Source organism: Panthera tigris, chromosome C2, assembly GCF_018350195.1.
Source record: "Panthera tigris isolate Pti1 chromosome C2, P.tigris_Pti1_mat1.1, whole genome shotgun sequence".
Taxonomy (NCBI): domain Eukaryota; kingdom Metazoa; phylum Chordata; class Mammalia; order Carnivora; family Felidae; genus Panthera; species Panthera tigris.
Genome location: NC_056668.1, coordinates 28,116,431 through 28,260,609, shown reverse-complemented (window position 1 = coordinate 28,260,609; position 144,179 = coordinate 28,116,431). Strand labels below are relative to the sequence as shown.

General features: G+C 37.1%; 1 protein-coding gene and 1 non-coding gene across 4 annotated transcripts; both read right to left on the bottom strand.

The window, feature by feature from the left end:
• Positions 1 to 33,848: 33,848 nt before the first annotated feature.
• On the bottom strand, positions 33,849 to 131,312 carry NRIP1 (nuclear receptor interacting protein 1). 3 transcript variants are annotated; one of them, XM_042998909.1, is made up of 5 exons: positions 131,153 to 131,312; positions 112,403 to 112,483; positions 95,902 to 96,060; positions 82,000 to 82,124; positions 33,849 to 40,364 (listed from the first exon to the last, which is right to left on the bottom strand). In XM_042998909.1, the coding sequence occupies exon 5, from the start codon at positions 40,015 to 40,017 to the stop codon at positions 36,550 to 36,552; it is 3,468 nt and encodes a 1,155-aa protein (XP_042854843.1). In that variant the 5' UTR covers positions 40,018 to 40,364; positions 82,000 to 82,124; positions 95,902 to 96,060; positions 112,403 to 112,483; positions 131,153 to 131,312; the 3' UTR covers positions 33,849 to 36,549. The 3 variants fall into 3 exon arrangements, with proteins under 3 accessions (XP_042854843.1, XP_042854845.1, XP_042854844.1); XM_042998911.1 differs by lacking the exon at positions 95,902 to 96,060; XM_042998910.1 differs by lacking the exon at positions 131,153 to 131,312 and having other exon boundaries at positions 112,403 to 112,629.
• Positions 107,880 to 108,029, bottom strand: LOC122230858. The gene has a single exon (XR_006207929.1). It is a non-coding gene; the product is annotated as a small nucleolar RNA SNORA62/SNORA6 family (small nucleolar RNA).
• Positions 131,313 to 144,179: the final 12,867 nt, after the last annotated feature.

Genomic DNA, 144,179 nt, shown 5'->3' with positions numbered 1-144,179 from the left:
CGCGTGTGAATTCAAGCTATGTGACACACGTGTTGCTCTTACCCTCCAGCTGCCTCCAAAGCTGGCTGGGAGACGCAGGTCACACAATGAGCTGGAAAGCACTGGAAAACCTGAGCTGTTTGGATCACCACATCCTTACAGTGTCTGCTCTGTTCCGCCTGAATCACCGGCACATCTTATTCGAGACGGAGGCCTGGAAATCGTTCTCAAGTGGCCTAACGCTTCTTCTCCAAATAATATTTATTTTCATGTGGCATTACTCTTTTTCACGAATTATTTTTGGGCACGGCATACTGTAACCATTTGATCCAAAGCCAAACATTACAAATCGTTATAATCACACACATCAAAAGGTTGGAAGAATGAGCTGAAAAACATACAGGAGTTAGAGAGAGAGAGGAAGAGAGAGAGAGAGAGAGAGAGAAGAAATCAGGTAAAACCATAAAATAATGAGGAAAGGGAGTAATTTCTGTGTATCAGATGGGAGAGAAAAGCTACTTCCTAAGGCTCTGGGGGCGGGGGAGGGGGAGTTCCCACACTAAAGAGAAACCTGTACAGATCGTCCTCACTCCTTAACAGAGCTTCTGAAAGTATGGGCATTAAATGTAGCGTTAAAACTACATACAGGTTTTTTTCCTTAGAAGTAAATTACATTGTTTTATTACTACAATATGTGGCTCTAGAGGCAAGTAATTATTTTTAGTGGCTGGGAAGAAATTAGCTCCACAAATGAGGAGCAGTTTGAAAAAATAAGAATCATAATACAGACAACGGGATTATGTTTCTCGGGGCTCCCACATAGAATTAAATTCTAAAACTTGCCTAAGCCCGCAGAACCAGTCTGCAAGTTTTGCACTCCTTCTGTCCATTCTTACTAAAATCACCCTTCACACACAACTTTTTCCCTCTCCTCCTCCGGGCCCTTCAAATATCTCCAGGATAAAAAACTGTAAACAGATGCCTGTCTGTGGCCAAAAGCACAAAGTTTTCCACGTAAATTTTTCTGCACTCACACAAATGCAACCAAAGGGAGGCAGGAATGTACACTTTATATTTAACAGCTACAGTCTTTGAAGTCTCAGATTATACATAAATTATTTTGTGATCAAATCCTAATCTGGTCGTTTAAAAAGCCAGAGACCCAGCTCAATACGCCATCACATTCTCCCTTAAAAATGTAATATCTCTGCCTGAAGGTCTTCAAGTATTGATTTGTTTCTTTTTCTGAAAATTCTGCCTCATGTTGCTATTCCTCTGACATCTACTGTATTATAGTTAGAATTCCTATCGTGGGTAAATGTTATCTTTAAATTTTGTTTTTTTAACGTTTATTTATTATTGAGAGACAGGGAGACACAGAGCATGAGCAGGGGAGGGGCCGAGAGATGGAGAGACACAGAATCTGAAGCAAGCTCCAGGCTCTGAGCTGTCAGCCCAGAGCCCGACGTGGGGCTCGAACCCACGAACCGTGAGATCATGACCTGAGCCGAAGTCGGACGATCAACCGACTGAGCCACCCAGGCGCCCCAGGTACCTTTAAGTAATATGTGCAGGATTTCTTAATAAGTTTTCACAACTATTTGTACGGATATTCATTTTAAGACACAGTTTGAAAGTTGGGGTGATAATTTGATGGCTAACAGCTATTGGATAACTGAGGAGAATAAACACATGTAAGTCTTCCCTTTGTGTTTGATTAAAAAATATTGGGGCGCCTGGGTGGCGCAGTCGGTTAAGCGTCCGACTTCAGCCAGGTCACGATCTCGCGGTCCGTGAGTTCGAGCCCCGCGTCAGGCTCTGGGCTGATGGCTCGGAGCCTGGAGCCTGTTTCCGATTCTGTGTCTCCCTCTCTCTCTGCCCCTCCCCCGTTCATGCTCTGTCTCTCTCTGTCCCAAAAATAAATAAAAAACGTTGAAAAAAAAAAAAATATTAACATTTCATTCATGGTATCCTCTTATATTAAATTTCTTGGGGTCATCAGATCTCGATGCTAAAAGGGCAGAGGAAAGAAAGGAGAAGAACCAGATACTGAAAACATACGGTGTCCATCTTGCAAGCATAAGGCTCCCTGGTATTATTGTGACTCTCTCTGTGTTCAGAAAAGCTGGAAAAAGCCAGCAGGCAATCTGCTGTCTCATCAGAAGAGTGCCAGAAACAGGTGGTGCCGACCTAACCTTTTCCTTCCACCTTAGCAAATACTCTTAGCAAACCCTCCACCGGTCACCATAGCATTGCTTTAAAACATTTACTAGGTGAAAAACAAGTGTTTTGAAAATGGCAGTTCATAGGGAGCCATGAGGCCTGAAACCGCTGTTGTTTTTTCCCTGCTTTCTTTTTACACTCTTATAAATGATGTAATTTAAAAATTTTTTAAATGCACATATTTTAAATGTTCATTTGTGTGAGTTTTAATAATCGATGTATACACCAACATAATACCACCAAAACAAGATACAAAACATTCCGGTTACTCCAGAAATTGTCTTCCAGGCAAACGCCGCTGGACTGTTTTCTATCGCCATAGGTCATTTTTGCCTGTCCTTGAAGTAATAATGCCATATGCATTCTTTTGTATCTGGCTTCTTTTGCTCCATGTTGTTTCTGAGATTCATTCATGCTGTTGCAGTTATTTCCAGGCCATTCTTTTTCATTGCTGAGCAATATTTCATTGTCTGCATGTACTACAATTTGTTCATCGATGTCCCTGAATACAGATGCTCAACTTCCAGGTTTTCTCTGATCATTCTTACGTAAGAATGCAACATATATTTTTATAGACCTACATTTTTTATAGACATATATTTTTATATCACTTGGATAAATACCTAGGAATGGAGCTCCTAGTATATAAAGGTTTAAATTGTAACAAACTGGCAAGCCATACTCCAAAATGGCTGTAATGTTTTACCCTACTGACAAGAATGTGTGGGTATCCAAGTTGCCCCACATTCTTGTTAATACTTGGTGCTGTCAGTCTTTTAGTCATTCCCATAGGTATGAAATGCTGTCTCATTATATTTAAATTGCACCTTCCCCATGACTTATGATGTTGAGTATCTTTTTGTGTGCTTCTTGTCCTCACTCCTACATAGGATGGCTCATAGTTACAATTTCTTTTGCCAAGTGTGTGTTCAAGTCTCTTCCCACATTTTATTAGGCTGTTTGTTTCACTGTTGACTTGCAAAAGTTCTTTATATATTCTTGATACTATTTATTCATGAAATAGAAATGATAAGAATATCTTTCCCAGTTGGTTGCTTGCCGACTCCTTTCGTGTTCATGAACAGAAATTTTTAAGTTTGATGAAATCCAAATATTCTTTTATAAATGGTGTCTTTTAAATTCTAATAAATCTTGGCATGCCCCAGGATGGCAAAGATACTCTTACTTGTTTGCTTCTAGAACATTTTTTTATTATAGTTTTTATATTTAAGTTCATGTAGGGAAGGCAAAACTTTACCTCTACCCTCTTAGGGCCTCTGGCTAGTTCTGAGAGTTACATTGACATGCGACAGATTAATAGGACAAAAGCAGCATACAGATTTTTTTTACATATATGTGGGAGCCCCATAGGAAAATGAAGACCCAAAGAAGTGGTCAGGCCTAAGTGTTTCTACACAAGGTTGGACAAAGAGAGACAATGTATGTAATGAAAAGTAAAATTACAGGGCGGAGAAAGGAAGATAAGAATGATTTTAACAAGGTGTTTCTAGAGATTTCTCCTGGCCTCAAGACCTTGTCTCTGCTTATAAGAATATTTCTTTCCTCCTGGTATAGAAGGACACCTTTCACATGGGAATTTCACCTCTAACTTTTAGAAAGAAAAGGGAAGGTTAGAGTGGCTCTTCTTGCACCTGCTGTCTTTCCGGTGACTTTAGCTCAAAATAATCCTTATGCCAACAGGGCATATTTTGAGGTGGCGCATTCTGCCATCCTTCATTCATGATCCGTCTTCAAATAACATTTTTGTGTATTGAGTGAGGTTGGATCAACAAACATTGTTTAAAATGGATTTCCACTGTTTCTACATCACGTTTGCAAGAATTTTCTCTCCCTCGTCAGGGACCTGATTTACTACTTCTGTCGGGTAACAAATATTTGTGCATGTATATATCATATGTGCGTGTGTGAATGTGTGTATCATATATTTGTATACATATGTGTATGTATATATATCACCTATTTGTATATATATCACACATATATAATATAATGTGTATATACATCACATATTTGTGTGTGATCCCATTTCTGGATTTTTAAATTCTGTTCCATCAATCCATTTGTCTACTATTATGCCGATACCACGCTGACTTGACTACTGTGACATTGTATTAAGTCCTGAAATCAAGTAGTATAAACTCACCAACTTTGTTCTCCTTTATCAACATTGTTTTGGCTACTCCAAGTCCTTTGCATTTTTAGACTAACTTGAAATTTCTTCAAAACAGCCTGCTGATATTTTTATTGACATTGTGTCACATCTATAAATAATTTGGGGGATGATGGACATCTTAGCAATACTGAATTTTCTAATTCATGAATATGGTATTTATTTAGGTTCATTAAAATTTCATTCAGTAATGTTTTTTAAGTTTATTTATTTATTTTGAGAGAGAGAGAGGTGCTGCGTGCACAAGGGAGGAGCAAAGAGAATCTCAAGTGGGCCTCACGCTGGCAGTGCAGAGCCCAGACGCAGAGCTCTATCTCACGAACCAGGAGATCACGATCTGAGCAAAAATCAAGAGTTAGTTGCTTGGGGTGCCTGGGTGGCTCAGTCGATTAAGTGTCTGACTCTTGGTTTTGCCCTAGGTCATGATCTCAAGGTTTCATGAGTTCGAGTCCAGCATCAGGTTCTATGCTGGCAGTGCAGAGCCTGCTTGGGATTCTCTCTCTCCCTCTCTCTCTGCCCCTCCCCTGCTCATGCTCTCTCTCTCTCAAAAATGAACAAACTTAAAAAAAAAATCTTAAAAAAAAAGTCAGTTGCTCAACTGACTGACTGAGCCACCCAGGCTCCCTGAAATTTCTTTCAGTAATCTTTTGTAATTTGCTCATCTTTTGTTAGATTTATTTCTAGGTATTTAAGGTTTTTGACAGTATTTAAATGGTACTTTAAAATTTCATCTTATAGCTTTTAATAATACATGTGATAATAATACAATACAATTGATTTTTGAATATTGAACCTGTGTCTGAGACTTTGCTAAACCCACTTATTAGTTTTAGTAATTATTATTACATTTGCATGGATTCCATGGAGTTTTATACACACACAGTTATGTCGTCTGTGAAATATGACAGTTTCACTTGTTCCTTTTTAATCTTTATGTCTCTCTCTCTTTCTCTCCTTTCTGGCTTTGTTGCAGTAAGTAGGACTTCTAGTACAACGTGGAAGAGAGGTAGTGACAGCCATTCAAATATTCATCCATGTATTTCCCTTTCTGGTGTTTGTTCTTCTTTGCTGCATATCCTAGTTTTCGCACTGCATAATTTCTTTTCATTTCAAAAACCTTCTTTAAATATTTTTTGTGGTCCAGATCTGCTGTAGACAAATTCAACCATTTTTCTCTCTGAAACTGCCTTTATTTCATCTTCATTTTCGAAGGATATGAGTTACAGGTAAATAGCTTTTTCTTTTAGCATTAAATGTTGTTCTTTTCTCTTCTAGCCATCATTGTGATGAGAAGGCAGCCATGTGCTTATCATTGCTCTTATCACTGTTTTCTCTTGTCTCTTTTATTTTTCTATTTTAAAAACACGTAAACATATGACTTGGGTGGATATGTCTTTGTATATAGTCCACTTAGCGTTTTTTGTACTTGTTTGATGTATTTCGCTAACTTTGGAAAATTCTCACTATATCCTCAAATATTGCTTCCACCTCATTCTTTCTCTCCTCACCTAGGACAGCAATAACCCAGATGTTAACTCATCGAATTACTGATCTCAGGTACTCTTCTTCATTATTTTCATCGTTGGGTTTCTTTTCTCTGTGTTTCATTTTGGATAATTTCTACCGAACCATTTTTGAGTTCAGCAGTTCTTCTCTGTGCCCACTCCGGTTGTCAGTAAACCCATTGAATGAATTCTCTACTGCCTATATGTTTCATTTCTAACATTTCCATTTGACTTTTTAAAAATGTTCATATCTCTGATAAAAATTCCCATCTGTTCACACATTCACCTTTTCCGCCTATCGATCATAGTTTCCTTAAAGTCCCTGTCTGGGAATTCCAACACCTGAAACATCTCGGTATTTGCTTCTATTGGCTGTGTCCTCTCTTTAACATGTATTATATCTTCTTTTACTACTTGCTTCATAATGTATTTATTGTATTCTGGACACAGTGTGTAAAAGAACAGTAAATATTAAAGTATAACATTATTGTCTCACAGAAAAATCATACCCTTTCTTCTTTTAGAGGATAAATTTGGTGTGCTGGGTCAATCTAATCTGTAATCAAGCTATGCTTGCACATTTTCATAGGTTTGGTTAGACTGGCTTCAAATTATTTGAGAATGGGATCAGGAATTTCCCTTCAGTTGCACTTGGGAATCTCAGCACCAGAGATACTCTGGAGATTTCTTTGTAATTTTCATCCAGCCTCCAGCTTTCTGAACCATGGGCCATCTCTTTTTTGATTTATAGCCCTGTTACTAGATTTTTGAGTCGTTGGAAAATTCTCTTTGCATTTCTGCCAGAATTCCTGAATTTTAACCTTGGACCTACCAACGACTGATTGGATGACTTGGGTGAACTTACTGAACTTTTCCATCTCACTGCTAAAATAGAATAAGAATCATTCTTCCCATGTATATTAAGGGTGCCTTAACATTAAAGAGCTAACATGCATATAAAAGAAGCCCAATGGGTTCTGGTTGAACTGAATGTGAAAGTCAAAATCAAATTTGCTATAGAAAAACAAATAGATATTCTTTTTATGTTGATCTGTAACATTAATATTGTGAATCCAATAGTGTTGAGTCAATTGCTAAATCAGCGAGTATGTTCATTTTTCTACTATGGGCCCATCTCCTGCAAATAGGAAAATACTAAGTCAGTCTGAGTTACTAGAAGAGATGGTGGGAGCATGTAATCCAGCTAAAGACTATATGGATTCCTGAAATTTGTTTTATTATTTGTAATTTTCTAGTTATCTCAAAAATTTAGAAAATGTGATATTTTAATGCAGAAACATGCTGAAAGACACACAACACAACATGGATATTCACAAGCCTACAAGAAAGGCATGAAGAAAAAGAGAAGAAAGGGAGATTACTATACAGTTAATATTCAGCATTATTTTGTCAATCGTCTGCAATGCCTTCTCATTCATTACTCTAGGATTATAGCCATATAGAGCAGCACAGAGGGTTTCTGCGTTCTCTATCTGTAACTGCAGTTTAAAATAAGAAGTTTGCATTGTTGAAATTAGCCCATATCCACTGCCAAAAGTACATGATCTAGTGGCTAACATGTAATGATACTATTTCTGAAAACTGTGTTGTAATTAAATGTCACAGTCTTGCATATATTTTAGACAACTCAGCACGGAAGTCAAGTCAGGTCACTGATAGAAAGTTATTGGTCAATGATCCCATTAAGCAAGTTAAAGGATGCTCTATATTCAAAATGACTTCATCTTCTCTAAGGATAAAACCACCACATGATCCCAAAGGATGTCTCCTTGTCCTCATGAGAACTCCATTAAAAATTAATATCTCAACCAATTATAATAAACTGTAAAGAGATTTCACATTTATTGTGGTGAAACTTTATTGTAATGAGAACATTGCTAGGAAAAAATATCCCCAAATAGCAGGGTATGAGGTCAAAAAAATAATTGAAAGAACCTTCTCTTCACCTTATTGTCTCATAATAAGACCTAAGAAAATATTTTTGATCTAAGGAGACTTGTGGCATATAATTTACCATGCCCATATTTGTAAAGCCCTGAAGAGCAAATAAACTCTTGAGTAAGAAGCCTTCCTCTGAACTTGAGGAAAATAATTTTACTTTCATAAGCTCTTCTTGTAAGAATGATTTGTTATTTAGGAGAGACATAGTATACCATTATTATCACTCCCTTACCCCAAAACACACAAAATAAGAACAAAAAAGTACAAGTATAGAAAATATCTTTTAAAGTATTAAAAATAGAATCAATGAACCACAAAGTTTTGGAATTTCTGAGACACAGCATATACAATCAGATCTTTAACAAAACAGAACTGAAGGAAATGATGGGCTGTAACACATGTAGAAGAAGCCTGCTGTGGAAGTTTGAAAGTCTCTAAGCCCAGTGTCAATATCCCAAGAATTAAGGGAAAACCCTGGGCATTTAAAAGGGGATTTAATTGGAGAGCTGCATTTGGAGCAGCAGACTCGTCAATTTCTTCCTTTCTCCTTTTTTGTGCTGTGCTGGCCTTAACAACTGGCTAAAAAAGGCGTATTGGGGTTGGAGAAGTCTTGCAATGGTCAAATAGTAGTAACTCACTTCCGGGAGTGATGGAAACTCACATTTGGAAGACAAGCTTCCATTCCAAATGTTTCCTCCCCATACACTGGAGGCAGGTTATAGAAATACAAAGGGCACATGAGCGGTGATTCTCAAAAATCAAAGCTACAGGCAGCCAAGAAACACTAAACATCTTAAGTCAATAATACAAAAACTAAGCCATAACAAAAAGGAAGTCAATAATACAGAACTATACAATACAATAATACAGGAACTAAGCCATAACTCTCCCCCCCACCCACCCCCCAAGGAAAGAATTAACAGAAAGACTCAGAATAAGTATAAAGATACTTAGAAAGATTTGAAAGAACAGTGCGTCTATGAAATATATTTCCTGAAGCTCTTAGAATAAAACAAGACAGAAATGAAAATCTAAATAGGTATACAACAGTAGCAGTAATACTATATTGTAAAATACTATACTGGGTTGAAAAACTGAGCTGAGACATTCTCACACAGAGCGGTACATATGGATAAAAGGAGGGAAAAAATAAGTGTAGAGTTAACTAATGTGAAGAGTACATCCAAAAATCCCCAAATCTAGATTATAGGAATTACAGAATAATAGAAAAGAAAAAATGCAGAGAATATGATCAAATAAATACAAAGCAAAAAGTTCTCAAGTCTGAATAAAGGATGAATCTTCAAATTAAAAGTGCTAAGCTAGACTTTAAAAGAGCCAAAGCCACATGCCTCATTGTGACATTTCAGAATTTCAAGGATTAACAAAATCGTAAATCTTCTTAAAGAAAAAGAGAGCAAAACAGGAAACTTAGAAGACAAACAAACAAACCCTGAAAAGTCACCCTGCCATCAGCATAACTTCTCATGAGCATCATTCAATACTGGAAGATGGGGGGGCACCTGGGTGCCTCAGTTGGTTAAGCGTCTGACTTCAGCTCAGGTCATGGTGTCACAGTTTATGAGTTTGAGCCCCTCATTGGGCTTTCTGCTGTCAGTGCAGAGCCCGCCTCAGAAACTGCCCCCTGTCTCTCTGCCCCTCCTCCACTGTCTCTCTCAAAAATAAATAAACATTTTTAAGAAATACTGGAAGATAGGGATTACTATCTTCCAAATTAAAGGGAAGAAGCGTTTCAAACCCAGAATCCTATACTCAGCCAAACTGGCATAAAGTGAAAGATGTTAACTCATCGAATTACTGATCTCAGGTACTCTTCTTCATTATTTTCATCGTTGGGTTTCTTTTCTCTGTGTTTCATTTTGGATAATGAAAGATAATATAAACAGATATTCCGAAAATCAAAGCCTCAGAGTGTTTACCAAGGTAAGCAATCTCTGAAAAAATTAGTTGAGGATACGCGCCAACAAATAAGGAATGAATCCAAAAAAGGGGCATGAGGTAGCCCCAAATATACAAGAGTAATGGCACATTCCTAGTAAATTGTAAATTCCTAAATAATTGTTGATACGCAGTGCAAAATTCAAAGCATAATAAACACTTGGAGCAAACATTTCAGTTAAATTGAATATTAAAGGTGCTGGAGTTAGTGAGGAAGAAAATGGAAATGAAGTTTCTCACTCTTCTGGGGGGTTTTAATCCTTAGTTTTAATCCTAAATATCAAATAGAAAAAAAATAACCTTTAAGAAGTATGTGAAAATTGCAAGAGAGTATTAGAAGAATAGGAGTTAAAGCTTCTAAATCATAGTGTAAAAATAAATGGATCTTGGAAAAAATACTAATTTGTAAATATGCTTTCAATCTTCCTCTTGTACCCTTGAGGTTAATGCCAAATGTAGTCATTTCTGCCAAGAATGCACTACCTTTGCTGAAATGTTTTCTAGTTTTTTGTCTATTAGTATATTATTTTACAATGAATGCTACATCGTGTCACAATGCCAAGAATTCCCTGACAACTAACGATTCTCTGAAACTAAAGGGGACTATGAAGTCTACCCAGGACAGACTGCCATGCATCTTCAACTTTCTTCAAACTGACTAAGTTTAAACGGTGGCTTCACTGCCATCCACTTGACAATTATCTTTTTAAAACCTCCTATTCCAGTCATTACTGGAGTATTGGCCTCCAACACATCATCTTGATTTTGCAAAGGTCCGATACATGTGTTCTGGTATAAACTCCAATCTGAAAAACTTTCCAGGCTTTTCATAGATGAAGCATGTATCCTGGTATGTAGAAATTAGCTTTCCCTTAAGTCCATGTAGATACAAGAAAAAGAAATTCAGAAATGGAGTATCACAGATAGTTTCATTAGCATCACATCATAAAATGCAGCTCCTTTCAAAACTCGCTCGTCTCTCCTTACTTGGTCCCATGAAGGGTCATGAGAAAGATGGGCAAAGGTAGATTTGATAGAAAAACCAAATCCCTGGGGTACCCAGAGATATTTTTCACTTAAGGACATCATACCCGCGGTCTCTTTCTGATGCAGTCACACACTTCAAGGTAATGTTTTTAAAGTTTTGAGAGATGGTTGCTTCTTCACAGATGTGTATTTTGAAGTTATCATTAGACGTTGTTTGATATTTTAGTAAATTTAACTTAATTAGCTGGACGTTCACAGATATCATTCATACATACAGTGTGAATGGCAAAATTAAAATATTCCAATTTCTCTATAATTTGTATCATTTTTTATCTGATCTGTGTGGGGTAAAACACAAAAGCTCCTAAGCCGTTTTAATCTCATAAATCTCAGGAATCAGTAGTGGCCTGCTAGACATATAGGTTGATGAAATCCACCTCCTATTTTGTTCTAGATATTCTCCTGCAACGGCCTGAAATTACTTAAATAAAACAGACAATACAGACTTTGCAAGAATGAGCAAATGCTCAGCTTAGTCAAACAGCCCACAGAAACCCTCTCTCACAGAAGATTGTTCAGATACTGAATACAGTCCTTGAAAAGAAGAGGGAAGATTCGAAATGCCGTTATTGACACTTCAGCAGAGCCCCACTCATATGCCCAAACACTCCTCTGCAATAATAGCAAACAATTTCTTCAGAGAGTAAGAGCCTACAGGTAGGGGGTGATGACTAACTGAATGTGGGGACTCGCGTGGGCACTTCCCATCTTGGAACCACAGGGGTTGGGGGATACAGCATACCTTTCACGGTACCAAACTTGAAGACCTCTTGCTGTGTGAGGAAGTAAAACAGAAACTCTGGATTTAATAGCACTGCATAAAATGCTTGAAACACCTTGCTACTTTGGTTTTTTGGGGGTTCATTGGTTTGGTTTTGGTTTTGATTTTTTTAACAAAGCAGAAGAATTATGTAAGGCCCACAAACTTGTGAAAGCAGACCAATAATACACAGTAAACATTTGCTTTTTAACAGTTCTCTGATGGAGAAGTGATCAGTTTAAACTGAGGGAAAAAAATGAATACTTTTGGGAGTCTTTACATTGGACAGTTTTGCTTTGTTTGAAGCACTGGATCTGCCATGTATACACACACACACACACACACACACACACACACACACAATATTGCTTCACTGACATCTAATTGTAGCCCCAATCCATATCACACAAATGGTGGTGGTTACTCTAAAAATAGCAATTATTTGGATCTTCCTATGTGCCAGATACTATTCTAAGGGATTTCAGCATATTAACTCAATCTTCAGAACATCTGCATTATGATCCCTATTTTTTATGCCACAAAACTAAGGCTCAGAGAGGTTAAGTCACTTATTCAAGTTCATATAACTAGTAAGTGGAAAGCCAAACCTTACACTCCAAGGACAGGTCTACAGTCTTGCCACTCTGCTATCTCTCACTGAGCTAAGCTGCTTCTCAGTAAGAGTGTGAAAAGACAGAAGGACATATTCCATAGTCTAGTCCCTAAGTACTAGACAAGAATTAAGACCTCCATTAGGGGAACCAGTTCAGTGCCACAAAAGCAGCCACAATGTGTGGACACACAATGTGTGTCTGGACAGAGTAAGGGCAGAGTATGAGCTCCACAGTATTGAAACGTGTCTGGACAGGATTCACATTATTTTTGGTAGGTTGCACCATTAAAACAGGTCCTCAGAATAAGTGGGTCAGTTCCAAGATCCATTTAAATTTCTATATATTCATTTGATTTAATCTTTAAAATTGTATTTTTCCTGCTGGAAAATTAGCTGATTAATTTAAAAGATTTCTCCTATCTCCCCCCATCATCTTCTCTTCCCAACCAACTGTACCCCTGTGATGGAGTGTGGAACATGGAAGTTTGACAAACCTGGATCCTTTCCTTGGTCTGCTACTTCATAATGTAGGCCAAGTCATTTAACCATTTTCTGCCTCGGCTTTATCATCTGTAAGTTGTAAGGATTTCTTCCAGATCTAAAACCCTGACATTCCAGCTCACTGCATACTGTGTGGCCATTTCCATAAATTTCACTGGCATTTGAATAGAATAAGAAAAATTTCTTGAGAATAGGGATCATGCCCATCTCAGTCGCCATTGCATAATGCAGAACTTAGCACCCGGTAGATGGTCTTTAAATATGTGTTGGGTATTCGGAAATGTAAAAATATTTGACATATATTAGAAACAAAAACAAAAATAAAAACCAAGCATTTCAAAAGAAGCTTTGTATTTAGAATACTAAATGGGGAATAGTCAGAAGTATTTAATTTACAATTTATGCACTTTCTGAGAAATATCTGACAGGGTTCAGGGCATGCTATCTCAAAATTGGGCACCTTGATATATTAGGTATCTTAAGTGAAGGAGTCTCAGAAAATGGCAGAAGGAGGAAGTTCACTCTGACCTGCCCCCTGCCCCTGCCCCTTCTTCCCTAAAACAGGTCATAAAACTATCATGTGAAAGGTACCCTCCCTGTACCAGGAGGAAGGAAGACATTCTTATCACCAGAGACAGGTGTCTCACCAGAGACACCAAGGCATCTGTACAAACAAACTTGCTAAACTCACCCTTAACGTCTTAGTTACTTCTTCACTATCAAGCACAAACCCCCTCTGTCTTACCAGTTGTTCACAAATTTAGTGTTTCTTTGTCTAAAAGGTGTAAAAGTTTTCTGCTCCAGTCACTTCCTTAGATTTTCATTATTTTGTGAAGACTCCCATGTACATGCAAAAATTCAATAAGATGTGTATGCTTTTCTTGTTCTGCTGTCTCTGTACATTTAATTTTCAGACAGTCAGGGACACTGAGATGGTCGAGAAAAACTTTTTCTCCCCAACAGATGTAAGAATGAGTCTTTTTTCTAAGAGATTTAACTTTAAAAAGCTTGCAAATACCTTTGCTTCTCCTGTGGTTTTTATTTAATTCATTATAGCCTGAGAGCTGCCAATAAATGTATCTGATACACATAAGAAAATTGCTGTTACATCACCATCCTTCCTCTGACAACCAAAGTTCACACTGTATAATACAATGGAAAACTAGAATGCTATCTAGACATAGGCGTTGTCTTTTCAACAAGCTCCCAAGTCTCACCAGTACCTATACTTTGTAGACAGGTCACCCAATTTGATTTGTCAACATTAAACTTGGACACACACACACACACACACACATTTAACATTATCTTGAAGATCCAAGATGACCAATAACTGGCTGCTAAGAAATCCTCAACGGTGTTCTGCAAAGTTTCTAGGTCAAATCTGAACAACTATCACCTATTTTGTGGCAGGTATTCTGCATCTGAAATTATGAAATCGAGTGCTTCCACTTTTCTCCACATTTTGTCTAAAAAAATTGTTATTGCCACTAAAAGTTCATTCAGGTTCAGTCAAATTAGTTTTAGGAGAATAGCAAAAGAGGACTGTATGTTAATTTTATACGTTGTATTTAGGAATTGCTCCTTAACAAATGAAGACTTATGTATGTGAAGTTCTATCTACTCGTGAGGTAATTTTGCTAGGATTGAGTGAATAATGAGATAACTTCTTAAAAATCAATAAACGTTTTTTGGATATAAGGTATTGCCTGCTATGTTACATTTCCATGTTAGATGAAAACTTTTTCATTAAATGATTGTTAAAGTTCTGTCCAGTTGACCTGGACTAAAACCCAGAATTTTGGGGGTGCCTGGGTGGTTCAGTCAGTTGAGCATCTGACTTCGGCTCAGGTCATGATCTCGCAGTTCACAACTTCAAGCCCCGCCCTGGGCTCTGTGCTAACAGCTCAGAGCCTGGAGCCTGCTTCGGATTCTCCCTCTGTCTCTGCTCCCCCCTCACCTCACTCATGCTCTTTCTCTCTCTCTCAAAAATAAATAACATTAAAAAAATAAAAACTAGAATTTTCTATTTTGTGATGTTTATTTTGCTCGATAACAAAGCTTGATAATAACAAAGCTTGATAATTTTTCCTCAAATCCATTAGGAAATCTTGTTTCTGCTGTTAAGATATATTTAGAAGAGGGGCGCCTGGGTGGCTCAGTCCGTTGAGCGACCGACTTTGGCTCAGGTCATGATCTCATGGTTTGTGAGTTCGGGCCCCGCGTCAGGCTCTGTGCTGACAGCTCGGAGCCTGGAGCGTGCTTCAGATTTTGTGTCTCCCTCTCTCTCTGCCCCTTCCCCACTCATGCTCTGTCTCTCTGTCTCAGAAATAAATAAACATTAAAAAAAATTTTTTTAAATATATCTAGAAGAGGAAAGCTTCTTCCACTTGCACTTCTGTTCCAACTATCTTAATCCAAGTAAGAACCATTTCTCTTCTGGATTACTGTATTCATCTCCTAGCCCTGCTCCCTGCTTCTACCCTTGATTTCTCCTATATTTACTTTCACCAGAGCAAATCAGGTAATCTTGTTAAATGTAAGCCAGGCCATATTATAATTCTGCTCAAACCCTTCAAATCACTACTCATTTCACGCAGAAAAAAAGACAGTCTTTACAATCACTGCATGATTCTGCATGATCAACCACACGCACACACACACACACACACACGCACACATGCATTTGTCCACCATGCTCACTTCACTCTAGCCACGTTGGTTTCCTTGCAGTTCTTTGGTCAGATTGGGCTTGCTCCTGCCTTCCAATCTTTGTGCTGATCACACCCAATGTCTGAATTGCTTTTCCCCCAGACCATATGATTAAATCTCTCACCTCCTTCAAGTTTGTGCTCAAATGTCACTTTCTTAAGTTCTTTCTATCCTATGTGCAACTACATCTGACCCCCAAGCGTGGACTTCCTACTCCACACATCCTGCTCTTTCTTTTCTCTATAACAGGTAGCAGCATTTTCCAAATTGTATATATGGAAAGGCGTGAGGGTATTTATTATGGCTATTGCTAATTTCCTGTCTCTTCTCCCCTACTAGAATGTAAACTGTGAGGGTGGGAACTTTTTTTTAAATTTTTTTTTTTTACGTTTATTTATTTTTGAGAGACAGAGTACAAGTGGAGGAGCAGCAGAGAAAGGAGACACAGAATCCAAAGCAGGCTCCAGGCTCGGAGCTGTCAGCACAGAGCCCGACACGGGGCTTGAACTCACAAATCGCAAGATCATGACCTGAGCCAAAGTCGGACGCTTAACGGACTGAGCCACCCAGGTGCCCCATGAGGGTGGGAACTTTTTATACTTTGTTTATTAATGTGTTTCATGCCTATGTTTGGGAAATTATAGGTACATCATAAATATTTGTTGAATGAATGAATGAATGAATGAATGAATGAATTTGAAATTCTAACTATTAATTAAATACAATTTCCTGAAAAAAAAAAAAAAAAAAAAAAAAAAAACCTCCAGAGGTACATTGATGTCATTTGTTTTGTCGTTTAACAAGGTCAGGGCCATGTCTCTGAGATTTCCTTGGTCTTTCCTTCACGGCTGCCTCATAGTTGCAATATGGCTGTTGCTATTCCAGGCTTCTTATCTGTGGTCCAGGCAGGAAGAATGAGAAAGCAAATTGAACAGTTCTCCCCAAGAGAACAAACGCTTTCTTTCCCTTAATCTCTCCTGTAGTCTTCTACTAGCTTTAATCTCACTAGGTCACAGGCTGAAGCTCAGTGGTAGAGAAGTTGAGAAAAGGAAACAGGATTTCTATAATTGATTTAGACCAATCATGAATCTCTGGCTTTAGATAAGAACATAGCCAGAGGATCCATTAAGTTGTGCCTAAGGGGAAGGGATACTGGGGAGGTCACTAAGAGAAGAGGTTGCCACATGAAATCTTTAATCTACTTGCTGAGTCTGAAGTTACAACAGAGAATAACACTATATAAAAGAAGACACAAAGTGTTTATTTCATTGAAGTTCAGAGACAGAAAACAATTTACATGAGTTGAAAATTAATAATGGTATCATAAGAGGGAGTTCTTGGGGTTTGTCCTTGGATTGGAGAAGCCATATCAGAAAGACATGAGGTTGACAGTGGGAATGGAGTTGGGACATAAAAGTCAGAACATCAACTCCATCATAAACAGTGACAATAAATATATAATTTTATATATATATATATATATATATATGTACATGTTAAATAAATAAAATGTAGTAAAACCTTGGATTGTGCCATATCAGAAAGACATGAGGTTGACAGTGGGAATGGAGTTGGGACATAAAAGTCAGAACATCAACTCCATCATAAACAGTGACAATAAATATATAATTTTATATATATATATATATATATATATATGTACATGTTAAATAAATAAAATGTAGTAAAACCTTGGATTGTGAGTAAATTGTTCTGCGAGTGTTTTGCGAGATAAGCAAACGTTTCTAATCAATTTTAACTTGATATACGAGTGATGTCTTGCAATACAAGTAGTATGTGACGCCAAATTGTCACATGATCACAACTGAGCCAAAGGTGGTTCTCTCTCTCTCTCACTCTCTCTCTCTCTCTCTCTCGCTCTCTCGGGATTGTGGGTGATCATCTCCCATGCTCAGATGCTCCGCCTCAGGCTGCAGTGTTTGGCAGAAATCAGTGATTTTTTTAGAACATTGCAAGGTGCCCATAACTGACACTTGTGTATTTTTTGTCACTTCCAAGGACCTATGGACAGTCCTTTGCTTTTCCCTCCAAGAGTAAGCTTAGGGATGCTTTGCTTCATTCTGGTCAGGCTGCCTGCAGATAGAGACCCTTTCCTCTGCTGCCTTCTTGCCACTTACATTAAATGTAGTATATGACAAGAGTTTCTCAATCCTGTATTATAGTCCATATCTGTGCAAGTGTATACAATGGCTCCCATGCAGAAAAAGATTCCATTGAGCCAGTAGATAGCAGTGGTTCTGTCAGTGATACTGAAAGTCATCATTCACAACAACCCTCCTCTCTCTGGTCTTCCTTACACCAGCCATCAAGGTTTTCAAAGGTAACTTCAGGTCAATTTGCTCATTTATATTTTGTATTTTCTTTCATTATTTTGTATCATTTTACAGTATTGACATCATTTTTATATGAATATCTTTGGGTTGTGGAATGAATCCTCTCAGGTTCCATTCTTTCTTATGGGGAAATTCGCTTTGATATACAAGTGCTTTGGATGGTAAGCATGTTTCCAGAATGAATTATACTCCCAAACCAAGGTTGTACTGTATGAGTATGAAATACTAAATTAATTAAAAATTTAAAAAACCAATAAAAATTAAATTAAATATTTAAAATAAACAATATAGATAACACATATAAATAATATATAAAATATAAATCTATAAACAAAAATATATAAATATTTATAAATAAATAGATAAAATTATGGCAAAGTTTCATGCCAGTTTTTATAGAAACATGCTGCAAAAAACAAAACAAAACAAAACACACATCTCAGAGAAAACAAACTATATGGTACTCACTTAACATTGCCTGAAAGGCTTTGGGGCTTTTAGAAACATAGTTGAACACTGGTGATCTAACCCAGTGATTTTATTATAATCATGAAGGAACTGAGGCCCAGAGATGTTCATGGATTTTCTCTAAGGTCACATGGTAGCTTTCGTGGCCAAGACAGGACTGCAACAAGATCTTTCTATTACATCATTACATTTCCTGAATTTAATTTTAGCATGAATATCCTCCCTTGAAAAACATCACCAAATAGCCATTTGTTATCAACAAATAACAAGATCTTATTATTCTCATCCTGGTCTTACTGTGTCCAACTCTAGCTGAGTTGCTAGTAAATAACAAAAATTTGTGCAAGGTTTGGAGAGGCCATTGTAAAGAGTGCTTAGATGTGTATCAACAAACTCAGGGGGAAAATTGGAGAAGAAAAGGTCAGTGTTTACACAACTGAGTATAGCTTTCACTGTTGACTGGACACGTGTTAAATCTAGAGCTTATATCCCAGAAAAATGTTCAATTATCAAAAGGGCATTCACTCACCAGCTACACGTTGTTAAGATTTTCTAATATTTAAAAGTCATAAAGGTTACCATACTTAAAAAGATATTATTGAATGTTACTGTTCCTTCACAGAAATTGATCCTTTTACTATTTATTCAACTATTCATTCAATTGAACTCACTGAGGAGAACGTACTGCAAATATTTAAATGGCTTTTGTCAGAGACAGAGTGTTTCAGCCCAAATAGGCTGGCGAGCCCCATGGGAACACTCTGAAAACAAATATTCAGAATAAAGAGCCCGATTTTACATCCAGGACACCAGCCTCAAGCAGTTCCCTGATCAAGTCTCTCTCAGTTCACATTGTGAACTCAAGACTTCGAAAAGCCCCATTTTAAGTTTAACAACAATGAGAAAAAGCACTAAGAAAGGGGTAAGAGGAAGGCAGGGGAAAACCCGAAGTCTGAAGCATTAGGAAATGAAGTCACAACCCAGTTTTCCTTCCTGACATCAGGCAAACACGGTTGACTTTGGAGCCAACAATGGCCTGCTTATAGTTATTTCGAGTGTCAAGTGCCACCTGGTTTCATGTCACTGAACACTTAACAAAGCACAGGAAAAGAGAGGCTAACGCATTGGGGGAAAGGTACCTATCAGATTACTTTCTGAAATCTCAATCTTTCCCAAACAAATGTAAATACTTAGATGCACCTGAATCATTCATTTTGAAAACCCAGCAGAGCCTTTCCTGCGCAAGTCAGACACATTAAGGCAACAATGACTCCGGCTTTGCTCAACTGATCTTTAAGATTGAGCTGACAAAACTGCTCTTGCAGAAGTCCCGCTTACTTCCTTTCCCCTGGAGAATTAAAAAGTTGCTCTGGGTTATGGTGCCAGAGAATCACAGCAGTAGAAGGGCCAGAGAAATGCCAGTAGAGGGAAGGGCTGCAGGGTCTGAGCGAGGACCACATGTTGACTAAGTATGTGTATGTACGTACGTAAGTATGACTAACTATGATGACAATTTTCACACTGAGCTAATCATCTGCCAATGACCAACTTCACCTGTCATGGTGACTCATCATCACCTCACCCCTGCCCATTTAGCCTGCACGTGGTCTACACGCGTACAGCTAAAGGGTTCGGGTCTTCTTCAATTGTATTTCCACATTCACTTGTTCACTCATTTAATTTCTTACTCTTCCTTTCCCCACTTATCCACCCAACAAACCTTATGGGTGAAACAGGCAGGCATGATGATAACTGTTAGAGATGTGAAAGACAAAACATTTTACACACTAGGTAGTACGTACGTGGGAACAGAGATGGTGGTGCAGACTGAAATTTTGCCTAGGGGACTTGAGAAGGCTCCACTGGATCACTGACATTGAGAAAGGAAGGAATTCACCAGGAGGAAAAGCCATTCCAAGCAGGAGGAATGGTAAATGTAAGGGCAAGTTAGCACAGGTCTTGCTATGCTCAGGGAAGGCTGGTAAATTTCTATCTGCCAGGTTAGTAGGACACACAGGCAGGGATGAAAGGGAAAAGATAAAAAGTGACCAGGAAGTTGAAGGAAATAGACCAGTAAGGTAAATCACTGTCCAAACTGCTTCTCCACCTAGTGTTTTCTCAGCCCAGTGTAAAATGGCTTCCCTCCCACTGCTCCTCTGATACTGTTTGCCAAGGTCACTGATGACCTTCTTACGACTGAATACATGCGTAATTTTCTGGTCTCATTTTTCTTATCATCTAGGCCAGTGATGTACCAAAGGCTGGGCAGTGAGAATAGAGACCATCTTGGGTATAGGCGATAAAGGGGTACATTTTCTATAAGGAATTTAGAAAGAGTAAAAACTTAAAAGTTTGTCATTTTTTACTATCACAATGCACAAGCAATTCCAAACAACGTAAGTATAAAATACTCTTTCCCAAAATTCTTTTGTGGATCCAAGATCTATGTAATTGCTATGGTTGCTACTTTATTTTCATAATTACTTTATTTTAATAATTATTTTAATAATAATTAATAATATACATTATTACCATACATATGTATTATATTTTTAAAATTTGTTTTTTATTTTGAGAGAGAGTGCTCAACACATGTGAGAAGGGCAGGGGCAGAAGAGTGGGAGAGCATGAATCCCAAGCAGGTTCTGCGTTGTCAGCGTGGAGCCCAGTGTAGGGCTCCATTCCACGAACTGTGAAATCAAGACCTGAACAGAAATCAAGAGTCAGAAGCTTAACCTGAGCCACTATACATGTATATTATGATGGGCCTATTGTCTGTACAAATGCATATTATGCAAAATTAAAATAAGCACCCTTTTATTAATTATCTTTTAACAAATATCATATTGTACGTGAAAGTTAATTTCACGAGTCTGCAGTTATCCAGTTCACCTCAGACACATAGGGACTCAGCTACATATATTCATTTCAAGAGTAAATCCATAATGATTCCAAACCATTCAGGCTTGCTTTGGGCATGGTTTGTGTCTCCAACCATATGGTATACATATTCCCATGTTTAATCAGTAGCTTCAAAATAAGTCGTCACAACACAGAGATTGTAAAAACAAAGACACAGAAATTGAGTTATTTTAATTCTGGCATTTAATGTCAACACATCTTAGGAGTTTTTATTTGTATTTAAAATAGGGGTGTACCTGGCTGGCTAAGTCGGTAGAATATGCACTCTGGATCTTGGTATTGTGAATTCAAGCCCCACGTTGGGGGTGGGGGGGTGCAGTAGGGGTGTAGAGGTAACTTTAAAAAAAAGGAAATCTTTAAAATCAAATAAAATTGAAAACAGCAGCACAGAGTGTGAACTTTGAGGTGCTATTTGCTTGGTACATACAAATTTTATGAAATAGTTTACTGAGTTTGAATAGTACCTATAAATTACAATTTATTCTTTTAAAACTGTGCTCATTTTAAACTTAAAGAGCAAATCAATAAAATAAAGATGATTATGATCTTACACGATGATGGCTAAAACTTATTTCACCATATGAAACAGGAACTCTGCCCCAGTATTAAATACACTGGGTACCGATCAAGGCGACGTTCAGCATTTATGACCGTGACATCCTTCTTCAAATGCTCTTCTCTTTTGCCCTCTCCCAGTATTTCTCCTACCTAGTAGTTTCTTTTGCAGGATTCTCTTCTCGTTGGTGAAAACATCATATTTCTCAGGTTCTGTACCAGGTGTTCGTCTTGTCTTAATGTACAAGTTTCCCCGAGCACCCTCTTCAGCTACAGTAGCTTCAGTTATCAACTGCACGCTGACAACTCTGAAATCTATACCTACAGCCTGAATCTCGCTCCTGAAGTAATTCGTTTGTCTGACTCTCTGCTGAACATCTTTCCTCAAACATAGCTTAGATATCTGATGCATTTGTCCAAAACTGAGCCCATGAACTTCACCTGCTGCTTGGTGAAGTCTGAAATCTAGAAGTTGTCCTCAGTTTAGCCTTCTCCCCTCTCACACCACGCCTACTCAATCACCAAGGCTGACAAATACCTCTCCTAAGAATCTGTTGGAGCAGCCACTTATCTGCTTCCTCACTATCCCCGCCATTACCTAGGTCTCTATCACCTCTCCTTGAAATAGCTCTGACAGCCATCTTGCACCTTGTAGACACAGAGCTCTTAAGGGTAAATTGGATCACGTCATTAACCTGCTTAAGATCATTTAATAACCTCCAGTGTCTTTATTTACAAGATCCATATGAAGGGGGTCCCATTGTCCCTTTAGAGTTTCATCTCTGCTACTGTGATCCTATTTTAGTATTTTAATATATTTCAAGTTATCTCCTACCTCCAAGCCACTGCTCATGATGTTTCCATCATCTAAGCTCCAAGGGAAATATTATTTCCTCTGCAAATCCTGATGACCAGTCAAGTTTGGGTTAGATGTTTTTCTATCCAAGTGGTAACTGCAGTGTCTCTCTCCTGTTAGTGTTTAAAATAATTAGACTTTAAATTCCTTAAGAGCAGACACAAGATCTCTCGTTCCTCATTGCTTTTCTAGCAGCTTACACAGTGATGTTAGAGAGTGGGCACTAACAAATGTTTTGTTAAGTGAATAAATATACGTATGAACCATTTTTCCCCTAATAAGAATTTCTCTACACCGTGGATCATGGCTGCTTTGTCTATGGCTTACAGCATCAAATGTTCCATTTTGACTTATTTCATTCCTAGAAAACTTTTATTATTCATAATCACATTAATGATTTATTTCAGAATATATTGTAGTATAAAAAATGATACATGCTGAATGAAATCTGGCAGGTTTTTTCCCACCCTCAGGAAGGAAATGTGGATGGTAAATACGTTTAAAATCCACCACGTGGGGATGGCCCACGAGGCTTCTGGCCAATTTTAGAATTGTCCTTTCAGTTTCAAATCCACGTACCAACAGAGATGATCATTTTAAGTCTCTCTTGGTTCTGAGCTCTCAGGGAGAATGTGTAGAAAGAATCTTTTCTGATTTCAAATGAAGAGATACACAAAAACTACTGAAGTCAAGGCCCTTCGTAAGGAAAAAGATGATGTTTTCATCACTGGAGAGGCCCAACTGAAGTCTAATGCCAAGGAAGAGGAAGAGAGGGGCCTCATCTATTCCCCAGCTAGCACAACCTTCCCTTCATGTTTATATCAAAAGCAGTGGCTGCCTCCTGGTCTGGTGTTTACATAAAGATGAGAGGCAACTGGATACTCTGGCTCCATGCTGGCCCAAGGCAGGGTGGACAGCAGCAGGTAGCAGGCACCTGGACGGGGCTCCCCACGGGCCATCAGGGGTTCTAATCAGCTTCTCTTAGCCGGCAGATTTTGAGCAGTGGGTATGTTCCAAATGTGTCAGGGCATATTTTTCAAACATCACTGCGGATTCATTTGTTATGTCTTGCCTTTTTTTAGACCTTGACAATAAAGGGACATTTTTAACCAAGGAAGGGAAAGAGAAGCTAGTGCACACTGATGTTTTATGACATGTTAGGATCCACAGTGAGATTAACCTATTTCTTTGAGATCTTTGGGGCCCTATTATCTGTGACTCCTTGTTGTTTTCCTTTCCACGACTGCAATTATATCTCCAAAGGGGGAGGATTCAAACTACACTTTCATGTTTATGTGCTCTGAATTCTGATATATTTCAAAGTGTGTCCCTCAAGGTGGACTTTGAGAAAACACAGGGCTCTGTACTCTGCTCCAGGTGAGTGAGTGTGTGTGTGTGTGTGTGTGTGTCCAACTTAGAATATATATACCTCAAACACGAGAATCTTATCTTTGCTTTATTACCCTCCACAGGACGATAAATACTTGATACTTAACACATTTTCACACACACACATAAAAAAAGACAAAGATCTCTAATGTATTTTGTGCATGTTTACTGGAGCCTGCACCTACCCTGGGAAGATATTTGGGGAACATTAAAATGGATTTCTTTGTAATGTCATTTATTTCCTCTGCAGCAGCAGGCAATATAGAAATCTTCTAGGGCTGTTGTTACCAATCACCACAAACTTGGTGACTTCAAACAACAGTAACTTATTCTCGTACTGTTCTGGAGATCAGAAGTTCAAAATCAGTTTTCCTGGGCCAAAATTAAGGTGTTAGCAGGGCCACCATCCCTTCAGAGGTTCTAGGGAAGAACCTGTTCCTTGTTTCTTCCAGCTCCTGGTAGCTGCTGGCAGACGTTGGTCTGTGGCTGCAACATGCCGGGACTCTGCCTCCACAGTCACGTTGCCTTCTCTTCTTCTGGCTGTGTCAAATGTCCCCTCTGCTTCTCACCTATAAGAACTCTTGGGTGGCTCAGTTGGTTAAGCGTCCACTTCAGCTCAGGTCACGAACTCACGGTTTGTGGTTTTGAGCCCCACATCGGGCTCTGTGATTCCAACTTGGAGCCTGTTTGGGATTCTTTCTCTCCCTTCTCTTCCCCCGCCCCCCCCCATTCAAGTTTGCTCTAAATAAATAAATAAATAAATAAATACTTTTTAAAAAAAGGAACACTTGTGATTATATTTAATATGCATCTGGATAATTTGTGATAATCTTTTCATCTCCAAATCCTAAATTTAATCACAAGGAGCTTCTGTAAGGAAGAGAAGTTTCTGCAGATGGACTGGTAAAGGAGTATCCAGTTCTAGGAGCTTTTCATAAATAAAGGATTCCCATAAGGTGGGTGCTGATAAGTAAGAAATTGTCAGCAAATCTTGTAAATAAACAAATAAACAAACAAGTCATGTAGTTAACTTAAGGATTCAAGAACAATTAAATGAATTTGTGATGGCCTAAACCCAAACTGTCTCTTGAATTAATATTTGCTTCAAGATGTGTTTAGAGTCAAATGGAATATCCCATTTTGGAAAGAGAAGAAAAGCTTTAATCATATAAACAAACTGAAATAATAAGATCAATAAGTGTGTATGAATATACAGTTATGTGACACCACACGCGATCGTTTCTCTGTTGTTACGCTGAGCCCTGGTGAAAAGAACTCATCCTCAATCATTTTGAGTCTTATGATGTTGGTAGTTCCAACTCTATCAGTCACGCTCAGGCTCTTGCTGTCTTCCTTACAGTCAGCCTATAGAAGCTTCAGATACCACCTGAACCCTTTCTTTTGGGTTAGTAAATATTGTGTGATGATCCCTTAAGTCTAGTTAGTGGTAGCTTCTTGTCTATTGTCTATAGTCTGGAGAGGGAAGGTAAACATTAAAATATAGTGACCTTAAGTTTAGTGATCAAAAGATAATTGTTCTATTCTCACACAAATTGAAAAGTAAAAGTTGGTATTGCTGAATGCTCATCAATATTTCATTTTCTTCTAGGTACATGATGTAATGCATTTCCTACATCCATGAAGTTAAACTGACCAAACTTCTGTTTCATGTAATGGGAGGTGTTAGATCTTTTAGAAGTCGGTACTCAGTTCACCTTGTTCTTTAGCATGGCAACTAGTGACCTTTTCAGATAGTGAAGGCTCCACCAGCGTGGGTCCCACAAAAAGAGGCTTGTGCCAACTCAAGTCAGACATATAGCAAGCATATGAAATAAACCTTTGTGTTTTTCAGTCACTCAGAGTTTAGGTTGTGTGATACTGCAACATAACTCAGCCTACCCAACTGATACATCCAATGAAATTGGTGGACTTGGAACTGATGGTTAAGCACTTTGGGAGCACAAGAATGGTAGGAAATTTGAATTACCAGATGGTAAGCTCTACCTCTGAAAGCACATACTGAAAACAAAAGAAAGAAAACTTATGTGCACACAAAAACCTGCGCGTTGGTGTTTATAGCAGCTTTATTCATAATTGTTAAAACTTTGGAAGCAACCAAGATGCCCTTCAATAAGTGAATGGATAAACAAATGGAGATACATATATACAATGCAATATTATTCAGCAATAAAAAGAAATGAGCTATCAAGCTGCAAAAAGACACAAAGGAAACTTAAATGCATATTGCTAAGTGAGAGAAGCCAATCCAAGAAGGCTATATACTACATGATTCCAATTTTATGACATTATGGAGAAGACAAAATTATGGAGATGATAAAGTGATCATCGGTTGTCAGGGGCTGGGGAGAAGTCGGGATGGAAGCAAAGGTGGATGAGAGGGGTGAACAGTATAGGGAAATTTTAAGGCAGTGAAACTATTCTGTATGATATTACAGTGGCTACATGTCATGATACATTTGTTAAACACACAGAAGGTATAATACAAAGAGTGAACCCCAATGCAAACTATGAACTTTAGTTAATAATGTATCAATATTATCTCATCAGTTGTAAAAATGTGCCACACTAATGCAAGGTGTTAATAATAAGGGAAACTGAGTGGGGGAGTGGCGGTATGGTGGTTTGGGGAAATGTCTGTACTTTCTGCTCAATTCTGTAAACCTGAAACTGCTCAAAAAAACTAAGTAAAAAAAGAAAAAAAAGAAAAGTTAAGAATAATTTTACTGATTTAAATTCCAAAGAGCCATTTGAACTATTACGAATTGAATATGTAAGTGATGGCAGGTTGTTGTCGCATTGAGGTTGGTCTGGTGGGTTCAACTGTGCAACATTTGATGGGCAAGAAGTGATGAAACTAAAAGTTATCCTGGTGGGATATGAAAAAAAAAAGTGATTCTTAATGAAATATGAATAGATTTAGGCAAACTATGGTTAATGAGAGTGAGGAAAAAAGAGTCTTTCAAAACAGGATGTGCCAGAAATGTGCCATCTTATGGATAGAAATAATGCTGCAGCACAATGTTGCTCAAGCAGGTGACCATGGGTTTGAATGCATTTATTTAGTCATTAGAATTTAGTCATTAGATATAAGGTACGTAGGAAGGATCCATTTTGAAAATGGAAGCATAAGGAGCTCTACAAACCCACTCCCCAGCAAAACAACATCACCAAAGACATTTTTTTTAATTACTCTGAAAATTTTCCTAAGGGCATAGAGCAAGTGAAGAAGACATTTACGCAGGAAAATCTCTGTTAAATCTTGGTAAGAACAGTGAGAGTCTATGACATTTGAGCTATGGCCTGCTCCTTTTCCTCTGCCGCAGTTTAATGGAAACTCCACTCAAGGTGGGTGTGGCTGAGAAGATGAGGATCCCTCTCCCCAGTTCCTAGTTAAAGGTTTACTTCCTTGGAAGGGCCAGGCCACCAGCATTTCTCGTCTTCTGCAAAGCTCTGTGTTTCAACAGCTAAATTTCAGGTGAATACCAAAAGTCAAGGGCTGTCTTCCTCTACCCAGATTCCACTCTAAGGGCAGACAGTCTGCCCTCAGTGTGGCAGGCCAGGAATGGTTGGCTTTGGTTGCCCCAATCCTGGCTTGATCATAGGGTTAGAGGTTTCTCACCAGAAATGGCGAACTGAGAAGACTAGAAGCTATCATCTCCACCCAGCACGCTGCTTATAAATCTGGAGTGTTAACTGAGAGAAGCAAGCCACTACCTCTGCTCTAGCAATGGAACAATGGCTCAGAAATTTTGCCTAGGGGAGGAGGCAAGCCATAAGGACAGAGAGTTCTGAAAGTCTCCATTTAGAATAGAGTTGAGGAAGTTTAAGCCTAATGTGCTCTTGAAAATAATGAGGATTTTGGTGGTAAGCAATTGATGGGTGGCTAGTAGCTCCATGAGAACAGGAAGCTAAACCATAGGCCAGCTATTTACCAGAGAGAATCAGGGAAAGGGACTGTAGAAGAGCCCTCCTGGGAACAGAACAAATCTCAAAGACTGGCCTCAAAAACTACTCTTGCAAAAGGACCCAAATTTAATTAGATCAGACAATGGAGCTATTTATGCCTCAGGGCATTGTCAAAAACAATAGAGCAAGGATCAGGCAATTAGTGGAGCCTAACAGCTGGGTGTGACACCAAAAGAAATAGACAGTTTAACAGATCAGGGAAAAAGACAGTCAAAGAGAGAGCCTGCCACAGCCATCATCCTAGGGTGCCTGTGTTGAAAGAAATTAAAGCTGAGCAATGTATGAAAATATTCCATGTTCATGGATTGGATGGATTGATCTTGTTAAAATAACAATACTCCCAAAACTGATCTATACATTCAATACAATCCCCATCAAAATCCCACCAGTCATTTTTGCAGAAATTGTTAGTCTTATTCTAAAATTTGAATATATAAATTTACGAAACCAACAATAGCCAAAACAGTCTTGAAAAAAGAAGAACAAATCTGGAGAACTCACACTTTCTGGTTTCAAAAATGACTACAAATCTACAGTAATCAGGATGGTGCGGTACTGGCATAGAATAATCATGTAAATCAATGGAATAGAATTGAGAGTCCAGAAATCAACCCACACATTTACAGTCAATAAACTTTATACTGTCTGAGTGCATGTGTGGCAATATCGAAACCAATTTTTTGTTAGTTTTGCGTTTTCTTTCTGAAGAGTGACTAAAACAACAAAGAGCATAGCACGGTTATTCATAACAGCTAAAAATGAAAATAACTCAAATATCCATTAACTGGTAAGTTGCTAAGTTAAGTGTGGCATGCATACCATGGGAAATTATTCAGCAATAAAAAAAATATCTAAGTGCTGATACATGCTACAACATGGACAAACCTTGGAAATACTAAGTGAAAGAAGCCATTCACAAAAGATCATATATGATTCCATTTATATGAAATGTCCAGACTATATGAATCTACAGAGACAGAAACTAGATTAGTGGTTATCAAAGACAATAGGAAAAAGTGCAATTTCTTTTGGGAGTGAGGAAAATGTTCCTAGAGATTATAGTGACTCTATGAATATACTAAAAATCATTGAAATCATTGAATTATATACTTTATATGGGGGGAATTATATCTCCATAAATCTATTATATTTTAAACAGAGGGCGACGAGAGAGAGATTGAGAAAGGAATCTGATACATAGGACGCTCTGGCCTGTAATCCTGCTTGAGTGAGTTTGCTTGGTGATGATCAGAAGCAGCTTCTAAGTACCTTAGGATCCCACTCACCTACTGGCATCAAGGTCATCATTATTTTAGAAAGTTGTACTTTGACTATTCCAAGACCCTTGGCTTCTCAGAACCTTCCTCAGACTACTATCATTTACAACTTGGAGCAAAAGAGAGTCCTGGACTATAACTTTAGTGTGCTCACTTCATCTTTAATACTAGTTTGCTTTTCCGGAAGGCCATTTGGACATGTAAGAAGCACGATTTCAACTAAGACCTTATTTCTTCTCTTGGGGCCGGGGACAGGAAGTGTAGTTTTTCTGAATAAAATGCGATAATTAAAAATTAAAATGTTTATTACATTAATTTTACATAAGACAGTAAGGAAATTACATCTTTCTGCCCAATTCCACACATATGAAATGAGCTTCTGCTTTTACATCAATTTAACACATCTTTACTCAGCACCTAACTAATTACTGAATGTTTTACTTTTCTAATAACTCTTAGAACCTGGCCATTTGGTCTTATAGCTAAGCGCCATCAAAGTCCTCTGATGAATGAATATTCATTCTAGTGCACTAGTTCGTATGTGGCACTGGTTTTTTTGCATTTCTACACCACACGGACCCAGATGTCCTTTAGAATCTAAAATAGCTTAATGTTAATTCCAGCTCCTACCCTGGTTGAAGGTCTTATCATCAAGGAGTTACTTGTGCCACACTTATCAAGACAGCATGTTCTGCCTGAGTTTGGTTTTGGATAGTTCAGACAAAGGTAGCCCTCTGGAACATAAACATGTTCATGATTCTCAGGAGAGGCCATGAATTCTTGCCCAAGGCCTATCTCAGCACCATGGTGTTTGAAGAGTTGACAGTTTCTTTGCTAAAAGGCAAGATTTCTAAGATGCTCACGGCTATTTGTAGGAAAATATGGTACAACAGGTAATTAGACTTTTACTGGCAAAACCCCCAAAGTTTCCATTCTCCTTTCAAGGACCAGCTCCTCTTATCAGGAATTTCATAGCAGAACAAATTTCTGTAGATTAGAGAAGGGAGAAGGGAGGATGCCTGGGTTGGACCACAGAGATCACTAGCTCTAGGGCTAGGGGAGGCTGGCCAGTTCTTCAGGGAAATGGACGTGTTCCTACCACATAAATGACTTTGTTCATGTCCCAGACCAGTGAGGGGAGGAAGCCTTTCGTTTTTTGTGTGTGAAGAGATCACCTTCTGTTCATTTTCCGACTGGGCATAATTTATTGAGTAACTGCCATCTATTAGGATTTGGACTTGCCACTGAATGTAAAATTTAGAAGACACACTTCTTGACTTTAGAAGGAATACAAGGTAAGTTGTTAACTACTCTAATGAGTGCAATAAAAGAGGTCTACACAAAGCATTATGGGATTATGGAGGGCTGAACACTCTGCCCTAAAGGAATCACAGAAGAGCTTCCTTCAGCAGGTAACTATTTATTATGTTTTAAAGACAAATAGAAGTTTACAAGGCTGGGATTGGGAACGAGAGGGAAAGGAAGGAAGTATTTTAGGCAGACAATGTTATATGATTGAAGGCATTGATGCCAAGAAGGCGGATGTGCTCAGGAAATAGTGAATTATTCTTGGGAAGGTATGGATATTGGAATGTTTGGTGATGGTGGGCAGGAAGGTGTTAGGTGGTAGGACAATGAGCTAAAAGTGTGAAAATGCAGGCAGAGCCAGAAGTCAGAGAGCACACTACTAGATGTAGCAAGGCTAGCTGGCACATCCAATGGGGTGCAAACAGTCTTACAAGGATTTGCAGCTTGCTTATGAAAAGATGAGCTATAATGGCTGCCACAGGCAACCCATTCAGTCGCAGGAGAAAGGGGTGGTTTTCTAATTATAAGAAAGTCATCTTACTATTTTATCTTTATATTACCATTTCATATTAATTAGCTAAGGGAAAATTCAATCTCATACGGTGGACTGACACTTTGGCTCTCCTTTGTGGTCCTGCTGGTGGTTTTCAAAACTATAGGCTATGACATCCACACGTTAGGCCACTTCCTTTCCAGAAGTGATTCCACAGGTGAATGCTCTATCAGCAAAAATGAGTAAAACACAGTCCACATGAATTTTTCTCAAAGTTTAGAGCACCTACCAATGAAGCTTGGTAAAAGCAAAGATTGGAGGACAGAATTTGTCTAAGTATTTGTGTCAACAAAATGCTATAAAAAGACTGCTTGGAATGGCTCAAAAATCCTCTTCCTCTGACTGCAGAAGTACACTATTTTAAAATTCAGGTTTTTTATATTTCCTGTTAGCTACTCAAAGACGACATCTTATGTGCAGCAGCATTTCCCCAGGGCTGACATTTATAAGATTTGAATTTTATTTCCAATTATTCCGCTACAACTCAAAAGAGTACATTAATTCTGGTTTTTCAAAACTTACCCATAACATGGCATCTTTAAAATGTTGTAAATAGTCTTGGACCATTTAGAGAAATGTAGAAAGAAGATAATGCTAAATAATACCAATAGATTCCTCCACCAACCCTACAAGGTGCCGGTGTCAGATACTCCTCTAAGTTTCATGGAATAAACAAAAAGTGACATGCTTAATAACAAATATTTAAAACCCATTTTTAATAACCAAATAGGTCACAGTTTAGAGATACCAGTAGTAGAAAAAACTTTGATTATTAAAGACTCTCCACATTTAAATCACTGGCACTATCTTGTAGTCAAGACCTAACTGGTTCTCTTCTTAAAAATCCCTTGAGGTGTCTGGCTGGCTCAGTCAGAAGAATATGCAACTCTTGATCTCGGGGTCATGGGTTCAAGCCTCACATTGGGCTTAGAGACTATGTAAATAAATAAATAGGTAAACTTAAAAAAAAATCCCTTACTAGGCAATTACTCTGTGCACCTGTTATGTATTTTCACAATATAAATCAATAGATCAAACAAGACATGGTTGCACATCTCTGACTCTAAAGGTGTGGTGTCTGTATGTTGTAGCAAAGTGTTAACTTTTTCAGTATTTTAATAATGTAGAAGAGTTGAATGTATTTCTGCTACTCGGTTATGTTTTAGACAAGGTTTATAAACCTGTTAGGAGAGTACCTGCAAAATTTTCACTATTGTAATAGACTTATTTTAGTGACAGAAAATATAAACTCATTTTGGGAAAATGCCTTCTTCCTAAATTATCATTAATAACATATTTGTAAAATAAAAGTTCCCAGGCTGTCAGTTCACAAAAATTGTTTTTTTCCGTAAAAAAAATTGGTCTCTATTATTTATTACATATGTATTTCACTTATCATTGTCAATTGCTCATTACCTATACATACATATATATATATATATATATATATATATATATATATATATATGGATGCATGTGTACACACATATACATTCATTTTTGGAATGTGACTGAAGACCATTTTAATTTTAAAATAAACATAACACTCATTGAAAACTGGATAAAAAACCTTCTAATAAAATCTTAATTTAAAACAAATATTCATCAAGTCTTTATTTTTTAACATTGTACAAATTCGTTCTCCCTTTTAAAATCTACAGTGCTCATTCAGTTATACACCAAATAACAGAATTGAGGACAGGTAGGCTGACTATCTTTTTGAGAGATGCTTTAATTGTTCTGCTTCTAGATACACTAGGTTGCTGGCCACCTTCTTCTTCGCCGCACCCCTCCCCCCACCCCCCACCCCCGCCTTAATTTTTCTGAGAAGGGCAAAGCATCCTTGAAGACTTGCTATTTTCATAACCAGAGACTTTTATATTTATGGAAAACCTAAACACCAGAGAAAGCCCACAAAATAACAGTCATTTCAAACCAAAGACAATGCATTTTTTCTCATTTATTCAAATTCACTGCAGGAAGTAAACACTAAAAGATTAAAAAACAAAACAAAAAATTCACACTGCAGTATGTACAGTTTCATGACATCACGTGAAGAAATTAAATTTCTAATAAAAATGACAAATTATATTACTAAGCAGATTGCATCAAAATTGGTTGTGTAAACCCCAGAATTCATATCATGAATGGTAATGTGCCTGTATTCCAGTATACTGGAACACTCTTGGTATAATGTTACATTTCCAATGGGATTAAAAAATTCATGAAAGTAGTTGTCTGAACTCTTTATGTTGAAAAGTGGTTGACTTGATTTTAAAAAGTTTTAAGACCCTTGGATTCAAAGCACATTCTTTCACAAAGCTTAAACCACAGAAGTCATGTCCGGAAATGGAATACTGTCCTGTTGGGACGGACATCTGATCTGACTTGTTAAGACATTTTGCCAAATGCACAGACGCACAGGGTCCCCCATGCACTTTTCATGCAGCAGGTAATCACAACTTAAATAAAGGGTTTATTCTATACATTTGTCCAGACTTGCAACTGTATACACACATGCACAATTTTTAAGCCTGTCTGATTATATTTACACTTATACATGGAATATACAGAAACCAAAGAGATTAAAAGGCTTTTCTGTTGCATTAGAACAATACAAAATATGTATTTTTCATTAAGGAAATCACTATTTACATCACCTTTAAAAACTGATTTTAACATCTTCATGTAACAAGTCAATATATATATATATACATATTATATATATATATATATATATATATATATAAAATATATATTCTCACCAGTTTACTCTTCTGTAAGATGTACCAGAGAATAAACAGGTAATGCTACCTTACTGATGCCAATGAGAGCTGTAGTACCCTTTCACAAATGACTTCATTAAGAAGAAATTGTCTAGATATCTAAAATAGTCCTTGAAAACGTGTGTATGTGCATCCTTGTATCTACATATGCATAAACAAATGGATATGGATGTATGCCCTTTCTCACCACTCTTCTTTAAAATCACCCTAAACTCAAATTGGGGACATTCTCCAGTACATCAGAACATCATTCTTGTGGTCATGTTTACCTACGTATTATATACCCTCATCCCTTTAACTGTTAATAATGATAACAAAACCAACCAACCAAAGAAACAAACAAAAATGTAGCAATGCTGGCCCTTGATGTCCTTTTCCTTGACCTAAATTTCACTCCTTTGTAAAAGCCTCTTTTCCCCTAATCAAAAGGGAATACCAACAATTTTTCTAACCTACCTCTAAGGCTCCAGACTTTTCATAATGGCAGGAAAAAAATGACTTGCTTAAAAGCTCATTTATATTGTCACAAGATTGTCACAGAGTAAATATGGGATGGAGAATATATTCACTGGCCAGTGGAATTTCCATTTCAGAATAAGCATATGCCTTCATCTCTCCATGATGTAGCATAATATTCACTCTTGACGACTGTTTTATAATATATCCAGTACCTATTTACAAATCATTTTGAGAAAAAATAATCACTTAGGGTTTTGGATCATATTAGGAAATAACGCCCATTTTTAATATAAAAATCTTAGAAACAACTTCAAGTAGAACAACTTCAAATAGATATCCTTCTAATTAATAGTTGATTATGTAACGATTTTTTGATAGGTCAGTTGCAAACCTGGTTCACTTTTAAAAACAAAAATATCTAGTGAATGAATGGTGGACTGTAAAAACTGCACTTAAACATATGGATTCGTTTCAAGATCAAAACCCCATGTGGCTCAATAGTAAGTTCTTCCAAGATAACACCCGTGTTTACTTTTAATTACTATTTTAAAATAATAGATCCAATGGAGTGGTTGTGTACAACTCCTGTCACGCCATGCCTTTTCTACTTTTCTGTTAGTCAATCTGAGTTTAGTGCCATTCGTGGGTTTGAAGTAAGTATTTTCACCTTTGTCAGCAACGTTCTTAGGACAATGATTTTAATAGAAATTAAGGATGTATTCAGGAGAAGTGTCCAAACCATCCTGGAATCACCTGAGTTTGGTAAGTGGCCCTGTTATTCCATCCCTAAGGCTAATTAAGTAGATGTTACTCATTAGAACACATAAATAATCACAGATTTTCCTGAGATGTTGAGCCAGATATGAAAGTTGTCCCCTCCACCCAATTTTTTTTTGTCATAAAAAGTATTCTGAACCCGATTTCCAAAGACATAACGGTTATATATGAACTACAATATTGCAAATTTTGGGTTGATGTATAACTGTACTGGGGAAAATATAGGCATCAAATAGGGTTTTTTTTTTTTTTTTTGGTTTTTTGTTTTTTTTACAATCCTGTGTTCTGAGAAAAGTCATAAGCAATGGTTCTCAAACTTCAACATGCAGAAGAAACATCTGGGGAGTGTGTTAAGATGCAGATGGGAGATTCCCAGGTCCACTTAGCACAGATTGCTGTTCTGTAGATCTGAGATGCCGTCTAGGAATCTGCATTTTAAAACAAGTGCTCCAGATGATTCGAATGCAGGTGGTCTGAGTCCAGCTTTTAAGAAACCCTGGTCATAAGACTCACAGGTACCACAGAAATGGTGAGAAGTAAGTTTTACAAGAGATGGTGAAAATTGTCCAAAGAAAAGCCATTTTGCTTCTGTTAAAAACAACTTCTTAAATATTCAACTATTCAGGAAACCACCTGAAGATAAATGTTAACTTCCTAATTCTGTAAAAGGAGGAATATTAATTTAGTAAAGTAGTTAAAATACAAAAATGGAAATCTGCCTTTTTTTTTGTTTTTAAGGATCTATCAAACTTCCATCAGTTGTAATCAATTTTTACTAAGTAGTACAAGGTTTAAAGAATTAGGTATTGAAAAGGACTGGGGTGGGGTAGACACATTGGGAACCACAAAACCCCTTCCAAGAGTTAAAAATAATTTTTTTTTAGCAAAAGTGAAAAATGTAAGCATATTTTTTCTATTTTATTTTTGAATCGGATAATGAGAAGTGAATTAGGTTTTTTTATTCAATAATTAACATTTAAAGAGTTATTTAACAATTTGGACTTAAAAACACATGTGTTATGTAGACTGACTTCTGCAAAGCAAAATAAAGTACCCTAATAAAGGCAGTAAAATGCATTAATCCACTATGGATGGAGATTTACATTTTCATTTATGCCTATTATTTGTGATTATAAAAGAATTTCATTCATAGGCTACTCACAGTTGTTGTCTGATGCATACAGAGTGTTAAACAACCAATTGCTAGTTCAGTAGTTTCCTCATGGCATCTAACGTAAAGCAAAAAGTAGTATGCATATTTAAACATCACCAGTAACCAATACTTTTCAAAATGAAAAAAGTTTCAATTATACCATGCTTTTCTCAAATCATGCTCTTATTTATACAGATCTCAAGTTCACACTAATTAGTTTTAAAAAGATCCAAAGCTGGATGGCAGGTACATTTTATTCTGATTCTTTTTTTATTGTTAGCACGTTTCCCAGAAGTCCATAAACTTCTCCATTTGCGCTGTGTGGGCGAGAGGCATTACTTCCCATATGGCTATTGTAAGGGCTTCTGAGATTAAAGAAAGAAGCTTTAGTTTCTGCAGCAGGAAGTAACTCTTCTTTGATTGTAACCTGTGAGACGCTTTCAGCAGATGAGGGCTCCCTCCAAATGTCCTTGTCCTGTGTTTCTCGACTGGTAACAGAACTGCCTCCCTTCTGAAGCATGTAATACAGTATTGGGTTAGTTTTGGTCAGTCTGGGACAGTCTTTTTCATACTCATTCTTATCTGCATCTGTGATAACCCACTTAATGGGTCCCTTCTCACTGGTCATGGAACACCCAGTCGAAAGCCCAGATTCTGGTCTAGACCCTGCACAGCCCATGTGCTCGGGAAAAGAAGGGCTCATGGGAGTTTTTACTCCCCCTGGGTATGGAAATGTCCTGCTATCCATGCAACTGCTCGGCTGAGGGGAGCTGTACATCAGTCCATTTAAAGAAGAAATGCTGAATTCAGGCTTGCTGTTGGTCACAGTATTTTTGTGTCCTTTCTTTTTACTCTCGACAACAGAGTTACTCCTGTGCTGGGACAAATCTCTTACACAGTTTTCTGAGAGAAGCAGCTGTTTCAGAACATTGAAGCTTTTGCTCTCTCTGGCCCAACTCCTATGTTCACCATCGCTGGCTGAACCATGGCTGGCAGGATATTTAAATTCAAGATCACTTTTGTTAAATTTCAGCTCTTGCTGGTTAAGCAAGGACCCATACAACACTTCTGAAGCACTGTGACTGTTTGCAGCATCGACTATATTATTTTTCATCTTTTTAAACGGATTTTCTAAAGGCTCCGTGTAAAGCTTCCTTTTCTTAGGAACCATGCAAAGATTCTTTGATTCTAGAAGTGTCAGTTCACTATTTCTGTGACTATTGTCCAGATCATCTGCCAGGTAACTCTCTTGGTTCTGTCTTAGCAATCGACTTAACAGACCATTCTTTGAGAAAGAAAAATCCTGAGGTGAAACGGGCTCCGATTTAAAGTCCTCGGGCACTGGTAAGGCAGCTGTGCTTCTCTGCACGGGAGGAGCCATACCTAAGAACGGGGCACCCTTGGCGTCGTGGCTCAAGTGCACATTTGTATTATGAATATGTAAGTCATCGCAAGGCTCAGATTTTATTTTTACCATCAGTATTTGTTCATTTAAAGCTCTATCTGTGTGTTCCTGAGTGCTTTCATCTCTTAAAGGAATTTTCTCTTTCTTTTCACTCTTCCCTTTGTTGGGGTTTCCCAGGAGCAACTGGAGGACAGTGCGCCTTTCAAGCAGATTTTCTATTTCAGAACCAGAAAGTCCTGATTCGGGACCTGTTGCTGGACTGCTAAATGCCTTATTTTCTTCAACCGCATTTGTTTTATTTGAGAGCAGAGGACTATTTAATCTGTCAACCATGCCTACAGGTTTATCTGTGTTTACACTTAGCAGCTGCTTACTAGGTCTCTGCTCGTCTCCTGCTGCGGAAGACTGCATTCCACACTGAGCTAAATTTTGTAACAGTTTACTGGCACTGAAAGTTGCAGAGTTTTGTGCACCTTCATTTTGGACTGGTTTCTCTCCTTGCGATTCTTTGCTTTTCGTAAGGTCCATCAAGTGGTTAGATGCAGTATTTGCTGGCTTTTCAGGTTGAGAGCTGCAGGCATATGGTGGGGAGTTCCATTTGATGACCAGAGAGTGTTGGGAAAGGTTGATGGGAGACTCTGCTTTTGAGGATCCCAGTAATGGAGGAGTGCTCACTGGGGTAGTCCTGTTTGTACTGGGGCTTTCTATTACAGAAGTCCTCGTGTAATTCTGTGAACCGAACTTCGTCACATCACTGTGTACTTCCTGAGGACTGCTGTTTCTTTCGACGCTTTCTTCATTCTTATGGCCAAGGAGCAATTGAAGAAGTGTTACTTTCTGGTGCGAATTTAGCTTGGAATTCTTTGAGGTATCTTGATCTTCTTTGAGATCGACACTGGGGACTTTGGGATCCCAAGTGTTTAGCAAGGACTGAGTTAAATTATCTAGAGAAACAGGCTGGTCGGGTTCTGGTTTCTCAATTCGATGTTTGCAGGACAAGTCTATGGGAACACAGTTGGAATAAGAGCTTTCATCGCCACTGCTATCATCTGTAAAACTAGGATTGTTATCTGAGTACTCATCAATGGTTGTAGGTGTACTGCTATCCTCAAAAATGCTTCCTCTCTCACTATGATTATGTCCGTTCATTGGCTTTGGTATGGTCTGGCTTTTAAGAAGATGTAAAAGCAAACTATTACTAGCAGCTTGTTTTATACTGTTTCTTTCCAGGGAGTTCTTATAGCCTGCATTTTTGGGGGAAGAGGGAACACCCACTGGATTCTGAAACGTGGCATTCTTGCTAGCCATTAGTTTGCTTGATGATGTTCTTGCCTGACCATTGAGATGGCTTGACATTCCTTTTGAGAGCTGGAAACTGCCAACATCCTTCTGGCCATTTTCCTGCAATCTGGCCATCGCAGCAAGTCTCTCACTCGCCGCCTGACTGGCGTTTTGTGTTTTTAAAGCATGTTCTCGAGAATACTGCTGCAAATGGGCTTCACTCGAAAGGAGTAATGCTAACTGGCTGCAAGCAACACTAGGTTTGGGGGAAGTGGCAGGACTAGCCCTTTTTTCCACCATGCTTGCAACCGCCTGCAATCTTGCAGCGCACGACAAGGGTTCGCTCATGACCTTTGTCCCACTTTGTCCAACACGATGCGGTGACTCTGGGAACCGATCTCTGATGAGGTTCTTAGTTACGTCAGGAAGACTGGTATCAGGCTTTTGATCTTTAGCTTTACTTTTCTTCAACAAAGTTTTTAAGTGACTTGACGCAACACCGTAGCACCTTAAATCTTTTTCCACTTTTAAGGAGTCATGACTGAGGGCATATCCTTGCTCCTTGAGGCTCTGCCTAATTTGTTGCGACAGAGCAACGGTCTGCAGCCTAGAGCTGAATGACTGAAGCAAAGAGGCCAGTAATGTGCTATCTTGTTTGCCTTTAGGCACATTGTCAACCATGCCAGCTAGCAAAGCTTCCTTCTTTACGTTTAAATTTACGATGGAATCAGACAGCCTCTTCCGCTTCGCTGCGTTCCAGTCCTCAGAAGACTGCAAGAGCCTGGCTTTTTTGAGATGCAACATGCCAGATCCCTGATGTGAATGTGTATTGAGAACGGGCCCATTACTTTGACAGGTGGGAAATGCACTGCCAGAAATGTTAAAGTTCTGATCGTCTTCATTATGCCCAGCAGACTTTTTGTCAACGGCAGTCCCTGATCCCTCTGCTGCCTGATGCATTAGTAATCCTTCTAGGTAAGTTAAAACAATAGAATCCTGGTGCACATCAGAGCCAAGCTCTTCTCCATGAGTCATGTTCAATAGAAGTGTTCACAAGGGCTTGGTTTCTAGTCACGCTGAAGAATGGTTTTCTGTGGGGGAGTGAGATGTAACTTTAATAAGTGGGCGTCAGTTTATCACCTTCCATGGTAATTAGACAGAGATGCACTGTTTCACTCCAACCAGGATTTCTTTTGGCAATGACAAGAAAAAAAGCAGGCAAACTCCAAAGCAGTAGGACCACAGAGCAGATCAACTCCTAAGCAAGAAGAAGCAGAAGAATTCCTTAATACGTAGGTCTACAGAAGCAAGCAGACAGACTCCTTAGTGAATGCACTGCTCCTTCTTCATCTTGCTTCCAATTAAATGCAAATATCAGTGCTCTAAAAAATAAATAAATACATAAAAAAGTTAGGAAGGGACAGAGCTAGAATTATGCTATGATACCTATAAGCAAAACAATCAAGTATGTGTAAGTTTCTGCATATATGTGTGTGTGTACATAAACATAATACACATACATATGTATGAATTACAGTCACTTCTTTAGTAATATATTTTGCCATTCCTATTAGATCGGAAATCTCCACTGGAAAGCCTATAAATTAATCCATATTGTTAAAATGATCAAATCATTTAGAGAAAGCACTTAGGTGTTACAGGACTGTCTTCCGAAGAGCACAAAGTTTCTGAATTTTCATGAGCACTTTTCTGCAAAGTAATATGAAGCTAAGTCTCTTTTATAGTAAGGGAGCCAGAATTTGCTCTCTGACGTGCCTGGGAGCTTATGAAGGAACAAAAGCAGCAGTCCAGGAGAAAACAAGAAAAGAGACAAACATGACATGAACCCCTCTGATAAGCTGGATGTGGAGGTGAGGACTGAAGAGAGATGCACTTCTGACATCATCCTTGAAACATCACACATTCCACAAGTGATCTGTAGATCTTCTGTTTTCAAAGAAATGGAAGCACTAACAAATACAAGTATTTTGTGGGCCTATGCAAACTATGACAGTCTTAGTCATATTCATAAACATTTAAGTGTAATCACAAACTTATTCACCCGTAATTTTTACCATGACTTATTAAAAACAGAAGAGATGGATTCTCTAGATGCTCATCAAGTGTATCCGAGGTTTAATGTTTGTTTTGAAATCTCTACTCGTTTGCTTTATGTAGAAATTTTAATGTGAGGTCCATTCTGAGCACAGGCAGAACATAGGTTGTGGGTGAACCTGTAACTCCCAAGTTCCTAGGATGTTCCTAATATAAAGTACTTTTCTCCCCACGCATGCTATCTCTTTTTGTGTGGCTTTGCTATTACTGAGTATAAATAAATTAAAATACTGTATGTGATTTGACACAATTTTGTAAGATTTTAAAATAAAAATCATTAATTTAGAAAAACGTGTTAAGGTACTTGTACCTACTTTTAGTTTAGAAAATGTGGTTACTCTAAGATGTATAAGTATAACTATGTGTATACAATAGGCTATCACAGCATCCTGTTGAAAAATGGGCAGGAAATGAATTTAGAATAGATTTGAAGGGAAGATAATTGACTTCTTCCAGAAAATTCTAAGTCAACGTGGTTGTTTTTCATTAATTTCTTTGGAAAGAAATTCTACAAACAGCACCATTACATGAAACGGTGAGGAAAGAACTTCTTAGAGAAACCTGCTTTTTAATAAGATGACTCTGTAAATGAAAGATTGTATTTCCTATGACACTGCTTCAGGCGGCACTCAGCCACAACACCTACCATCATTCTAGCAAAAAATGAAATGCTGAAGAAATTAGGAACTCTGAGACTACTTAAGGCCTGAATTCACTCAGACTCTGCTATTAAAAACTCTTCAGGGAATCCAGTGAGCCAAATCTCTTCAGAAAACTTCCTTTTCTTTCCTTTCAATAACTGAAGCAGGAGAAATCGTTACATTTTATTAATATTTAAGTCAATTTATAAATAACAAAGCAAGAACGAAGAGATAATAAAAAACAAATCCATTATAATTTTAAATAAGAATTTACACATAGCCAACCCATTCTTAATTCCGTATCTTCCTGGTTTTGAAAGACAACATATCCATATGGGCAACTGACAGCTTGTTAACTGTCATGCATGAACTTGGAAATATCTTGTAAACATCAATTCCAGATTGCAAATACATGTCTAAGAGGCGGGCGTTATCACTTCTGGGTCTGCTCTCTGTACCTGTATAAATCAAAATGTGTTACTTTGGAAAACTTCGGTAGCTCATAATTATGCTGAAGAGAGGACAGACATCTTCCTTGTTCCATAAACTGCAAAATATGTATTTTATTTTTAGATTTTCTAATGCCAATTACAACGATTAATCAATGGATTATCTCATTTCCACGTCATCTATTTTCTTCTAATCTCTTTTCTTACATACCAGCCTTCAATAACTGTCCACTTATGAACCATTTCAAATAAATTTTGGTGTGCCAACATGATAAGAGAAGAAAGAGTACTGCCATGCATCCTTTGTGCAAAACAGGGCAGTTGAGGTTCTTGTCACGAAATACTGAGTGATGAAGTCCTTCTTATTGAATAGCTGAGTAGACGGAAGTAGCCTATTTCTTTTTTGTCTTTAGAAATATTCTGCTATGGGAACAATGTGAGGTGACAGATGTATTAACTAACTTTACTATGATAATCATTTTGCAATATATGTGCATATCAAATCATCATGTTGTACACCTTAAACCTTCACAATGTTACATGTCAATTATGTTTCAATAAACCTGGGAAAATGAGAACCATACTGTTGAACTATATTGTTCACTCATCAATTCTTGAGTCTGAGAAAATTCATTTAGGATTTTGTCCTCTGAAGACAACAGTCCGTGATGTTGCCTGTGCACTCAATGTCACCATCATCATTCATGTCTAGAGTACAACTATCATTCTCTTTGCAGCCATCCTCTGATTCATCTAATTGAAGCATCTTCCTATGCCAACTTTCTTCTCTTTCACATTATAGATGGGAAGGAAAAATACTGAATTCTCTATTGTGTTTCCTAAAAACTTAAAACAGAAGAAGAAGACTACAAAGACAGTGTCTCCAGACTTTTCTTCTGAAACATTCATGAGAAATGATACAGAATTAATGGGCTATGCAATAAGGAAACTGAAGATGATACAGGGATGACTTATTTCATTATTGCATCATCCTTCTAGGCACTTCTATTATTTTCCCTTGGCTTATTATTTAGTCTTTATTTGGCACAACTGGAAATAATGAATCAATTCTCAAGATCAGAAAATGGAAAAATATACATAGATATAGGAAAATTAAGATCACTAAAGTTCCAATAATGTATCTTTGATTTATAAAAGGTTCTATTAGACATATATAGTAATAGCAATATAACACTGTTCTTTCCTATTAAAAATACATTCATTAAAACTTTAAGAACAAATAAAAGTCATATAATCCTTGCTACTACTTAGAAATATTAAAAAAAAAAAAACTTCAAAATCTAAAACCAGATTTGTGGTGCCTGGGTGGCTCAGTGGGTTAAGCATCTGACTCTTGATTTCAGCTCAGGTAATAATCTCATGGTTTGTGGGTTCGAGTCCCATGATAGGCTCTGCGCTGACACTGTGGAGCCTGCTGATTCTATCTCCCTCTCTCTCTCTCTGCCCCTCCCTGCTTACTATTTCTTTCTCTCAAAAAAATAAATAAAACATTAAAAAAAAAAAAACAACTAAAAAACTAACATTACATGTTTCAAAGAATGCTGCCTGAGAGTATATCAAGGATTAATGTATTTCATGGCAATTTAATAAAATTCATGTAAAACTACTTCACAATGTTAAAATTATAAACTGAATCTTCCTTTTATTAATTTAAAATTGTTTGTAAGAATAAAAACCTTTTAAATTTCATAAAATTGACTTTTCACTGCTCTTACTAGCCTACAGTTAAAAAAAAATTGCTAGATTTAAAAAAACAATAAAATCAAACTAAACTGTGAAAGAATTCCATGGAATCTTGACCATATGCACAGATTTGGAGAAAGATCCAAGCTTCAACACACAGACTAGTTTATTTAAATATCTAGTAAAATGCTTGAATTCAGAGAGTATTTTTTAAAAGCTACATTTTTAAGTACCTGAAAAATATGAAATTATGTTGAAGTCTAACTTTTTTTATTTAGAGTTTTAATCAATAAGATAGTTGTAAATAATTTGCACATTAACCATTCCCAAATGGGTATCATATTGATCTTTGAGGAAGTTAAACTAATTTCATTGAAATGTGTTTTGTACTTTCTATTTGGAAATGGCTTATTAAGCAAAGGGAAAATCTGAATTTTTAACCACTTTTGAAAATGGCAAAATAAAATTTTATTTGGATAAATGAAGGATGAATCTAATAGAATTCTTATATGTGGGACTACTTTTGGTTGACAACACATAAATAATGAGAAAGGTCTTCCTCCAGCTGTTTTTAAGGAAAGGATACAGTATCTTACTTGTCATTAAACTCTCCATTAAAAACACATTTCAATGACTAAACATCCATGAAGTTACTTTGTATGGTGGTTAAATTATGTCTAGTGAACACTTCATGACTTCCAATTGTTTCTGTGAAATCTCTTCTAATTTATTTTGCATTAGCAAGTAATACCAGTTTGCTGAATTTAAAGGTATTTCTCCAATGCCACTTTAATAAGCATTTCAATTTTTGGCTCTGGTTCCTCAAAATGTAAAATTAACTGAAAGTCTACTTATCCGTGACATTCAAGAATAACTCCTATTGGATAACGTTACCAAAATTCCACTGTAGATTATTTTAGGGATGCTTTTTATACAAAAGGCTAAGAAAAATATTAAGATGTTTCACTAAGGATTAGAAGAAAAATATCGAAGTTTTAAGAAGATTCCAAAGTCCTAATTATTGAACCTTTTATTAATACAAACTGAGGTAAATAATTCAGAAAATTCTTGGTGTTCTCTAAGGTGAGGCCTTGAAAAAAAGTTTTAAAAGTTGAAAGGAAACAAAATCCAAGAAAAATTTATCAGGAGGATGTAACACCAAACATTTTATCCAAATGTGTAAGATTAGGCTTTCCAAACGAGTGGCCTATGAAAAGTTCTAATACATAGCACTCAACACTTAATTTCACAGAACAAGAAAGAAAAAGTAACATTTCAGATAAGGGTTCTGGAGCTTCTTTAAAAAGTCAAGATTACAGTGAATCCCCTATTATAAACTGAAAGTTATTTTTTAACCAAGTCAACAAAACTGTAACTGAAAAAGGAAATACTACCAATACCGATACCACAGAAATGAAAATGATCATAAGAGGTTACTATGAACAACTATACTCCCAACAAACTTGACAACCTATAAGAAATGGAAATATTCCTAGAAACATACAACTTCCAAAGACTGAATCAGGAAAAAAATAGAAAATCTGAATAGACCAATTACTAGTACGGCAATCAAATTAGTGCTAAAATATCTCCCAAAGAAGAAAAGCCCAGGACCAGAATTTCACGGAACATTTGAAAAATTAACACCAATCCTTATCAAACCCTTGCAAAAAGTCAAAGATGAGGGAACACTGCCAAACTCATTTTATGAGGTCAGCATTACCCTGATACCAAAACCAGAAAAAGGTCACTGCCAGACAAACAAACAAAAAAAGACTACAATGATGAATTATATATGATGAGTGTAGATACAAAAATTTTCAGTAAGATACTAGTAAACCAAATTCGGCAGCATATTAAAAGAATCATTCACCTTGATCAAATGGGATTAATCCCAGAGATGCATGGGTGGTTCAACACCAGCAAATCAATCAATGTGATACATCACATTAATGGAATGAAATTATCATGACCATCTCACTGGATGCAGAAAAAGCATTTGACAAAATTCAACATCTACTCGTTAAAAATAGGCATAGAAGAAACATCTCAACATAGTAAAGGCCATTATATGACAAACCCACAGCTAACAGCACACTCAATGGTGAAAAGTTAAAAGTTTTTGCTTTGAGATCAGGAGCAAGGCAAGGATGTCCAATCTCACCACTCCTATTAAAATGGTATTAGTCCTAGGTAGAGCAATTAGGCAAGAAAAAGAAATAAAAGGTGTCAGAATTAGAAAGGAAGAAGTAAAAACTTTCTCTATTTATAATGATTTTATACATAGAAAACCCTAAAGATTCAACCAAGCAAAAAACTGTTAGATGTAATCAATAAGTTCAGTAAAAATTGCAAGATACAAAATTAACCGACAAAAATCAGCAGCATTTCTATACACTAGCAATGAATTTTCTGAAAAAGAAATCGATCCTATTTATAATAGCGTCACAAACAAAATAGTTAGAAATAAATTTAACTAAGGAAGTGAATGATCTCTCCTCTGAAAACTACAAGACACTCATGAAAGAAAAGGAAGAAGACACAAATAAATGAAAAGGTATCCTGTGTTCACGGACTGGAACAATTAATACTGCTAAAATGTCAACGCTACCAAAAGCCGTCAACTTAATGCCATTCCTATCAAGATTCCAATGGAATTTTTTCATAGAAGAATGAAAAACACTCTTAAAATTTATATGAAACCACAAAAGATACCAAATAGTAAAATATATATACATATATATATGTGTATATATATATATATATACACATATATATATATACATATGTATATATATACATACACACATATATATATATCTCCTAGGAAAGTAGAATAAAGCAGGAGGCATCACACTTTTTGATTTCAACCTATACTATAAAGCTACACTCATCAAAATAGCTTGTATTAGCATAAAAACAAACAGGCCAATGGGACAGAAGAACCCCAAAATAAACTGAAGCATATACGATCAACTAATATTTTGACAACGGAGCCAAAAATACTGAATGGAGAAAAGACAGCCTTTTCAATTAATGGTATGGGGATAACTGGATAACATGTAAAAGAATAAACCTGGACTCATATATTTTACTACTCCCCAAAATTAACTCAAAATGTATTAGACTTAAATATATGATCTGAAATCATGAAATTCCTCGAAGAAAACATAGGAATAAAGCTCCCTGATGTGGGTCTTGGTAATGAGTTTTGGGATACAACACCTAGCAATAAAATAAAGCACAAACAATAAAATAAAAAATAAGTATACTACATCAAACTAAAAAGCTTCTGCACAGCAAAATAAATCATTGACAGAGTGAAAAGACAACTGATGGAATGGGAAAAGATATTTACAAGCCATATATCTGATAAGGGTTAATAACCAAAAAATATAAAGAACTCATACAACTTAATAGCAAAAACGGCAAATAAATCATTTTTAAAAAGGGCAAAGGACCTGAAGTGACATTTCTCCACAGAAGATATACAGAGAGCCAACAGGTATGTGAAAATATGCTCAGTATCAGTAGTCATTAGGGAAATGCAAATTAAAATTACAATGGGCTATCACCTCATGCCTGTTAGAATGACCACCATCAAAGGACAAGACATAGCAAATGCTAATGTGGATGCAGAGAAAAAAAGTCCTTGTGCACTTTTGGTGGGATTTAAACTGGTACAGCCACTATGGAAAACAGTATGGAGGATCCTCAAAAATTAAAAATAGACCAATCATACGATTTGGCAATTGTACTGCTGAGAATATATCCAAAGCCAATGAAAATACTAATTTGAAAATATATCTGCATCCCCTTATTCCTAGCAGTATTATTAACAAAAGCCAAGACATGGAAATAAGCTAAGTGTCCATGGATGGATGAATGAACAAAGTAGCTGTGAAATACACACACACACACACACACACACACACACACACACACACACAAATACACATGACGGCATATCATTCAGCCATTAAAAAACAAGGAAATTTTACCATTTGTGACAACATAGATGGCCTTTGAGGCATTATGTGCCTCATATGTGCCTAAGTGAAATAATAAGTCAGACAGAGAAAGGCAGATACCATATACGGTATCACTTATATGGAAAATCCAAAACAAAAACAAAACAAAACAGCAAACTCAAAGAGATCACACTTACCGCTTATCATTACCAGAGGCAGAGAGTTGGGGGGAGGGGAGATGGGAGGAAGGTGGTCAAAAGATACAGACTTCCTGTTCTAAGATAAATAAGTCCTTGAGATGTAACACACAGCATGATGACTAGAGCTAGCACTGCTGTATGATATATAGGAAAGTTGTTAAGAGAGTAAATCCTAAGAGTTCTCATAATGAGTTTTTTTTTTCCTTTTTTTAAAAATTGTATTTATATGAGAAGATGGAAGTCAGCTAAATGTATGGTAGTATTCATTTCACAATATGTGAAAATCAAGTCACTGTGCTGTAAAATTACAGTGACATATATCAACTACTTCTCAAGCTGGAAAAACAAAAGAATTCTAAGTATTTGTAAACATTTGAAAAATGGAGTTATTGTGTCTAAAAAAATTATAAATATCATTTGCTATTCTTTTGATTATCATAACTATTGTTTTATTCCACTTTACAATTGTCTTACATATAGGGGCATCTGGGTGTCTCAGTCGGTTAAAGCGCCCAACTTCGGCTCAGGTCAGTATCTCACTCGCGTTGGTGAATTTGAGCACTGCGTCGGGCTCTGTACTGACCGCTCGGAGCCTGGAGCCTGCTTTGAGTTCTGTGTCTCCCTCTCTCTCTGCCCCTCCCTTGATCACACTCTGTCTCTCTCTCTCTCAAAAATAAACATTAAAAAAAATTAAAAAATAAATAAATAAAACTGTCTTATATATAAATGGAAACTAGTTATTAAATTTAGATTTAGTTTCAGTAACTCAGTCTAAAAGACTGATCACCACCACAACAGAAGCAGAATAAATGACAGAAAAGGGAAAAAAGAAAAGTTGGTTTTTGAAAAAAATTTAAGGAAAAAAAACCACATTCAATTGTTGTCATTTCAAGCAGGGAATAATAAGGACATGATAAGAAAGGACAACTGAAATTTATTAGAATGCATTTCTAATCTATTGAGAAAAAAGGAATAGATATTAATGTCCTTTGATATAATTTGAATTCTGAGACAGTAACTTTCTTTGTAGTATTATCTTTGTGCAAAGACGGATGTGTGGTTGTACAATTTGATGGGTGCCACGAAAATAAACTTATCTGAAAACATTTTGCTCAACTTAGGGCCTCAACATTGTAGAACAGAAGAGCTTCTTGCTGTCTCCCAGGGGTTCTCAATTTAAATAGTAAATAGTCTTCAAAGGTTGGTAACAGAAGCCACTGACACTGTGTGAGTAAAACAGCGGCCCAGATTGCTCTCCATTGCAACCTGAGGGACTTAACATATTTTTGCCCAAGGCCAAATTTGCTCCTAACTTCGAGGTCCATCAGCTTTAACTTGCTGTCAGCTGCTTCCATAGGAGTAAAATTGTGTCATTCACATTCTCTATTAAATGAGACTCACCAGGACATGCCAATGTTTGCCTGACTCAAGTGTTCAATATAAAGACATGTGTATGTGAGGACCTCTTCAACCCTAAAATTTTATTTCTATGACTCCAAGTAATTTATCAAACTGTAGCTGATAAAAAGGACAAGCATGTTAACCAGAAAGTTGATAATGCTATCATAAAGTTGTGGAAACAGTCCTGACCAATATGTGTCATAGTCTTTTCAGTGAATTCTGGGGGAAGGAAATGATTTTGTAATAGCTATACAACCTCCCCATCCAATCGCCCCAAATTATTTATCTTCATTACTTTCTTTAAGGGGGCCACAGAATTTCAAACAGATGTTTACTTCAAAGCTAAAAATGAGCTTGTATCCAAACTGGAGCTTTTGCTGATCTCACAATGACTACATACTGAATAAAATGCAATAATAAAGATTCAGGATCCTTGGTGGCAGATAAAAGCATATGAGAGAGAGGACAATTATTGTCCTGGTGACAGAAACAAATATCTCCTATAACTGATATAGCAAAAGAAAGAGCTTCATTGTTCTGAATTATGAGAAGGCTTATGTTTATGAAGCAAATTCAATAAAAGCCACTATTTCACTCTACCTTTACAATTCATTAAAAAAATTAATCTTAAATCAAAATTAAGATTTGAAGCAAAAAAAAGGCCCATGAATCACAGGAGCTAGAGAAAGAGCTTAACTGCCAAACAATTTCTATTCCAAAAATGTAATATTTTCCTGGATACTATGTTGCATTTTCTTGAAAACACGGAAAACTAGAATATCATTAATGAAAATTAATTCTAACTACAACTGTTAAAAATCCAGAAGATAAACATTATATGATAAATACATAATTATTTATTTAGCATTAATATTAATGTCTCTCACTGCCTCCTACTATTCTTGAATAAAAAACAGCTTCTTTGAAGAAACACAAAACAATCACTAACAAATTATTTTGGTAACACATAAAAGTGAAAAAAAAAGGGGGGTTTAAGTATAAAACAAACAGAGAGCATAGGTTCTCCTAACCTTTTTCAATAGCTGTTCAAAATAACTGGTTCTTTCTATCAGTTTTCAAAAGCATATTTTCCAAACTCTATCAAAATATAAAATATAATGGAAAATGGTGCTTTCTTCTGGAATTGAGTGTTTATAGTGTTTATAGTATAGTTTATAAACATACATACATACATACATACATACATACATACTGGGACATTCTTTGAGATTGGAGTATAAATTCTATTAAATTCAACTATGGTCTCCCCATCCCTAAAATAGATCTGACATACAGATACAAGCACAAGGTCAAGGTCACAGATCAGTAAGAAAGATTACCAACAGAACGGATATAACAGCTGGCAACTGATCAAAGCTCCTGGAGTTTTTAGTACACTTACCAGATAGTCTGCATTTACTCATAGGGTACACTCTGTTTTAAAAATGTTTCCCATCTTTGAAGACAAGATCTTCATGTACCTTTTGTTATAAAGCATATTCTGCTAAAATGTTGCACTGATCACAGAACAAGAGAAGAAACTTGTGTATGTGTAATTCAGAATCATAAGTTTTTATGTGTGTGTATGTATATGTATGCTTTCATATTAATTTGCTACTACTGATCTTTGCAATGTGACAATTTGAAATTAATTTCAGTTGCAGGTTCCTGAATCATCCCATGTTCCCCCACACCTCCATGTCTTTGTACCAGCTGAAATGGAAATTAATTGCGTATTCCTCAATATCTTGGGCCACTTCCTCCCAAATACACAGATTTAATGGCTAAAAATTGGTTCAACCAGGAAAATTTTATAATATAACCATAGCTTTCCATGACAGTTTCTAAATTATACATAGAAGAAGAAAGTTTTGTCATCAACAACAGCAACAAAAGTGATTCTTAATGAAATTATATTATTGAACAGGGCAATTATCTAACAAAACCATGCTTTTGTTTTAGCTGTTCAAATAAGATATTGAATTGATTTTAAATTATATTTATGAACCAAAAATTATGTGATAAATGTTCTTACTGAAAGTGTTCTGGTGAAGAAATCATCATTTTTAAGGATACATCATGCTGTTGGGGTAAATTTATAATAGAAAAGCCTTCCTTGTTAAATCAAATATCACCTGCTACGGCTTTATATAATTTGCCAATCAAGATATATGTACATGCAAATGTTCTCAATGACCAGATTTTCATTTTGCAAATTATTTTGAGAATTAAATAGGTTTAAATGAAAGTACGAGAATTGTACTATATTAGGAAGACTGGGGTTTCTAGGTAACAAAGTAAAAAGAAAGAAATATGTATCAAATTAAATACCACAAAAAGTGGACCATCCTTTACCAGGAGAAAAAAACTGTGGGTATAGAAAAATTACTAGTAGTGGACGCTAATTTGTATATCAAAAGTTGATCAGAAAATCTATTGACAATTTATTTTATTTTAAAACTAACAGAATTCCTTATAAAATACACTATTAAAGTCTATTTGCAGGAATCGCTTTTTAATCAATTCATCAGTTAATCAATTAACATTCTCCTTTGTGTGCTGCCTGGTAAAAGTGTTACTTTGCTTTGAATGGTCCATGAACTCTGACTTGCTTTTCCAGAAATGGAAAACATCATGACATCATTCTTGCTTATACTGGTCCAGAATACAAAGCTTTCCAGATTGAAGGTTTTAGTCAGCTTGAGGCAGAGAAACATCACTACAGACACAATCCCTGGGAAGACAGACATAATGACGATATCTGTAAAGAGAAGAAGTCAATAAACCTGACAGGGTCCCACCCCAGGGGATTAATAAACAAAAACAAGAACATGTACAACGTACCTGGAGAATTTCTATGTCTTTAAATATTTAAAGGGTAACATTAAAATACGTTCTTCAACTAGGAAGATAAAGCTACTGGCATACCATCCATCATTAGGCTATTCATTTTAAGTGGTTTCATTTTTATTGAAGAAATTGCCACCCATACTTTCCTCTGACCTCTCTTTTGCTCATCCGTACACGTAAACAAATGTTTGTAGGAATAATCTCAGTAACTATATAGGCAGTAGCTGCCAATTTGAGCCCCAGCATTGCTGCTGTCCAAGTCTCTGGTGTGTTCAGTCCACGCAGCAGGGACAGCCTGCATGTGGCTCTTGCCAGGGCACCTGACAGTCAGACACAGACATAGACCCAGGTGGGGGTGGGGGTAGTAAGGATGCTTTAGCAGAGGCTCCTAAGAGCTGGCAAAGAAACAAGAAGAGCAGCAGTAACATAAGTCAGGGCTTTTCTGACCTCACTCACTGGACAGAAACATTTCAGAACAACTTTCACTTGAGCAATTAAGATCATTAAAAATAACCACTACTGTCTTCCATTAGCATTACTTAATAAAAAATAATTACACACTCTGGCTTTATGAGACCCTCAATCTATCATATACATCTTTTTTTTTTTTTTTGATAGAATAGCATTTATGTGGAATGGCATATATATACCAAATCCATCACTTCTATGCTTAGTAGTTTGTTCAATTCTAACATCAATTATTGAAATCCTTATATAAATATTTCCTACTGTTTATATTTTGCTTTGTTGTTTTGGTCCTTATTGTGCTTTTGATGACAGCATTTCTATAAAATGAATAATTTGTTTTACATTTAAATTCTTGTCATTACACTTGAAAAAGACATAAGAGTGGGAGCAATAATGTACAAAAAGTAAAGAACATTCTGCTCAGTGCCCTTTCCCCAACACAGTCCCTATAATCATTATTTGGTGAAATATATCAGACTGAAAAATGCATCATCATATAATGCATTTCTCAATCATAAAATAAGCCCCAACTGCCTACAACCAAGCTAAAGGATTAAGGCATGTCTTTTATCCTGTAAGCCTCAGCTGAGGACTCACCCCTTCCTTGGACACCTTCCCTCACCTCCACAGGCTGACGATAGTTTTCATCTCAGGAGCTCCACAGTACTCAGTAGATCTTCCAATCATCTCATCATAATGTTGTATTTTGGTTTGTTTATGCCTGGCCCTCAAAGAGAGGGTAAGTTCCTGATAGGCAAGGACTATGTCTTCATCATCCTTACATCTCAGTACCCTGCAGAGGTAGCATTCCCAATGGAACATGCAAAAAAGTCAACCTCTTAGAGACTGAGTCTGTAAAATGAGGGGTAAGCTACCATAAATTCTAAGGTATCTTAAGACTTCACATGATATGATAAAGCTATTTATAATGTTTAGTTTCAAATTCAATTTATCTCTTTTTTGTGCCCCCCACCCTGAATATAAACTAACAAAAAAATCATAAAATTAAAGAGCAATAAAATATTTTTCTCTGTTTGGAAGACAGTGTGACTAGCATTCTGTTAGAAAAACACAACATTTAGGGGCGCCTGGGTGGCTCAGTTGGTTAAATGTCCGACTTCGGCTCAGGTCATGATCTTGCGGTTTGTGAGTTCGAGCCCCGCGTCGGGCTCTGTGCTGACAGCTTGGAGCCTGGAGCCTGGAGCCTGCTTCAGATTCTGTGTCTCCCTCTCTCTCTCTGCCCCTCCCCTGCTCACGCTCTGTCTCTGTCTCTCAATAATAAATAAATGTTAAAAAAAATTTTTTTTTAAAAGACAAACACAACATTTAAACATTTTAGAGATACATATATATCTAGAAGATTTTAGTTTTCATAAGATCATTTTCAACATCTGTTGACATAAAAAAAAATGATCATAGTCATTGAATTTCCTTTAATTAGTGTCTTCCCAGTCAAGGTTTATAAGAACTAATATGCCCACAGACTATATCTAGAATGGATAAATGTTTCAGAATACTGGTATCATACAACTTATCATTTTTCTTTCTCAAACTACTCATCCTTTGGAAAACTGAATCAAATCTATTTAACATTAAAACATTACTTTGTTAAATTTTCATATGATGGGCACGTGTTAAACAATGAAGTTAATACATTGAAAGATTTATTCCCCCAAACTAGACAAATCAAATTCATCCTAAAAAATAGTTATGGTAAAATGGGGAAAGAAAAGCTTTATGAAATAACTTTGTACTGTATCGACCACAATTGAGAAACTGTTTCCCTATACTCATTTTAAAAACCAATCACTGCAGCATATATCACCATATAGTAAAGAACTTGAACCCTTTAAATTATGTGATAAAGATTAAATCAAATTGGTGAAAACTATTCTCAGGATAATCTTTTTCATGTGAACTTAAAATGCTTTAAGTGTGAGCTTTCACTGTGTCTGGCTAAATAAAAACAATATCCTACTGTTTTTGAAGTGACTCAATGAGAGTATGTAAACATAATCAAATAGTTGTTTAAGGACTTGAACATGAAAAACTAAAAACCAAGTCAATAAAAACAAATATTATCCAAGCAGGTCTTGAACACTGATGGAAGAAGAGTCAGTGTGTCATTGTTATGCCTTTTCTTTCTTTTTTTAAGTGTTTATTTATTTGTTTTGAGAGAGAAAGGGATAGAGAGTGAGGAGAAGGGGGGCAGAGAAAGGGGGGGGGGGGAGAGAATCCCAAGCAGCTCTGCAATGTCAGCACAGAGTCCCATGCGAGGCTTGAATTCACAAACCATGAGATCGTGAGCTGAGCCAAAACCAAGAGTCGGATGCTTAAGCAACTGAGGCAGTCAGGTGTCCCTGCTCTGCCTTTTCTACCCTTCACCCTACCTGCAATGTTTCTGTTAGTGGCAATATAAAATTATGACATTCGCTCCTCTGAGCCATGCTGAAGGGGTAAGCTTTAGGTCTCTTCTTGCCACATGGCATGGTATCAAATCGAAATAATGTTTCCCGGGTCTGAGGAAGCGAAGAAGTCATGTAGGTCTAAAAAAATATCTAACTTTGATGTAGGTGGGTAACATTTTGAAAATCTGAGTTTTCTAAAATGTACAAGTAAGTACTCTTTAATTAAAAACAAAACAAATCAAAAACTATTTAGTCATTTCTTTTAAAGATACTGAACTTTCTCATCAAATTTCCTTGACATTTATTATAATTTTTTTTTCCTGACACTTTATTCACCTAGACCAATCACTTCTTTTTAAAGGTAAAGTGACAAACATCATAGGAAAACAAATTTATAGAACTTGTATAAAATTGGCAGAGGAGCAAATGGTTAGAAAGAGAAAGCTATTTTCTTACGATGATTCTACCATCGGCCATCATTCTCCTAACAGTATGTCTTGCAAATTGCTTCTATAAACACAACTGGATCATAGAATTTAAAGTTTAAAAGAGAGGCGAAAGGTCATCTGCCTAACCAATCGTTCCCACAGAATGCTTAAACCCCTTTATAACCTATTTGCTAACTCTGATTGTCTATTTTTTTTTTTTGTTCTTTTGTTTTTGTTTTTTTCCTGAAGACCTCTAGTGACCATGGATTGTCATCTAACACAGTATCTTTTGGAATCAGAGAGCTCTGGGTTCAATTTCTAACTCTTCCAACTGTTCTTACCAAATAGTTGGTAAACTGTTTGACCTTGAGCAAGTTAAGTTAACTACTCTTGAAAGTTTTATATACAAATGTATAAAAACCAATACCTTTGTCACAGAGCCTCTGTGAGAGATAAATGTGACAATGTTCATATAGTGCTTAGCACAGTGCCTGGGTACAAAGCAGGCACTCAATAAAGGTTATCCATTATTTAGAGAACTCCTTCCACATTTGCACAACTGCACTCCCATAAAATTCTTCCTTGCACTGGGCTATAATCTATCTCCTTTTAGTCTGATGGCCGGTCTTTTAGAGGCCTCAGAAAACCAGGCCAATCCTTCAATTATCCTTCAAACACTAGAAGATAGCTGCCATATTCCACTGACTAAGTCTATCACCTTGTTAAGGTCTAGATAAGATAGTTAAATTCCATTGTTGACAGGGGGCTAACAAAGGGCAAACAAGAGAAGATGAATGTTCCAGGGCTCCAGTCTGTGGTGGGTGCTGCAAAGATGCAATTCTTCACAAATTCCTGACTGGCCAAAGCAGTGTATTGCCACAAACTATTGACTCCTACAGAGTTTACTGTAACTACAAAGGCCCTGCTTTTCCCCCAGTACTCTAAACCATACCTCCTCCTTAAATGAAATACCAAGATGTATTTTCTTTGTTTTTCCTCATGGGGTTGGTTGGTTAATATTATATTATCCTCATTCACATTTTAACAAAAAAGGTACTAAAGCTAAGAGTAATTGAATGATTGTTTAAACTGCAAATTAAGTAGCTTATCCAAACCCAAGCCAGGTCTTCTCAGTTCTAGCCTTGCCTAGTAGTATGTTAAACTGCCACAGAGTATAGAACAAAAGTGAATTTGGAAACATCTGGTAAGACAAATGCTCTTATAGCACTCTTAGAACTTTGGGTTTTTTTTTCCACTTCAAAATCTTATCTCGGTTATCCTAAGTCTCTTTGTTTTTATTAGAAAGACCACCAAGCACAGTGGTTCAGAGAACAGTCTGTGGATTCCTGACTCTGTAATTCATCAGTAAGTGACTTTGGTCAGTTACCTATCCACCCTGGGGCTCAGTACCTTTAGCTGTAAAATAGAAATCATAGTGTCTACCTCCTGAAGTTATTGCCTTAAATGAAATATGTATGTAAAACATTTAGTAGAACATCTGGCATTTTCTAAGCACTCGATTAATGTTAACTATTCTACTAGCCATGGCCATAGCAACAGACTTTCGTAAAAAGAAAAAAAAATATTCATTTGCTGGTCACTACACACAAAGCTTCTTGAGAATTGGGGCTGTCTTTTGCGTTTATAATCTTGGACCTGATAGATTAGAGGCACGCAAAATTATCTGTTGAATGCTTTAACATAATACTCCAAATATCCCAGAAAAAAAACAAAACAAACAAACAAACAAAAAAAACCACCACAACTTTGTATCCATAAAATATGTTAAATACCTAGCTAATTAATTCTTTACTTTTATAATTTTATAAGACATGTTCCCATAAACCGAAGAGTAATTTTAGGTACAAAAGATGCCTATCATTTCTTTCTTTCTGAGACCTTTTTTCTTAAAGAATCTGTTCCCAGTCCACTAGCCACAGGGAAGTGTGGGAACGTCAGGAATCCAACTACATGGCATCAATTCCTTTCTTCTTCTGGGATCTAAAATTCAAGGAGATGGAAAACCTTCACTTTGGGTTGCTTTAATGAGGCCACAATATAGAGATTAGAATACCAAGGACTTAGTATGTTGAAAGGAAAGAATGAAGTAGGCACATTCAGAGAAGCAAAGACGAGGAAAGCAAAAGGAAGAGAGAAGAGACACAAGCTGCTGAATGGTTTTCCAGTTTCAATGAGGGGCAATGCACTCGTCACTAGGTTCCTGTGGAGCCTCTGGCATGTCTCTATAATGAATGAATGCCCCGTGCTTGAGCGCTGTTCAGTGGCCTTCTGTGCAATCACAGCATCCTTAAGATATTATAGTAATACTACAGGACACAAACTTCACCTTTGTATCTACAGTCTTAAAGACCTCTGCAAATATTAATACTTGCCCTTACTTTTCCTACCGTGCCTCTGCTTCGTGTATGGTCTTGGAGAAACATGGATCTCCAATTTTCAAATGGGGAGATTTAATGACACAAAGAGGTAAATAAGTTGTCCAAGGTCATACTTAAAGTTTGTAGGGGCAGAGCTGATAAGAGAATTTCAAATTTCTTATTCCCATGAGCTTGAACTAACCAATAAACCAGCTGCCTCCCTTGACGGAACTAAAGTATGCCAATTATCCAAACTGTGTAGGAAACATTGACCAAAACAGGGGTTAATTGGACATTGGTTGTTTTAATTCCATAATCAGCTCTTTCCCTGAGCTACCCTGGGAGTGAATAACGTATCTTTTGCAGGAATGGGAAGGAGGCCAGCACAGGCCATCTGGCTGAACATGTCCTTTCGTCAAGTTATCCCTGCAGCTGTGTGAAACTTACTGATGTTGAAGAACTTTACAGTTTAATTTGCTTTATCATTTTCCCTCTACTCTATTAAATCTAAAAGTAGATAAATCTTTATTTTCCTATTAGCCAAGCAACTTAACTGACTTTGAAGTTACTGAATTTACATGAACATATATATTATGTGTGTGTGTGTGTGGGGGGGGGGGTTTGAAGGGGATTGAACTTTTCTGATGTTAAAAATGATTTCTCATACTCAAAATGAGAGCAATTCGTTTAAACCATTGGCACTAGAAAAGAAATAAAGACTCATTGTTCTTTTCACATGAAAAGTAAAACAGAATATTGGTCTTCCTCTCAATCAAGAAAAGAAGGAACCATGAAAGAGCACAGGTGGCCTATTTCCTTGTCCATGCTCCTGAGTTCTTCTACTTTGTAATTTTGCACAAAGTCCACAAATCTGGACTTCTGAATTCAAGAGCAGTCCCTAAGATCTTAGAGTCAGACTCAGATCCTTTGAGTGGGTTCAGATCATGACTCTAGCACCACAAGCCTAAGGCAACAGTCAAGAGTTGCTCCAGCTCTTAAGCGTGTATTTTCCCCCTCACATTCCTTCTTTCTTGCTGAATCCTTCCACCCTTCCTCTGCTCTCAAGGTGTTTACTCTTCTTTTTTAATTCTCCAGTCTTAAATTAATCCTGCCTGTTTTACTCATGAATACTGCTGGTATTCAGAACTAGAAAGGGTCCTGGTATTGATGGGAAAGCCATATTCTCTATGCTGGGAATTGTCTCTAAGAGTGGGAGAGGGCGGGTTATTAATACTTAATAATGCAGGTATTAATGTCTAACTGTGGTTCAGACCAGTGTTGCCCAACCCCTACATGATGAGCCTTGAGCAGGGTTTAACGCCTTGAGACTCAATGTCAGAAAGAAAGGCAAGCTTAGAGGGAATGTCTATCCAATATACAATCCAGTTACTTTCTCTTAATTTGAAAGGTACGCATCCATGCCATGGAGCTACATTAGGAATCAGATAAGAGGTGATAAAATCTTAAGGGAGACACTTGTATTCAAGCTATATGTGTGAGAGCATGTGGAAAGTGAATTCTTAAAGTAGAACCAAGCAATAAGGATAGGTAGATGGGTTATGTTGAAGTTTGCAAGCAAATAAAGACCAGATGGTTCTTGCTCAGAGGGCTCTTGAGGGATCTTGATTCAGCTAACCTCTACCATCTCTAGAAAAACATGCCCCTAGTTCTTTAATTTTTTTTTTTAACATTTATTTATTTTTGAGAGACAGAGAGAGTCAAAGCATGAGCAGGGGAGCAGGAGAGAGATACAGACTCTGAAGCAGGCTCCAGGCTCTGGGCTGTTTGTTAGCACAGAGCCCAACATGGGGCTCAAACTCACGAACTGCGAGACCATGACCCGGACTGAAGTTGGACGCTCAACCGACTGAGTCACCCAGGCGCCTGGACCCTATTTCTAATAGAAAATAGGCATGGCATTGAACAGTGAGCAGCATCACACTGTTATAGTGCCTGCAGCGAAACTTCATTAGTGAAGTTGAGTGGGAAACAGGGTTACCCTGTCTCATGCAAGGTCAGGTTGTACCTAAGGGCTCTAAATGCTTCTCTTGTTTCATTTGCTGCTGTCAACTATTGGATTTCCACCTGTCTCCAATTCTTAACTAAACTTTGGTGGCTCCTGATCCTAGATCAGCCTTGGCCCAAAATGTTTTGACAATAATTGACCAAAGGAATAATGACTTGGTCAGAAATAATGATTATTCCATGGTGGGATAAACAAGGAAAGAATCAGAAGGTTCCACCGCAATAGTTCTCCAACTAGTTCTTGCTTAATTCCTTCCTGCGTATCATATATAATGCCTCTTCCTACTAATAGGACCTGGGCAGAATCAACAGAGGGAAGATACAGAATTTGGCCATCTGGACGAACTCCTGGAACTCTGTGGCTACAACAGATACTGAAGAAAAAAAAAAAAAAGAAAAAAGTGACCTTGTGTTATTATATTATCTCTTTGTGCCTCACTTTACTCATTTAAAAGTAGAAGGCTCAACAAGATCCTCTTTAAGATTCTATCATGTCTCCCCAGGCTCTAGTTATTTTAAAGGCCTTCTTGAGAATGTTCTTAGTACAGCTAAGCCTAATCACTCTGCCTTTCTTTCTCTTCTCCATCTTTTAGAACCGAAGCTCCTTTCAGGGGTTAAGTGTGTATTCCCACTCCAGATGGAATAAAATGCCTTCTTCGTCTTCCTTCTTACTCACACAAGGGGGACTTGTATAAGTGGCACTCCAATTTTTTTGCAGTTGAGCTTTAGAGGTAAGTATCATGGACAGCGAAAGGAAATAAAAATACTTGCATAAATGATAATGAATGTTCAAAAAGTGACTAGAATGAAAAATTAATACGCTCCTCTTGGAGAAGGAAGAAATCAGAGAAAATGTGGTATCCATTGCTCCATTTACTTTCCCCACAACATACTCTAGAGCCCAGGCACGTGACAAAGATTTGCCAAAACATTCCCAGTACTGGGGCACCTAGATGGCTCAGTTGGTGAAGCATCTGACTCTTGGGGCACCTGGGTGGCTCAGTTGGTTAAGCGTCCGACTTCAGCTCAGGTCATGATCTTGTGGTTTGTGAGTTCAAGCCCCACGTGGGGCTCTATGCTGACAGCTCAGAGCCTGGAGCCTCCTTTGATTCTGTGTCTCCCTCTCTCTCTGCCCCTCCCCTGTTCATGCTCTGTCTCTCAATAATAAATAAACATTAAAAAAAAAAATCCGACTCTTGATACTGGCTCAGGTTGATCTCAAGGTCCTGAGACTGAGCCTCATCTAGGGTTCCAAGCCAAGTGTGGAGCCTGCTTGGGATTCTCTCTCTCCCTTTTTCTCCACCTCTCTTCCATTCTCTCTTTCTCTCTCTCTCTCTCTCTCTCTCAAAATAAATAAATAAATAAATTACAAAAAATATTCCCAGCATTAAAGTGGGAGAGACTTTATACAAATATTGTCCATTTACCTTTGAGATGGTAAGAAACCTCATCCAGGATTAAAAGGTGGCTTTTCCTTTAAGAAATTTTCCTCCTCTCCCATACTCTCTCTGTTTCTCTGACCAATGTTTTCTCCCCTATTCTGAATACCCTATAGTACCTAAAGAAACTCAGTCTATGTTTGAAATAAGTCCCAGAGGCAAGGAAAACACTTAAACAATTTAACTTACAAATTCAGCTTCAGTGAGTTTTGTGGTTTATGATATACTCATAGAAATGGTTGATAAGTTTCTGTATCGATTTACACAAGAGAATACCATTCAAACTTTTCAAATAAAAAACTTAGAATCCACCCCACCCCTAAAAAAGTCTAATCGCAAACATGGGTTTGCTATAGTTACCAAAATTGACTTACCGATTACGGTATCCCCTCACCCTTTCAAAAGATATGTATGCTATTGGAGTACTCTCAAGAAAAGTGCCACAAAGAGGGGGAAAAACTCCTTCCATATCTAAAAACATCTACAGTGTACTAAAGACAGTCCCCAGATTTGACAATATTTTTGTTCTAAATATATTATTTAATGGCATAAATACTGTGAAGTAAAATGGGTTGGAACACATGTTCAGAATTAAAAGGGCTAGGTACCCACAAAATGAAAGAATACAATTATACATTAAAATCTGCACACTGGAACAAAACTAAATAAGAATGTGTCCTGAGTTTCTACTTATAACTACATAATCAAGAAAAGTGGTCAGCAGGTAGTTGATACTAGCCAAATGCTCTTAATACAATTATTTACGACTGAGAAGGGATAAAAATGATTCAACCTCCTTAAAATCTGTTCAATATCCAGTTTTTAGTTACTAAAAAAAAAAAAAAAAAAAAAAGCCAACAAGAAAAACACTTCTACAGTTGCAGAAGATAATCTTTGCATTTTGCAATGTTAAGTATTTCTACTTTTGTTTTATCAAGGGATGGGCCTGGGGACAAGAGAGGATTGGAAGTAACCAACAAAACTCGAGACCAGTAACAGCAAACCATCGGTGACTAAGAAACTAGACTCCATAAACTGTTTTACTGCACTGGCTAGTCACAGGACTAGACATCACTCTCATCTCACCAGCTTTCCATGTCAATAATTTAAAATGAAGAAAATCTAAAAGTCAGATTTTCCACAGTTCCCTTTGGAAAGAGCTTCTTTTACACCTTCAAACAATTTGTAGAATCAAAAACTCCTTCCAGTTTTCATTTATAAAACATACTGTGAACTTCAAACGCAGTAGCACTGGGGCTCATCCAGTAGCTCTGCAACTCTGGGTAAATCTGTCTGAGCCTCAGTTTAATACGTACGATATCAACTTATCTACAGAGACAGTTGTGAAGACTTAAATAACGGATATAAAACACCCAACACAGCAAGTCCTTAAGAAATGGTAATGTACTCTCCCCTTCTCTGTGCTGCTTACATCTCTAATAGATATTGATGATAATTTACATAATTGTTTTAATATAATTTTATGTTAATTAGGCAAAACCTATGCTTTCCAAAATCAAATAGTATAATGGAAACTACAGTAGGTAGTACTATATTGCAAATGTTTTGGATAGTAAGGTATTTTATTAAGTTTTTTTAATGTTTATTTTTGAGAGAGCGAGCGAGCATGCGCGCACACATGAGCGAGTAGGGGAGGGGCACGGAGAGAGGTGAACACAGAAGCAAAAGCAGGGTCCAGGCTCTTAGCTGTCAGCACAGAGCCCTACAGTGGGGCTCGAACCATGAACCGTGAGATCATGACCTGAGCCAAAGTCAGGCACTTAATCGACTGAGCCACCCAGGCGCCCCAGATACTAAAGTATTTTAAACAACCTTTTATATAATACCACATACCTAACTAACAGAATATCTAACAAATAGAATCTGAAATCTAAAGTAAAACCATATAAGATGTATTCTACTAGGACTTGGTACGTTAAGTTATAGGACATTGCTTAGCCACAGTATTGGGCCTATTGATTCCACTATCCAATTATTTATAAGATCATCCATTACAAGCAAAATGCTAGATTTTTATGCTGTTACAGTGGGAACTTAAGTGCTACCTGATTTTTCGTCTCTTGTTTTCATGTAACAAAAGGAAATAAAACTATTAGTTTACTGAAAAGTATCAGCCTTGTCAGTGATAAGACTTGGACCAATTTTAATTTTGCTAAGGAAATGTGATTTTTAAAAACTTAATGTTTAAACCACCTTTGCTTTTTGCAGTGAAAAATACTATCGACAGTGTAAGTGTTCTATAATGGATACTGAGAAGATAATTGTTTCAAATATACCTAAAAAGTGGGTAACATACTGAAGCTGAGGATTTGGGCTTTAAATCTTAACTCGGATATTAACTTTTCTGTGATTCTAGAAATGATGTTACTATCTAATAAGGCTGTAAAAAGGATTTAATGAAATAAAACATGCAAAGTACATAGAATTGTGGCTGGTATCCTCTAAGTACTCATAAGTGGAAGCAGATTCTATAGTAAATAAACTCTATCTTTCCCTCTAAAGCAAAAAACCAAAAACAATTAAAAAAAAAAAAAAAACAAAATTAGACTATATGTTCTTCATTTTTCCAATACTATGAAAAATAACCCAAAACCTGTACCACCACAGAATAGTACAAGCAATAGTGAAAAGCCAAAGTTATGAATCATTCCAATTTTATATAATTAAACAGTGGTACTACAAATATAGCTTCTGAGCCAAATAAAACTAATGACAAATCTAATTCACATTCATGTGCACAAATACACACACACATTACATAAAAGGAACAATTTAGATAAGAGGAAATCACAACACATATCTGAAAGATCTGAGTTTCAGCTTAAGGTTTGTCACTTACTACCCTATAACCTTGGCAGCTTGCTTAATTACTTTAAGTCTCAAGTTTCTTCACGTACAAAAGAGGGAGAATAAACTCTACCAAGAGAATAGTTGGGAGGATGAAATAGTTGGGACAAGAGATGGGAGATTACCAAGAAAATAGTTGGGTATGATGACATTTCTTAAATTTGAGATCCAAGGCTCCCAGACAGGTGGCTGTGCCGGCCTGAGAGACCCATGACGTCAATAGCCTCCATCAAATCATCAAATAAGTACTTGAACCCCAAAGTATTAACAGATATTTTAGTCTTGTCAAAACTCTTAAAAACCTTTCAAGCTATACAGGCTTTTCAGGTATTGCTATTTCCATGAACCGTGTTCTCTGAGGCTGGTCGATATTTAAATTTGTGAGAATTTTAATATTCCATGGACATGGAGGAAAGAAAATTCTTATACATGTAAACCTAAACCAATGTCTGCATCCACAGCTTAAGAAATTCTATCAAATAACACTGAGAAACTCATTGATGATTACAGAGATTATTTTTTATATAACATTATCTGACAGCTGTTGGGATAACCAGTTTAGCTGTGTGTTATGTGTGTACTATTCTACTAGCTTCCTAATTGGCCCCCCTCCAATACATTCTCCACATTGCAGTCAATGCTCTTTGTAAAAGGTAAATCCCTTTGGCTAAAAACCCATAATGGTTTCCTATTTCACTTTGAATAAAGTCTGAATTCCCCTCTACGGTCCGCAAGACCTTGTAAACTGGCTCCAGTGAATCTACCCAATCTTATCTCCAGTCATTGAGTCCCTTGCTCATTACATCCTACTAAGGTGCTGTCCAACAGAAATATAATGAGCGTCAGAAACGTCATTTAAAATTTTCTAGTAGCCATATTTTTTAAAAGCTAAAAAAGGTAAAACTAATTTGAACAGGTTTTATTTAACCCGATATATCCAAAACATTGTGATATATAAAATTCTTAAGATATTTTACATTCTTTTCATCAGGTCAGGCCTTCTGTAGAGTCTATTTTACACTGAGAGGACATCTCAATTCAGACAAACCACGTATGGCTCATGGCTGCTATACTGGACAGCATCACTCAAGCTATGCAAACGTCCTTCGATGCCAGAACAGACAATTCTTACTGGCCTTCTAGCCTCTGCATGTGTGGTTCCCTCTTCCTGAAAGGCTCTTCCTTTGCTTCTTTGCCTTCTTCCCCAGCTTAGCCTATATGTCCACCTCCTTTCCCACAAGCCTTTCCCAATGGCTTTATTCCCTAGCAAAGCACCCAGGAAAACACAGTTGTCTTAGGAGTTCTCTCATTCTGTAGTTTTCTACTTTTGCTTACTTGCTTTTCCTTGCTTTTAAAGTACTTAACGCCTGTCTTCTAGTACTATGCTGTAATTATTGCTCCACAAGGACCAGGATTACTTTTATTCTGTTTGCCACAGGCACATCTGAGACGCTAAATTTTTGCTGAGTAAGTGGGTATCTATACACATTTCTCTCTGACCACATAATTTTCATACTGAAAAGCAACTTACAGTATAAGAAATATATATATAATCATTTAAATTTATCATGTAAGCCAACTAAAGATGCTTTAAGAAATCCTTTGATTTTTAAGTAATGAGCTTTTATAAAGATCAAAAGAAATAATCACTTCATTTAAAATTATAAGTACTACCCAATGAAAAAGTTTACCTTTAAACTCAGATCAATCATAAAGCATTTCTAATATCCTCTTTTCTGTGCCTTCCAGAGAAAGTATTGTATTAATTGCTATTTATTTGGCATTCACATTTCTAAACTTAGATCATCCCAGTCTCCTAAAGATCTACAAAAGTCTGTAATTGCTAAGTAATTTCTACAACTTAAGGGAGAAAAGAAGAGTCTAGAAACTACGAGTGGCATTTGAAGAAAGGTAAACTTCTAGATTCTAAAGTGAGAGCCATGATCTACTTAGGCGTTTTACACTCTTACATGGAAAGGTGGTCACTGAAATCATGCACAGTTTTTATACATATTTTAACACAGTCAATACAAATAAAACTCAGATAACTGATCAAGTATGTACTTCTGACAAGGAATCATATTATTAAAATTACAGACTTTTTTTAATGTTGAAATCTGAAACTAAATTGAAAGGTAAAAAATAGGAATAAGAGTTTATAAATAGCTTTACCATGTTGAATATAAAAGATGTAAAGACTGTATCATTCATTTTGAAATACCCAGTTCTACTGAATCATATTATGGTTAACTAGTCAAGTCCTCTGTTATCATTAGTAGCATAAAGAATACATCTACACAGGGCTTGGCTGTCTTACATTGAGACACACAAACCACCAGCCCCCCCACACCACCCCCCCCCTCCCGCTCACCAAAACTATCAAATATGTATAAGGTCCAAGCACCATTCATGTGTCTTTTCATTTAATCTTCATAATAAGCTCAAAAGGCAGATATATAATAATCCCATTTTGAAGATGGGTAAACTGAGGTTTAAAGATGTTAATTAGTTTGCCTATAAACAGCTCTGTCCAACTGTTGAATCAAAGAGATACATACGGAATTCTTTCCCCCACTAATGTGGGGGAAAGGCTCCATAGTCAACTCCTATGACTTATAAGCTTCATATAGAGTTGCATTTTGAGCCTGAGATGGCCAAGTCCCCAAACCACACCTCCAATGCTGACTAGGTTCTCCATTGCCTCCATGGGTGGTCAGTTTGGTTTTCTGTCAGTTCTCTAGTTCCCTATTCATTTCTCAGCTAGAAACAAAATTAGGTTATGAATCTCAGCCCAGCTATATGAAGGCAAGTCTACTCTTGTCAGGCACTGATTTTTGGACAGACCGTCTTTAACTTGGATACCCATCTGACATGCTGGGACCCATCCACAAACCCCAACTCCATCCCCAGGAGTCTAATCTTTCTGAAGACAATCTGAATCAGAATATTTCTCAAATTTGGCAAGTCAGCATTTAATTATGCTTCAAAGAGGCCATGCCTGGCTAGTATCCCCTCTTGGAGGTTCCTTCCCAATAAGAGTCTATGCTAGCTGTCCTCTTTCTCTGCTCAGCAATTACTACATTATTAAAGAAAACACTGCCATAAAATATTAAATATCAATAGACCATAATGCATTTTGTTGTGATTGCACCATTCACATATTTACACTAATACAAACACTACAATTTTATATAAAGATTTTTCTTTAGTTTTTAATATCTTTCTTAGTGATACTCAGTATTTTGTCATTCTTTCCAGTATAAAAATATACTGGGTCCACATTCATGGGGACCAATCCATAATTGTGTATATATAAAATGATGTAACATCAGTTTGCTTTAATATACTTCCTATTTGGGAATGAATTAAATTTTACTGCGGCTATAAGATTTCTCATTTGTTAAACATACTCTATATTAACTGCTTTCTGAGGTTGCTACCATGCAAAAACTCTGGTCCCAGCCTAGCTAATGCTGGACACCAAATAAAAACTTTTGCTCATTAACTGAGCTTAGAGAATTGTCACCCACATATTTCAAGTTGTCCTCATGAATGACTTTCATTTCATGGCCTAAATTAATAGTCATGATAACATGCTAAACATCGTTTTTGTCATATATTTAGTGTGCTTAGGTATCTCTGACTAAAGTGAACACTAAAGCGAACATGCAGTTTTCTTGGATGTTCAATGTAACTTGTTGGTGTTGGTTGATAAGCATAATGTGCCTAGATCCGCAGAAAGAATCTAAATAAGAAACAGATTTCATAGCTTTAGAAAATGTCTTATCATAGACCAGTATAGGAGGAAAAAAGACGAGTCGATCTGAAGTGAGGAACTCATATACTCGTACGTGCTCATCTAATGTTCAGAGGAAGAACGATGTGAGGCACAGTGAATTACTCTAACTGTAAAACAATTCTATAAACATGGTCCCTAGGTTGGTTCTAAAGCTATAAATCTCTATTCCTTCAACACACAGAATATTTTCAGAAGAGAAGCTGACGCTAAAAACTCACTACCATCAGCACAGCAAAAACTGAAACTGTAAATAGACCAGAGAAAAAAAAACAAGTGTGTGTGTATGGGGGGCAGGGGGTGCTGGTTGAGTGCTGTTTATTCATTTGACCAAGAAATACTTACTGAGCAGTTATGATGTGCCAGGTACAGTAAGAATTGTGGGTACTTTTATAAACAAAAAGCAACCTCCCTCTCCACCAAAAAAAAAAAAAGAAAAAAAAAGACAACAACAAGAAAACATAAATATCAATTTCTTTTACTTGGTATTCTCTCCTCTATGTTCCCATTCTGAGTTGGCTGAAGATTATATATATGCATATCATTCATTTCTTTTAAAAAGGTAAAAGAGTCCAAAATTTTCAAAGTTTGAAAAGCAATTACAAAACTAAAAACTAAAATTAAAAGTAGAAGAAGTTCAAAATATGTTTTATTCTAGAAATGAAAATATTCTGGCTCTTAGTTCTATGGTTTATTTTTCCTTTACATTATCTCAATTTACATTTTTTCAATAAGAAAAAAAACCCACAAAACTTAGTGTATAAGAGTACAGTACTAATCATTTTGATGACTTACATTCAACTGAAAACCTACCTAATAGTCTTCATTTTGCCATCAAGTTTAAAAGTTCTCTGAAAACATCCTTTCCCTTTATAGATAATATAACCTTAAATTTTAATCATATCAGGAATTGGTACATTTGTAATTGTTATTTAACAGATGCTTAAAATACATGTTTCTCCATTCACTCATTTTCTATAAAAGTATCGGGGAGCAAGTCTAAACCAATGTCCATGACCTCTGATTACACTGATCTTCTGTATCAGGATGTTTTTGTGATATAAAGTTAGTATATACACAACAATTACTCACATATTTACAGAAGCGAAATGTAATGTAAAACCTGTAAAGCTATATACTAATTTCATTGTTAAAGTAAACAATGGAAAACAACTTTAATTCCATCAGTGAGCTATTCTGCTTCCCCTCTTTCCTAAATCAAGTGTTCCGATTATAATCAAAGGATCAGGATGGGGACAGAGGAGGCAAAGGGCACCTGCAGTTCAATGTGGCAAGGGGCTTGGACAAGAGGAATATCTCCTCTCCCTTTCACAGTACAGATTTATATGTAACCTCAAAAGTGCAGCTACAACATTTCAAGAATGCCTGAAAATGGCAAGGGGTCAAATCCCAATCACAGATATTTCAACCGTTTTGTGAAATATTAAAACATTTATTTAATTCATACTGAGCAATCCTGAATTTTATACTGTTAAGTCTCTATCTGAAAAACATTCCCAGAAATAAAAACAAACCAAAAAAAAAAAAAAAAAAAACCTAGAAAAACTGTTTCAATTTCCCAAAACAGAATCAAACAGTACAGTGTTTATGCAAATGAATGAAACTAGTAAAAGAATAAAGTAAATAACACATTTCTTAATTTCCTTAATATAGTTTAATGTAGTATAGTGGCTACCTCTTTTTCTTTTCTTTCTTTTTTTTTTTTAATTGAAAATCTCTTTTTCTTATTCTCTGTACCACATTAGGTAGGACCTTTAACAATGTAATACCCTGAAACATAATTAAAAATCATTTCCTAAACCAACTAGGTCCTCCATGACTTCTCCCACTCATTTTGTGCTTAAAATCCTCACAATATTAGCTTGAATTTCATCTCCGTATGACACGTTTCAAGCAGTGAAGCAGATTAGTGCCTCAGAACACTTTACAGGGTTTCGTTATCAATCAGGTTATGTTCCCCGTGACGCTTTCAGCAAAATTATCTTATTCGAATGAACTCTCATGGATTGAAGTAAACAAAGCTGTAGCCCACTGCTCTCGCATACTTTCCATTCATTTATTTCCTTTTTCTTTACTTAGACTTCAAGCACGTGCCATAGAAAGAGCGCATGTTAAATATTCCTGGAGTGTCACAATATGTAATACAATAAAACAGATTACAACCCTACCTTTCTTTCACAGCAGTGGTGCCAAGCACAGGTACACCGGAGCAATCAATTTGTTCTGCAGACAGTAAGGCTTTCATAGAATACTAATGTAAAATCTCTTTTCTTTCTCCTTTGCCTTGACTCCCCAATGCCCAGGTCCCGACCAATACTAGGAGGAGGGCGGTATGTCTTCTGCTGAGATAACCACAACTACTAATCAAGTCTACGTGTACAAGGGCACAGGATTAAACCTCCACCAAGCTTGAGTCAGGGCTTGAGAGCAGCTAACACATGCACAGCACGGTCAAAATTAAACACACACACGCACGCACACACACACACACACACACACACACACACACACCATGCACATGCCACGAAAATACAGATGTGTCTACTTCGGTGAACTAATTCATCACACTTTACCACTAATAGTTTCTTTCTTTCTTTCTTTTTTTTTTTTTTTTTTTTTAATTTCAGAGCATAAAATCACCTCCTGTTGGACTGGGGGCTTAGATCCAACAGTACCCAACAATAATTATGATTTTCCAGAGATGAGGATCATGATCAGTATTCTCTGCATGACAGTATTCAGTTTTTTAAACATGGCATTTTTCTAAATTGGACTATCCAATACACTGTACATAGACTTATACTTTCAGGTATTAACATAGGGTTAACAGACACAGCAAAGATTCTTTAAATTTTAAACTTAAAAAGGGAATAAAATAGCTCAAGTCCACTTCTTCAAGAAAAGGATGCACATTACCAATAATGAAAAGATGTCTGGAAGATTTTCATTTATCTTAAAGTTTTTATACTAGGTATAACCCCAACCTATTTAAAAAATATTTCCAGGTCTTAAAATGTTACTTAAAAAAACATCTTAAACACTTTATAATTATGGTAGCATAGTGGTAATTTTGATCTCATAAATCCACAATGCTGAGGTTCCGCTCTATGAAGGATTTTCACTTGGCTTCTTCTTCTTTTATCCAAAATGTTAAAAGGTATGCCAATCATTGAGTAGGGTGATGACAGAAGTTGTTAAATATGTTTTAACAACACATATTACCTCATTTTCATTTGCTTGCCTTAATTTTCAAATAACTCCTAAAAAGTACTGATAGTCAAGGGTCTGCAAACTAAGAAACAATTAAGAACAAAACACTCTAGATAATCAAAGAAACTTAAAAGGAGGCTTCCTAAACCAGCTCTATTTTCATGTGCGCAAATGCTTTAACACTGATAAAAAAACATGTGTCTTATTCTGCACTCTTCCCTTTTCTTCAAAAAAAAAAAAAAAATGCAGCAGGAACAATTAGGAAATACTGGGGCCTTCAATGAAGTATTGCAATAATGTTTAATCGATACTGATGCATTTGTCCTTGACACACTGACCGTGTCATCAGGCTACTGTCATGTGATATCATGTCATTTCCCCACCTGGCTCATGACCTTGTCCTCTAAATGACCTAAAGCCTCCCTCAAGTAGCAGGAGGCCCCTCCCCGCTGTCTCAGCAAGGTCGAATGGGTCAGCGTGTCCTCATCTATAATCCACCACCATTTGTCAGCAGGGAGGCTGGAGGAGGCAGGCTTGCTACAAGGGGAGAATGCCCAATTAGGCAGCTGTCACACAAAGCATAGGCTGCAAAATTATCCCCTGTCAAAAGAAAGAGCAGCTGCGGGTGCCAATTACAGCAACCTTTCAACCCTTTAGGTACTGGAAACTACACAGAAGTAAATGAAGAACAATTAGTGATAACAAATCGATGAATTAGGACAGTGAATTAGAAATTACTAGCAGGTGAGCCTGGGTCATACATGACATAAGGGCATACCAGACCCCAGGCAAGGGCAGGGATGTACAGAGTCACGCTAAGCATTTTCTTGCATGTAGATTTTCCCTCTGGCACTTTCTTTTTTATAAGCCTCAAATCCTTTAAAATGCTCATTACCTAATAGTATACATACCTTTTTACTTTTCTTGGAAGACCCAAATAAACGATTTCTTGACTAGAAGAAAATCCTTCAGAACAGTAAGTCTAGTTAACTCTAAATTGCTCTTATACAATCTATCATGCTATCCCCTCACACTTAAATTTAAGTGTGGCCCACGGAATCGAAAATACCAGTTCAAATAATCACACCTCAAATATTATCCAGCTTCATAAAGTACTTGCCCCGATGCTACTTTAATCACGCTTACTGGGAAATACCTCTACGAAAGCAACTGGGTATGAATTCTGGGAAAACTGTTAGGCTGATATCATTATGTTGATGTTAAATTTCTCTGCACAGTGTGATTCTGTGTATAAAGAAATAACTGCAATGCATGCTTCTCTATATGATATATATTTTTAAAAAAACAACTACATTAAACTACTCAGATTATTTTGCTCCTGCAGAGGTGATACGCATTGAGTCTCAAGCATAGAAAGCCAATCCACTTGGACTGTATCCAACGGATGTCTTTGGTAGTTAGCACTGGGAGGCAGCAGAAAAGGAACAAAAATGGGCAAACATGGCCCACAAAGGAGAGGGAATCCAACATGGCTTAACGTTTATGGACACGGTTTCCTTGTGCCCTGAAAAAGTTACGTATGTTCAGAAACAACTTTCTTAAAGTCCATTTTAAACTCATGCTCCTTATTTTCCTTGGAAAAAAGTAATGTATCTTCCCACGCTGATTCTTTGGAAGTTGAGAAACCTGAATGATAGGTGCTATAATTTGTAAAGAAGCAGGGATAAATTGCTCAACTAGAATTCTACATCACAAATGGGTAAGAGTGAGGAAGACAAGGGGAGGCAATAAAAAGCACTTCACTCATCCCCCTCCAACACATTAGAAATAAATCACAGTTGCCAGAGGGAAAAGTTCATAATTCCTAGCTCCTAAATCAAGTCATTTGATGAAGTTTCTAGGAGAGAACTGTCGTGGGAAGAAAACTTCTCCATTAAAAGTTTATCCAAGAATTTGATTCATAAATTATGTTTCACATTGTGAAAAAATGGGCATTTATAAATTTTCTTTAGTTTAGAATTCAACCTTCTAAAGTCAGACGTAAGAATTCAAAGAAAGAAATGGCAAGTAGACCGGAAAGAAGGAGTTAATGCCTTTAGAATTCAGCTTCCATCATACATGGGTGACTATCTCTTTAAATAATTTAAATCCTCTCCATCAACTACAAAGCTGTTTTGAAGCCATTTAGCTTTGTTCTTTACATGTGTTCTAATTAAGAAATGACCTTGTCATCACACACACCATAAATCCGGGATTATTTCCTACAGCAAAAAATTCAGAGTCCCCCCCAAAAAAAAGAAAAAGAGGGGAAAAAAAGACTTCTTCCTCAGTTCCTCACTAAAGGAAGTTGTTGGTTGGCTAAACGCTGAAGCAGTTTCACCGCATAATTTTTTTTTTGTTGTTGAATGTCACAGGGCGGGTTAGTGTGACCTTGAGCTGCATCAGCAGCACAGCAAGGGTCGAGATGCCTGCAGGCGCCCTTGTACTGGATTTGCAAGACAAAAACCTTCAAACTAGCTGAAGGACATCTTAAATCTCTTCAAAGGTTTTCCGAACTAATCTGGGCTGCTCTTAGCAGGATCTGTGCCAGTGTGAGAGGCAAAATTAAAAACAAGGTCTTTGACAGGATGTTGTCTCCTCTTAACCCTTCCTAAGCAGAACAGAACAAATCACAGGCTTTCTGGAGAGACAGTTTACCTAGAAGCATTCTTTCATAACAAATTACGTAAGCAAGCAATCACAAAGGATGGGGCAGCTATTAGTTCTCAAAATCAAACCTCCCGTGACACTGATTAAAGAATTTGGGTCAATTTTTTTTTCTTGACCATATTTTAATGTAGTGAATGTAAAACTTAAAGCTCTATTTGCTATCTTTTCGATTTGTAGCACAGTGAGAGGTTAAGAATAAGGAAACATTTCCATCCACATTAATCTCTAGAATTCTTTTTTTTTTTTTTTTTTTTTTTTTTTTTAAGGACTAAGCCGTAGCTGGTTAAGTCACAAACTTCATGCATATTACAAAGAGCTTACTAAAATGACAACAGGTCAACAAAATGACATCATAGGTTTACAAAGTTCTTATATCTAACATGATGGATGCACTGCTAAGAGGGGGAAAAATCAGAATAGTGAAAAGGAACATAAAATGAACAAAGCAATGTCAGCCTTGTTAGGAAAAAAAATCAGTGTGAAACGTTACTGTGCTGTAGTATCTCCAATGCACGAAGCAAGAACTGGGTGCGAGTCTTCCCTGGCAATGTTTTCAAAGTTTATTAAGTAGCTATGCTGCCAAGCAGTAGTCAAAGGAACAAATAGCTATATCACTGTCTTTAGGATACTGCATTTTAAGTACCCTTCCATCTAGAACATGTTAATTTGTCATCATCAGATAAAAGGTATGACGTAACTAGTCGGAGAGAATATTTAGTAAAAGGTACAGAGTTTATTAAGGTTTGGTAGGTTGCAAATTAGGTCCTTTAAAAAAAAATAGTCTAAGTAAATTCAAGATTATGCTGAGTAACAACCACACTTTCACTTACTTGAATTCAGACACACTTTTCTGAATGGGACAGGAAAAGGGTAAAGTAACACCTAGTAAGCAGACAATATACGAGAGTGAACCATACGTGTGCATTTCTTTAGTCTCTGTGTAAAAGGAGACAAGAGCATATACTGTACTGAATGCTGTGGCTGAAGGCTGTTAAAAAAAAAAAAAAAAAAAGGACTCTAGGGACACAGAGTGAGCAGTAACTAGGTTTTCAGTTCACAGGTACATGTGCCCTAGGTGGTGGTCAGTGATGGTTAAAAAACAAGGAAGGGCTGGCCAGGGAGAAGAGAATGGCACCACTCTAGGTTACAGAAATAGCACTCAAAGGCAGGGAAGAGCTGAGTGTGAGACAGGAAGGGGGGGTGGTCCAATGTGACTAGAGATTAGGATGAAAACGCAATTGGGACCAAGGACTTTGAATCAAGGCCATGGCAAGGAGCTGGCCTTTATCTGGTGGGCAGTGGAAGGGTTACAGGCAATAGTCTGATTAAATGCATGTCAAAAACAAAAACAGAAGTTGTAGAGTTGTTGACGGCTTGGAGGGGAAGAAACTGAGATGAACTAGCACAGAAAACATGGTCCAAATGAGACAGGGGCAAGAATGTTGAAGAAAAAGATAACTCCAAAAAACGATAAAGGCTGGTCTGAATATTTAGAAAGCAATGTGTAGAACATAAATAGTGCTATAAAGTAGGATATTTTTAATAGCAAATACATTAAATCAAAAAATTATGAAAATAATAACCATATCTCAAGCCCAGGTTTGTAAATCACCTTGCTGACATGATTTGTACAAAGTTTCAAGAAAATCAGGAACTCCTGTAGAGGTATTTAACAAAGAGTCAGAATCAGATTCTGTTGGCGATTTGAATTTTGTACATTTAAAATAACACTCTTCATTAAATAGCAAGTAAGGATTTTTGCCTATTAAGGCAGGAACATGTAACTTTTCAGAATAGTGTGAAGGTATCTTCCCTTCGCCATAAGAGACAGATGTCTGGCTTAAACCATAATGTGGTTGCTGGAGCTCCCACAGTATACAGAGTTCCATCAACACTAATGAGAATAAAATTAACTCAGCAAACATTTATTCTGTGTATACTATGTTTAGAACTCAGAATTAAAAAATAAAAAGTCCCCAACATTCTATCAGCTTTGTACTTCTAGTGTATCACTTATAACGATAAGTCCCTAAATTATAGTTCACACCATGACACCATTACACAGTTAACAGACTACAAGTACAAAGAATATTAAGCTGTTAGTGAATTAAGTCCCAACCAGCAGCCATCTTGGTATCCCCATGCAGCTGACAAGGTACGCAATGAAATCTCAGAACTCTCTGGGAAGACCCAGTACCCGTGCAATTTGAAGAGAGTCGTCAAATACTCCAGAGACTGACTGTCCTGCTAAGACCTCAGAAAGAATTTAACAGAGTATCAGCCAAGGTAAGAGGGTAGGGAGTGAAAAAGAACAGGAGTCACTAGAGCCAAGAAACTATCTGCCAGAGAGCAGACTGTACTCTCAGAAAAGGAAAGCCAGCATCAGGGATCAGGTTGAGGCAAGTAGAGGGGAAGGTCAAACAAAGGAGAGAAGAAGAAAGATTCTGAAGGGAATATTTCTCACTTCCCTGAAGAAGTAAACTTTACTCTGTGAAATCATGAAGAAAATGACCAAATCACCAAACCCTCTAAAGTAAGAAGAATCCATCACAGGAGAAGTGTTTGGAAGTTCACAGGTCATAAAAAGGTCTAGCAATTGAAAGCCAGGGTACTGACAGGGCACAACTAGTGATGACCTCCCCAAGTATCTACAAATAAAATGACTTTTCCTTGAGTAAGCATCTCCATCCTACCAGTAATACTTTGCAGCACATTTTATGTCTAGACATTAATATGAAGATGGGTAATATGATAAGCCTTGCAGATTAAAAAAAAAATTTACTAATCTGCAAACACGAAAAGTAGGATACAACATTATTTAAATAATAATAGAGAATACTCTGTTGGCAATTAGACAAGCTAATTCCCATAAAGAAAAAATTCTTAAAGCACCTCTAAGGAGGTGCGTGAAGTCAAAACTATTTTCATAATAACAACCTGTTACCTGCTTGTTGTCTCTTTCTCTCATGAACGTACACAGAAGTAAGTGATGTGTGTTACTGATAATGTGTTAATGACTAAAGGAACATAGCCTTGTATATTCTTGAGTTTTAAATATTTTGTCAGTTTTAATGTCTTTAAAATTTTTTTTTTTTTAATTTGAGAGAGAGAGAGAATACGTGAGCTCTCTTTAGAGAGGGAGAGAATCTCAAGCGGGCTCCATGCTTAGCGTGGAGGCCTATATGACCCTGGGATCATGACCTGAGCTGAAATCAAGAGTTGGACGCTCAACCTGGTGAGTTATTCAGGTGCCCCTCTCAGTTTTAATTTCTAATATGGCAAATATTGGTTGATATGGCCCTCATAAAGAAAAGCTCTTTTGGGTCCTCAATAATTTAAAAGCCTAAAGGGGTCCTGAGACTGAAAAGTTCGAGAACTGCTGCTAGTCTACTGACACAGAGTCAAGAACTTCACAATCTTGGTTTCAATCTTCAAACAATATCTCTTTCTAATTTTCAACAATTTATACTTTTAACAATGCCAGATAAATACTGTTCTCTGTGCAGACATGTCTCAAAGACCCAGGTGGGGGAAGAAAACAAAAAACAAAAAAACGATCTTTTAAAAAAGAAAATTAGTAGACTAAAGAGGGTAAGAAATATCTACTATTTTTGTGCAGTCACTCCTCTTCTGAATTTACCATGCAAGAAGTAACAAATCCACAGATATTTATAAAGAGGCTGCTATGCATTGAGAACTGAAGACAGAAGGATAACTAAGTGACAAACTAGCCCTTGGTAGGCTCACCATCCTGTCAGAAAAAAATATAGTCCACAACATGGTGAGATACTAGTAACAGAAAAGGTATGGACACAGTTTGAAAAAAAAAAAAAAAAAAAAAAAAGGAAGGGCGAATTACTGGGAAGAAGACAGGCAGGGAACGTGTTTGCTAGTTGTGAAGGCACACCATCGAGGTGGCATGTGAATTGACTGGCAATAATCAAGGCTTTGCCAAATGGAACAGAAGTTAAAAGGCTCTCTTTAAGCAGTGGGAGGAGCATCAGTCCCAGCAGGGAAGCCCAACAGCACACAGCATGTTTTAGAAATGTTAAGTAATCTACTCAAATAACAGAAACTGTGAGTAATTAGGAAGTTTTATGGAATTTGATAAAGTAATTTGAGGTCATCTGTTGAATTCAGTGATGAAAATTATGGATTTATAATTTGTATGTCTTTTTCTTAATTTCCAACCTGTTGTAGAGAGAAACTTTTAAAAAATACAATGAAAGTGATTTGTTTTAAAAAAAATGAAGTGAAAACAAAAGCTAGTTCTTCACAGATATTTTGAGAACCTTGGAGAACAGGCTGCAAGATGGTGGGACAGAGGGGCAGTAAACTAGAGAGAAAAGCTTCATGCTAGAGCTTGCATGGACAGTACTGTCAATAATCTTTCTACAAGTAAATGAAGAAAAGAAAATAAATAGGGTTTGAAAATTACTGGCATATCATAAACCCTACTGTTAGAATCACACTAATTTCAGATGCGCAAACCGCAGGCCACGTGATTGATGGGCAAACATAGCAGAGAATCAAGGAGAATATCAGGTTCACTAGTTATTTTAAGTGAAGACGACCAGGGTCTGTGTAAGAAGAGAAAGTGAATTGACACTCTGATCAACACATTTTAAAATTATTTTAATTATTTCATTTGCCACCTTTCACGGGACAGAAAAACCCTGAGTTGACATGGTGGCTTGGTATAGTGGAGAATTTTCCTCTCAAAATGATGTTTGTTAATATCATTAACTTACTAAAAGTATTAGGTAAAGCTTACTAAAGGTATTAAGTAAAAGACTTAAAAAAAAGCCAATTCTTTAAAGGCACCAAGTTCAGCAAAATGTTAATTATACTAACGTTTCCCATTGTAACAGTGTATTAGGATTAAGGAAGACCTGTTACTTTCTTATGGTCATTATGCTATTGGGATTGCTGAATTACTTTATCAGACTAGTAACAGGAGCGAATTGGAAGTTTTAGGAAAATGTAGTGGCTGTGGAGGCAAAGGCATAAGCAAGGAGGCTTCTAGCACAAACACTCCAGATGAGAAAGGCGCTCTGAGACAAAATGCTGGCTGTGGGAAAGGAAATTAAAGAGGTAGGGGAAGCAACGTTGGTAATTAATGCTTCATTTGAGCCCAGCATCCACATTTTCTTGCCCAGGTTGTCCACAAAACCAAGGAAACATCAGTTGAGAAAGCCAAGTTAATTTATGGGAATTAATTCCAACTAAAATAACTCCCCTAGATTCTGGATTGATCTTGGTTTCACCAGTACCATGTTATCAACTGAAAACCTTGTGTAGGAGTTTAAACACTTTTTCAAAGTGTTAGTTCTTAAATTAAAAACCTTACTATGAGGCATGTTTTATAAAGTTTGGGGAAGGCATTCCATGTAGACAACTAGACTTACCAACCTGGTAACCCAATCTGTTAGAACCAGCTGAATCACTGGCCATTTTTGTGTCTTCATACAGACATTTCTATATCTGACAGAAAACCTACTGAAATAGTTATCAACAATTTAATTGAACTAGAAGAAAAATATATACATTAAAGAACTCTTCCCAGGGAGAAATCATAAGATATAACAATAAAAACTCCACTTAGTGAGAAAATGAATATTTGAAGCTAAACTGATTTATGGTCAATTATCTAATTCCACCCGAGATCGTCACTATTTTTTGTATTACCAACACTTACCAAAATTAGCTAATAAATGTTGCACTCTGAAATAAAAAGAGCACAGAAAGTATATGGAGTCCTATAAAACATTAAAGAAGGTGATTTTATTTTGTAATTTATATGGGATAAGTTTTTGTTTTTTGTTTTCCAAAAGACAGAGCTGACAAGTGAGGAAAGGAAATCTGGCCTAAGGCACAGAGAAGCTTTATAAACACTTCATACTTTATATGATTTGCAATATTCATTGAATCAAATTCTTTTCCTTTTTCCTTATCACCCTCTTTGGCCTCCCATTCTCAAGAACATTACTCTACTTAAAAATATGACATACCTGTTTCTGGAGGGTAGCTGTATAACGGACAGATTATAGTAAAACCTCATGGAATATATTAATTCACACTCTTCAACTGTATTCTATTGAATACTAGTCTTCTGAGATATATAAAAATCCTCCTTTGGAAACTAAGAATCCAACGGCTGACTAACAGAATGCCTACTGAAAAGATATATTATGACAACTTCTCCAAATTTATTTGACCATGGACCTCTAGTTCAAAACAAAGAATTGTTTAACAAAACATATTTTAAAAAACACATATTGAACATATATTCATTTTTAAATCTTGAAAAAATTTAAATGTACATAAGTGATCATCACTAATAGCTCATTTTTATATGCTTTCAAACTATTCATTGTACATTCAAAATAGTCTGTCTTTTCTATCTGGGAGAAAAGATCTAAATTTGATCATTTTTCAAGGACAACTTTTTGGCTATGTAAATTTGCCAGCTGGCTATCTATGATTTATTTATCCAACTGTCATAAGTGGTTGTTGGTTACTTGGTAAAACAAGGGCGTTGACAAATTAAGAACAACAAACTAATTATATCTTGTGGGTCACAAGAATATGCATGATTATAATTTTCATTTTAACAAAATTAAAAGTTGAGAATTAGAGCGCAGTAACAACTATGCTCATCAAATAATAAAAGCAGATTTTGGACTATCAGTCATTAACACATAATTATACCTGAATGAAAGAACTCTTAGCATTTAACAAATAAAACTCTGGTCGATTTAAAATCTCAATTTAGAGGAAAAAATAATATAAGAATATGTGAGGAATGACTACCAAACCAAAAAATTATTAGTAACTGTATAGTCCTTTTATTTGACAAATACAATGGTTTAAAGATTTTCCTACTTAAATTACAAGAAAGAACAAAGAGAATGATTAAAACAAAAAAATAAGAAGAATAATTAAATAACTTAATCCCTGGGTTTTCTGAATATACTCAGAATAGTCAGGAAACAGGAATTTGTATTAGCACTGTGCCCACCATCTCACACGTAAAATAAGGAAAAAAATCTGGCTCAAAGTTGCCATCCCCCTTTCGAAACATCAGGGTCCATTAAAATACCGTGAATTTTAGGATTTCCTATCTGTTTTCTTCTAACAAGAATTTTCAGCTAGCTAATTGAAAGTGAACTCTTCACAACTAATTATGAGCACCATAATTCATCACTATGTCCTTTCCCAGTTTAGTCGAAGTGCTTCTGTCCAGGCGTAAGCAGCGCAAAGTGCTAGAGCTTAAGACATGACAAATTCATTTAGGCTGTAGCTATACGAGATAACAGGAGTGCTAATCCAAGTAGAATTAACCACTTGCCCATCTCTTTCTGTCGACTGCCCACCTACTTGTGGTAACTTAATCAGATTATTTTATCACATCTCAGAAATGCTAATATACTATTTGCCTTGTAAGAGGTAACCATTTTATATAATTCAAAAAGTAATCATTGACTCAGATTGTGATAAAACCACAATAACCAAACATGCTTCTATTTTTCCTCAAAACAATAATTAACTTTTTATCTGAAATCAGATTGCTATTTCGGGTTTTATATTAACTGTCCATTTTCTCTGGGTTTTGGTAAAAACAAATTATCATCAGCACAACTAATATTTCTGATTTCAAGCTTCTCAATCCCTCTCCAGAAGAAATCTATACCTTTGAATTATGCAGAATCTCTCGTGTCTTTCTTAGGGCATTTAACTTCTTTCTACTGCTTGATAAAATTTATTTATCTCCTTTCGCTGTAAGCTCCTTAGACTGTATCTTATTCACTGTTTTGTTTTAAACCACACTGTGCCTAATGAAATAATTTGCACAGATATAACGCAAAATATAAATCTGGTGACTACGAGCTAATTTATAACTAAGAAATTATGGTCCAAAATATATTAAAATTACATTGATTAAGCCTTAAGAATGCAGGAAAAATATTCTCACCATCTGTCTCCAACAAGGTTTGTATCTACTTTCTGAGAAAGGAAATCGAGAAGGCTGTTGAAAAGTAGCTCTCCTGTCATCTGGAGTCTTCAGATTCCCTGTTCCTCCTTCAGTCTCATGTGCATCTGAGGAAAAGGAAAAAGATAGTTTTGCATCTATTCCAAACCAGATTCTGGAATATCTTGTGTGAAGTTCTGTAAACTTTTCCCAGTATCTTTTCTTGTTCAAGTTCCATGTAGAAATAGGCATTTAAGAGAGAAATATGGTTTTATGAAATATGAATCATTCATTAAAGGAGAGCAACATATCTTTGCTTTCTAGACAGTACATTTGATAAATGTAGATGCTTCAAGAAAACAAACTGTGAAAAGGTTTATAATTGTTTCGGATATACTTATAACCTCTGTTAATTTTAAATTTCAGTCAAATCAATTCAATTAAGTTACAACTAAAAATTCTAAATCCTTCCAAAGGTGTATTTTCAAAACAGAAAAATAAAAAGAAAAAATATATATAGTTTTTTCTCATATTAAGCTTTTTCTGTTACAAAATACTATTTATGTAACCTTCCTAGCACAAAATTTGTAATAAATATCAAATGACTTATGTTCATAGACAGACTTGTACCCCAATCTTCAAAGCAACTTTATTTTAAATAAAGTTGTTGGAAACAACTCAAATGCCTATCAGTAGGTAAATAAATTACGGTATGCCTATACAATGAAACATTTACTACTCAGCAACAAAAAAGGATGCACTATTGATATAAGCAACAGCTGGGATGAGTTTCAAAATAATCATGTTGAGTGCAAGAAGTCAGACAAAAAGGAAAACATAGGGTGTAATTCCATTTGCATAAAACTGTAGAAAATGCAAAGTAATCAAGAGGGAGAGAAAACATTTCAGTGGTTACCTGGGGATACAGGGGCGGGAAGGTACAGGAAGGAGGGATTACAAAAGGACACTACCTTAATTGCGGAGAGACGGTATCATGCATATATACATATGTCAAAATTGATCAAACTGTAAACCTTAAATACGTGCAGTTTATTGGATGTCAATTATAACTCAATAAAGCTATAAAAAATTAAATTTCTTAAAATGTTGTATGCTCCTTGATGTAGCAATTCCAAGTCAAGGATTTATCCTAATGAGAATTTATACAAGTATTTGGCCATAAGGATGTCATAATATACGTTATTTATAATAGTAGAAACCATTGAAAACAGCCATTGAATCTCCAAATAAAAAGTCTGGGAAATTTTCGTATATTACATGGTGAGATACTATGTATACACTAAAATACTACATAAAAAATTATAGTATATCATCATATATAACTTATTACATAGTAAGTGATAAAAATAGGAAACACAGCATTATGTTCAGTAAACTGAATGTGTTTCAAAAGTATATGAAAATAAATGCAGCAATTATTTCATTTAGAGATAATTTTTATTTTTCCTTTTTTGCTGATTTATATTTCCTAGTTTCTTTATAACAAACATGTATTACTTTGGTAATCAATACAACAAATTCAAGGATGAAAACAGCAGCAGTCTACAAGTGTCCACTCCCTAGTACAAGTAAAACTTGTACAAGTAAAATACTCCTCAGAGGGGGTGTACATTACAGAGTTTTGAGCTATCACGTCACCTCCACCAGTGACCTAGCCAACAGTAGTGAGAAAAGGGCAGGTCTGACAGGATGAACTGGAGTAATAATTAGTAGCCAAGTGATTTACCAGTTATAAAGCTCTTTTATGGGCATGACCTCATTTGATCTTCATAACTCAGTGAAACAAGCAGAGAAGGCATTATCCCATTTTATAGAAGGGGAAACAGACAATGAGCAAGACTAGGTAAATGTCATGTCCCAATATTACAGGTCTTGGATTTAAATGGAGTCTTAACTATCAATTCTGGTACGAATTCTAAGAGGAATAGGGGACAAACACTTCTGATTATGTATAACTAGAAGGCAGTGATTTACACGTGAATTTAAAAATACCCATATTTGCTACTATATTAGTATTCTCATTTGAATATGCTAGGGGCCTTAGGGACGTCCTAAATTCCCAGGCCCAACCTCAGAAGCTATACCCAGGCAACCTCATCTTGTCCCTGGTCAACATTACCTACTAAAGCACTGAAATTCAAGAATTTGATTACTCAGTTTTCAGTTGCATTTCTTTCCTTCTTGGAAAAAAAAAAAAAAAGTAGAACCCATAACTACATTTATGAATGCTGCAAATAGTGACTACAAGTTTGATGTCAAAAGATCTAACTTAACGGTACTTTAAAATACCACCTTTTGGGCCAAATCTCTTTTGGTACATGTGCAGACAAGAAATAGTCTCCGAACAACCCCAAGTATATTATATTCAGTGAAGAAAATGACCAACTCCTCACTAAAGTATCAGTAAACATCTTCAGAGGCACATTATGAACAGGTTGGTTAGCATCTGCTGATGAGGTCTTGAAGCATAAGAAACCCTTGTAGTTACTACTCCATCAGCCCCATGACTACGAGAGACTAAAAAGCTCTTGTTTTCTGGACACTTATTGTGTATCAGGACTCCACTAACCTCTCTCTATATACCATCTTTAAAACAACCTTATGAGAGAACTGTTATCAACCCCACTTTATAGAGGAGGAAACTAAGTTTAAGTTACCCCAAATCATAAAACCAGTAAAAGCTTAAAGTGGAATTCAAACTCTGGTATATTTTACTTGGAACCAAGATGGGGCCTTGGCAGTTCTCTGGAACATAAATCTGACTTTTCTCTTGTGTAACCCACCTACAATGGTTTCAATTCAAGTAGGGCAAAAACACTGGAGAATGGTATATGAAGTTCATGACTACATTTTCCATGTAAAGAGTAAAAAATATCCAGAGCTCACAATCTGTGTCTGATACGGTGCCACATTCTAGAATAGTTTGTATTAATGTTTAATGGCTGGTCTCTATTAAAGCATTGTTTTAACCCCTTTGAGCTAACATGATCATGTGAAAGATATATAAGTATTTAAATAAAAATTAGCAAAAGATAATATAAAAGAAACACCTCTCACAGATTAACTGTCTTATATCAATAGATGAGTAATTCAGTCTTAAGTCCAAGTCAGTGAAACTGAATGTGCCAGGTGTTTTGAACTATGAAGATAGGAAGCATTTCTATGAATAAGAAAACATTTAAATAACTTTGTTAGAATTGTAGAAAAGAAGTATTTCTGTAGAATATTATGCAATCATCAAAATATATTATTTCAAATAATATTTAATGATAAAGATGGTAAAAGGAATGTATGTGATGCTAAGAAAGCAAGGTTCTAAACTATCTGTTAAGTTGAACAAATTCTAGGGGCTAGGGACTGTGCTAGGTGTTGGAATTACAAAGGGAACAAGATTCCTAGTGCAAAACTACTCTTCACTGTGTTATTTGCATGATTAGGACCTTCAGGTTGTTTAGATATCAGTTTAAATGTCATTTCCTCAGAGAAGCTTCTCCTTATCACTTTATGGAAAGTAGCTTCCTCTCTACCTCTTACTTTGTTTAAACTCTTTATTTTGTTTTCTGTTTCCTTGTTTTCTTTTATCTGCATCTACTGAGATGCCTAATGGGGTTCTTATCCTTTATTCTATCATTAATGGATTACTACGTTATATTAAGCTATATTACATTAATTGATTGTTTCAGAGTGAAAACAACCCTTCCTTTTTGAGACAAATATCTACAACTAACACCATAATTAATAGTGAGACTGAATGCTTTGCCCTATCACGCTGGTAAAGAGGTAAGACGTTTGCTCTAGATACCACTCTGAGACTTTACTCATTGCAATCAGGCCAGAAATTTAAAGACACATAGACAGGAAAAGAAAAAGTTAAAACTCTCTATTTGCAGGCAACATTACCTTGTATGTAGATAAGAAATCTCCAAAAAAAAAAAAAAAAAAAACTACTAAGAATATGTCGAAAGGTTGTAGGGTATGAGATCCAAATGTAAGAATTAATTGCATTTCTATATACTAAAAATAAACAATCCAAAAATTAAATTTTTAAAGTTCCACTCACAATAGCAGCAAAAGGAGCAAAAAGAGACTTAGGAGAAATTTAACAAAAGAAGTGCAACACCTGTGCACTGAAAAACTAGAAAACGTTAAGAGAAATTAAAGATCTAAATAAACAAAGATACATTCTATGTTCATGGATTAGAAGACAATGTTGTTAAGATAGCAATTCTACAAATCAACACCCCCCCCCCCACAAAATGAATAATCCAATTAAAAAATAGGCAGAAGAAATAAACAGACATTTCCCCAAACAAGACATGCAGCTGGCCAACAGACACATGAAAAGATGCTCAACATCACTCATCATCAGGGAAATGCAAGTCAAAACCACAATAAGATATCCCCTCACACTTCTAAGAATGGCTAAAATCAAAAACACAAGATGGGTGCCTGTGTGATTCAGTTGGTTAAGTGGCCGACTTTGGCTTAGGTCACGATCTCGTGTTTGTGGGTTCAAGCCCCACAGTGGGCTTGCTGCTATCAGCTCAGAGCCCACTTTAGATCATCTGTCTACCTCTCTCTTGCTGCCCCCTCTCTCCTCATGCTCTCTCTCTTTCTCTCAGTAAGTAAATAAAGAACATTAAAAAAAACACAAGAAACAACAAGTGTTGGGGAGGATATGGAGAAAAAGGAACCCTCTTTCACTGCTGGTGAGAATCAAACTGGTGCAGCCACGCTGGAATACAGTATGGATGTTCCTCAAAAAGTTAAAAATAGAACTATCCTACAACCCAGTAATTATGCTACTGGGTTTTACCTCCAAAATACGAAAGTACTAATTAAAGGGATACATGCACCCCTATGTTTACAGCAGCATTGTTTAAAATTGTCAAATTATGGAAGCAGCCCAATGTCCATCAATAGATGAATGGATAAAAAGATATGTTGTCTATATACAATGCAATATTATTTGGCTATAAAAAAAAAAGGGGGGGGGGAAATCTTGCCATTTGCAATGACATGGATGGAGCCAGAGAGTATAATGCTAAGTAAGATAAGCTGGTCAGAGAAAGACAAATACCATATGATTTCACTCGTGTGGAATTTAAGAAACAAAACAAATGAGCAAAGGGATAAAAAGAAAGAGGGGGAGGGAGGGAGAGAGAGAGAGAGAGAGAAAGAAACGAAGAAACAAACTCTTAACTATTGAGAACAAATTGATGGTTACCAGAGCGGAGGTCAATCGGGGGGGAGGGGTGTGAAATAGGTGATGGGGATGAAGGAGGAGACTTGTGATAAACATGGGGTTATACACAGAATTGTTGAATCACTACACTGTACACTCAAAACGAATATAACACTGTATGTTAACTATACTGGAATTAAAATAAAAAAAATAAATCTATCAATTTCTACCATGCTTTCTTTTTTGTAGAAATTGATTCTGATATACATATGAAAGTATAAAGGATTGAGAATATGCAAAACAATTTTGAAAAAGAAGACTAAAGCTTTAGGACTTATACTACCTAACTTTAAAACTTACTATAAAGCTGTAATAACCAACACAGTGTGATATTGGCATAAAGATAGACATACAGATAATGAAATAGGATAGAGCCCAGAATAAACTCTCACATTCATAGTCATTTGAATCTAACAAATGTGCCATAGTGTTTCAATGAGGAAAGAATAGTCTTTTTAATATATGATGCTGGAACAGGTGAAAAATCATACACAACAATAAAAAGACAAATAAGTGTAAATCTTTCACAACATACAAAAATCAGAACTTGAAATCGAATTATAAGAACTAAAACTACAAAACTTCTAAGAGGCACAGGAAAAAATCTTGTGACCTTAAGTCAGGGAAAAAATTCTTAAACATGGCAACAAAGGTATAATCCATTAAAAAACAAACAAACCAAAAATGGACAATTGGGACTTGAAAAAAATTTTCAAAAGATATAATTTACATAAAAGACAAACCACATAATAAGATAAAATATTTGCAAATCACACAAGATATACATGATAAAGAAGTGGTATCTAACATATTAAAACCCTCAAGACTTGAAGAAGAATAAAACAATTTTTTTTAAATGGGCTAAATATCTGAAGACATCTCACCAAAGACACATAAATGTGTAGTAAACATACGAAAAGATGTTCATCATCATTACCTAATAGAGAAATGCAAATAAAACCACGATGGAATTCCACTAGACAACTCATTAAAATAGCTATAATTTTTTTTTTTTTAACTGAAAAATCTAAAGGTTGGGAGGATAGGGAGAAAGTGAAATCCTCATACATTGCTGATGAGAATGTGAAATAGCACAGCCACTCTGGAAAACAGCTTGGCAATTTCTTAAAAAGTGAAACATACCCATATACTTAAACATATGACCCAGCAATTTCACTCCTGGATATCTAACCAAGAGGAATGAAAACATATGCATTTGTATGCAAATGATCAGAGGAGCATCAATCATAATAGCCCCAAACTGTAAACAACCCAAATATTCATCAGCTGGTGAAGGGATGAGCATAAAGTAGCAACCAAAAAAAGAAATAAATTAATAATTCATGCAACAAGGATAAACCTAAGAAACATAATGCTCAGGGAAGGAAGCTGGATTTATAGCTGTTTTTTGGATGGTTCCATTTATATGTAAAATGTCTAAAAAAGCCAAAATTACAGAGAAAGAAAGCAGATCATCTCCTGGGACAGGAGAAGAGAACAGAAATTAACTGCAACAAGCATGAAGGAACCCTGTGGAACGATGAAACTGTTCTAAAACTAGACTGTGGTGATGGTTGCACATCTAAATAAATTGACTCAAAATCCCCAAACTGAACAATGAGAATGAATGAACTGTATGGTATGGAAACTATACCTCAATAAGGCTGTAAAAAATAAAAAGGATATATTCTACCCATAATCGTAAAAAGGATACATTCTATACAGATGCATAAAATGAACCTGATATTAAAATAAATTGCCATTTTTCTCATTTATTTAAAATAATAATCATAATTAATGATAAGCCTAATGTATAACAATTACTTTTTAGAGAATTCAAAAGCAGTTTTAAGAGGACTATTCATCTCTCTCATACTGCTGGTGGAAATGTAAAATGCTACAACTGCTAAGGAGAACAGTTTGGCAGTTCCTTAAAAGTTAAACATAGAATTACCATATGACCCAGAAATTCTAACCCCTAGGTATAAATAGAAGAGAAATGAAAACTTATGTCCATATAAATATCTGTATCTGCATGTTCATAACAGCATGATTCATAATGACCCAAAACTGGAAACAATCTAAGTGTCTATCAACTAATGAATGGGTAAACAAAATATGATATATACAATAGAATATTATCCAGCCCCCCCCCAAAAAAGATGAAGTATTGATACATGCTACAACATAGATGAACCCTGAAAATTATTACACTGAGTGAAAGAAGCCAGTCACAAAAAAAACCCATGTATTATGATTCCATTCATGTGAAATATCCAGAATAGGCAAATTCAGAAACAGAAAACAGATTCGCACTAGTTGCCTAGGGCTGGGAGTGAGGAAGGACAGGAATGGGGAGTGACTGCTAGTGGGTATGGAGTTTCTTATTAGGGTCATGGAAATGTTCATAAATCAGATGGATGGTGGTGTTGGTCGCATACTTGCGTGACTATAAAGAACACTTGAAATGGGTAAATTTTATTGTATGTGAACTGTATTTCAATAAATCTATTTAAAAGAGGACTATTAACCTAGGATTTATTAAAACATCAAAAGAAATTTCAGAGTAAAAATCTAGATTTCTATTCTTGCTATTCACTTTTGGGCATGTCTAACATTTATTTAAACAGGTATGTTAGTGTTCAGTTCATGGTGGCTAATTATAAATCATTTTTTAAAAGTCAACCGTATTTTTACAAACCAGTAACAAACAGAAAATAACATTTTAAAAACACCCAACAACAAAATATATCTAAGAATAAAAGTAACTTGAAAATATATTGGGAGACATTAAATACAAGCTAAATAAATAAGAGGACATACCACGTTCATGGTATGATAGAAAAACTCTATATCAAAAAATGACGATTTTTTTCCCCAAATTGGACTAATATATTTAATGCAATGCCAACTGAAATCCAAAAGGTTTTAGAAGTTGATTCTAAAATTCACAGTGGAGCACCAAAGCCCAAATGGACAAGCCATCCAACCAGAAATAGAATCCAGTAGGGAACTGGCCCCGCCTATACCGAGATCTATCATAAAGCTGTCCTAATGAAATTAGTGTGTTTCTGGAAAAGAAACAAACTGTTGGAAAAGAAACAGACCTTCACATATAAGAAAAAACGATATTTGACAAAAGTCACACTGCAAATCATTGAAGAAAAGAGGAATCATTCAACAGTGCTGAGAGAATTGGTTATTCATTTGGGGGGGGAAAGAAACTAGACCACGCTTGTATAATATAGAAACAATAAATTCCAGAGAGATTAAAATTTTAGGTAGAGAAGACAAGTCTCTACTATTTTTTTAAATAAAACATAAGAGACTATCATTATGAACTCAGAGTATGAAAAAAAGTTTAAAATTTAAGACACAGAAAGGGTTAACCATAAAGCATGTGATTAATAAATTCAACTATATTATAATTAAAAATTTCCTTTCATCTGTAAATACAACAAGGAAAAGTAAGATTACAATACCACGAAGCACACGGACAAAGAAAATTTTGGTACCCAGAATGTATGTGTGTGTGTGCCTGTGTGTCTGTGTGTGTATCCTACAGCATTTTAATTAAAAATAGGCAAAATGTAAAAAAGTATCCCTAATTAAGGGTGTGAGGGCCTGAACAGGATGAGGCAGTGCTTGTGGAGAGTGGAGACAACCATGTGGCATGAGAGTCAGAGTTCAAGCTTTGGCAGAGTAGTGTGGGTTGAGCAGGACCCTGTACAGCAGTGATCTAACAGCAGATGTCAATGCCTGATCAGGGGGAGGAAGGTGCCCATTAAAAGATGTATTGTGCTGTATACTGTAGGAATCCAAACCTGGTGAGGAAGGCTTCCACATAAAGGGTCTTCAAAGCTCAAACCGAATTTGGGGAAGAGGGTCCAAGGAATATGGCAAGTTCATCACATACAGTGGGACTGATCAAATAAGTAAATAAATTTAGGTTAATAAGTAAATAAATTTAGACTAATCTCACTGTTATAGAAAGAAATGAAATTGGAAGTAGCAGCAGCATGATTGATGAGTGGCTTGTCAAAAGGACACAGAAGCCAACTTAAAAGGATCCCACTGGCTAAATCAGGGCAAGATGAGCATCAAAATAACAATAGTAACTGATTATAGCTCATTGAAATAATATACAGAATCATTAACTTATACTGATACAGAGAAATTAATTAAAGTTTGATCAGGAAGGAGAGAGTCACACAGTTTCACAGTATCTCCACACAAAACAATTATTAAACACAAAGGGAAAATGAGTAATTTCACAGAAAGAAACATGGCAGACACCATCTTAATCAAGTTAATATAAATAGTAAAGGGTCAAAATGAAAATCACGTGCCACTTGATAAGATAAAAAGAGAAGACAGACCATAACGTCTGTGATATCCCTGCCAAGTGTTCATAACTTGCATGTAGTCATTAGGAAACTGCAGACAAACATAAAGAAGAGGCATTCTACAAAATAAGTGGCCAATACAGTATAGTCTTGAAAAGTGCCAAGGTCTTGAAAGTCAAACAAACACTGAAGAACTGTTCCAGATTGAAGGAGACTGAAAAGATGTGACAAGTAAAATGCAAGGTGTGCTTCTAAACTAGATCCTTTTGCTATAAAGGACATTATTGGGACTACTTGTGAAAATTGAATGAGATCTGAGGATTAGATGGTAGTAATGCATCAATGTTAATTTCCTGATTTTGATGGCTTTATTGTGTCTTATAGGACAATGTCCTTGTTTGTAGGAAATATACACTCATTTATTCAGGGGTGATGAGGCATCAAATCAAATCTTCAGGGGAAAAATTTTCTCCTTTATTGTACTTAAAACTTTTCCATGTGCTGTTATTTAAAATTTTTTAAATATAAAAATAAATATATTTAATGCATAGTTTTAAGTATATAATGCACAGAAGACATACACAAGCAATTCATGAAAGAAAAATACCAATGGTGAGTAGTCGCATGAAAAGATGTTCCAAACGTCATTAGCAATCACAGAAAGGCAAATTAAGACCACAATAAGATTCCATTTTGTAGCTGCTATATTAAGAAAAATTACGTAGCCCGAGATTTCCAAGTTTCAGCAATGATTTGGTTCACTGGGAGCTTCTGTGATATTATTAGTGGTATGGAAACTGGTCCAATGAATTTGGAAAACAATTGGCATTGACTCATATAATTGCATAATGTACTCATACAATACTCACATGATTCTCTACACTTCTACTCTTAGGTATATTTTCTAGAGTCTTACACATGTGCACCAGAACACATATAAAAGAATACAGACATTAGCAATGCATCCAGTAGCTACATATATACACGAGACATAGGCAAACGGAAGTAATTCAATATAAACAATTCAATATAAACAATTCAATATAAACACTTCCCCTCACTGGTCATAAAGGCTAGTGGTCACATATTCACCTGATTGGTCAGAAGTATGATAAGAAAAGCCTAATCCATCCTAAAGAGCAGAATTTCTTTGCCCAATAAACAATTCATTGTGTGTGTGTGTGTGTGTGTGTGTGTGTGTGTATGTGCGGATGTATATATATATATCAATGTACAGATGTACACCAACTTCAATATAGATACACCAAAAATAAATAAGACAAGCAAACAAGAAAAAAAATACGAAACAGCAACAATCCAGATGTCTACTGCTAAGACAATAAATAAATCCATACAATGAAATATTACTCAGCAGTGAAATAAATGTACTACAACTACACACAACAATAAATAAATTTTAAAAGACCATAATGAGCAAAAAAAAGCAGATCTCAGACTACATATGCCACCATTTTTATAAAACTTAAAAAAAAAAAGGAAAATTAAACAGCATATTACTTAAAGACCCGTGGATTAAAACCAGTGTTATTAAAAAGTAAATGATAAAAAAATTGAAGAGTGATTGGGGGGTCAGGGAGAGCAGTAAGAGCAGAGGTACAGGCAAGAGGTATATGCTAATAGATGCAACTTTATTAGTAAAGCTCTAGTTCCATGTTGGCTGGTAGATCATTTTAATATTATGCTTTATAATATTAATATATTCCTGTTTGCATAATAAAAAATAAGCGCCACATTGTGGCAAATCAGAGTTTTACTTTGATAAGAATATTAGTTAGGTATGCATCTTAAGTTGCACCCATGAACAAATGCTAATTGCTGGGCAACAGATTTTCCTAACACTCCTTTTTAAAAAAAGCAAAGGAGTATATAAAGAGATACACTCCAAAGAACTGGGAAGCAGATGTATAGGTAAAAACTTAGAGCTTGGTCAACCAAAAAATGAGCCTAATTCTTATCTATCATCAATCTGGTCTCAAAACTAGTATAAATGCTAGCTTAATTACTGCAAATTTGCAGAACTCTCTTATGGGAGATGGTCATTTTGCAACAAATTACTTAACACGAGAAATAGGCAAACGGAAGTAATTCAATATACTTCATTCTGAACAAACAGTATTTCCCCTTTAATTATAAATATTTCCCCGCATTGGTGTATAGGTTAGTGGTCACATATTCACCTGATTGGCAGAAAAGCCTAATGCACATTAAAGAGCAGAATTTTTTTGCCCAATAAACAACTCTTTATATTTACTGTGTAGTACTTTTATCTGACAAAACCCAGGGTAATTCAATTTTCTCCACAACCTTGCATTAAACATAGGGTACGTATTATCAAGCAACACCTACCTCATGCAGTAAAATATTTTTAAAAGTTTAAAAATAAGTTAGAAATATTTATTGAGTACCTATAATATAAAAGGTACTTTATAAGATGCTTCTCAGCATTTTATGCAATACAGATTGAAAATCTTAGCTATGTGCTGCATTCTTGTTAAACACAAATACAATAATCTGGTTAAAAGGCATCTTGCACTAATTCTTTTTCAAAAGAAAAGTCACTTGTCTTGATACATAGTGTACGTGTGTGTGTGTGTGTGTGTGTGTGTGTGTGTGTATCACGGCAATTCTTTCTCTTGGCTTAGATAACTATTAAATGATATGCGTGAACATTACTTAACAGGCTGCACAATACTTAACAGGCTGAGGAAGCTGGGGTGGGGACAACAGCCTATTTGTTAACAACATGCGTCCTTTAGACGGACTGTTGCATCATGTTATACAGGGAACAAACAAAAACTAAATGAGGTATTGATAGAAAGAATAAATATATTTGTTATGCAGTTTCTGAAACTAGAATACACTGGGCACTAAATAAATGCTCAGTATATAAATGCTTCTTTGAATCTCTATTTTAAAATTACTTCCAGGGCACCTGAGTGGCTCAGTCGGTTGGGCGTCCGACTTCAGCTCAGGTCATGATCTCACAATTCGTGAGTTCGAGCCCTGCGTTGGGCTCTGTGCTGACAGCTCAGAGCCTGGAGCCTGTTTCAGATTATGTGACTCCCTCTCTCTCTGACCCTCCCCAACTCACGCTCTGTTTCTGCCTCTCTCAAAACTAAATAAACATTAAATTTTTTTTAAATTACTTCCAATTTTTCCTTGTATTTGTTCAATGAAATATAAAATATATGTCCTCATATATACTTTATTTCTCTATTTCTTATTCTCCCCTTATTGTTTTCTTTTTAAATTTATATTCTTTTAAAAGCCATTCCCTATTATTAACGGCCAATGTCATACTTCTAAAATATATGTATTGATCCCTCTTCAAGAAATATGTATATATCCATTTTTTATTTGACATCTCCATTTGACATCTATAAATTGTTTATTTGACATCTCAGATTTAACATGTCAATAACTGAGTCCCTGTTCTTCCTAATCTCAGATAATATCAACTCCATTCTTTTAACTGTTGAGGCCAAAAACCTGGCTGCCATCCTAAATGCCTCTCCTCTTCTCATGGGCCCCACCCAATTTATCAGCAAATCCAGGCTTTGCCTTGGAAATATCTAGAATCCAACTACTCACTGCCCCCATTCAAATCACCATCATTTCTCCTGGATTATTACAATAGCTTCCTAACTGGCTTCCCTGCTTCTGTTTGTAATGCCTTTTGGCCTATTCAACACAACTGCCAAAGTGATTCTATGAAAATGCTTTACTGAGTCAGTCCTTCGCTCAAAAGTGTGCAGCGGTTCCCCACTCTGACCTCACTTCCTGTAACTCTCCCTCGTTCACCCACAGGGGCTTTGACTAGAATACTCTTCTCCCCAAAGAGCTGTACACTGGCTCTCACACCATCTCCGCCTTTGTATGAAAGTCATCTTCTAGGCGACACCTTCTCTGGACATAATCTACAATGTCATACACCCCTGCCCCAGACCTTCCATGTTCCCTTCTCCGGTTCAGTTTTTACTCAGTACTGCTCGTAAGATATCATGAAGTTGAACTGCTTTACACTGTTTATCTCATCACTTAAATGTAAGCTTCAAGAGGACAGCAATTTTTCCCCTTTTTGCTCACTGCTCTTAGGACAGAGAATAAATGGAATACAGTAGATACTCAATAAACATATATCGAATGAATCAAAGCGTGACTGTCTATATTTTGTGATCTCATGAGGAAGGCTGAAAAAATTAACAAAACTGTGACCTTCCCTAGCTGTGTCATCCACTTCAGGAGCCCTCTCAAAGACACACGTCCCCTTACCTTACTTGCTGGCAGAACACTCACCCTCCTCCTCTTGGGTGAATCCTGATTAGGTCAAGCCACTTAGATAAGTAATGTTTACTATGCCAATCAGGGGTTTAAGCACAGGCATATGATGCAATTATGGCCGATGACGTTTACTTGGAAATGTTTTTCTCACTTAAAAAAAAAAAAAAGTAGCATGGAAAAATGTCCATCTTAACCAAAGTTTGCCAAAACACTCAAGGCAACAGTATAGAAAAATGGAAAATACCATGTGGGTTCCTGATAACACCACTAGGACAATTAATTACCCACCTGTTCATGTTGGGTAGGATGATATATCCCCTACTGTTTAAGTTATTTTGGTAATGTCTTCTATTACTTATATTTTAATTAACACAAAAAAAATTTCAAATAGGGGGCGCCTGGGTGGCTCAGTCGGTTGAGCGTCTGACTTCGGCTCAGGTCATGATCTCGCGGTCCGTGAGTTTGAGCCCCACGTCAGGCTCTGGGCTGACAGCTCAGAGCCTGGAGCCTGCTTCATATTCTGGGTCTCCCTCTCTCTCTCTGCCCTCTCCCGCTCATGCTGTCTCTGTCTCTCAAAAATAAATAAACACTAAAAAAAAAAAAAAAATTACAAATAGTCACACGGTTTCCTGCAATGTGTTAAGTCAAACTAAAATGAAGATGGATGTCAGGTGCCGCCCCCGCTTTCTATTAAGCTGCATGCCTTACAGAACATGTCATATGACAATAAAACAAGATCTCCCAACATGAGTCATATTTTCTCACAGGAATTAATTTATAAACAGTGTGTTCTTAATTAAGAGTTGAAAATAAACATATGACCAAAGCAAAGGCAATCCAAATATAGAGCTTTGAAATAATCTAAATAGTAAAATGTGCTCTAAACCACCATATGCCTAACAAGGATCTGCAGAACTATCAGTACTTATCCAAAGGAAGGAAGAAAGGGAAGGAGGGAGAGGGGATGGTAGGTGGTAAGGGGGAGGTGGAAGGTCCCAAGGCCAAACAAAATCAGGACATGATGGATTAAACATAAATAACTACACTTCCTTTGTGTGTGTATATACACTGGAAATTTAGCTTTCTAGTTGATCTCACATGTTCCCCTTCCTCTTTGAAGTAATTCTAGGTTGGAAGGGAAGAGAGGTTGTGGGTCAGTAATGGTTTGTGTCAAAGGGCTAACAGTCATCAGGTTTTGATTTTCACCTCAAAGCCAAACCGTTAGTAACAAAATCAAAGCTTTATCTATCCGAAACTCTAACTTTGAGTTCTCACTGTAAGAACCTACCAAACTACAGTGTTTCCTCATAGAAGTCTTATAAGCTTAGAAAATTTCTACACATGTAAAATCCCTATGCTATTAAATAACTCACTTTAGACATCATGGGCCCCAAATAGAAGATATAAAAAATTAACTTCATACAGGATAAACTTAACTCTACCCTTAATATAATACCTATAATATATGGTAGGTATTTAATTACCAATCTTTTATTAGCTGTCAAACTGAAAATTTACTGATTTATGGCTCTTAAAAAAATTATTGAAAGATGCTGGGAAAAGTAGAAATTTCCTTTAAAATCTTCTCAGCATACACTACAACAGTAAAAAAAGCAATCAAAATTATTCTGCTGGTAAAACCAAAAAGTATTCACGAATCAATTTAACTGAGGACGTTAGTCCCAACAGTATATCTGATCATGGTAAGGCTGAGTATCTATTGGCAATCCTGCCTCATCCTGCTCTACCCTGCTTCTCCTTTGGGTTACTCTCAGGCAATGAAGAGGAAGGAAAGCAGAAACATGAATAAAAACTGGATTAAAAGTATAGAGCCATGGAATTATCCAAAACAATGGATGCTATCTTAGTCCAGTCACGCTGCTAACATGGAATACCATGGACTGGGTTGCTTATAAATGACATTTACTTCTCACAGTTTTGGAGGTTGGTAAGTCTAGGATCTCCATGCATGCAGGTGCAGCATCTGGTGAGAATCTAGCTTTCTAACTCATAGATGGCCATCTTTTCACTATACCTAAAGTGGCAGAAAGGGAAAGGGATCTACTTCAGGCCTTTTTTTTTTTTTTTTAATTTTTTTTAACGTTTATTTATTTTTGAGACAGAGAGAGACAGAGCATGAACGGGGGAGGGTCACAGAGAGAGGGAGGCACAGAATCTGAAACAGGCTCCAGGCTCTGAGCTGTCAGCACAGAGCCCAACGCGGGGCTCGAACCCACGGACCGTGAGATCATGACCTGAGCCGAAGTCGGACGCTTAACCGACCAAGCCACCCAGGCACCCCTCCTTCAGGCCTTTTTTATATGGGAGCTCATCCCACTGTGAGGGCTCTACCCTCACGACCTAATCACTCCCAAAGGCACCACCTCCCAATACCATCTCCTTGGGGGTTAGGATTTCAACATACGAATTTTGAGAAGAAAATAAACATTTAGACTATAGCAGATGATATTTAAAATTTTGTTTTTCCAAATACGAATTGTTATTTTGACTACAGGAGATTCAAAACATTTTAGTGTTTTATCTTAATTTAAGTCAACTAGATAAGCATTATACAAACGAAAAAAAAGTATTAATTCCAAAATTCCAACATTAACTATTACATCAAAAAAAAATTCAGAATTTTATTTCTCACAAGTACTCAAGGCCATGTCCAAAAGGGTATCTATGGACTCACAAGAAAAACTAAAACTTACTGTGCACAGTATGTGCCAAGAATGACATTAAGTGCTTTCTATGGTTTCATTCTTTCTTTTTTCTTTTAATTTTTGAGAGACAGAGAAAGACAAAGCACAAGTGGGGGAGGGGGAGAGATAGAAGGAGACACAGAAGCAGAAGCAGGCTCCAGGCTCTGAGCTGTCAGCACAGAGCGCGATTCAGGGCTCGAACTCACAAACTGTAAGATCATGACCTGAGCCCAAGTCAGACGCTTAACCGACTGAGGCACCCCTATGATTTAATTCTTTCAATTCTCAAAACAACGCTATAAAGTTATCCCCATTTTACAGATGAGAACACTGAGCCTTAGGAGGTAAGATGATTAGTCAAAGCCAACAAAGTAAGTGGCAGAGTTAGGATTCACACTTGTTCAAAACCACCACACCATAGTGTCTCAATGCTTGTCAAATTCAATCTATTACCTATAAATACTGCTTTGAGTCTAATGTGGCTTCCTTAAGATTTTTAAGAAACCTCAAATATATTTCTATACTTTAATGCCTCTCAATAGGGAATGCAATTTTTTTAATGAAGTTTCTACTTTTTTAAAAACAATTTTTTTTTAAATGTTTATTCACTTTTTGAGAGAGAGAGAGAGAGAGCACAAGCAGGGGCGGGGCAGAGAGAGAGGGAGACACAGAATCCGAAGCAGTCTCCAGGCTCTGAGCTGTCAGCACAGAGCCCGACGTGGGGCTCAAACCCACAAACCGTGAGATCATGACCTGAGCTGAAGTCTGGCGCTTAACCAACTGAGCCACCCAAGCGCCCCAAAGCTTTCTACTTTAATTCCAGTATAGTCAATATCCAGTGTTACAGTTTCAGGTGTACAATATAGTGATTCAACAATTCTACGCATTACTCAGTGCTAGTCCTGGTAAGCGTACTTTTAGGAATGCAAGCTTTTAAAACAACTACTTGGAGGGTTAACTCCCAGCCATTATAATTAACTTTTATTAACTGGTTGGGAAGTGAATGCCCGGTTTTGACAATTATACTAAGTCATACATTAACTCACTTAATCATTATCTATAAAATAGATACTATTCAACCTTACAGCTGAAGAAGGTAAGGCTCAGAGCAGTGGAATGACTTGTCCAAAGTCACACCACAGCTAAGGAGCAGGCCCGGGATTCAAATTCAGGTCAGTGTGCTTTTATAATTAATTTCACAAACCGCTACTGAAGTAAGCCTCCACAGTGTCAGACCAATCACCTTGGTCAACCCATCTCCTGACCATTTCATGAAAGACTAACAGTCTGTTTTTAAATCACTGGTCAAATTTTCTGCACCTAGAGCTATACAAATATAATTACTAGTCCTTGCTGCCCCTATGAGCCTCTTTAAATAAAAATACATCTTTAGGGTAGTCTGGCTTCTGGCAATGTATTTAAACAAATTCACCAAATATATTGCTTTTGTTACTACCATGGCACAAGCATTCTGAATTTTCCTTACTGGAATAAAGCCTATTAAGTCTTTTTGCAGGAAAATCTCTAGGACTTTTGTAAATACCAAAAAACCTGAGGAAATGTTGATCCTTTAAAATAAATCTTGACCTAGTAAGAACTGGCACCAGGCCTTTTATTTTCTTGCAGTCAGCAAAACTGCAAACCTATAAAAATTCAAATAGTAGTTCAGGGCATGCATTTTGAAGCACCTGCATATGTGGTGAGTCACTTTACAAACTCATACTTTATACTGAAAACTTTCTTCACTTGAGTACGGAGGCAGAAATCACTTAGAAAACCCAGAACTGCTGTACAACAAAAGAAAAAGCAAGTCCATTTGGGGTTTTACTACTTGTTTCCCCTGACAACTGTCTTCCCTAGAGGGGGAAAAAAAAAAAAAGAGTATTACTATTGGCTCCTATGCACCTTGCTTGATAGTTCAAACACATTTGGAAGCTGCTGTTTCTAACCCTGTATTAATCCAGATCTTTGGAAAAATCAACTGAAGGCCAATTTAATCATCCAACAAAAATAAGCAAGTGTGTATGGGGAGAGCAGGGTTGAAGGAAGTAGAGAGAACTGGGTCAGTAGGTGGCAGATGGTAACTGGTTTAAACTTGAAAGGAGTTCAAATGCGTGGAGCAGGGTTTGTGAATACTCTTCAAGTGGAATAGAAGCAAAGAAAGAAAAATGCAAAATGTGTGGAACAGCGGTCTTTATTTAGAAGAGTGTGCTATTGAGTAAAACAGCAATCATCAACAGTCATCACCTATTTTATTTCTTCTGGAACATACAGAATTAACAATATTGCGAGTACAACACTATCCTTCGAGAACATTACACTGGTGACAACAAATTTTATTTCCTCATTTACTCTGCAAAATATTCCTTTGATGTAGGTTATAGCTCAGGTTACAGATTAGGAAACTGAGGCTCGGGTGAAATGATTTGTTAACAGTCTGTTTGGTAAGCTATGGTTCAAATATAAATCTTATGACTCTAAAGACCAGCATTTTCCATGTCACTGTGTGAAACTGTGGCCATAACAGTGGTTACTCTTAGTATCTGCACAATAGGTAAAAGAGAAATGCAGCTGGTCCTTGAACAGCATGGGTTTGAACTGTGCAGGTACGCTCTCTTTCAATAGATATATTGGAAATTTTTTTGGAGATCTGCAACATTTTGAAAAAAAAAAGATGAACCAATGTAAGCTAGAAATACCAAAAAATTTAAGAAAAAGTTAGGTATTATTGCAAGACTACAGTATATAATACACATAAAATATGTGTTAATAAAGTGTTTATGTTGTCAGTAAGGCTTCTGATAAACAGTAGGCTATTAGGAGTTAAGTTTGGGGGTAGTCAAAAGTTACAGATTTTCAACTGTGCCAGGGATCAGTCCCCTTAACCCCCATGTTGTTCAAGGGTCAACTGTATATCCTTTGGGTGTGTATGTATATGTGTATGTCTGTGTGTGTGTATTTACATATGTATATATATACACATATATGTGTGTGTGTATATATATGTATATGTGTATATATATATAAAACGAAGAAACAAAACAACTACTGCTGCTTTCTCTCAAGTTACACTATTGCGAAAGACTTAAAAGCTAAGTAAATAGCATTCTGTGGTCACCAGACTAGGTTTAAATTGTAACTTTCCAAGAAATATTGTTCACCCTTAACAGAAACTCATGGGAGTACTTAAAGAAATGAAAGTATTATTTATCCATTTCTTATTTACTGAAATTACTATGAAAATAGTAAATCAGCACAAATTCAGTATTAATACAAACTCTATGCACATATTTTTAACACATATGTCAAAGTAACAATAACATTCATGGTCAGGTTATATCCATTTCAATTAGGATAAACACTTAGACTTCTTTCTGAATTTTTGTCTGTATCATAAAATAAAACCAAAGGATCAAATTTTTAGTCACCATTAAAAAATTAAAAAGGCCAAATATTTTCTATTATGACCTAGGTAATAAAACAAGGGCTCTCTGTAATGACCACCTAAAATACGCCTGGGTGGCCTATAATGTTAACTTCCCAAACCTGCTTAGTTGCCAACAGAACAGTTTCCAAATTGCACATCATACTTTGTCACGAGTAAGGAAGACTTAGAAACCGCAGTCATTGCTTCCTCCTTACAAATTCAGTCTCTGTTACCAATTCGTGTCACCAACATCTGAGCACTTAAACACAAAAGAATATACAGGCTCATATTTTCAGGGTCTACGGATGATCACAGTATTCATGCCTCAAGATGCTGGTTCTATGAAACTTGTTTCCTCCCTCAACCTCAACCCCTCTTCTTCTTTGAACTAATTCACAGTTATAACCCAGATATACACAATATCCAGATTTGTTTTTGAGAAAAAAAAAATCTCCAAAAATCAGAAACTTACTCCAATCCTACATACTGTTCTTAGTACAAGAACTATACCCCAATTAAATTTAAAAAAGAATTCACCATCCCAAATTCAGTCTCGTTTAGAACCTCCGCTAGCCAGGTAAGCTATTTAATTTTAAATACTCCTAGGAAATAGAATTGACAGGGATGGGGTCACCTTTGAGAAATTTATGGAAATCTATGAGATGATGCCCTTCAAAAAATGTATTTTACTCCATGTAATTCAAACATACGATGAATTAAGGATCAATTTTGGAAAGGTGTTAACAAAACTTTTAAATCCATTCATCTCTGAAACTGTTGCATTTCACACAGGTAATTTATTACTTTCCCCACAGGCCTATTTTCTTTCTTGTTTCAGATGAATAGTAAAGAGACTTATTATAGTAAACATTCAGCTAACACATTAAATCAATCTTGCCATTATTCAGGTAAGAAACAAAACAACATTCTATATGTTTTACATAAAAACAAAGAAACTTATGTAGTCAACAAGATACAGTTTGAGTACTTTCATGAACACTTAGCCCACACTTTGGAACCTACAAATTTCTTTTTTTTTTTTTTTTAATGTTTATTTACTTTTTTGAGACAGAGAGAGACAGAGCATGAATAGGGGAGGGTCAGAGAGAGAGAGGGAGACACAGAATCTGAAACAGGCTCCAGGCTCTGAGCTGTCAGCACAGAGCCCGACGTGGGGCTCGAACTCACGAACCGTGAGATCATGACCTGAGCCGAAGTCGGACGCTTAACCGACTGAGCCACCCAGGTGCCCCAGAACCTACAAATTTCTAACACACATGCCATCGTGTCACCTTCACGCAGATAACTGTTGCACAGTAAGTTCAAGTGACTTGCGTCACATAACATGGGATGAGTTTTTATCCTTTTCTTAATTATTTCTAGAGCTCCAGGATATACCCTGGAGGAGTTATTTCAATGACATTTTGATTGATAACTATATATATATATATATATATATATGATATATATATATGATAACTATATATATATATATATATATATATATATATCTGCTATATATATATATGGCAGAAAGCTGAGTGCTTTACCCATCACAACTTTATAAAAGACATGGTCCCTTCCCCTTAGAAGTTTACAGTCTTTCAGAAGAGATGAATAAAATAAATGCAGTGTGAATGGTACTCATCAACTAAGGGAGAGTGTTAGAGGGCACTTCGGTGTGATTACTCAAATCACAGAATGGGGAGCGTTCTGGTAAAAGAAAATGAGCGGTGATCACAAGACACTGATGATGAAGACTGAGAAACCAGTGTGGCCGTCTAAGAAATGTGCACTTTAACGTCTTTAAGGATGAGGCAAATGGAATATGATGCTGAGAAGTAGGAGCCAGATACAAATAGGACTTGGCCTTTTTCTTATAGGCAAAGGTCTTTGTTTAGAGTTATGATACTTCAGAAAGATTTACCATCCTATAGTATATACAATGTGAATAATAAAACTTAATGGCAAAAAAAAAAAAAAAAAAGACCAGTTAGAAAGCTACTGCAGTAACAATCATGAAGTACTAATACTTGAATTTGGAAGATGACAGTGGAAAGAGAAAAAAATAAACCCAAACCCATAATTCTTCCTGTTCTAATGAAAATGATTACTGAAATAGTCATATATATCATGTGCTGATATATGAAGGCATAAAATAAAACCAAATACTTGTAAACACACTTGCATGAAAACTTTGGTTAAATGATTGCATAAAGTTACCTATTCTACAAAGGAAAAAATATTTATAATATCTGCTTTCAATATATTCTAAGGTAGCATATACAATTTCTTAATATAAGGCTTTGATTACATTTTTGTATTATTTTAAAAACATTTATTGTAGGTGGCCTAAAAATAAAACTTTCAACAACTACAATTAGAAAATATCTATATACAACGAAAGACAATCTATACTAGATAGAAATCACTTCTTAAAAACTATCAAGGTCTATTTGGTTCATACTAATTTTAAGATACCAAACTACGATGTATGTCTCTATATTTCACAAGAACAAAAAAAGTATCTTATAAATATCCTTCTCTGATAACATTATTTTTATGATCCAAATGAAAAAATATACATGTAAATACCCAAAAGATAAATTACCTGACCATAATTATAAACCCTACTTTTTGAAACCACATAGTTACAATGCTACCTTTCGTAGGTACATACGTATCAGTCTGAGAAATAAACTACTTTTAACTAATTCAAACTATCAAAATGTATTATTATATATACAACTGAAGATCTTTGTTTCCTCATGCTTTAAATATTCCCTATCCCTAGAAAATTCCTAAGGCACATTTTCAGGATTGGAAAAAAGTGTATCTTCTCCACGCATTCAAGAAATATTTACTCAATAAATACTTATGAGCTCCTTCTAGATGCTCATTAAAAAACAATAATTTTCAAAGGTATAATTGATACACAAAAAGCTGTACAACTTGATGAGATTGGAGGTAAACACAGACTCATGAAATCTCTGCCACAGTCAATGCCATAAATACATCCAACACCTTGAAAAGTTTCCTCCTGCCCTCTTTATTTTTTGTATGGTAAGAACACTTAACATAAGATCTACCTCTTTGCAATTTTTTAAATATAAAATACAGTATTGTTAACCATAGGTAGTATGCTGTACAGGTCTTTAGGATTTATACCTCTTGTGTAATTTAAAGTTTGTACTTTTGACCAAAACCTCAGTTTCCTCCTCCCAATTCCTGGTAAACACCATTCTATTCCCTGCTTCTATGAGTCTGACTATTTTGGGTTCCTCATATAAGTGAGGTCATGTTCTTCTGTCTAGCTTATTTCACCTAGGATAATGTCCTATAAGTTCATCATGTTGTCACAAATGACAGGATTTCCTTCTTTTTTAAGGTTGAATAATTCCATTATATGGAAATACCACATTTTCTTTATCCGTGTCTTGGCTATTGTCAATAGTGCTGCAATGAGCCCCAAGAGTGCAGATAGCTCTTCAAGATCCTAATTTCAATTTGTTTTGTTATATACCCAGAAGCAGGACTACTGGATCATATGGTTCCATAATCATTGTGTTCAATAGTGGCTATACCAACTGATGCCCAGCACTACTCTAGGTCCTTTCAGATATATTAGGGATGAACAACACAACATAAAAAGATTCCTGCCCTCAGGGAGCTTTCACTATAGAAGAGGAAAATAATCAATAACCAATAATTTTTTAAAACTTAATTTCATGGTAGTCTTAAAGGTGGTTAAGTGTTGTGGAAAAAGAAAAGAAGTAAAAAAGGAAAGAGGGGAGGCTTCCACCTTGAGTGGTTACCAGGCTAGGCCTCATCAAGAAGATGCCACAGCCTTATCAGCTAATACAAGAACTTTAATTTTACTACTACTAAGATGAAAGCTTAAAAGCAGAGGAATGATTTTCTTTTTCAAAAAGTGGCCAGGGGACCCTGGGTGGCTCAGTCAGTTAAGTGTCTGACTCTTGGTTTGGGCTCGGGTCATGATCTCACAGTTGGGGAGTTCAAGCCCTGCACAGGGCTTTGTGCTGACAGTAAGGAGCCTGCTTGGGATTCTGTCCCTCCCCTACTCATGTTCTCTCTCTCTCAAAATAAATAAATACTTTTTCTAAAAAAAGTAGCCAATAATATATAATGTTAGAACTGGGTGTTGGGGCACCTGGATGGCTCAGTTGGCGACTGATATCAGCTCAAGTCATGATCTCACAGTTCGAACCCCACATCAGGCTCTGTGCTGACAGCTCGGAGCCTGGAGCCTGCTTCAGATTCTGTGTCTTCCCTCTCTCTACTCCTCCCCTGCGCACGCTCTGTGTCTCTCTGTCTCTCAATAGTAAATAAATGTTAAAAAAAAAATTTTTTTTTAAAGAACTGGGTGTCAAAAAAAGTAGATTTCGTTAAAAAGGAAGAAGTAGTACTATATATTAAAAAGGAAAAAAAAAAAGTGAGTAGGACTATAAAACAACTACCACAGATCTAGAGCCCAAAGTAACAGCTAACATACAGTTATAGCAAGTACTAATCCAGGAGCTTTATCCCCCATGACAACACCACGTGTTACCATGTTCAAAGGTCAATACTACCTTATCCACATTCTGAATTACATTCTGAATTCTGAACACTAAAAAAGCTTAAAACAAGCCAAACTGGTGGTAAAATCTGATCTAAGTTCATATAAGATAGCATATAGATCTTGATTTATCCTACTTGGCAAATATATACATGAAGAAACATTACCCCCAAAATCTAGGTAACCTTTAAATATCCTAATTAATGAAAAGTCATAGATACATCTATACGTATACATATAACCATTTTTTCTTAACTGCCCTATTTTATGCAGGAGATAGAGGAGTTACATCATTCAGTTTATCACAACCAGCCATGCTTTTACAAAATGGACAAAAAGAGGGGCACCTGGGTAGCTCAGTCGGTTGAGCATCCAACTTTGGCTCAGGTCATGATCTCATGGCTGGTGAGTTCGAGCCTCACGTAGGGCTCTGTGCTGACAGCTCGGAGCCTGGAGCCTGTTTCCGATTCTGTGTCTCCCTCTCTCTCTGCCCCTAACCCACTCGCATTCTGTCTCTGTCTCTCTCAAAAATAGATAAACATTAAAAAAAAATTAAAAAAAGGAAAAACAGGAACATACAAAAGAATAAAATTCTATTCAGCATATAACCTAGAGTAAGGTGGAAAATATGAGTCTGCTATTACAGATTTTGAATTGTACAGTATAAAGGTAGTGTATTTTTCATACATGTGCCCCAACCATTGACTAATTGCTTTATCTGATGTTCAACAAACGGAAACGTTACTTATTTCAACACCGAAGGAAAACCAGGCTGTTTGAGACCCACTAAAAAGATGGTATATTAGCTTTCAACATGGCATCTTTCTACCGGATTTTAAAGGATACTTTTAATTAGATATGAATTTGGCAAACACATGGTCTTTAAAAAACCCAAGATATAACTATAGCTATGATGTCCAATATGGTAGACATGTGGCTACTGAGTATTTGAAAAGTGACTAGTTTGCCTTTTTAAAACTTTTTTATTTTTATTTCATTTTTTTAAATGTTTATTTATTGGAATGCCTGGGTGGCTCAGTGGGTTATGCGTCCAACTTTGGTTCAGGTCATGATCTTATGGTTCATGAGTTCAGGCCCCGTGTCGGGCTCTGCTGACAGCTTAGAGCTGGAGCCTACTTCGGATTCTGTGTCTCCCTCTCTTTCTCTGACCCTCCCCTGCTCGCACATTGCTTCTCTCTCTTTCAAAAATAAATAAAGATTAAATTATTTATTTATTTATTTATTTACTTATTTATATGCTTGTAGCCAGAATTACTATCAAATTCCACTCACTGAGCCAGAGATCCTTGCGCTGTTAACAAAAGATTTCCCCCTCCTACAGCACACTACACCTGTAAGTTCATCTGCCAGCCAGTGGCCTCAACTCCAAGCTCTAACAATATGCAGGAAAAGTGACTAGTTTGAATTGAGATGTGCTATAAATGAAAATATACACTGAATTTCAAAAACTTACTGTGAGAAAATGAATGTAAAATATCTCAGAATTTTATATTAATTATGCAATGAAATGATAGTATTTTACTGATGGGGGTTAAACAAAATATTTCATTGATTGATTAGTTCCTTTTTCCTCTTGTAATGTGCCTAGAGAAAAATTTCAAATTACATGTGTAGCTTACACTATACTTTTTTTTTAAATATATTTTTAATGTTTTTATTTATTTTTGAAGGAGAAAAAGACAGAGCATGAGCAGGGGAGGAGCAGAGAGCAAGGAAGACACAGAATTCGAAGCAGGCTCCAGGCTCTAAGCTGTCAGCACAGAGTCAGATGTGGGGCTCAGACTCACGAACTGTGACATCATGACCTGAGCCGAAGTCGGACACTTAACCGAATGAGCCACCCGGGCGCCCTTCTTCTATGTGAACTTCTACTCAATGAACAGCACTGTTCTATAGTAAGACTGAGAAAAAGATGGACATAAAATTTCTCAAGTCCTTATGTTCCAGAATAAATAATTTCACGTTAGATATCCAAAAAGATTAACACAACATGGATAAAGTTAGCAAGATATATTTATCAGAAATGCTAAAGCAAATTATTTTGTAACTCAAGGGTATATTATTTTAGATATTCAAGAGGTATCCAAAAATGCAGGAATAAAATAAAAGCCCTATGTATGAAATGTCTAACTTATTTTAAAATCAACGTTCAGTACTTCTACACTAGTAAGTATATATAAGGGTTCTGTGTCTTATTTTCCTTCCCTAGGGTTAGGACAGACCTCAGTTTCAGTGACTAAATATATACCATAATGGCATCAGAAAACGGGCAATTTATTTTTAATGGACAGAAAAATTTCATACCTCCTAAAAAACAACTTTAGATTTTACTTAAAGTTGGAAAAAATTAAGTCCATTTCATAGTAAGATCTATCATTAAGAAAAGATACACTGATAGGCATTTCCCAAATATCCTTAAAAGCACTCCAAGTATATATTATACTAAAGTTAAACATTTCCATATTCCACAATTCCCCGGTTCCAGTCCTGTGCATATACGCATCAGAAATGAATGTTTGTTTCTACCAAAAGACATAAACAAATTCACAGTAACCTTTCTTATACCCCACCAATTGGAAAGATATTCAAAATCTTCAAAATCAAAGATATTCCATGTACAATGGAAAAGATAATGGTAGTCTAATCATACATACAATGGAATACAGACAATTTGAAAAGGGAGAGACAAATAATACACATATGGAGGACTCTCGCAGACATAAGGTTGATCAAAACACTCAGACACAAAACAGCTCATATTACATGATTCCAACTGTATAAAGTTCAAAAACAGGCAAAATTAACACAGAGTAAAAAACACCAAAGATTGGTTTCTGTTGAGTGGAAGCAGTACTGACTAAGAAAGACAGCCTTTTGAGGTTGGGTGTTAGCTACGCAGGGTTTGCTTATGTAGAAGAAAAGAAAAATCACTGAACGGGCAAGAAAGAGTCTATTTCACTAGGTGAAATTATACCTTGATAAAATGTTTATTTAGGTAACTTTTAAAAAAAAATGGTTTATATCTGTTAGTTTTAAAGAGTTTTAAAGTCCATTTGAATGTTTGTATCTCTAAATATTTAATTTTAACAGTTAATTCTTATCTTCAATTTAAAAAGATAACTTTCCATGCTCCTGGATCAGAGAAACAAATATTGTTAAAATGTCTACTACCCCAAGCAATCCACACATTTAAGGCAATCCCTATCAAAATACCAATGGCATTCTTCACAGAACTAGAACAAAAAAATCCTAAAATTTATATGGAACCACAAAAGACCCCGAATAGCCAAAGCAATTTTGAAAAAGAAAAGTGGGGCACCTGGTTGGGTCAGCTGGCTGGGTGCCTAACTCTTATTTTTGGCTCAGGTCATGATCTGAATCCAAGCCTCGAGCAGAGCTCTGCACTGACAGCACAGAGCATGCTTGGGATTCTCTCTCCCTTTCTCACTGCTCTTCCCCCCCCCAAATAAGTAAACTTTTTTTTAAAAGAAAAAAGCAAAGCAAAGCTGCAGGTATCACAATTTCAGACCTCAAGTTATATTACAAAGCTGTAGTAATCAAAACAGTATGGTACTGGCACAAAATAGACACTGTGATCCAGTTATCATGCTACTGGGTATTTACCCCCAAATGCAAAAACACGAATTCAAAGGGATACATGCACCCCTACGTTTACAGCAGCATTATTTACAATTGCCAAATTATGGAAGCAGCCCAAGTGTCCATCGATTGATGAACAGATAAAGAAGGTGTGTGTGTGTGTGTGTGTGTGTGTGTGTGTGTGTGTGTGTATACATAACGGAATATTCACTCATAATAAAGAATGAAATCTTGCCATTTGCAATGACCTGGATGGAAACAGGGAGTAAAATGCTAAATGAAATAAGTCAGTTAGAAAAAGACAAATGCCATATGATTTCACTCATAGGTGGAATTTAGGAAACAAAACAAATGAGCAAGAGGTAAAAAAAAAAAAAAAAAAAAGAGAGAGAGAGAAAGGAACAAGCCAAGAAACGGACACTTAACTACTGAGAACAAACTGACAATTATCAGAAATAGATGAGGGGATGCATGAAATAGGTGATAGGGATTGAGAGGGGCACTTGTCCTCATGAGCATGGGGTTATGTATGGAAGTGTTAAATTACTACATCATACACTTGAAACTAATATAACTGTATGTTAACTACACCGGAATTAAAATTAAATTAAATTTTAAGCTAATAAATAAATAAATAACCAGTAACCCGCCCTCCAAAAAACTAAAAAATAAAAGGATAACTTTGAATTTCAAAAAATCCAGAGTTTCTGATCCTATCATTTCTTTCACTGAGAAAGTATGCATAGTCAAAATTAAAGTTAATATTTGAGGGGTTGTCTACATTTTCTTTAATAGTCCTAATGTGCTTATTTAAATTTCTTATTTGCTTTCACCCTCCCTCTCTTAACTGACAATAAAAAAGAAAAGATGCTGCTTTGCCAATGGTGAATAATCTTGAACAGTTACTACTTTAAAAGTTCAATACAGGGGCGCCTGGGTGGCTCAGTCGGCTCAGGTCATGATCTCGCGGTTTGTGAGTTCGAGCCCCACGTCAGGCTGACAGCTCAGAGCCTGCTTCTGATTCTGTGTCTCCCTCTCTCTCTGCCCCTCCCCCACTCACGCTCTGTCTCTCTCTGTCTCAGAAATAAATAAACATAAAAAAATTTAAAAAAATAAAAATTAAAAAAAATGAAAGTTCAATACACTGTGTGATGGAAACATAAAATACTGTAAATTTATCCAATCCTAGAAATTCATATGGCTTGACAAGTGATTAAGAAAATCTGTAAAACTGATTTTTGTGTCATTGCATATGAATATAAATAATGAATATCCAGTTAATAAAGAAAATACATACTCAAAGAAGTTGACTTATTCACTACCACTTTAACAAACACATTATTTTATTAAATATTTGTATTCCAAGCAAGACAGCTGGCAAGTTTTTTAAGGAAAACACAAAACTTAGGGGAGGTTTAAAGGTGGATACTAAGAAGGAAACTTTGGATAGGGTTGAAGGGGACTGCGTTCACCACTGACTTCAGTCAAATCATTTGGTACATTCATATGGGGTCCTGGGATTGCAAAAGACAAAAACACAAAGCAGGGAAGATTCTTCCTTCCTTCCTAGTAATATATCACCAGTCCTGAGACTCAGGCTCTGCAAGTAGATGAATTCTTATGCTACAATAATAAACCACATGTGATAATGCAGATAGGGAACATAATAGACGGACACAGGCAGAATCAGGTGTCCATGGATCCAGATGAAAGACTGGCAGAAATATAGATGGTAGCTGATCCCTCTACTGGAAGGTAGAGTTGTCATAGGCAGGAAGGACTTTAAGCCTGCCTGATTATTTAAGGTATATTTCATACTGTCTTAGATTAAAAAAGAGCCTTTTATACCTTATTTTCAAATCAAAATATTCATTAAAATAATTATATACTGGAAAGAAAAAAATGTAAATACTTCAGATGTTTAAAATAGGCAAAACTGGTTCCATCTAAACTAGACTTTTTACTCACTTACACAAAACTCAGAATTACTGACACTGAAATATATTCCTCCCCTGGGTTACAGATGTCAAACAACTAGTTAATCGACATCTGAAACTTAAAGAAAAATAAATAACAAAATGCAACATGATGTTCTTTCTTCTATAACTGGAAAGGCTTAACTACATTTAAAAAAATGGGACAATAGACAAAATACAATACCTTCTAGATGTGTTTCTCCTGACTGTTAAAATAACGGGTCCTGAGAACAGAGTTCTGCAATAGCTCACAGTCCAACACTCCCTGAAAATTAAGAAAAATAAATATTACTTCAAGCGCATCGTATCTCAAAGAATTTCAGTGGTATGTTTTACGATGGAATCTTAACTACTGGCTAAAATAAATTATCTCAAAAAATAACAAAAAAAAATGTAAGACAAAAAATATTCTTAATTATACACGCTTTCCTTGGGCATAGTTGTTGACCATACCTGATGAACAATCTGCATTATAAAATTTACCAAAATATCTTTGTGCTACACCTATTCTAAAGGTGAGAAGTTAATGGTGATGAAGAGGAATTCTGATCAAGAATTCTGGGAGAAAAATTACTAGGATTATTTGGTTGTCAACACAGAGTTTGAAACACCTTCTTTTCTCTCTCTCTCTCTCTCTCTCTTTCTCTCTCTCTCTCTCTCTCTGTATATATATATATATATTTTTTTTTTTTTTTTTCTCTAGAGCACTGGTAAGAAAAAAATGTTGAACTGAGAATTAGAAACCCTCTAGATACAGAATGACATCAACATGTGGGAAAGTTTATACCTTCAGGAATAACACACTGGGTGAAAAGTTTTTGAGCAGCAAGAGACATAGCCTACACTTTAACACTGTGGTGGCTGAGGGAACTTCATATTGATCAACAGGCTACTGGACAGCGAAGCCAGCTGGGGATAAGGAAGGTGTGATGCAGACTCCCTGATTCCACTACCGGAACTTTAACTTCCCAAAACAAAGTAGCTGCTTTTGATTATCACTTCATTCCCCAGTGCCTGTCAGTTTCCCCACAACCATACAGACGTACCAAATTTCTTTTGAGTAATGCTTTCTCAACACCCAGCCAAAGTAGGCTCTTTGATCATTATGCTTCCAGATCACTTTCTCTGCATCGTGCTTATTGTTATTCTCCCTGCGACTGTGAGCCCCTCACTCATCTCTGAATCCTCCAGCATCTAAGATGGTGCAGGGCACAGAGCTACGTGCAGTAAATATCTGCTCAACCAGTATGTCTTAGAGTCTTTACCAATTAATTAACATACCATGCTGAAGTAAAAATGATACCATAGAAGGAAAGAAGGTAATTATATGGGCCAACTACAAAGTGAAGAATACTTTTCTTTTAATCACTTCATATGCACACAAACACACACACACACACACACACACACACACACACACACGCATGTACACACATACACACAGTTCTTCATCAGCAAGACTCTTCTGGTATCCGTGTCAATGTTCTCCCAACCCTTACAATCATCCTGCTAGGGTGGCAGATCTCCTTTCTGCCCAGGTGAACTGGGACTCCAATCCTGCTGTCCGAGGTCCTGCACCAACTGTCATGACGACTGGACATTAACACAAATCCTCTAAGCACATACGTGAGCTGCTCCTAAGCAACACTCCATCAGCAGCAGGAAATGCCACCCACATGTATGAGTCAAAGATATCCAGAATCAACTAAGCGTAGAATGTTCCCAAAATTTTATAAGTAGACAGAAGGCATCATCTTAAAATAGAATTATAACCACTAGAGAGAAATAAACAAACAAACAAACAAACACCCTGAAAAGACCTCCCAGTGATTTAAAGAAAGGAAAAAAAAAGCATTATCATTTCCTGTTAGGACATTTCTTTTTCAGCAACTAAATAAAAACATTACCAAATCATTTTATGTAATAAAATTTAACCTTATTTTGACCTTCCACATAAAGCAAACAAATCTCTCTATCTAATAAGGTTCCATCTGAACTATGTAAGATGATAAGCAATACCTTAATTGCATTCATTTACATGACTTTGAAACTATTCTGGGCTGAAGTCACTGACTGCAAGGTCACAGAATACAAAAAAGTAAAATGTACGCAATTTACTGAGGAATGATCCACTTAGAGTGGTAGCACCTTCTCCTTCCTCATTAGAAGACAGCAAATGTCTTAATGCAATCAACAGGTGCAGAGGTCTCTGAAACATATCACACATATGCATGCTGATTTTATAACTATTAATATGGATATAACTATGTAACTATATAACTATTAATATAGATATAATATACTAATCATATATATTTGAATAAGTTCATCATATATTATGCCTTGCTTATTAAAATCAATCTGCCGAAAAGAGGTAAAGGACAATTCTATGCCTTAATAGCATTTAAAATCAAAAGATGAAACAGGGCTATTATTTTTCCATTATCTAATAAAATTTCTAACAACTAAAATTCAGGTTACAGAGCTATAACAGTTTTTAGGCCAAGAACTGCAAACATAGGATCTTAAGTATATTAAGAGTTTCTGCTTTCACTTTTTATAACCTAAACGAGCATATGTTCAACTATTTTGCTTAGAGAAGCAGACTTTACATGTCTCAAAGTCAGTAATTAACATTAGTAAAAGGAAGGAAATACAGCAGACAGAAATTGACTACTACAGATTACAAGATACAATGTGTACTCTTTGTAAACCTCAAAATACATCAAAACGCACAAAAACAAGTTAACTCAACAAAATATTTCTGTTTATTTTTATAAAATTCTAACAGACTACGTAATACTGGCGCTTGAATTTACTGGAGAAAAAAGAAAGAAACTAAAATAGGATCCAGGATACTTTAAAATGTTTATAATGAAATGTAGAGCATCAAATATTTGTTTTAGGTTTAACATAACATCACCAGAAGATTCGCTTAAGAAGATCCTGCCCCCCCAAAAAAGAAGTTTCTGTGCATTAGATAAATCTCCCACATTTAATTTACTAATCAACTACTTTTATACTACTCAAGCCAATCTTTCATAATTTAAAAATGACTTAGTGAAAGAGAAGCACTGGTATTCACATTCTCTACCTTCACAGAAGGGCAGCACAGTTTTTCATGTAAATCTGTATTAGCCAAAAAGTTTCAACTAATGCTACTCCACCAAGAACACAACGATGAGTACATATATATTGAAGTCCTATATTCCTAAATAAACTCCAATATTATAACGTCACTTTGTCTTTTTTAAATGAGAAATAAAATATCTCGATTTCCTTCTATAAGTTAAGCCTATTCACTTTGAATAGCTTAGTGGTAAAATAAATGTATATATGCATTTTTAGAAATACCAGTTACTATGATCCACATATTACTTTCAGTGACCATATCTTATTTAGATATTTAAGTTTCCTTTCTATAAGAAGCAATTCAGAGTCTAACATGATACATGTATATATATATATAATTTGTATAAACACATAACAGGTAATTCATGGTTCACATCCTTTGACAAGGATAAAAGCATAGGGGGCCAATCAGAATCTTCTAGTATTGTTTCCGTGTTCTTGGTCACCTTTTTACTTAAACTCAAATCTCAGGTTGTCAATAATTTTCTGAAAAAGAGGATAACTTTTTGTTATTTCTAAAACACTTCCGTCTGTCCACCCAAAAGACTGAATGCCTTACGTGCCTACAGCTCCTTGATTACGATCACAATATCTAAAGTTCTATTTCATCCACATAAATTGAGGATTTTCCTTTCCATAGACATCAGAACATGTTAAAGCCAATCTTTATAGCCACAATCTAGCCTTTGTGTATCTTTAAATGGTCTACAACCTTGAACTGAAAATGAACTACATTAATGGCATCACTCCTACAGCTCTCAAAGAAAGAAAGGAGTCCGAGTCTAGGTTCAGATACACTTCATTTTAACAGCATGCATCAATCTCAGGTGCGCCCAGTAAATCCTAGCCACAAAGCAAGCATGCACACTTATGCCTTTCCATTTTCTCTTTTCTTTCCCCTTTCCTCTTCCCCAGGAGGTTAATGAACAAAATATTACACTTTTTTAAATAGATATAATGATATGGAGATAAACTATCCATCTGTCAGAAACAGAGTTACATAAATAAAGAAACTTAACAATTCTGTATGTAAAATTAAATCCTGGACTGACAGGGTTGTTCAAATAACACTCAGAAAAGAACAACGTGACTCAAACTGTAAGGAACAGGCCAAAAACATTCCATCAAATCAAGTGTATCTAGAATAGGCCATCATCTCTATTTGAAACACTTGCTAAGAATATGTGAATTCACAGTTCCATCTAGGAAATATTTTTTCTTCCTCTCTTACCTGTTCCCCCACCCATCTTGCATTCAACTCCATAAACAGCAGTAATCCCCCATTATAAAACAGTTGACGGTTAAAACAATGAGCCAACGAAGAAAGTACAATATTCTGTAACTGACATTTACTGCATTGGCCTTGGACTTCTAATCTTTACCAGACGGGCACACAAATCAATCCATCAGCTCATAAAGGTGTGCTTTTTTAACCTCTAAAACAGATGGGATTGGCCAGAAGTGTCTGGCATGTCAAACTGCTAATCACTGCTGCCCTTTGCACAAAATAACCCACTTAAGTTGAGGCATGGTTGCACTGTAACCGACATTAGTCTGTGGGAAACCCATTTAACTGTCACACACTCCTGCCACTCCTGCTCTCCCTTAATTAAGCCTAATGCCTTATGCTTTGACCTTTTGTTCTAGCCTATTAACCCTATCTAGTACAAGTTCAATTATGTTAAACTAAAAACTTTGCTGTAAAATATGAAATGCCAAGCTCAAAAAATCATAAGGGACATCCTCTCAGCCCTTAGTTCTATGCACACTGTTACTCAATGCATGCAACAGTAAAACCTCATTTGTGAAGTGATACTGATTCTTACGGAGTTGAGAGGAACCAAATCATCATTCTAGTCCGCCTCCCTTATTTTATAAACTGAGGCCAGAAAACATTAAATGAAGCCCATTTCACAGCTTCAGCTGAGCCACATTGAAACCTATCTAATCTCTACCTCTACTCCTTTATTCTCCATGATATCTCTGATTAATAGTTAAACCACTCAACAGTGTGTTAAGGATACTAATTGTTCACCACAAATTATTATCTTTCACCACCCTCTAGAACGCACCACACAAACTAGACTAAAGCAAAACAAATAGGCATGTGAACAGGCCTCAGAAGTAATTTCCCTACACACACAAAACTTTCTCTCCCCTCGCTAATTCTTTTTAAAAGTAACAACGGTCATCAAGAACTGCTAAATTCTGCCACATTCACATATAAGTATGTGTGAATATGTATTGTATGAATACAGTTTTTTTTTTTCTTTCCTGATGCTTCATTTAAATATTCAACAGAGCAAATGACTTAAGCTACAGAAAGCAATTACAACTCATAATCTATTCCCAGTGGACAAATTCACAGCTGGAGATCTCTAAAAATACCTTTTTTTCTTTTTTTTTTTTTTACACCTGTATGTATATAGATTGCTGTTTGCATCTACCAGGATTTCAAAATATAAAAACAAAACAAAAAAAAACTTTTAAATACACTATAAAATAAAAAATAGTCGAAACTAACATGCTGTCATCACAGGAGTATTTTAGTTTCAACATACAGAAATGTGTGTTATTAGTCCTCTTCCATTTTCCTCACACAGCTAGAAAAATTTTTTACTACTTGCACTATAACACATGAAAACAATTTAAAGATCAATAACATATATAACAAGTATTGGATTACCATCTGTGAATCTTGTGAGAAAATACAAATTGGTCTCAGATTTTCAAAAGATTAAAAGTCAGATTTTACTTCTATCCTTTTTGTTGTTGACTGTCCCGAGGCCCATTTCACCCATTTTCAGTAATCAATATTGTCATTTTACAGGAAACTGACAAGTTAAGGTAATATGCCACTAATTGGAACATACCATAATTTTTAAAAGAAAGATCATTCAGAGTTGTGCTAAAATGATGAATAAATCCAATGATGGAATTTATTCTATTTTAACAGGTAAGAAAACATGGTACGAGAGTTTAAAACTCAAAGTGAATTTGTTTACCTTATTTCAAAGGAAAGCATGGCTTGGCATTATCAGAACGAGTATCTACAAGGATGTATAAAATGTAAAATACGTGGCTGGATGAGTGGTCAGAGCTAGAACAAACACTTGTAGCAGACACAAAATAATTACCCACAAAATAATGATTTAGAATCTTATTCACCTTTTTTTTTTTTTTTTCCACCACAAAGGAAAATGCTGTTATTTTAAATGAAACATCACGCCTTACTTACAAGAGTCAGTTCATGAATATAGAAATTAAGTTTGGGTCTCTGTTGAGGAATCTAACATTGGAAAATTTATACTAATGTACAGAATTCACGCATTCTATAACACATTGACGCTAAGGAACTATGAAAAGCAAAGATGTCCAGTCAATCAGGATAAACAATTTTGAAAGCACAAAGTAGAATGTATCACATAATTAGTCAATGTGCAATTTTTTCTACCCTTTTACTTTGGACAATAGTCCATTGGCCTGCAGATCTTCTTTTGCTATAATTTATAAGCATGTGACATATACACACACACACACACACACACACACACACACACACACACACACACATATATATACATGAGAGCCATGAGAGCTGTTTTTTCTGTTTACAAAAGATACCCACTCCCAAGCATGGATGAAGTTTAGTAAAACTTTATCTTCACAAAGCAAGAAACCGGGTTAAAGTTACTTTAAGACCATTTGTGAAATCTCAGTGTTGTAAACATATATCCCAGATAACCTACACATTTTAGCATTTGAAAATTAACTGGTAGTTTAGAGATTTCTGAGCTCCATTTTAAACTGTTTCCTTTCTACCTGAGCATTATTAATCTAGTTGAACAGAATAGTGTTGTGACAGTCAAAAAATTCACTTCCAGAAAAGAGCTATTACTAACTTAAAAAATAATAATAACAAAGGGGGTTCATCTACTATTTAAGTCCTGTAACTTAGTAGGGTTTGAATCATCAGGTCATTCTTGATGGTCTCTAACTCTTACATTACTGAACACCAAATTAACTCTAGACATGAGATTTTGAAATGCCTCCGTCTTCCCAACTAGTCAAATCCAATGTGATTAAATGTGCCAAGCTCGGGTCTCTTTACCACTACCATAAGCTAAGTGTCCTTAGCTAAGGAAATGAAGCTAAGAAAACTCTCTATGCAGCTCTATAACAAATTTGTTTCTTTAAAAAATAATTAAATGTTGCCCCCAAAGATTGTGCTAAATGTGTTTTCTGAGATATTGTAGTTTGTGTAATTTTGAAGAAACCCAGCATTACAAAACAATTCCAAGTGCCAAGTAATTATAATGTCACCAATAGGTGCACTTTTTCCTTCATAGTTAATATGCCTGGAAAGATGATGATAAATTTTAAGGAAGAAATAGTATTCCTTTTAGACGTCCCAATTTAAATAAAGAAAAAAAAATGTAGAACAGCAGCTATTACGAATTAGCTTTGCACAATAATTGGCAACTGTTACATATAAATACATAAAGGCTCTATCCCTGACCCCACAAAGCCAGAGTTTACCAATAATTGGATTGGTACAGTTCAATTCAACAAATGTTTGTAACGGCCCTCTATGTGCCAGGCATCTACAACACCAACAGTACACTGATGAATGAGCTCCTATTCATAGAGCAGACGGTCCACTGAGAAACACAAACATTAAACAAGTGTGGCCATTGCAATCAGGGTACAGAGAACTGTGGGAGACAAACCTGATCTTGTTGGAGGCTTGGGGACTGCAGTGAGCACCTACACTCTCTTGCCCACTGTCCCATGAGTAAGAATATTTCTTTCCAATTTACTTCGCCAAGGTCAAAATATGGTCTGTGGCCCATATAAGTGGCTCCCATTAGGTTTCTTCTCTCTTGTTCTCATTCTACAGGGCTGGATCTAGAGGCCCTTGGTTCAGGGCACATTCTCACCACTAGCCCACACAGTGCCCTGTCATTATGTTACCTTTTCACAGGAGTATACAGTAATGGGGTCCATAACCTTTGCATTATATTCCCAGTTGAACAGACAGACCCAACTACCTGCACTAGTAATTTTAAAATATCACTCTTCAGTAATAACTAGAGCTGACCTGTGAGTATTCTGATCCCACTAGTTAATGAAAGGTACCTGGCTCTGGTAATCTACAAATAGAAGTTTCCCTACTGATTTTTAAATAGAACTCAAAATGTATATAACATGTAGAAACAAAGCTGCTGCATGAATAAATGCGCACCTGTACTGTAAAACTTGTTTTTAAATTCTCAGCCTAGAAAGTACATTCCAAGTACTAGAATATCAAATGAATCACAAGACTGTTCTGAAGACCATATTTTGGTAGCAGGAGAAGAAAATATGCTCCAAAAACGAGGGGGATGTAGCCGGTCCTTTCTCACTCCGCTTCTCAAGATTGTCTTTCTGGTCAGTGTGGACTTTACTGCTGGATCCATCACCAAACGTTATTAACAATTTCTTAACATCTGGTACCTAAGCCCTCTTTCTGTGACTGCCTTCACAAAAACTAATAAACTGAAATAAATTAAGGCTTGATTTCTTATCCTGGGTTTACCCAAGTACTTGCTGTATAAATTTTAAAATGTACTTAAATTCTCAGGGGTTCAATTTCCTCCTCTGTAAAATGCAAACAACAAAAGTTTTGGAAATATTATTTCATTTTTTTAAAGTTTTTATTTAAATTCCAGTTAGTGAACAGTATAGTAGTTTCAGGTGTACAATATATACAACACCCTCATTTCAGCATTAACAACGACAAAAATGTTGGAAGATAAGCAAGTAATTTACCCCATTGCATCATATGTATACCATGGCAAAAAAAAAAAAAAAAAAAAAAAAAAAAAAAAAAAAAAAAAAAAAAAAAAAAAGGAGGATCAAAGGAAAAAGGTGTGTAAGTGCTAAAAGGTAGCATTTAACATTATTTGATTTACAGTTCACACCAACTACTATTCCATGTACTCTCCTATTAAGCAAGATGCCTTTATAACCCAACTTGTTTGAAATGGGGAAGACAAGATACCTGTAGGACAAATATACTTAAACCTGGAGCATCCATAGCTTTTATCACATTCCCCTCCACTCTGAAAAATCTAAGGATTCTATGAAATTACTTCAACTCATGTGAGAGCCAAGCAAAAAAAAAAAAGGAAAAGAAAGGGAAGAAGAAAATATGACATTGATTCAGGTCAGTCAAGGATACTAGGATAGTAAGCACAGCGTTTTACTAACAAAATAAACAATGCATTGCTTTGAGTTTTGACTCAATAACACCAAACATCTGGATATTGGGAAAGAACCAGATGGTGAATTAAAAAAAAAAAAAATTCTATCTTCAATCCTTGGCCTCATGTAGATTCAGTCTATTTAGTTAAACTTCTTAAAAAGGTACGGATGGGTTAGGGAGAGAATATAAACATGTATCTGAACTCCAGAAAGATTTTTTTTCCCCCCAGATTGTTTACTTACATGGCTTCTCTCTTATTTGGCCAGATACAATATATTCTCTTAATAAAACATTGTAGTAAAACATTCCTTTGCAGCTTTTATACAAACCCTTTTGTTTATCCAACATTCACTTGGCAATTCAAAATCCAAAGCACGCTAGAAAATATTATGTATATGAGCCTATTACTCACCCTTGTGTCTCCACTACAGTTTTAATTTGACTGTATCCTTTAGTGCAGAGGGAACCACTACCACCCAGCTTGATTCTTTTGGGTTCAGAATTCCATAAATTTAAAAAAATTTTTTTTTTTTTAACGTTATATATTTTTGAGACAGAGAGAGAGACAGAGCATGAATGGGGGAGGGTCAGAGAGAGGGAGACACAGAATCTGAAACAGGCTCCAGGCTCTGAGCCATCAGCACAGAGCCCGACGCGGGGCTTGAACCCACGGACCGCGAGATCATGACCTGAGCCGAAGTCGGCCGCTTAACCGACTGAGCCACCCAGGTGCCCCAAGAATTCCATAAATTTTAAATGAAGCAACTAAGAAGAGGTGGAGAGGTTTATAACTACATTTCTCATGGCCCCAACAATAACAGAGCACGTCCAATGTGTACTTAAAAATATACTGTATACCAGGGGCACCTGGATGGCTCAGTGGGTTGAGCATCCGACTTCGGCTCAGGTCATGATCTCAGGGTTCGTGGGTTCGAGCCCCGTGTCGGGCTCTGTGCTGACAACTCAGAGCCTGGAGCCTACTTCAGATTCTGTGACTCCCTGTCTCTCTCTCTGCCCCTCCCCAACTCGTGCTCATGCACGCACGCGCTCTCTCGAAAACAAACATTAAAAAAAATTAAAAAAAAAAAATACTGTATACCACAAACCTCCCTAACCCAAAAATCTCTTTGCTGACCATAGTCTACTCCCAGAATGAAGCCAAATACTCATCTACCTCTGTTTCCTCCTGATAAATTCACAAATGCATTATCAATTTCCTCTTTGTAACAAAGAGCCCAGTTTATTAGCATGGTGTAGTCTTTAAAATAAAATTATGGTAGGTGAAGATAGGGCAATGACACAAAATTCATGTCAAGAACCATTACAGTCAAGAATTTTAACTTTTCCACCAGAAAGAGCTATGGGCCTGAATTTGCTGAAAGTGCTCCTTCAAGTAGACAAACAAAATTAGCCTTGGGAGCACCTGGATGAAGACCATGACAAGGTATTTTAATGAATTATATCAAGAAACATGGTTGCTTGCTCTGCCTCAAAGAACACTACAGTAATTGTGTGGAATACCTCACAAGGGTTAGCATCTGAGGAGGGAAAGGAGCTTGCAGAGTTACCCTGGGTGACTACATTTCTCAGGTAAGCCCAGGGAACAGAGGGCATCAGTTCTCTTGGGAATTAACATCAACTGCTACAGAATTACCAGTTGGAAACAGAGTGCCTTCCTGATGAGGCTGGTCTTTGGAAAGCCAGGCCCGGCAGACTGGGGGTGCTGCACCGAGTTCTATGGCTATTCTACGCTCTATTTGGGAGCAGGCTTTTAGAACTTTCTAAAAATCAAATAGAGACTGGCTTTCTTTTAAAAAGATGGCATACTCTCATGAAAAAGCAAATTATTACCAATGACATTAGCTGTGTGACCTCAGGCATTTCTCACACTAGGTTTCTTTCTCTGTAAATCGAGAAAATGATACCTATATGTCACATGGAAATTGTAAAGCGGACAGCCAAGTGCCTGGAACAAAGCAGATGTCCCCAAATCCTCTTCCTTTTCCTGCTCTTTCTCTCAATAAAAAAGTAAAAGGCAAAAAAAAAAAAAAAAAAAAAAAGTCAGTGGGGCGCCTGGGTGGTTCAGGCGGTTAAGCGTCCAACTTCGGCTCAGGTCATGATCTCGCGGTTCGTGAATTCAAGCCCCGCGTCGGGCTCTGTGCTGACAGCTCGGAACCTGGAGCCTGTTTCAGATTCTGTGGTCTCCCTCTCTCTCTGAACCTTCCCCGTTCATGCTGTCTCTCTCTGTCTCAAAAATAAATAAACGTTTAAAAAAAAAAAGGCAGCTTTTTGGATTTCCAGTTTTTACCCTATCATGTCTACTTTTAAAACCTCCGGCTTGAAATCTTTACTGCTTACTGACAGCATACGTCAATGTATAGAATCAGAATTTCACAATTTAGAAATCAAATCTAACCCCCTTGTTCCAGTCTACAGAGAGATAAAAGGACGTTCCCATTATCTGTATTATAAACAGTTTTAGTAGCAGATCCTAAGCTAGAAAATTGGATGTGGAATAACAAAACAAATACTTTTATTTATTTATTTTTTAATGTTTATTTTTGAGAGAGGCAGAGAGTGAACGGCGGAGGGGCAGAGAGGGGGCGGGGGGGGGGGGGAAGAGGGAGGCACAGAATCCGAAGCAAGTTCCAGGCTATGAGCTGTCAGCACAGAGCCTGACGTGGGGCTTGAACCCACAAACCATGAGATCATGACCAGAGCCAATGTTGGACACTTAACCCACTGAGCCACCCAGGTGCCCCTAGAACAAAGACTTTTTAAAAATTTGTGTTTTAAAAATCAAAGTTGAGCTTACATGACCCATTGTGCAAATATTCCCTTTATAGGAAAACAAACAAACAAACAAAACAAAACCCTGCAACTATGATTAATTCATTTTGAGGATGTTTTTTACTTATGTCCTATTTGAGTGTTTCTTATTCTAGCCTATTTGAAAGGTGGGGTCAATTCCTATTCTAGAGTTTTTCTTGGGATTCTCCACTTTCTTCTATCCCCCTTCCTTCCCTTAATTTGTTTCTTTTCCAGTGTATACATCTACCACTCTGTTGTAGATTACTCTAAATTCATAAATGCAAGAATCAAAAAAGATAATCTAAAAAAGTACGCATTTCAAAAACCAGCTACAATCCCTTAAACATTTCCTATCTCTCGAATCCTGGAGAGATCCCTCAAGGGAGAAGACTCTTTTTTTTCTATTTTGAACTTCTAATTCTCAAATTTTGATTATGTTCTGTCACATGTCAGTTCTCTTATCTACACTGTTATTAAATCAACACAACAATTATACTATTCTCATTTTAAGACTACATATAAACATAATTTCCTAACTACTGCAATGCTGAATTATCATGACTTTTTAATGCATTAATGTATTTTTTAATGCAGTCACATGTTATATACAGTATAGACAAACTCAACAAGTCAAAGCACACAACTACAAGGAGAAGCTTGCTTAGCAACTATGTGACTTGAGCTTTTCTCTCATCTACCTAAAGCTAATTGCCTGACTTCTACCCAGTATCCTTACATAGCTGGTGAGGAAGGTAAAAGCAAAATAAAGCACCCCAATTAACAGAAGCTCCTAACTCCTTAATTCCTGATTTGTTCTCAATTCATTAGCAGATTACAGATTTAAAAATAAGGAGTAGCCCTATCACTTAACACGTGACTGAAAAAGGACTTTCTTAATTAGAAGTCCAAGGATAAGAGACTTCATTCCACCAAAGCTCTGAATAAACACCAACATCAGGTCAATCAGAGTTGTTCTGGTCCTCGTGGTATCTTAAGCTGATGACTCAAGTTCCCAGCAAGCTTCTAGTTTAATATTTCTTGAAACACCAGGCTTAGTCACAGAGTGACCTGGAATTTAAGGCAAATAAGGGTCTCTTTCTTCATCCTTAAAGATATTTTTGCTAAATGACACAAAGTTAAAGAGGCAAGATGGGTTTTAATTTAGAGCTTTTATTCCCTGAAGTATACCAAGTCAAAAAAATTTCCTGGGAAGAGTGAAGCATGCTAGCTTTGAATTTCAAACACAACTATTAACCCTGTCAGAGAAGCAATTCTATTTCCAAATTTCTTAACAAAATGATTTTTCCCCTCACGCTATTTATTGAAAGAGGGAGGGAGGGAAGAAGGAAGACAGGATAGATGAAGGAAGAAAGGTGGGGAGGAAGGATGGATGGATGATGGACGGACAGACCAATGGATGTCACAAGCATCCTCCTAGCCAAAGTTTGAACACATTCTGGAGTTATTCTTGAATTTTTTTCGGCTAAAAAACAAATCAGATGAATTATCCAAATCAGGTAATTATCCATAACATTATCTTCAAAAACAATCTATCCTAAAATCTGGTATAGACATTCGGAAGTATCTTAATACTAAGTAAACACAGTGAAGTCCCTTTTTTCATAGCTACATTTTTGAATTGCCAGTCTCCTAATAAATTCTTTAAATCTGCTTCTCATCATATTACCCCTACAGTTCTAGGCCAAATGTTATCCCTAGCATGGTTTAAGGTATTAACTTTAACAAAATCCTAATACAGTGGTAAAATGTATCATATTTCCCCTCTTTCCTGTTCTTCTCAATGTTTTATGAACTTAAATAAGATTACTTTGTTTCAGGTGTATGGATACTCTAAGACACCACAAGTTTTGTAATGCTTCATTTGTAATATTTGCAAGAGGTGCAGGAATCCATTTGGATTTCAAGGTTCATAATGCAGAGTATGTACTATCACAGTGACAACAATTAGTATAACATCCTATTATCTCAATGGCTGTATTTTTAATGAAAAATTAAAACTACCCTTCATACCTGTAGTAAAGGAAAAGGAAAAAAGTCTGTTCTAAATGACCTCTAATTTTTAGAATCCTAAATATTCAATATCTATCAAATTGAACATTAAATTTCAAGGAACAACAACAACGACAACAACAACAACGAAACAGATGGACATTTAGAGCATAGTTTGTGAAGAAACCCTACTAAGACTTCAGAGAACTCTAAGTCCCAATTTCCCCCTAATCCTAAAGGTGCTTAAAGGAAATATTCTTTCTGTAGTTATCCGCTTCAAGTTATCTTTATCAGAAATCCTAGGAAAGAATTCTCTAGTTCACCACCCAAACCTCAGTACTGTATCCTGTGTTCAGTAAGACGCTTGGGAAACACAAGATCTTAAAAGAACAAAGAAAAGTGATCTAATATGAATTCATTTTCTTCCAAACAAACTATAACTCCCGGTTCTACTCTGGTACCCAGTTTTGATCTTCCACCTTAAATATATATTTAAGAGACATTCAACAGCAAAGTATACAGAGGCACAAATGTGGAATTTGTCATTTTTCCCTCTCCAAACAACCACTATTTATATAATATTGCAGCCCTCATAAAAGGGAATCCATTACCATCAGCAATTCATGTCCCTGCTTCAGCATCAGATGCAAACAGGATACGGAAACAAGATCTCTCTCCTCCATTTACTTTTTGTTCATTCCAGCCTCCGGACATAATCCTCAGTTCCATTCCAATGGCCTGCTTCATCATCTGACACTCCTGATTTTTACCTTCTCAAGTCTTAGTGACCATCCTGGTGTTATATTTCTGTGATTGTTGTGGTATCTAAATACTACAGAATGAGTCTGTTCATCCCCTTGCCCCCGGAGAGCAACTTAAGGAAATGCATCTTGAACAATTCAATTCCCAGATTCAAACTTACTATCCTGAAGCCCCTCCCCCTGCCATATTCTGCTGAGAATGTCTGACTTTTCAATGGTAGTCAATAATTGCTTTTCATAAAAATATTTCCTCCATTGGAAGACATGTGCACAAGGAGCTTTGCTAACGTACCAAATGCTTCTTTCCCCAGTCTTCATCCACGTTAACAGTAAATCAGTATTAAAACAAAACAAAATGCACACTGATCGTGTATTAGCCATGTGAAGGGGCATATGGAAAAAGCTCAAGAGTAAAGAACCTTTACCCCACCAGGGCCAAGACAGGAAGCTGCAAAGGAAGGCAATTTTCATGAAAGAATGCATCCAAAAATGTAGAAGCTATTTATTTTAGAAAAGGGGATGAGAGGAGACAGCAATACAGAGAGAGGTGTACCACTGACAGATAAACTACAATTCTTCTTCTCTATTAACCTACGCTTTAAAAACTAACTGCATCAGGCAATCTAAAGTTTGAAAAACAAAACTGTACCCATCACAATTTAAACTCAACAATTCTTTCTAGGTGAAAATTAGACGTTTTGAACTTATTTCTGGCAGAATTATCTTTCAACCTGATACACAAAACACTTACCGCTTTTCCAAAACAACACTTAAAATACGAGCTTTTAAGTTTCCTACAATCTTCAAGTTTTAAAATTAAAAACCTAATCCCTTTAACATCATGTATGATATCCTAAGCCACTTTGATTTAAAATTACCTTCTATATCACTGTCTTCCAGTATTGGTTTGCAAAGAAATCTGTACAATTAATAATAACCTTCTTCTCTCTCATCTTTCTAGAGAGCCAAGAATGACATATCTTCTTATCTTCTTACTTGTTCCATTAGATTGACATATTTTGCCTCATCTGTCACCTTCCATAAAACTCTGCTTTCAGATATGAGTTAATTCATTTTTAGTTGTCCTCAATGTTCTAAAATAGTGATGTTTGACAGAATTAATACAGTGCTCTAGTTCTCTCTGTTCAACCGGTACTTAATTAAAGATCTTGGAGGCCATCTTTCTCTCAGGTTGTACCATTTAAAGAAGGAACGTTACTTCCTCCAGACAATGTGATAAGCCACATGGCACTCAAGCTGCCATCCCCAGGTCTCCCATTTAACGGATTGCTTTACTATGTAGAAACTACCAGCAAGACAGATCACCACTCTATTTCACATTGATTTACTTTGCACCTCTCGGAACCCTAAGTCTACTACAGCCTATGTTCTCTCCTACTTTTTGAATTTCCAGAATTTCTGGAGTTGTGACACTCCCTTATACTTTTATCATTGCTTTTGTTTGATGTGGGACCTCAAAAAGTCCTAATGGCATTTCATCTGTAAGATTTCTTGAATCTCTGGTAACAATGAAGACAGCCTTTAAGCAATCACAGAGCTACCTTGGAGCGCAAACTGAAAATTCCCAGTTTTAAATTCTTTTGAATCAGTATCTTTTGGAGAACAGCCACTCAACTTGGTATGTCATAATTTTCAATGCTAAAGGTAGCATGGATCATTGAAATTGGCACTTGCTATTTATTACACAAATAATTATTCTCTTGGATGGCCTTTTGAAAGCTAGCGCTTCTTAATCATTTTTTGGCTATACTGGAACCACAAGAGACGTGTCAATTTAAGCAAACTTCAGGAGCAATAAACTAACAAACAGACTCTAGGTGGTGGTATAGGTTATTTTTTATCATGATGTTTTGCTCTTAAAACTGCAAGAGTCAGAAGAGCCCTTAGCCTCTTAGCCTCTTTTACAGACACTTCTTTGTTGCAAACTTACAGTATTTGGGGATGTTTAAATTAGTAAAACCCAAGTTCTACAGAGTTTTGGAGATAAATGCAGAAAGTAGTTCTAAGTCAAGTCTTCCCACAGGCATTAAACCTGGTTTTCAACTGCTTCAAAAGCACTGTAGAGACCTCAATGGAGTAAAACTAACAATAAGCAGTCCTCTTTTTTTTTTTTTTTCCAAAATATACATTTAACTCACCCTCTTAGGGTACCTGCAGGCGTAAGTGTGGAAAGAGGTGTTTCCCCACCAGAGTGAGTGAAACAGACTAGAGTGACAATCCCCCAGCCTGCATAGTAGCTGTTCCCAGGGACTGATTCTTCTTTGTCTCTAGGAACTAACTCCAGACAGGGAAAAGTTGTTACTGGTTAGGAAGGCACTACTCTGAACCAACCAAACCCAATCGACACTACCACCAAAGCACTGGGCAAAACCCAAGCAACTTATTTCTAAGTTGAAAAACATTTCAACATACTCCAGGCAGCAACCCACACTCAAGTGCCAGGCAGTTGAAGCACTATTTGTTTTAAAAGTCCACTTATTTCAGTGTCTCTTCAACAAAGGTGACAAAGTGGTGGTTAAACATCCGGAAGATGCACCCACTTGCTAAACATATGATCCACTAATAAGCAGGTTCAAGGCAATTCATAACTTTAAAGAATGAATTACCAAAGCCCTCTGCTCCACCAATGCCCCCCCCCCCACCAAAACGTAAAGGGTATTCATGTATATTACACGACAACCATATTTACTTTGGACACCTATAGACAGACTTTCTTCCTCTAAAGACAGTTTTTCACCCCCGCACCATCTCACAATTTAATCATTTACTTTACCGGAGACAAACTCCAACTTAGTTCCACCGTCTGAGCAAAAAGTCTTTGTAGCTAGAAACGTCTTTTTTCCAAAATAAAATGCCCTATTAAAAAAAAAAATATTTAACGCAAAAGCGCTTATCATTCTGTTTTTCTTCCACTATCTTCAGAAACCAATTAAATCACTAACGAGATAGAAGGTAGAACCGCCTGTAATGCTTGAGATCAACATGTGTTACAGACTCCCAGCTTGTTCGCCTCTGAGACACACAGTTGATTCCTTTGTTCCTTCACACTGAACACCAACTCTTGGTTAAAATTTGGAAACTACTTTGGAAAGGATGGGAGGGATCGTAGAATATTTCCAGGGAAACCGTTCATAAAACAACAAGATTCACTAGTAGTAAGGAGGACACTGCTTGCTGCACAAGAGGAAAGAAAGGCAGCCTCCCAGGACCTCCACTGGGCTCACCCCAAATGTGAGCCCGGTTTCTGGCTCATCAGGGGGTCAAGTGATGGTTGAGGCCTCGGGTGCAAAGAGCCTCGCTCTCGGGAGGGGGAAGGACAAGAACCGGCCGGCCAGGCCTGGGGGTCTGGTGGGGGCCGGGAGAGCTGTCCCTTTTTTCCTGCTCGCTTGTCCAGACCCTGAATCCCGCGAGCCCTGAGCAGGGAGGCACCGAGCGAGAGACGGGTAGCAGCACCCGGCGCCGCCCAGGTCGCCCCGGGCAGCAGGACCGAGGGCTGCGCGGCGAGAAGCGCCCGGGACTCCGGGCCGAGGGGGCAGTGGAGCGGGGCACGACCCGGGCCCGGCCACCCGTGCCGGGCGCGCCTCGGGGAGCACACGGAGGCCGCCCCTCGGCCCAGGACAGCCACAGAGCGGCCGGTGAGCCCGGGGCCAACTCCACAACTTGCCGGCCCAGCTGCCTCTCCCCCCGCCTCCCCCCCCCCCCCCGGGTTCCCGGGAAGATTCGGACCCGGCAGGAGAGGCGGAATATCCCCGGAAACGATTCCTCCCCGAGGCTGAGCCCACCCCGCCGTCCGCGTCCGCTCCCGCCGCAGGCAGCGCGGTCCCCGGCGCCCCGACGCCCCCGCGGCCCTGCCAGCCGCCGCCGCCGCCGCCGCCGTGGGGCCGCGCTCCCGGGCCGTTTCCGGCGGCGCCCGCGGCCGCCCCTGCAGCCCCCGGCCGCGGCCGCCACTCACCCGAGGCCGCCGCGGCTCCGCGCCTCGGGCTCCGTCAGGCGCACTCCACGAAGGCGCCCCGCCGCCCCGTGCTCCCTCGGCGCCCCGGCGAGCTCTTCCCTCCGGTCAGCAGCGCTGCCAAGCGCAGTGGCAGCCGCGGGGCCACCGGCGGGCGTGCGCGGGCGGGCGGGAGGGCTTGGGGCCGGCGCGTCCCTCCGCCTCGGCCGCCTCCTCCACCTCCTCCGCCTCCTCCTCCGCCGCCGCCGCCGCCGCCTCCCGAGTTCGGGGCTCTGCTGCAATGTCTGCGAGGCTGACTTTGAGCGCCTCGCTCGCCGCCCGCCCGCCCGCAGCCGCGCTCCTCCCTCCGCCGCCGAGTCCGCCGCGGCCCAGTCCCTCCCCTCGCCGCTCCACGCCATTCAGCTCTTCAGCCAAGTTTCTTAACCCTTTTTTCCCCCTCCCTCCCATTGTCACCGGGGCAGGAGGAACCGCTCGGGTCCCGGCAGCTCGCGGGAACTGAGGAGCACCCCCCCCGCCCCCGGTTTGCTGTTTTCCTTCTTGCCCGCCCTCTGGATGGCCCGGCGGGGGCTGCAGGGCCCAAAGGCGGCGGGAGGACTGCGTCGGCCGGGAGAGGTGGGTGCTCCATGCGCCCGAGCCGACCCCTTCCCCCCCACGCTCGGCTCCCGGCTCTGTCCAGCCGCCCCCGACCGCCCAAGGCGACTGGACAGCTCCTCCCGGGCCCCCCGGGGGCTTGTTCTCGTTAACGCCTGCCTTGGGCTCGCGTCTGGGACACAGCCTGAGGGCCGGGACGCCCAGGTCCCGCCGGGGTGCTGGCGCCCCCCCTCCCATTTCACCCCACGACACGCGTTCCCTCGGCTCCTTCTCACGCACCCCACCCCCAGCTTCCACCACCTTGTAATCTGTGTGTCCTGCTTTAATCTTGGCGGGGGGGGGGGGGGGGGCACGGGCACTAACTCCAGGTCACTTTAAAGACCGCACGCCTTAGCACGTAGTAGGCACCCAGGAATCAATGTGGAGTGACTCAGAGAGGAAGACTGGGAAGGAGACCTGAGGAGTGCCCCGTCCAGCTCCTTGAACGGACGTAGGACCCAGGAGCAGGGTTTATCTTCAACTGCTTTGTCACTGCGAAGTCTCCGGCAGGAGTCGGTCAGCGAATCTACATCATCCCGGGGAAGAATTTGACCCTACCAGACGAGGCAGAAAGAACAGGACTGCCACTTCTTCGGCAGCTCTGCTCGGTTCAGTCTCGGAATAAGAAATAACAATTACATCACGAGGCCGGGGCGGCAGCGCTGTGGAGCCTCTCGGTTTCCTGCAGCTTAATCTCGCTGAACCCGCCTCTGAACTGGGGAGGGGGGGGGGGGAGGCACATATGGATTGGTGGCGAGAGAAAGTAGAGAGAGGAGAGAGTCCCACAAAACCATAATCCCCCCTCCTTCTCCTTGCATTTGCTGTTTTAAAATCTTATCCTCAACGCTCCCCCAGACATCTAACTAGAACTATTAACACCCCTTCAACACCTCCCCAGATGTCAGGTTTCTTTTTGACTCTAGCATCTAGCGTTTAGTAACTCGCCATGAAAAAAAGTACCGGGGGAAATGAGTGCCGTTGCTGAAATTGTCTTTTGCCTGATACAAAAACGCTGAAGTACAGCTTAGCCTCACCCTTAACTCGGAAATGGCATGCCTGTGTTAAAACACTTAATACACAAAACAAATGAGAGGATGAGGCACTCCATTCCTATGTATAGGTTTTCAAATCCTTAAGAATTCGATAACATTGGAAAATAGAGTTGCCAGCGCACTTAAGAAAACCACTATCCTAGTCATGAAACAGTAGTCTATGCCTGTTATGTAATGGCTGTATTGTGCATTTAAAATGTCTTTTAACCTTCAAAAATATGAATGAGTGTTCTGTAACACTTCCAATTCTTAAAAGTGAAAGCAATGCTTAATAAATGCACCACCTAGCACAGTACTGGGCACATGGTAGGATCATTTGGCTTAATGGTGATGGTGCATTTTAGAACAATTATTTTACATCACCCTAGTGATTCAACTGTGTAATCTGTTGCCATCTAACACAGTTTAAACTTCATATGGTAGCTTCTTATGTCCATATACAACAGTTTGAAATTTGCTCAAGGCCACTGTGTAAAGTCAGCTATTTTACAGTACATCATTTATCCAGTCGGTGCAAGTGAACTGTTCTAATTAAGTGATGATCATCAGAATTGGAATCTGGCCCTTTAAGGAGTCAAACTTAAAAAACAAACAAAAAACTGTTAAGTGATATACACAGATTTTCTAAAATGGGTTATATATATATATTTTTTTTCTTGAGCAATATATTGGACTTTCTTTGGCTTTTTTCTTGGAAATTCAGGGTTAATTTTATTAAAAGTGTTTATTGCAGTAAGTTGTAGTGGATTCAACAAAAACATTCTATATCAGGCTTCTTCCTAGTTGTTAAGAGATGCTCCCAGCAGGTATATAAACTATCAATCGCTGCACTGAAGGACTCTATGACTTAGTGATTATCTCTGCTCTTTGTAGTTTCTCTCATCCCCTTCACTAACTGACAATCTGTTGTCCTTTTTCTCTGTTGCCACAGCATGCTGCCTCCAATATTTTCCTCCTCTTCTCATTGGCAGTGTCTGGTCTAGTGCAGACTGGGAATCTAGATAGCCTCACTTGTCACAATTCAGTAAAGTAAAACTAAGTAGGTCCTAGGTAAGACTGATGTGCTCACCAAGGAGTAAGACACATGAACCTTAATGCATAGACTTAGGGACAGTTATTCAAACTACTCAAATGTTGCTTTGAAAAGTATTCTTTTGGGGTGCCTGGGTGGCTCAGTCGGTTGAGCATCCGACTTCGGCTTGGGTCATGATCTCACAGCTCGTGAGTTCGAGCCCCACATCAGGCTCTGTGCTGACAGCTCGGAGCCTGGAGCCTGCTTCGGATTCTGTGTCTCCCTCTCTCTCTGCCCCTAACCCACTCGCATTCTGTCTCTGTCTCTCTCAAAAATAAATAAACATGTAAAAAAATTTAAAAAAAAAAGTATTCTTTTTTGTACCTTAACTGGGTTTTGGATCACTGAGGTTCATAGAGAAACGGCCTTCTAATAAGTGAGGTTACACAGTTAACCCAACAAGCAGAGTATTGGTACTGCCCTCCAACGCTAGTGTTAAAAAGTCCAGCGCCATGTTAGATGACTTAACAAAGCTGCCCACCTCCTATTAATCTATCTCTTCAACCCCACAGAAATCCAATAGTGAGATCCTGAACTCTTTTTGATAGTGCATCATTAAAAGTAAATTGGCCACCTTTTGTGGAATTCATTTTTACTTATCGTGCTAATTGTGGTGGGGCTCTTTTGTTGTTCTTTGTTTTTAAAAAATCAATACCTAAATTTCCTGTCTAAGACAGTCATTGCAGGGATATTGGGCATATATGTAATGTAGGAATGCCTATTCAGTAATTTGTATTTTGAAGACAACTCTCATTTTAACCACTTGTGATCTGAAACAGATGCCCTTCAGTTTATATACTTAAACACAAAAGTATTTTTATAAACCCATGGTTCCTGTGGCATCAGACATTTAATGTTCAGAATCTATATGATTATCTATCATAAAGAAGTAGCCTGGGAAGGGTATGTTTATGTTGTGCTCCCTGAGTCTCTTGCCGGGGTCCAGCCTCAGCAGCTCCAGGGGTTCCCTAAGGATGAATGGCGTCCGCGAAAATAACAAATGGACTCAGACAACAGCAGTATGTTAGACTGGCCGCTTTATTGTGGCAAGCGTGGCATTATATTTGTTAGCAAATTCCTTATAGTGTGCGTCATCTATGTTTTCTGGCATTACCTAATTCTAAAAATGTTCCTTTGTGTAATCACCCATTAAGAAACAACATAGTTATTTTCTTGTAACGTTCCCTCCTGCCCTTTCAAGGTCATCTAGCTCTCAACACCTCAAGTGGAACGTTTACAAGGACATGACTTCTTAATTGTTCCTTTGAACCATTTGCAGTACAAGGACCAAAAGTATTCGCTTTGGTCTGGGGTACCGGGAGGGAGCCAAGAGGGCCTTGGGAACCCACACCTTATGCGCTCCCAGAGAGGCAATGTATACCTAGGAACTAATGAACCATTCTGTACCTTAACCCACCAGGTCCAGTTATCATCTGGAATGCCTCCTAGGGGCCAAGTGGGCCTAGGGGTTGGAGTAACTTGTATCCATAAATACATTCCTTTGTTGCCGGAGTGGGGATTTCGAACCCATTTGTCCCCTCCTTGGCTGGGAAATATATGGGGCTATCCTTCCTTTAGGTAGAGGAGTCTTTATAGGGGGTGGCAAGGGCTGGATGTAGGGCTGTATAATTTCCCTTTGGAATCTTACTTCCTTCCCCAGTGGTTCTTTTCCTGGGGCCGGGGGTGGGGGGCTGTCGCGGGCAATTCCCCAACCGACAAATCCCCAGGTACTGTCACTGGTAGGGGGCTGCCCTGACCAACGCTAAGGCCAAATTACATAAAAAGCAGGAGTACAAGAAGCTTTACTTTCAGTGGGGCGCCATGCAGTCCCGATCCGTCCACCGCCAGGGCCCTGCCATCAGGCTGGTTAGAGGGATAGCTTGGCTTCCCGCAATCTCTGCTGGCAGAGCATGTTTCACATCATTTTGTGACTGGGTGTTTATCTTGTCTGTATCTCATTCTAGATGCAAACACCACAGGGTCCACATCCCTTGGGTTCACATTTGGATGCCTCTACCACCTATGCCTGTGCTCAACAAACAGCACTCAGTAGATAACGGGGCAAGATTCTGTCATAACCCAGTGGACAGTGTTTAGCTCTACTTGGCGTATGGGTGGGGGATGAGGGAGTTCAGGGAAATTTTGACAGAGAAAATAATGCTTCAGCTGAATATTAAAAAGTAAGAGGAATTTACCAGGCAGGCAAAGTAGGAAAGAGATTCTGAGGAAAGGAAAAAGGCTGTTTGACAGTAAAGACATGTAAAGAAAACAAAGATATACATTGAGATGTGTTGCATCTACATGATACACTATGAACTAGTGACTAATGAACTATGGCAACTGACAAAAATATTTACAGATGGAACTCCAGTGTAGCTACAGTGCTCTAGTCCCTTGGCCTCTAGAGAAGGCACTATCCAATAAAAAAATATAAAGGGAGCCACACATGTGAGCTACATAGGTACTTTTAACCTTTCTAGCAGCCACACTTCAAAAAATACAAAGAAACAGGTAAAGTTAATTTTAATAACGTACTTTCCCTATCCAGATATATTAAAAGCATCATTTTAATGTATACACAGCCTAAAAACTATTTATTGGAGATTTTTTGTTCTTTCATTTGCACTATGTTTTCAAAAGCCAGTGAACAGCTCCGTTTGAACTAGTCACATTCAAAGGTTCAATAGCCACATGTGGCTAATGGCTGCCGCACTGGGCAGCACAGCCCCAGAGGACAGATGAAAATATTTAACAATACAGTTAAAAGAAACTTTCTTAAGGTGAAAGTCTAAATCTCGTTGAATCGGAGACTTTATTTGCGTTGATCACTGGTGTCTAGTGAAGTGATGCTGTGTTATAAAAACGACTTTCTTGGATCTAGGCTTTTCTGCCAATTAGAGAATCAGCAAAGTTTACATTTTATGTACTGTGTCTTCATTAACCATACAGTAGCTACAACGACTCCTATCTCTATTAACTCTGGACTGTTCGTGTAAACTGGCTTTATGGCAGAAATAAAACACTATCAGTTGGGGGTTGAATAAGCTTTAAAAAAGTCTTCCCTAGAACACAGAACTACCTCTATGCTAGTTACTGTCAGGCTTCTTGTATAGAAGCCCAGGGTTTTGCTTTTCAGTGCTGCCATGCTCAGTTACTGTTGGACTATAAAATGCAGCCCAGCCTTTATTTGAAGCAATCACCTGCCTGAAGCTGCCGCGGTGAGGATGTGCTGCAGTGCCCTGAGCACCGAAAAGGTCTAAAGAGCTAAGACGAAGATGTTTAGACGCCCCATCTGCGGGTTACTGTGCGGTTTTCCATCACGAGATTGGAGCTTTTTTACTTTTGGTGGGGCTTGAAGGCCAAGGACTGGCAAAACCAGGGCACTCAGTATCTACACTAAAAGGAATCCTGTAAACTGGATCTTAAGAAAAAAAAATGTCTGAAAACGATTGTGTACAAGCAGCTGAAAATGTGCAAGAAAAAGATGCTTCAGCGAAGTGCGAATGTGGATGAAGCCTTCTTATTGCCAAAACAAGAAAATTTTTAACATAGTTAAGCGATCCAAAAAGCCAAGAAATCCCAGTGAAGCTAAAGAAAACATGTCAGTTTTGTTGATGTGTCCATTTAGTATGTCCATTTAGTATGAAAGTAAGTATTACATGGAGTCTTATCTTTTTATGTAGAAATGGGTTCTTTAGTCTCATTAAGCAGTCCTGTCATAAATGAATAACATAATTACGTTTTGATATTTTACAAACATATATCCATATAATAAATCATTTGAGTACAACATGACCCTACTAATTTTTAGGGCTCTTCTTCAGATAACATTCAACTAAAGCAAAGTACGTATCTGTTTTCCCAAATTATTCAAGGTTCTGTAGAGAAGAAAGCTATAAAGTCACAAATGTATATTTACCATTTGTTATGACCCTCAAAAGAAATTGACAAGGTCACCGACATGTCTATTTTAGATTTGTTTAGTTTGAAAAACATAAAAGTCTTATATAGTTAATCTTTTCACTAAACTGAAATTACTTTTCACACACATACATGCACATACACAAATATGCATATACACCACTAAGATTTCACAAAATTCAATGGGGGAAAGAGTAGTCTTTTCAACAAATGATGCTGGGATTCCGAGATATTTATGGAAGAGAATGAAATTTGACCCCTTCTTTGTACCACACACAAAAATTAATTCAAAATGGATCATAGACCTAACTGTAAAAACTAAACGATAAAACTCTTAGGAGGAAATATAACAATAAATCTTCACGATCTTAGTTAAGTAAAGCCTTCTTAGATGTAATACCAAAACCACAAGTGACAAAAGGGAAGGAAGGAATATGAGACTTAAAATTAAAATCTTCCTTATTTCAATGGAAACTATAAAAACTGCAATGACAATTCACAGAATGGGAGAAAAAAATTGCAATCATGTATCTGATAAGAGACTTGTATCTAGGATGTATAACTCAATAATAAAAAGACTAATACTCAACTTTTGAAAATAAACAGAGGATCTGGGGTGCCTGCGTGGCTCAGTCAGTTGAGTGTCTGACTCTTGATTTTGGCTCACGTCATAAACCCAGGGTTGTGGGATCCAGCCCCAGGGCAGGATCCATGCTGTGTGTGGATTCTCACACAACTCAAGACTCCCTCTCTCTCTCTCTCTCTCTCACTCTCTGTCTCCCTCTCTCTCTCCCCCTCCCCCACTCATGCTCTCTGTCTCTCAAAAATAGTAAATTAATTAATAAATTAAATAAATAAATAAACAAAATTAGCAAAGGATTTGAATAGATATTTCTCCAAAGAAAACATAAATAAGCACATGGAAAGATGCTCCTTGTCATTAGCCACCCGGGAAATGCAAATCCAAACGACAATGTTTTACCACTCCACACTTGCTAGGAATGTCTATAAACGAAAAAAACAAAATAAAACAGATAAAAACAAGTGTTGGTGAGGATGCAGAGTAATTGGGCCCCTCATACGTTGCTGGTGAAAATCTAAAATGTTGCAGCTACTTTGGAAGACATTTGGGCAGTTCTTCAAAAGGTTAAATATATTTGCCATATGACCTACCAATTCCACTCCTAAGTATATGCCCTAGAGAAATGAAAAATTTTCTCCACAAAAAAAAAAAAACAACTTGTCCATTAATGTTCACACCAGTACTCTTCATAATAACCAAAAAGGGAAACAAACCCAAATATCCATCAGTTGATGAATGGGTAAACATGTGGTATATCTTTACAGTGAAATATTACTCAGCAATAAAAAGGCAATGAACTGAAACGTGCCTCAATATGAATGATGTTGAAAAGATGATACTCAGTAAAAGAATTTAGTCACAAAAAACCACATAGTATATAATTACATGTATATGAAATGTCCATAATATGCAAATCCATAGAGACAGAAAGTAGAATAGTGATTACCCAGGGCTGGGGCAGAGTTTAGGAAGAAATGGAGATTTACTGATAATGGATATGGGATTTCTTTTTGTAGTGATAAAAGTGGTCTAAAATTGATTGTGGTGATGTTTGTACAACTCTGTGGATATTCCAAAAACTGTTGAATTACTCACTTTAAATGGGTGAATTGTATGGTATGTAAATTATATCTAAATAAAGCCATTATATATTTAAAAAACAAAGAAACACTAAAGGACCTTTCTATCTTCTTGTTTTGAAAATAAAACTTTGACATGTATCAGAAAATAAAGTCTGGTGTTTTAAAAATGTTACAACTCAAAATTATTTTTGCTTCATGTGATTTGCCAGAAATCAGCAAAATAATATATATATCCATGAAACAAAAAGACTACACTTTGGAAATTAGCTTTGGCTGCTTTGTAATTCTTAAATGACGCAGTGCAGAAGGACAGTTTTATCAAGATAGCCCAAGTGTCAATAATTTAGTGTGTGCTATACTGTGTGTGCATGTGTGTGTGTATGTGTGTGTGTGTGTACCAGGGGTGACTTAGGAAGAAAGTCCCAGATAAACAGCACATACTGCTCATGTCCCACAAAGCTCTCTTCCATGAGATACATAACTCAGTAATTTATGATAATAACTATTCCTACAAAGCTACATGATTACTCCTGTTAGATGGTTCACTATATTATGTTTCCTAACAGTCATATCCAAGAAATTTAATTCCACATTCCATCAGCTAGTAAGTACGTTTGGTTGCTGGTAACAGAGACAAGAACTAACAGCAACTAACCCGAGATAGAAGTTTATTTTTTTGCAATGTAAAGAGACTCCACAAATGCATTTCTGGGGCTGGTCTGATGACGCCATCATCTTTAGACACCCAGGTTGCTTCTATTCTGTCACCTTTAGCTCTTGGCTTTCATTCTAAAGATTACCTCGTGATGTTTAATTGGCAGCTGATGCTCCAGTCATTGTGTTTGCATTTCAGGCAAAAAGAATGTGGTGGCCTATCACCTTTTAAATGAGTTTTCCTGAAAGGGCCATCCAATAACTCCTACTAACATTTCATTGGATGTATCCAGAGGGAGTATGGGGAACATAGTATTTTAGCTGGGAACAACACCAGATAAAATCAAGGTTTGGTTTCTAAGAAGATGAGAACCGATGTTGAGTGGGTGTATTAGTTATCTTCTGCTGCATAACGAAGTACCAGAAAAATTAGTAGTTTAACACAAGAAACACTATTATCTTATAGTTTCTGATAGGTATAAATTCAGGAACAGCTTAGCTGGATTATTTTGATACAACGTCTCTCATGTGGTTGCAATCAGGATATTGGCAGGGTCTGCAATCATCTGAAGGCTTGCCTGGAGCTGGAGTATCCAATTTCAAGAAGTCTCCCTCACAAGGCTTTTGGCAGGAAGCCTCAGTTCCTCACATGGCTGTTGGCAGGAGACCTCAGGTCCTTGCCACATGAGCTTGAGTATCCTGATGATGTGGCTGCTGAACTCCCCCCAGATGGAGCCATCCAAGAGAAGCAATGGTGAAGTCACAACGTCCTTCGTGACCTGGTCTCCTAATTCACAGAAAGTACTTCCGTTTTATTCTACTAATTAGAGTTAAGTCGCTAAATTAACTCCCCTCTTAAAAGGAAAGTCATCTTGAAGGGGAGGTATCAAGTAATTTGTGGGCACAGCTTAAAACCACTACAGCAGGCTATTGAAATTTTCTGTCATGGTCTGCCTCTGGTTTCCCAAACCAGCGTGCACACCTTTGTTTTCATACATACAACAGTCGCACTGTTTCTCCCATGCATCCAGACACATGTCTTTTTCTGTGACGGCATCAAATCTGCTGCCTAAGATTTCTGGGTGATGTGTAGCCCTCTCCAAGGACCCCAGATGCAACTCCTTGCAGGCTGACCACCAATTTAGTTTTAAAGACATGTTTTCAGCTATCAGCATATTTAAGTTTTGTAGAAGGAATGACTTATTGCAATAAACCTGTCCATTTGGAAAAAGGCAAATGAGAAACATTAGTCACTATTCCATAATAATTATCAAAACCTACTAAGCAGGAATAGCCAGGACTCCCTGCCCTAACACCGTAGGGAGTTCCTTGGTTGGCCAACCTGACAGCTTCTGGTTCTTTCTCTTGAATGTTTTCCTTCATGTTTTGTCCTCTGATGCTCCTGGATCTTCCCCTGGGAGATTTCTTCTTGCCAATTTTCCTCAACAAATACATATGAGGTGGGCACAAGGGAGGATGCCCTTCTTGGAGACGTTGTGGACTTGAAACACTGGGGTGCAGAGATTATTTAAAAAAATTTTTAGTGTTTATATTTTTTGAGAGAGAGAAAGTGTGTGTGAGTGAGTGAGGGGCGGGGGCGGGGGGTGGACGATCCAAAGGGGGCTCTGTGCTGACAGCTGAGAGATCATGACCTGAGCTGAAGTCGGACACTCAACTGCCTGAGCCGCCCAGGCGCCCCCACAGAGATGATTTTAAAGTTTTGATAACCACAGACTATTGTAGACCAAGTTGGGGATTTCTTTATGAAGATAATTCCTTCAAACATTTAACAGACTTGATGTATTTCCATTCTGTTCTATGTATAAACTACCATAGCCAAAGTCTTGCCTAGACATGGTTTTTCAACCTGCAGATTCTCCTCTTTTATTTAGTAGGCACTGTACTCTGTCTCTCCCTTTGGCCCTTAAATTAATGGTGGTTACCTTGAGAGCATCTGAAATAATAGGCTTAGATGGGGAAGCAATACAGTTCATCACCTACTGCCAGCAATATCACTGCTGCTTTATGACAAAGCAAGAGTCTTACCTCCTGCTAAGGCTACAGCTTAAAACTTCTTCAAGTTCAGGTACAGAGGCAGATGGCTTTTTCAACACCATGAGGCCCAAATCATTGGACTGTCCATCAGTGTCATTAGCATGCACAGGCAGAGAATACCTCTCTTGGTAAATCTTTGCTTCCTTCCACCCTTGCTTCAAGAAGGTTTAGTTCTAGTCTGGGTTCACCTAATGCATTAGATTTTGCTAAAAATAACAAAAATGAACCACCACCTACCAACACTATAAATTTGTTTTTGCTCTGTCTCTTAACGTTATAGCCTCCGTCAGCAAGTAGCCTGATTTTTAAGGTAAGCAAGGGACAGGTTAGGCAAAGGCGTGGCCGCCACATTAAACTTAGACCCTCACCACTCACCATCCAACCACTTCAACTAACTCAGGGCTAGCGGTGCTGGGCAGCATCCCATTTCTGGTGCCAGTTACTACATAGGCCATGGTTCTTTGGTTCAGAAAACAAAATGAACTCTTGCTAAGTTAAGCAGCCAAAGGGTTTATTATAAAGTAATATAGTAGATAATTTACACAGTTTTTGCTGGGACCCAGGAAATATGCGTAACATATGTAACATTCAGTTTTCCAGTTTCTAGTCACCGGGAAGGCATGCTAGAAAGGGATTAGAGTGATCTTTAGTGTGTCCTTCCATGGTATTATTTGCCACAGTGGCCAAAGGGTTATTTCTGGTATAGAGCAAGACCTAAACTTTTTGAGGCAAATGCAACATTTTAGATTGTAAAATAAACAATGATTCATCATTATTTGATAATCGTTGGTCAATAAATCTGGGTACATCTTGCATTAATTATATTTCATCATATTCCAGCTCTTAGAAAGTTGGCCAACCAGTGTTAACCAGTACACTATATCTTGATCTCGATAGGGTACAAGAAATGTACTTGCTCTTGGATAGGGCATCTTTGCTACTAAGGAAGAGAAACATACCAATTAACTTGAAAAGAAAGGAACTTCTAAGGACTAAAACACAAGGAATCTGAGGAAATGCTGCCTCACTCGCCCTCAGGAGACCATAACACTTCATCCTAGTGCTCCACCAATAATGTGTCTTCATTCTCCTCCTGTTCAGACCATTTATTCCAATTCTCCAAATAGAAATTTTGATTGACAATCGGTCAGCCAAATGGACTACTTTTATGTGCAAGTATCCACCCCTCTTCTAATCAGCTGCAGCCATGAGTGGAGGTGAGGGCAAGTTAACTTAATTCAAAGGATTGACATTCCCAAGCCTGTGAAAAGGGCGAGTAAAACTAGAAGGGTAAGATGGGTGCGGTAGATCAATAAACTAATATTTGTAGTGTAGTCATTATCTTTTATACCACATAAATTAAGACTTGTAATATTGTAACAGCATCATTAATCTTATTTACGAACTGTCTGCCTACAAATTAATGCCTGTGAATCTTATATACAAAATACATTAAGCATATTCATTCTTTCACCAATTATGTATTGATTGCCTGCTAAGTACCCTGCAGTGCACTATATCAAGTTCTCTTGATACCAAATGAACAAACTATGGTTACTTACTTTGTGGTACCCATATGAGGAGTCAGCTAATATTTTGTTTGGTATGTTCTTTAATCAAGACGTGATTAAGATGTTTTTTGCTTTTTTTTTAACAGGGAGGGAGGCATTGGTTCATATTTTAGGAGTTCAAGGAAGGGTTTCTTCCTTTAAGGAAGAGATTATTGAACCATATCATAAATGATGAATTTACCAACACGCTTTTTTTCTTAGGGTCATCACTGATTGGCTTTTATAAAACCTACTTGTTATAACATACTATCATTAAACCATGTGTTGCAGATGTTATTACCCTTCCAGCAAGCTCCATTGATTGTCAATGTGTTAACGTATAAGGCTAGAATGGTATTTTATCAATTGCAAGCAGATTCAGATTCCTCCCACGGGGTAAAATTTGCTTTTCTAATACCCAGCTGGCTTGC

What these genes read in the sequence shown, in the direction of transcription:
- NRIP1 (XM_042998909.1), bottom strand. Translation starts at nt 40,017, where the DNA reads ATGACTCATGGAGAAGAGCTTGGCTCTGATGTGCACCAGGATTCTATT.